The 144179-nt window shown below is 42.6% G+C and overlaps 2 protein-coding genes across 8 annotated transcripts in view; both read left to right on the top strand.

Annotated features, from left to right (window-relative positions):
- Positions 1 to 48586: 48586 nt before the first annotated feature.
- Spin1 (spindlin 1) lies at positions 48587 to 122663 on the top strand. 7 transcript variants are annotated; one of them, XM_090329780.1, is made up of 8 exons: positions 48587 to 48960; positions 52745 to 52858; positions 83611 to 83820; positions 90396 to 90513; positions 97277 to 97325; positions 108159 to 108412; positions 115193 to 115426; positions 119090 to 122663. In XM_090329780.1, the coding sequence occupies exons 5-8, from the start codon at positions 97300 to 97302 to the stop codon at positions 119287 to 119289; spliced, it is 714 nt and encodes a 237-aa protein (XP_090185906.1). In that variant the 5' UTR covers positions 48587 to 48960; positions 52745 to 52858; positions 83611 to 83820; positions 90396 to 90513; positions 97277 to 97299; the 3' UTR covers positions 119290 to 122663. The 7 variants fall into 7 exon arrangements, with proteins under 7 accessions (XP_090185906.1, XP_090185907.1, XP_090185901.1 ...); XM_090329775.1 differs by lacking the exon at positions 90396 to 90513 and adding an exon at positions 80345 to 80384 and having other exon boundaries at positions 48593 to 48960; XM_090329774.1 differs by lacking the exon at positions 90396 to 90513 and having other exon boundaries at positions 48596 to 48960.
- Positions 122664 to 140720: 18057 nt separating this feature from the next.
- The window catches only part of Nxnl2 (nucleoredoxin like 2), a 3944-nt gene continuing 485 nt past the window's right edge, over positions 140721 to 144179 (top strand). The window contains exon 1 of the mRNA XM_090329782.1: positions 140721 to 141087. Coding sequence (XP_090185908.1) covers positions 140777 to 141087 — 311 coding nt within the window. The 5' untranslated portion in view covers positions 140721 to 140776. The remainder of the gene's footprint in view (positions 141088 to 144179) is intronic.

Genomic DNA, 144179 nt, shown 5'->3' with positions numbered 1-144179 from the left:
AATAGGGTCAGAGGTATCGACATAAGGTGGTTTTGAAATGAGATGAACAGTTCACAGGTAATCTCAAAATATACCCATATCCTCTACTATTTCTTGAACAGTCTGGGGCTTATTGTATTCCATCTGCAAGAGAAACCAGTTTAAGACAAAACCTTACATCTTACAAATCATTTCTTATCCCAGAGCAGTTCCTCTTTTCCTTAAAAAGAGCCAAGCCACCAAGCCAAAGCAGGAACTTGTATCAACATTAATGGTTGATAGAAAAGATAACTTTTCTCACAAATTGAAGTTAGTAGAGGCAGAAAGGTTCAAGAGGTTCTGATACAAAAATAGCAAAAAAAAAAGGGGGGGCCTGGAGTCGTGGCTCAAGTGGTGTAGTACTTGCCTACAAAACAGGAGACTCTGAGTTCAAACCTTAGTACTGTCAAATAGAAAGAGAGAAGGGAAAAAAGGAGAAAAGAAAAGAGTAAATAAAGAAGGAAGAAAGGAAGGAACTCAATAAACACATTCTTGATTTTTTTTTTTTTTTTTGCCAGTCCTGGGCTTGAGCTCAGGGCCTGAGCACTGTCCTTGGACTTTCTCAAGGCTAGAGCTCTACCACTTGAGCCTCAGCACCACTTCTGGCTGTTTCCTATGTATGTGGTACCGAGGAATCAAACCAGGGTCTTTGTGCATGCTAGGCAAGCACTCTACCACTAGGCCAAACTCCTGGCCCCGATTTTTGGTATTTTTTACTTTTTTTTTTTTTGGTGGGTCATGGGGCTTGAACTTCGCCTGGGCCCTGTCCCTGAGCTCTTCAGCTCAAAGTGAACCAAGCCCCACTTCTCATTTTCTAGAGTTAATTGGAGATAAGAGTCTCAGGTCCTTTTGTGCTCATGCTGGCTTTGAACCTCGATCCTCAGATCTCATCTTTAATATCCAGAGTATTTACCTTGTGTTTGGCACAAGTGGCCATTACGTATCATTGTACTGGTCATTATCTTCCATATACTTTGCAAATACTTTTCCAAGCTAACATCAGTCTTTTGATTTCTTTGGTATCTTTTGTAGTTTCTATGCACATATCATTCGTACATATAACTGCATGTATGTGTGTAACTATCTGTACACATATACATAAAACTTAAATATACAGCCATACATGTACATGAACATATATCCATATGTAATATTTTCATGGGATTAATTTTGTTTATCCTGTTGTACCTGAATTCCTAGAACCCCAAAAAGACCACCAGAGACCACAGTCAAAGCTAAAGAGCAGGGGTCATTTTATTTACGAGTCTAGACTCGGGCCTCCGCCTACCAGCAGCCAGCAACGCTGGAAAGGCCCTGAGCAAGAACTTTACACTGCTTTTATAGGGAAAGTACAATGACCTGATTGGCTATTTGACTCAAACCACTGGTCGAATCAGAGCTCAGGTGTCTAACCACTGAGCACCAAGCTGTTATCACCTGGGGTTCAAGTACATGGGCCCTAAACAAGGGGAGGGGGTCAATCTTGGAACAATCTTGGCACAACATTCCCCACTTTCCCATGATGCTTTTAGAGCCAATCTTGGATCTATCTAGTTAAAATCACACAAGGGCCTAAGGGTCCAGCTAAAACAAAAAACAGGGTTATCAACCAAGGGGAAAAATTCCTTCACTTTACTCCCTTTCCTGTTTTAACACCATTAGGTGGAAATGCACAACTATGAGTATTTACCCACACAAAGTCCCTATCCAAATACTGCCCATAACTATTATTGATTTTGGCGGCATAACTTAATGTTTAAAGGGCTACTTTTGGTCCAATCAATCTTCCAAGCTGTTTTGGACAAGGGTTCTATGAAGTCTGGAAACAGATCCACTGGCTTGGCATGGGTGTAATGGATCCAAGAAGCTACTCCGTCTACTTTGAGGGCGGTGGGTGTTGTCAGGATGACCTGAAAGGGTCCTTTCCATCGTGGCTCCAGATTTTCTTGCCGGTGGCATTTCACGAGTACCCAGTCACCTGGTCTATAGCAATGAGGCACCAGAGGTGGTTCTGTCTTGTACAGGTCCCTCAGCTTGGGCCAGACTTCTTGGTGAGCCCTTTGCAGGGCTTGGAGTGAAAACAAAAATTCAAAATCACCATTCTCTTCTTTTCTAACAAGTTTTTCTTTAAGATTGGGTATTATAGGGGGAGGTCTACCGAACATTATTTCATAGGGGGTAAGTCCTAATTTAAAAGGGGAGTTTCGAACCCTGAACAGAGCAGTTTGTGCTAGTCTCCATGGTCAATTTGGTCAGGGTCTCTTTTAATGTTCTATTCATTCTCTCTACCTGTCCTGAACTTTGGGGTCTACAGGCACAATGTAATTTCCAATCTGCCCCAAGTATGGAAGCCAGTGCCTGACTTACCTTCGAGACAAATGCAGGTCCATTGTCCGAACCTATCATTACTGGAAAGCCATACCTGGGTAAGATGTCCTCAAGTATCTTCTTAGCCACTTTCTGTGCAGTTTCCCTTTTAGTGGGGAAAGCCTCGACCCATCCTGAGAAGGTATCTACAAAAACTAACCAATACTTATATCTATACTTCCCTGGTTTTACTTCAGTAAAGTCTACCTCCCAATAGGCTCCTGGCTTATCCCCTTGCTGTCTTGCCCCTAAATTTTGCTGATTTCTCCCTACATTATTTAGCTGACATACTCTGCAACCTGAAATAATCTGATCAATTATTACGGTTGCTTACTTAATTCGTAGTCCAGTTTGTCTTATTAAGTCTTGCATCTTTCTGGCTCCCATGAGTACTATGGTGAATTTTTTGTAACACCCTCATCCCTAATTTTTCTGGGAGTACTATGTGACTCCTGGAATGTCTCCACCATCCATCAAGGAGCTGTACCATAGGTAGTTTTTCAATCCATTGCAAGTCTTCCTCCGTATACCCTGGGATCGGTGATAAGACTCTGGATCCTGGGTCTGGGAGTTGGAGGGCTAGAGCTGGAGTTGAAGATAAAGCCACCTCCCGGGCAGTCTGGTCAGCCAGATGATTGCCCCTGGACACTAGATCTACAGGTTTCTGGTGTCCTGAGCAATGGACTATTGCCAGTTTCTTTGATTCCCAAAGAGCAGCCAGGAGTGCCAATATTTCCTCCTTATTTTTGATAGTCTTTCCTTCTGCTGTAAGGAGGCCCCTCTTTTTGTCTATTGCCTCGTGTATGTGGGTGGTGGCAAAAGCATACCGACTGTCTGTATAAACTGTCAGTCTTTTATCCTTACCCAGTCTTAAAGCTTGGGTTAAAGCCACCAATTCCGCTCTTTGTGCTGAAGTTCCTGCAGGCAGGGACTCAGCCCAGATTACTTCAGTCTCTGAGACTACTGCAGCCCCTGCATACCTCTGTCCTTGGTGTATAAAGCTGCTTCCATCGGTGAACCAGACAATCTCCGCATCTGACAGAGGCTTATCTTGCAAATCCTCTCTTACTCCATGCACTTGGGCCAAAACCTCAGCACAATCATGAAATGGGGCTTCCAGATCTGGATCGGGCAGTATCGAGGTTGGGTTAAGGGCAAGGAGAAGGGAGTCTGTACTATTGGCCAGGACCGGGTGAAAAGGAGCTGAGGGCTTGGGTCGAGAGGCATCAGCTTGGCGCAGGGCCAAGACGTCTTGTCGAGAGAAGAAAGGGGGATAACCAGGCAGGGGGATTTTCTACCAAATCCTGCCAAACAAGAATATAAGGAATCTGATCAAAATAGCCAGACTGTTCTGGTATCTTCTCCCTTACCTTCCAAATTATGGAGAGGCCATCCAACATCAAAGGTCGGCCATTTCGAATTACAAAGAGTAATTAGTTTGTTTTTACTCAAATCAAAACCTCTGCACCTAACATCCTTAAAATTCATTATTAGAAGAGCAAGCGGAGTAGTACCCATCCCAGGGGAAGATATCCAAATCAAAAAAACCAAACAGAAATACAAAAAAAAAACGAACAACAAAAACAACATATGCACGCTTAAACCAATAACCAGAAGGGAACTGTTAAACAGGGGCGATCGTAATACGATCGTCCTAACAGCAGTTCCCCAATACAGCCTAAGCGGGAGTATCAAACAGAGGGATGGTCACAGCACGACCATCCTAACAATAGCTCCTCAATACAGCCTGGATGGAACTATCAGACAGAGGGATGGTTGCAGCTCAGCCGTCCTAACAATAGTTCCCCGAAAGGGCACAAGGGACGTCTCCACTGGCCCCGTCAACAATCCTATAGCACATCTGCCAGGATTCTTCGTTGACCCAGATACAGAACCTATAGGCAACCCAGATTAACAGATTATCCGATAAAACATAATACACAGAGACAACCGAAGCCAGCCTATTTACCTCGGTTTTCCACGACCCCTTGACTAGGCCTCTGAGTGGACTTGGGGGTTCCCGGCCCATGCACCAAATGTTGTACCTGAATTCCTAGAACCCCAAAAAGATCACCAGAGACCACAGTCAAAGCTAAAGAGCAGGGGTCGTTTTATTTACGAGTCTAGACTCGGGCCTCTGCATACCAGCAGCCGCAACGCTGAAAAGGCCCTGAGCAAGAACTTCACACTGCTTTTATAGGGAAAGTACAATGACCTGATTGGCTATTTAACTCAAACCACTGGTCGAATCAGAGCTCAGGTGTCTAACCACTGAGCACCAAGCTGTTACCACCTGGGGTTCAAGTACATGGGCCCTAAACAAGGGGGGGGGCATTCCCAGAACATGGAACAATCTTGGCACAACAATCCTGGGTTTCATCATTTCAATTTGGGTTTCAAAAGGTCTTTCTGGACCGAAGATGTGGTCAGGGGCATGGCACAACAGGGTTTAATCTCTGAACTGCCCCCCCCCAAAAAAAGACTTTTGAAGGGGTTAGGAGAGGAAAAGGGGGACAAAAACATGAGAAGGGGTATCACGATTCAAGAAATAAAGCACCCATTGCCTGACGAATATAACTGTAACCCCACTATACATTATCCCGACAATAAAATACAATAAAAAATCTTTTGATTCTTGAGTTTACATGTATCTCTTAGATTTTTTTCCCTAAAAATTGTATTATTTTACTAGTTCTACTATTCTGCCTGTAATTGTGGCATATATAAGTGTAGGATCCAATATAATATTCTTTTTTCTAGATACTTTACTGTACCTGAAACATTTACCAATAAGCCATGTTTGCCTGTGAGTGAGGAGAGCCTGCTTAGTGGGATGCACTGATTGTCAGGAGCAGGAGCTCACTTTCTCTGCCCTCACTGTTCTGGCTACCCTAGATTCATGACCATGTTGTCCTAATTACAGACCAAGTTTCTCTTTTATATAAATTCTACACTAGGCCAACAGCCCTTGAATGGGTTTCTGCTAGAAAGAGTATATGGGTCCAGGTTGTCCTCGGTATGGGACAGAATTGTAGAGCAGCCCTGATCTCATCAGATCCCTCCAGAGTACAAGGAGAACTCAGGCCACATACAAAAGCCTAGTGGAAGCAGCAATACTTGAGCGGATTTGGCTCATCTTGGCCCCTTTTCCTCCAGAAAGGATTGTGGTATGTCTCCATCTACTGCCAGCCTCCCTTCCTGTCCTACTCACTCGTAGTGAACTTTCCTGCAAAATGGTTTTTCTATGGCCCATCACTCTCTTGGTAACCAGGCTGGACAGTGTTGAAAATAGTTCTGAAAATTAGCCCTAGGTGACACAGCCAACTCCTGTAGGAATTAAATGAAGACACAAGCCCTCGGGGTGCTTCTTCAGCTGGTCCAGAGTGAACTCTAGGACAACAGGGTTTAAAAATCACATCTCTGTGACTCAAGACACTTTTTAAACATTCCAATATGATTATTACTATTTATGAATATTTGTCTACTGTGTCCTGCACAAATTCTCAAGACCTCAGAATGTGAGAGGGATCTTAAAAGAGGTGAGTAAGTTAAAAAGAGATCATATAGATGGAGTCTAGTCCAATGTGACAAGATCCTCATAAAAAGAGATTGGGACAGACAAACTATAGGACACTAGGATTAAGGCTGAAGGCCTAGGGCCGGGAGTTTGGCCTAGTGGTAGAGTGCTTGCCTAGCATGCACGAAGACCAGGGTTCGTTTCCTCGGTAGCACATACATAGAAAAAAGCCAGTAATGGTGCTGAGGCTCAAGTGGTAGAGCTCTAGCCTTGAGAAAGTCCAAGGACAGTGCTCAGGCCCTGAGCTCAAGCCCAGGACTGGCAAAAAAAAACCCAAAAGGCTGAAGGCCTAAAGAGAAGCCAGCCTTTATTATTATTATTATTATTATTATTATTACTACTATCTTCAAATAGTTATAGAAAGAAATTACTATTCAACAAATAAGTTTGTAAGTACAAAAGAAAGTTTATGTGCCATTTGATCAATATCATCCCTTTCATCATTCCCTCCTATTGCTTCCAGGCTAACCTGCTTATATCTTGATCTCTAGCCTCCATGAGTAAGAAAAAAAAACCTTTTTTTTTGTTCCTTAAGCCACCCATTTCTGGGATATTTAATTACAGCATCTAAAGCAGATTGATAAAACATTTTAATCAAGTGTTTCTTATAACATGCTCACAACTGCAGGGTGAGGCCTTACCCTTGAAATACTTAAACCTCAGATAGGGTGACTATTATCAAACCCAGGACTCAAAGCTCATCCCATGGAAAAAGCCAATATCTGAGAGATGGGTGTTGGGAATAAAGGATAATATTTTCCTGTGGCTGGAAAATGGAGAGAAGGGAGCTTTGCTCATAAATCACCTTCTCCACTCCAAGGGTTTGAAGGGTTACAGATACAGAAGAGGAAGAGGAATGATAGAGAAGGGATGATAGACTAATGAAAGTGAGGCATATTCCTGTCTTTCCTGAACATAGGCGGAGATCTTTCAAAAACCTGGGCGCCACTTCTTTTCACTCCTTTATTAGGCTAGTCTCTCTTTTTCTCTCCTTCTCTACATTCCTCCTCTCCCTCCCTCCCTCCCTCCCTCCCTCTCTTCCTTCCTTCTTTCCTTCCTTCCCTCCCTCCCTCCCTCCCTCCCTCCCTTCCTTCTTTCCTTCCTTCCTTCCTTCCTTCCTTCCTTCCTTCCTTCCTTCCTTCCTTCCTTCCTTCCTTCCTTCCTTCCTTTCCTTCTTGTTTATGCATTCTTTCCTTCTGTGTGTGTGTGTATGTTCTTGTGCTAGTAAGTTCTGGCTTAATTTTTTAGCTCAAGGCTGCAACTCCATCATGGTTAAGTAGAATAAGAATCTCAAAGTTCTGTCTGTCTTGGATGACTTTGAACTATGTTCCTCCTGAGTAGCTTGGACTATAGGTATAAGCCATGGTGGTGGCTTGCTCTGATATTTCTGGTCAAGGTGATTGGTAGGTGTTTTTAGCCTGATGGAGGGAAAAGAGAAAGGCTAGGAAAATGTAAGTCAAGCCAACCTTACTTCATTAGTCTTGGATAAAATAATTCTCAAATATCTAACTTGGGTCAAGTGTGATGGATCACATCTATAATCCTAGCTATGAGACAGAAATGGGGAGGATTGAAGTTGGAGGCCAACTCCTCCAAAGATTTTGAAAGACCCCACCCCCACAATAAAAAAGCAAGATGTGATTACATGCACTTGACATCCTAGCTATGAAGAAACATAAATAAAGAAGATGGTGGTCCAAGCTTGATTGGAAAAATATGAGACTGTTTTAAAAAATAACTAAAATGGGCCGGGAGTTTGGCCTAGTGGTTAAAGTGCTTGCCTAGCATGCACGAAGACCCGGGTTCAATTCCTTGGTACCACATACATAGAAAAAAGCCAGAAGTGGTGCTGAGGCTCAAGTGGTAGAGCTCTAGCCTTGAGAAAGTCCAAGGACAGTGCTCAGGCCCTGAGCTCAAGCCCAGGACTGGCAAAACAAAAAACAAAAAACAAACAAATAACTAAAATGGGCTGGGAGTTTAGCCTAATTGTAGAGAGCTTGGCTAGCAGGCATGAAGCCCTGGGTTCAATTCCTCGGTACCACAAACATAGAAAAAAGCCAGAAATGGTGCTGTGGCTCAAGTGGTAGAGCTCTAGCTTTGAGATAAGCCCAAGGACAGTGCCAAGACCCTGAATTCAAGGCCCAGGACTGGCCAAATAAATAAAGAAAGAAAGAAAGTGATAGAACACCTGCCAGGCAAGTGCAAGGCCCTGAGGCCAAACCTTAGTACCAACAAAGAAAAGTGTTTAATCCTTTTTTTTTTTTTTTTTTTGCCAGTCCTGCGGATTGAACTAAGGGCCTAGGCACTGTCCCTCGGCTTCATTTTGCTCAAGGCTAGCACTCTACCACTTGAGCCACAGTGCTATTTCCGGCTTTTTCTGTTTAAGTGATAATGAGGAATTGATCCCAGGGCTTCATGCATGCTAGGCAAGCACTCTACGGCTAAGCTATCTGTCTAGTCCAACATGGTAATCATTTTTTAAAAAATGTATTGTAAAGGTGACATAGAGAGGAGTTGCATCTATGTAACTCAGGCAGTGAGAACTTTACTTTTCCCCCTCCTGACATTTCCCCCCCACCACATACACACTTTGTCTAGTTCCAAAATGTTTAATCTTGTCTACATACAGAGCTGGGAAGAATGTGACCGACAGTTGAGGAAACAAAGAGGACAGACACCACGTGAGGATGGCAACGTGAAGGATTTTCTTCCCAATTTGATTATGTACCACACATCTGCAGGCCTAGATGTTTTATTAAAAGCCAGCCAACAGGACCCTCTGAGACCTAGACAAGGGTTATCACCACAAGTGGCACAACAAAGCTAATGAGAAAGTAATTGCGTGTTGTTCAGCAAAGTGACCTCCAACCTGAGTGATGGTTTTTGTGTGGCTGCTGTTACCAGGGCTTGACCTCAGAAACTGGGCCCCATGTCTGAACTTTTTCTACTTAAGCCTAGAGCTCTACCACTTGAGCCACATGTCTAGTTCTAGCTTGCTTTCTGATTAATTGGAAATGAGAGTCTTAGGGATCTCCTGCTCAAGCTGGCTTTGAACTGCAGTACTCAGATCTCAGCCTCCTATACAGGTAGGATTTCAGCTGTGAGTCACTGACATCTGGCTCAAATTAGTGATGTTTAAGTTAACTAGGAACTGATGAGGCTGAAAGCATCAGGTTTTCCCTCAGGTAAGGAAACCATCCTTCCAGATAAAAGTGATTTATTAGACTAGAAAGTTCCCAGTAAGCAGTGCTTGTGTTTGCTTTGTATTCTGGTTATTAAGCTTTTCCTTCAATGACACTTGAAAACTCCTTGAAAACACTTGTCGCTCCTAGACAAAGTGGACAGTCTACAAATGAACAGTTCGTGATGTTGACCTTGGAATAGACTGTATTCTGCATTAACAGCTACATGGGATTTCTCGTGTTCAAGGGACTGTTGTCATGGAGTGTTTGCTGATTGCCTCACTCACCTTAGCAATTCATGTTTACAAGTGGACATTGGGCTCTATCATTTTTTTTAGTCCATCCAATTAGCATCAAAATAGGCTCAATGAGTTAATCTTCCCTGTCTTGGGGACCCTGGTAGGTACATCAGACAGATGGCAAGAATGGACAGGCATGTAAGCAGTAGAGAAGGATGACAGGACTGTGCCACCAGTCTCCAAGGGGAGAAGTCGTGAACCTGGGCTTGGCAGGCTGAGGCTGCAAATACGTGCTGACCTGTGGGATGTGTAATAAGGCTAGGAGTGGCCAGGAACAGAGTCCAAGGCAAAGGCATGAAATGGTGGGAGACACAGGGAGGGGCCTGCTCCTGCCTCTACACCTAGAGACTTCCTCGGGATCCTCTCTGAGAAGCACACATCACCTTGGGGCAGAACAGATGACCTCTATTATGCAGGTAGGACTCCTCTCATTAGCTGAAGAACTTAAAGAGTTCCTATTCGTTCTTTATAATTTTTCTTTTCTGACTTAGCTGTTATAAATTACAGAAAAAGTGTAGGGGATCAAATCAAGAAATTTGAACATACTAGGCAAGTGTTTGACTATTGAGCTATATGCCAACCTTCCTTCCTTCCTTCCTTCCTTCCTTCCTTCCTTCCTTCCTTCCTTCCTTCCTTCTTTTGACAGTCCTGGGCTTGACTCAGGGCCTGGACACTGGCCCTGAGCTTCTTGAGTTTACCCTAAGGCTAGTACTCTACTATCTGCAACACAGTGCCACTTCTGGCTTTTTCTATACATGTGATACGAAGGAATCAAAGCTAGGGCTTCATGCATGCTAGGCAAGCACTTTACTGCTAAGCCACCTTGAGCTTTTGTGCTCAAGACTAGCACTCTACCACTTTGAGCCACAGGTCCACTTCCAGTTTATAAGTGGTTATTGGAGAAAAGAGTCTCAAGGGACTTTCCTGCATAGGCTGGCTTCAGGCCATAATCCTCAGATCTCAGCCTCCTGAGTAGCTAGGATTACAGACAGGCATGAGCCACCAGCACCCATCTTTCTCCATTACTTTTTCTTAACTAATTAGTTAATAATTCTGGTGCAGGGAATCAATCTCATATATTAGGCAAGCACTCTAACACTGAGCTATGTATGACCCCATTCTAATTACATATTCTCTCTTTATTTTTTAAACGTGTGTGTGTGTGTGTGTGTGTGTGTGTGTGTGTGTGTGTGTGTGTGTTAGTATTGGGGCTTGAACTTGAATGGAATTTGGCTTTTTAGCTCAAGGCTGGCATTAAACCACTGGAGCCAGAACTCCAGTTCAGATTTGATCACTGATTTATTGACAGTAAGAGAGTTTATAAACTTTTCTACTAAGGCTGGCTTCGAACTGCGATCCTCCGATCTCAGACTTTTGAGTAGTTAGGACTACAGATGTGAGCCACCAATGCTCAAATTATACTGTCTTCTAATATGAAATAATATAGTTCCTTTTTAACTTTCCATTTGTGACCTTTTGAGATCATTCCAACTTTAATACCATGAGAAATGCTATCTAGAAATAAAGGAGAAGCAATCATGTTGTACAACGGGCCACATTTTCTGTATAGTACAAATCACCCCTTCTATTCTGTTGTAATTTGAGCCAACTATCCAGCCTCTCTGAGAATATATAGTCCTGTGGCAGTGGGTGGGAAACCCTCAGATATTTCATTTTATTTTAAATTTCATTCTAACTCGAAGAATGTGTTTTTATGGGATTCAGCTGCAGTGGGATTTTTTTTCCCAGCTCATTATGAATTCTTGAGTTTAACTGCTTTAACAGAAACACTCCAAAACCTCAGTGAAGAGTCATGACTGCAGGTCTTTTCACTACAGGAAAATTGCAGCATTAACCTGCATCCCTTGGCCTTCGTCAAGAGCAACCAACGGCAGTGTTCGGTAGGGGACTGAATTAATGCAAGATGCAGTGACAGGTGTCAGAACACTCCTATGGTGTGTCTCTGCAATCACAGAGTATTTTATAACCCCGGGTCTCCATATTACCATCTTTAGCAGGTATTTCCTGCCCATACTCACTTGAGGCTTTTAAGGAATTTTTGGAATATGGTTTAATGAGGAATTGCAGCCAGGCACACACAACTAGACTGCCAGGAGGTCTTAAAAAAAGCCTTTTTCTTCTCATTCATTTCAAACATAAATGAATAGGAATTCACATATATGTGCAAATGGGCACGCACACACAGGTTATTTCATAGATGCTGAAACTCTGAATCACGCGCTAATGGCAAGCTGCCTCACCAGCCACCGACCTAGGTAAACGTATTGCCTTTTTCTCTCTACAAAGCACCATTGTACTCACTCATACTGTAGTTTTGATACTTTGTAGATGATAATAGTCATGTGAGCCTCTGATTTTCCATACAGATGGTATTAATTATGATTGCATGACAAAGAGATTAGTAATCTAAGTGTGGCTTACTGTGGGTCTTCTGGCTCCGATCTCCCATGACGTTGCAATCAAGCTGTCAGCAGGGCTGTGGTCTTGTCTGAAGGTTTGACAGGGGCTGAAAATCTCCACTGAAGCTCATCCATGTGTTGTCACTGATGACTGGCTAGAGATTCTGGTTCTATCCTGAGCAGGCCAACTCAGGGAGCTTCTTTTGATGTGGCAAGAAGCTTTTTCCCCCAAAATATAATTGGGGAGAGAAGTGGGAGGGGAGGAAGAAGGAGAAAGCACTCACCAAGACGGTAGCCATAAATCTCATGTGAATTGCCATCAGTAACATGTTTTGTCACGTTCATTTGTGTTGGAAAGGACTCTACAAAGGTGTGAAACCAAGGAGGTGGTATCTATGAGAGTCCTAAGCTAAACAGGGAGATATAATGGACACTAGCAAGTGTTCAAGAGAAATCAAAATTACTCATTTCAGAAATGAGTCATGGTTCACCCTGACAACTCCTTTATCCTTGGCCAAATTCTCATCAGTGACCTGTTACTCTCAGAGTCACTCTTCCAACAGCATACTTACAGAGGGAACACCTCTGGATTCCCCTGCCTGGAGAGTCCACTAGGCTCCCTAGGTTCCTAGGATTTCCCCCCTAGGGACTGGGGCAGGATTTTATTAGGCTACTAGGACCTCATGGATTGGCTGCTTCCTCCTCCTTCTCCTCCTCCTCCTCCTTTATGCTAGAACCTTGATGAGTAGGTGGATGTAGCATCATGGAACTTAGATTTTCATTGAAGATTAGAGGGAAAATAAATAATTATCCTCCAAAATTCCAGATTGCCAGGGATCAAAGTAGACATGGCGATTTTTATTTTTCCTAATAGTGGAAGTCTGAGTTAGAGTGGAAATGTTTTGGTTCTCCATGAGATTTACTACTGAGCTGACTGGTTTTTTTTTTTTTTTTGGTTTTGCCAGTACTGGGGCTTGAAGTCTGTCTTTGAGCTTTCTTGGTGCTAATGTTCTACCACTGGAGCCACAGCATGAGTTCTAGTTTTTTCTGTCTATTTGGTACTGAGGAATAGAACCCAAGGCATCATGGATGCTAGGCAAGCACTCTACCACTAGGCCATGCTCCCAACCCCAACTTCTGACTTCTTAAGGTGACTTTCTACTTTCCTCCATAACCTGGAAATTCCTGTGGAGAATTTTCCTTTTAATTATAGAAAATAATGGTCTTCTATTAATTGGAAAGGTTTGATTATCATATGTGTGGGTGCAATGAGCCTAGATCTAAAAGAACCAACATTTTAAGGGCAGCCCTGTCCTTGTGGTGATGTATGCAATAATAGATCCAGGAGAAGCACGGTAAGGAGAACCCAGAGGAAGCTCGTTTTCTCCAGGGCAGTAATCAGAACTGGATAACTGGACACCATGCTTAAGGGGGGAATGGAAGATGAAGAGAAAGGTTTTTTTTTTTTTTTTTTTAAAGCTAGCAAGCAGCAAGGAGACTATGTAGAGTCATTCTAGAAGGTACAGCATGTACCATCTGAAGCCATAAAACATGGGAGCATATTGTAAGATTTACAAGTGCTTTGTAGTTGCTGGCTGGAATATTGTGAGATAGATATTTTGGTCTTTGTCTCTGGCTCCTGGCTCACTTACAAAACCCTTTGAATCTTTAAAACAATAAATGGTATTTGTGTGTGTTGTAGGGATGACTGGTTACTGGTAATCTCTAGAGAGACTCAGGAAGGGGGTCTAGGCACTAGAAGGGCCAAGGCAGCCCCACCCTCGACATCTGATGACTGCAGAGGGGCTGCAGGTTGAGTTGATCACTGATGGATAATGATAACATTGATCATTCTTACACAACAAAGACTCTGTTCAAACCGAAGGAGTATTTGAATGGTGATGAAGTGGAACACATAGGCAGGTTCTGAACTCGGAATTTTTAAACCTCAGGCATTCCACAAGTTGAGTCAGAGAACTAACCCCTACGGGAAGGGCAGAGGAATGAAGATTTATTGCAGCCATGGGTATGTTACTGGTACGTGGTCAAGGAGGCCAAGATCCCAGATTCTTGGCAACTCTAACAAAGAATTGAATGAAGATAAAGTAGGAAGTTTAGTAGAGAGAGATGTACATCTTTTTTTTTTTTTTTTTTGCCAGTCATGGGGCTTGAACTCAGGGCCTCAGCACTGTCCTTGGATTTTTCTCAAGTCTAGAGCTATACCACTTTGAGCCACAACACCACTTCCAACTCTTTTCTATGTACGTGGTACCAAGGAATCGAACCCGGGTCTTCGTGCCTGCTAGGCAAATACTCTACCACTAGGCCAAACTCCTGGCCTGAGAAAGTACATCTTTAAGGGAAAAGTTGGCACAAGAACAATCATGTGGTTAAAATTTTATATTCAATGTTCACAGTAATGACTGTGGTCCCATCTTACCATGACTTGTAGAGTTGTCTGGACAGGATCTGTGCACCTATGAAGTTGCCGTCCCACAATTTTAAGTATATATAATACACATATATACACATATGAGATGCAATGTACATATGTGAAGCCTTAAGTGGGTGCTTATTGAGCAAAGCTCAGGCTGATAAACAAGCTCAGGGGTTTCACTGTATTTCTAACAGTTTGGTTAGAACTGACATTGAGTTTTTCTATCCATAGAGCAAAGCCCTAACTGCCAAGGAAGGGGCCGTCTCCCAGGGTGTGATTAGGAGAGGGTTCTGTCTTCAGATTCTTTTTTTTTTTTTTCCTGTTGGTCATGGGGCCTGAACCCTGGGCCTAGGCACTGTCTCTCTGAGCTCTTCAGCTCAAGACTACCTCCCTACCCCTGGAACCACAGTGCTACTTTCCATTTTCTACTGGTTAATTGAAGATAAGACTCTCATGTACTTTCGTACACAGGCTGGCTTTGAACCTTGATCCTCAGATCTCAGTCTCCTGAGTAGCTAGGATTACAGGCATGAGTCACCCTGCCATGGCCAGATTCTTTTCTTATAACCAACCTGCCTCAAGAAAATGGCTCTTCAGAACATCTTCAGTCATTTTCAGGATACAGTCATGGATCTATACACTTAAATAAACAAACTAGGGGCAGGAAAAGAAAGGTATGTAGAATACACAGTCTCGGTCAAAGTGTGGCCCGGGTGATCATTCTTACAGTCCTTATTTTGGGAGGATTTCAGGAGAGATTGTTGTAGCTATTATCACCAATCAGGATAAACAAGCCATAAATGATCTTTCCTGAAGATGCACTGTTGTTCCTCAGGGATAGAGGGTTTGGTTCCTATAAAGACACTATGCATGTGAGACCTGATCACAAGATTCCAAGGTGAGTGCAAAGTGACTTTGGAGAGAATGGCTTAGAACAAGGACATGTACGGAATGGAGGAAGACATTCAAACTTCCTTTCTGCTTTTAGTTAATTCATGGGCCTAGCCAAAGCAGTGTTTAAACATTTCTTAGTTGTCTGGAGGGTTTGATCCTACTGCACACCTGGATATGGAAGCTCCCTGCTCCTTCCCATGCTTCCTTTTATTCTTAGTCATAAATAAACGTGTTTCCTAGAGTTCCCAGAGCCTCTCTAGGAAAATTAACCAAGTCCAGCCAGGGATGGGGAGAGGGGAATCCTGTTTTGTAGCAAGTCAGTCAAAATACAGGTAAAACAACTTGGGGTTTGTGATTGGGATGATGTTTCAGGGCAAAAAAGTAGAGAGGTGTGGCTGGGCACAGTGGCTAATCTTAGCTACTCAGGAGGCTGAGATCTGAAGATCAAGGTTCAAAGCCAGCATGGGCACAAAAGGACTTGAGCTCTTATCTCCAAATAAACTCTAGAAAATGGGAAGTGGACTTGGCTCAAGGGGTAGGGCGGTGGCCTTGAGCTAAAGAGCTCAGGGACAGTGCTTAGGCCGAGTTCAAGTCCCATGACTCACACACACATACACACACACACACACACACACACACACACACACACACACACACACAAAAGTAGAGAGGTGCCTGGGGAACTGAGCCCTGGAGCCTGTGGGATCTGACACTATCACCCAGGATTGAATGGAGTTAGGGGATGTACCACTGGTCTCCACTGCAGCATTGATGGCTTGCCTGGCATGGGAAAAAGCCACACACTTAGTCACAGGAGCTGTCTGTGTTGTTTGTTGATTAAGTGTACAGGAGACTGTGAGGTTGTATTATACAATGTAAGGGAGGAAGTGGGGTCAGCAGAAGTTCCCCCACTGGGGATGGGGCTGCACTCCTGTGAAGAATCATGGATCTTGTCCTCCAGGGACAGGGCAGCAATAGATTTCTGAGAAGTTGAGCAATGTAATGTTCACATGCCCTGCTAAGATACACACGGAAACAACTTTGTCTGCTTTTCAGAGGTCACTGGAGCCTTGAAGTTTTGTGGAGATTGGGAGGAAAAGAGCTCTCTGGTGTAGCCACAGGGACCAGCTACTGACTGAACTGGAGTCTGGAATGCCATGCTCAGAGGTGTTCAGCCCACAGAATGGAGGACAGTCTAGATCAGAGCAGAGGCAAGAGGGTACATCTCAGAATATGGCCCAAAGTGGGTCATATTCTAGTGGCTCACACCTGTAATCCTAGCTATGTAGGAAGCTGAGATCTGAGGATTGAGGTTCAAAGACAGCCCAGATGGACCGGAGTTTAGCCTAGTGGTAGAGTGCTTGCCTAGCATGCACAAAGACTCAGGTTCGATTCCTGGATACCACATGCATAGAAAAGCCAGAAGTGGTGCTGTGGCTCAAGTGGTAGAACTCTAGCCTTGAGGAAAGCCCAAGGACAGTGCTCAGGCCCGGAGTTCAAGCCCCAGAACTGGCAACCCCCCTCCCCCAAACAACAATAAAAACAGCCCAGCCCAGGTAGACGAATCCCAAAGTCTCTTATTTCCAGTTAGCCAGCAAAAATCCAGAAGTGGAGGTTTGACTGAAGTAGTAGAGGGCCAGCATGAGTTGGGGGCAGGGGAAATCCAAGAATAGACAATACTGGTAATCAGCAACTAGCCAGAAGAGATGGATGAAGGGTTTTTCCTTGGTCATTATTCAGTGGTCGTCTTGCTTAGCTTCTCCCATCTGGCCAATCAGGGTCAAAAGTCCCACCCTTCTCAGGTTTACAAAGCTGCATCGTCACAGAGGGAAAGTGAAAGGTCCAGCTAGGAAAATACTCTCAGATCCACTGCTTGGGATACTGACGTCCTGCAGGCAAAAGTGAGCTCACTGTATGTCGGTCTTGCTGTCTAGACATTCAGAATTCAGACACAGCAACCTCCCATCCCCCAGCGTCCAATGATCCCTCCAGCCCTAAACACAGACTTGAGTTCACCAGGCACAGGGGAGGTGGTGGAGTATGGGAACAGCCAAAGCCAGAGAAACAGATGGCACAGGACTGTGGAACAGATGACTTTGGGAAATTCAGAGCCCCACTCCCTACCAGATTGAAGGTGAATTTCAGGGTAATTGGAGGTGGCAGAAAGACTGGTATACAGGGACATTCCTCAATGTGCTCTCAGGATGGGCTCTGGAAGAGAGCCATAAATAGTTGTCCGATTACATAGCTCAGGCTTGTGAAAATCAGAGCTGTCTTCTCTTTCCAAAATCACTACTTGAACTCTGACCTCGTGTACTCTCTCTCATCTCCTATCCCATTTTCAATCTGTTCTCTATTAGTTCACTCCTCCTCCTGGCGAATACATGCTGAAAATTCAGTGATCCTGGATCAAACATCTACCCATCTATTATCCTGAACTTCTCTGAATAACTCCCTGTCTTTGTGAACATATACTCATTTTTGGGGTTTAGGTTGAGGACACTCCTTGTAGCTCTGCTTGGCTGTTTCATCCATACAACAGGGAGAAGCAGAGACTTCAGCCTGTGTCCTATCTGAGAACACAGAGTGTGTCCTAATCAAGGCACATGGTATGGTTCACCTCCCTCAGCCCACTGCTACCTCCCTCTCATTTGGTCTTTCTGTCTGTCTGCTGCTCAATGGACACACGTCTTTGCTGTTCCCTGGAAAGAGAGCATTTCCCACAGCTCTGGAATTCTTGATTATGCATGCATCTGTGTGTGGGAAGTGGCCTGGTACTTTTTATACTGTTCCAACCAGCTGTTTCCAATCGGTCAGAGTTTCAGTGGGGCAAGTTGTTCTCTTATGCATGTGCAATGCAGCCTGTCCTATCCATGCCCTGGTGTCTGTCTCCTTGTTTAGGAAAGGCTGGAGATACAGGAGGAAGGCAGGGATAAGTCAGTTTGGATGCGTGAGGGAGTGTGAGCCTCAGTGTGACCTCAGGAGGAGATCCGGTCTATAGTCCCCAGCTAGGGGCGTGTGATTCAAGCTGCAGCATGGGTTATGTTCTTCACTGATGTCTTGTATCAGATTGCTGGAATGTTACCTTTGTGTGGGCTGGGCCAAGGCTCCCATCCTAACTTTTGTGGGAAGGATATGGATGGAAAAACAATACTGCATCTTTCATCAACTTTGTGTGTGTGTGTGTGTGTGTGTGTGTATGTGTGGTGTAGTATGTGTGTTACTGGGATTTGAACTCAAGTCCTGATTAGAACTTACTAGGCAGATGCTCTATTACTTGAGCTGCTCTCCCAGACTGACTTCTAATTACAAATATTTCTTCCCCCGTGAATGTAGGCAACAAACCATGGAGTATCTGCACCATAGTTGTGATGTTGTTGGAAATCTCAGTTGTTTTTGCTTTTTCTTGAATTAGAGTTTATCCTCATTAGGAATTAGAAAAATCCAAATACAATGAAATTTTACCAGCTACTTATATGAGAATGACTAAAATGAAAAATCATGATACTAACCATTACTAACAAGGATTTGAGAAGATGGAATTGCTCCCACATTGCTAGTGATAGTGGAAAACAACACACAAGTATTCTGGAAAATAAATTTGCAGATTTCTCTAATATTAAACCTGTATTCATCCCATGATTTTTTGTTGTACTCTTCAGCATGAACTCTAGAGAAGCAAAGATGTACTTGCCTAAAGGAACTTATAAACAAACGTTGATATCAAACTTTCTGATAAAACTGGAATGTTATGCAGGGCACTGATGGCTCATTCCTCTAATCCTAGCTACTCAGGAGGCTGAGATCTGAGGATCCCAATTCACAGCCAGCCAGGACTGTGAAGTGGGACCGGGAGTTTGGCCTAGTGGTAGAATGCTTGCCCCTAGCATGCACGAAGACCGGGGTTCAATTCCTTGGTACCACATACATAGAAAAAAGCCAGAAGTGGTGCTGAGGTTCAAGTGGTGGAGCTCTAGCCTTGAGAAAGTCCAAGGACAATGCAAATATATATATATATATATATATTTGCAAGTCCCGAGTCTTGAATCCCTGAGATTCTTTTGCTTATCCTCTGAAAGTGGGCTGGAGATACAATTGTGGGAGGAAAGGGTTCAGAAACTGAGACCAGGCACTCCTCTATCTTCATGGAGATTACATAGGAAGTGGGGCTATGACTCAAATGGTGAAGTGCTAAACTTGAGGCAAAAAGCACAAGGACAAGCTGGGTGCGGTGGCTCACACCTGTAATCCTAACTACTCAGGAGGCTAAGATCTGAGTATCAAGGTTCAAAGCCAACCTGGGCACTGAAGACCATGAGACTCCAATTAACCACTAGAAAATGGGAAGTTGGGCTATGACTCAAGGGATAGAGCAGTAGCTTTGAGCTGAATAGCCCAGGGACAGCGCCCAGGCCCAGAGTTCCAGCCCCATCACACACACACACACACACAGGCACACACACACAGGCACACACACACAGGCACTATATAGGCCTTGTTATTTGTGGCTATGGTTCGAAGATTGAATGGCCTAGAAACATTTAGTTTGCCTATGGGAACTTGGTAAGGTCTATATCCCATTAAATAAGAGGAGTACATTCCAGGGTATGTTATGCTGTTCTCATGGCTGCAATCGGTTCCTGTGGAAATGATCTGTGAACTGAACTGTGTATGAGCAACAAAAAAAATCAGTTATACAGTTTTGAATATGAAGATTAGACTGCTTTAAGAAGGAAACATTTTTTACTTTGTGTGTATGTGTGTGTGTGTGTGTGTGCGCGCGTGTGTGAATATTGAGACTTGAACTCAAGGCCTGAATTCTGTCCTTTAGCTTTTTCTACTCAAGGCCATTGGAGCTACAACTATACTTCCAGCTTTTTTTGTGTTTATTGGAGAGAGTAGTCTCATGGACTTTCCTGCCTTGGCTGGCTTCAAAATGCAGTTCTTAGACCTCAGCCTCCTGAGTAGCTGAGATTATAGGTGTGCGTCACCAGGGCCCAGCTTAGTATATATGTATTAAATAATTTTCCAGGGGCTAGGAATGTGGCTTAATGATAGAATACTTGCCTAGTGCCCCTGCCAGCAGGGTAGTCAACTAGAGCTCGAGGAGGAGTAGACCTGAATGAGAGAGACAAACCAGACACGAGAAAGGAGACCAAGACAGTATTCTGATCAAGGTCTCAATCTTTATTTTTGCACAGCAGAATATATATGTTTAGCAGAAAGGTAACTGATGCAAGCAGGTTGCTTAGTAACTATCTCTATACAACACATACCTGAAACAAACCTGGGGAGGGGTCATGGGGTGGTCAAACTGTTCTGCCAAACAGGATACATAAATCAAGTTCTTTTTTGCTTAACAGAATATTGCAGTTGGGTCGTCATGGAAGGGGAAGTAGAAACAATAAGTGATTCTTTCAATTTACAGAGTCTTACAGTTACTAAGTTCTTTCAGTTTACAGAAACTTATAGTTTCTGGATGTCATAGTAACAGCTATTTGGTTCCCAGCAGCCTAGTATGCAGGAAGCCCTAAATTTGATTCCCCAATACCAGATAAACAGAAAAAGCCAGAAGTAGGACTGTGGCTCAAGTGGTAGAGTACAAGACAAGCAAAAGAAGCTCAGTGACAGTGCCCAGGCTCTGAGATCAAGCCATAGGACTAGAATAATAATAATAATTTGCCAGGCACCAGTGGCTCACACCTGTAATCCTAGCTACTCAGGAGACAGATCTGAGGATCACGGTTCAAAGCCAGCCCAGGCAGAAAAGTCCTCCAGAAACTCAATTAACAACTCAGAACTGGAATTGGAGCTGTGGCTCAAAGTGGTAGAGTGCTAGTCTTGAGCAAATTAACTCAGGGACAGTGCCTAGACCCTGAATTCAAGCCTCACAACTGACAAAATAAAATACTCTATGTGAAGAAGACTAGAAGAGAATTAAAATATGCTTTTGATGAGAAAAACTACGCAAAGGATCTGAACATTTATTTTATTGAGAAAAAGAGTAATTTTGTCGAATTTAGAAATTAAAAATATTATTTCAAAATGTAAATGTAAGGCAGGGGAAAAAACACAAGGCAGAAAGGCATTCGTAAGTACTGGAGAGAAATGCAAAGGTTGTATTTTTAGTAAGAAAAGTTGAAAAAAGAAAGTTTTTTTTTTCCAATGAGAAAGTTTGTTTGGTAACATAACATGTTTTTCCTAGAAAAGAATGACCAGATTGTTACAGAATGAAATGAAGGAGATATAGGGCAAAACTTAAGCTTGACACAGGCCACCAAGGGCCGACCCTTGGGTGACCTCCTTTGTTTATATTACCTGACTGGCTTCTAAAGAGATTTTATTGCTAATTCTGTTCTGTTGCAGTGAAATCTAGAAAAAAAGCAGGATCCCTCAAGGAAAGAGGGATTGTGAGACATTGGGTAACAACTTATCCTGCAGATAATACATTCTGAGCTGTGACTATCTTGTGCAATTGATTGTCCAGTATTATTGCAAAGTTAAAAAATAAATAAATAGGGGCCGGGAGTTTGGCCTAGTGGTAGAGTGCTTGCCTAGCATGCACGAAGACCTGGGTTCGATTCCTCAGCACCACATACATAGGAAAAAAAAAGCCAGAAGTGGTGCTGAAGCTCAAGTGGTAGAGCTCTAGCCTTGAGAAAGTCCAAGGACAGTGCTCAGACCCTGAGCTCAAGCCCAGGACTGGCAAAAAAAAAAAAAAGAAAAGAAAAGAAAAAATAAATAAATAAAAGGAACTTGCCTCATTCTTTGGAGCTCTAGAGCAAAGATGAGAAACAGTACCAAAAGCAGTTAGATTTGAGTGCATCCTATATAAGAACTTTCTAATAACAAGCCTCATGCCTGTAATCCTAGCTGTTCAGGAGATTCAAATGTGAGGTTCCAAATTCCAAGCTAGTTTTAGCAGGAAATTCAGTGAGACAATGCTGGTAGAATGTCATCCATGAGCAAAAAGCCAAATGACGCTGCCTGGAGCAGTGGCCTGTAACCCTAGCTACTCAGGAGGCTGAGATCTGAGGATCAGGGTTCAAAGCACAAAAGGACACAAGGTTCAGGGCACAGAGACTCAACTCCAATTAACCTCTAGAAAACAGGAAGTGGGGCTTGGCTCGAGGGTAGGGAAGTGATCTTGAGCTGAAGATCTCAGGGACAGTACCCAGGCCAAGTTCAAGCCCCAGGACACCTCCTCCCCCCCCCACACACACAAAATGACAGAAGACACACAGAGTTCAGGACAGAAAGTCAACTACAGCCGTAGTTCAAACTCTTAAACACAAAGTTCTTCGAGGAAATTATGATATTTCAGATGGTATATTCTCTTAGGCACCAAATATTAGCAATGCTATTATCTGGGGTCATTCTGTATGTTGTACAAGAGATGTAAACATGCAGAAAAAATCAGGAGCATTTTGTTGTTGTCTTTTGTTGGATTAATTGGTTTGGTCTGCTTCCATTGACTGCTTAATGAGCAACTTCTAGATTTCATGTAATTGGTAAAAGAATAAATATGATCAAATAAATCTTCAAAAACAAAAAAAGGTAAAGTGGGCAAAGGAATAATTTTTCCCATACATGTGTATTAACACCTTAATTAATGCTTCTCAAATTACAAATTTAAATATATGAATGGCAAGGTAGGAAGAAAAAAAGAGTGAAGAGGAAAATTGGGCAGAAAGGATTCCAAGCACCAGACTTCAAGATAGCATGTAGATCACAGAGATGAAAGCATCCTTGTTTGTGGGCTCCCCACCCCCACCCTGCTCTGGGTTACTTTAGTCATTAGTTAGGAATTATTCAGAACAAACATTCTTAGTTTTATTTTCCTTAAGCCTGCCAAAGCCAGTCAGATTCATATGCACAGAATGACCTATAATACTCAGAGCGATGATGCTGGCAGTTTTATTAGTCTGTCATTTCCATTCTTCTGGTAGCATGCTAGTCTTTATTGAAGATCCCCTACTGTGCTTGATTTATACATTAAGGGGTTTTTTTTGGGGGGGCAGCCCTGGGGCCTGTTTACTGTCCTTGGGCTTTCTCAAGGTTAGCAATCTACCACTCGAGCCACAGCACCACTTCTGGCTTTTTCTGTGTATGTGGCACCAAAGTATCAAACCCAGGGCTTCGTGCATGGTAGGAAAGCACTCTACCACTAGGTCACATTCCTGGCCTGCATTAAGTTTTATCTTGGAATGTATGTGTGTATATACATATATATATATATGTATATATATATATATATGTATATACTCTGCATATGTGTGTGTCTTTGTCTCAGATAAGGGTGATGGTTAAATGTAGTTCATAGACGTTTGTGTTGAAAGTTCATATCTAAGTTAACTTCAGTTTAAAAACTGAATGAAGCTATGACAGAGGCTGACACCTGTAATCTTAGCTACTCAAGACACTGAGATCTGAGGGTCATGATTTGAAGCTAGCCCCTGAAGAAGAGTCTGTGAGACTGTTAACTCCAGTGAATCACCAAAAATCTGGAAGTGAAGCTGTGGTTCAAGTGGTAGAGTATCAGCCTTGAGTGAAAAAGATAAGGGACACTGTGCAGGCCCTGAATGGAAGACAGTACATACATGCACACTGAATTATGACCTACATGTGTTCTTGTGTGTGCAGTCATCCCTCAATCTAGACAGGATTGCAAGACCTTGAGAAGTCAAGTTTTGTGTGTGTGTGTGTGTGTGTGTGTGTGTGTGTGTGTGTGTGTATTGGTGTGTCTGGGCTTGAGAGCTGTCCTAGAGCATTTTTGCTCAAGGCTATCACTCTATCACTTGCTTAACTTCTGGAATTTGTGGTTAAGTAACCCTTAGACGTTCCTGCCCAAGCTGGCTTCCCACCATTACCCTCACAGCTTAGCCTCCCCAGCAGCTAGGATTAATGGCATGATTGTTAGAATAACTTTGTACTGTCCCCACTGCCGCCGCCGACTTCTTCTTCTTCTTCTTCTTCTTCTTCTTCTTCTTCTTCTTCTTCTTCTTCTTCTTCTTCTTCTTCTTCTTCTTCTTCTTCCCTCCTTCTTGTCCTTCTTCTTCTTCCTCTTCCTCCTCTTCCTCCTCCTTCTTCCTTTTGTACCAGTACTTGGGCTTTTGATCAAAGTGTGTGCTTTACTTCTTGAGCCACACCTCCACTTTCAGTAGTTAATTGGAGACACAAGTCTCAAGTCTCATAGTCATGGACTTTCCTACCTGGGCTGGCTTCAAACCATGATCCTCAGATGGCAGCCTCTTGAGTCACTAGGATTACAGGTGTGAGCCACCAGTGCTCTGCTTCTCTTAGCCTTTGAGAACTCAAATTGAAAAATCAGCTTCTCTGTCACCTTATTTGTGCTTGCGTGCTTTTCTGGTTTCTTTCTTTTTTTTATGATGGGGTGGGGTTATAGGGCTTTAAGTTGGCCTGGATGCTGTCCCTGAGCTCTTCAGCTCAAGGCTATAACCTTATTCCTGGGCCTTGGCGTGGTCCCTGAGCTCTTCAGCTCAAGGCTATAACCTTATTCCTGGGCCTTGGCGTGGTCCCTGAGCTCTTCAGCTCAAGGCTACTGGCCTACCCTTCCCATGCCTCACTTCTCATTTTCTAGAAGTTAAATGGAGATAAGAGCCTCAGGTCCTTTTGTGCTAGGGGCAAGCTTTGAACCTTGATCTTCAGATCCCAGCCTCCTGAGTAGCTAGGATTTACAGGCGTGAGCCACCACACCCAGTTGCCTGCATGCTTTTCATTCCAAACGCCACTGCACTTAAAACCTGCCCTTTGATGGGGATTTGGGAAACATTTGCTTTCTTCATGCTGATTTTTCATTTCCTGCTGAAATTGAGCTCCCAGCTCTGAGCAGCTCCATAGAAACTAGGATCCGTTAACCAGGCTCCCTGTAAGTCAGAAAATGGGAGCCAGACTCTCCTTCGCATCTCAGGACACTGGAATCATTTCCCTTCCTGGGCAGATGAAAGGATGAGGTCATGGCACAGGACGGAATGGTAGAAAAACACAGTCTTCTAGAAGCTGAGACCAAATATTCATCTCAGAAGAAAACATCCTGGAGGCCAGGTTTTAATCAACCATCTTAAATCAATCACTGATGGCAGTCTGTCTGGATTTCCTCTGAAATATACAACATACATTTTATTTGCCAATGAGAATTCCCAGGAATGTCAAGGTGAAAGAGCAAATTGCATCTTAGTGATAAGACTCACCAAAGGAATTTAAAAACATAAATAAATAGGATGTTTCATGTTTATCTTTGGTATTTTTATAGGCTTGCACCTGTAATCCTAGTTACTGATCTGAGGATTAAGGTTTGAAGCCAGCTCAGGTAAGAAAGTCTGCAAGACTCATGTCTCCATCAAAAAAAGACAGATGTAGAGCTGTGGTTCAAGTGGCTTTGAACAAAATAATGAAGGGACAATGCTCAGGTAGTGAGTTCAAGCCCCCAGTAGTACAAACTCACACACACACACACACACACACACACACACACACACACACCCCAGGATCTACAGCAGCTCATCAGTCTCCCAGAGCAGGTACATCTTGGGCTCCTGGATGAGAGGCCAAGCTCAGATCATGGGAAATTAGGGTTGTATGGCCCGCAAGCTTCTAGGCTGGCCCGTCCAGCAATACAGCCCTATCAACCCCGAGGGCTGGAGAGCTAATGGGAAGATAACTCAGTGACTTCTGCCTTCTGCTCCTGTCTAGTTTGTAAGCTTACTTGTTGGACTAATAGCCCCCACATTGCTCTGCCAGTCCCCCACAAAAGTACATTGCTGGTGAATTTAAGACTGCAACTTTTCCTTATTCTGTATTCATTCAAAGTTCTTCTTAGACTGCATTTAAAGAGCATTTTTATGGTCCCAGCAAAATGGAGAAGAAAAGAATAGAAGTTTACCATCGGCCCCATCTTCTCCCTCAGTTATGGTATTACTAACATCTCCCGCTCAAGTGGAGTTTTTGTAACAATGGATGAGCTTGCATGGCTGCGTCAAGTGTCACAAGTCTAGAGCTGGCCTTGAAGCTTGCCCTTGATGTGATATGTTCTGTGGCTTTGAACAAGCTTATGAGGCCATCTACCAACAGTTTCCACTGCTCTAAGCAACTTCTGCACTTTACTCTTGCCTTCCTCTACCCCTTGCTTCTGATGTTTTGACTCTCTTTGTTTGGCATAAAGCCACACGGTGGAAGCCACATGATTTACAGTCCTTACAGACTGCTTCTTTCATGTAGTGGGTTATGATAGGTGCATTATTTGGGAAGGGGCTATATTTCTACCCCCCTCCTATGCAACTTGTATGACATAGTGTCAGCGAAGATCTTGTTGCAGGTACTATAAAGCCAGGACATGACAACAAGATTTGGTTAGATTTTGCATCCACTGTTGCCAACCGTCTTGGTTGTTTCTCAACGAACGCAGTTTGAGGAACGGCCTTCATGTCATTGAAGCATCTCGGAATGTAGTCCTCATGGAGTCACTATGCAAATTATGCCTTCTCGAGGCCCATGAACCAGCGGCTAATGTTAAAAGGAAACCGGTTGCTTTTGACAACAGCATCTTGAACTCTTAGTGATGACAAGGCAGCTTGAGTACTGCCGGACAGCACAAGATGAATTCTGTGGGTCATGATGTTGTACAGCCAGCAGCCCTGTGAAGCTCTCAGATACCGGGGAGATACAGGCAGTGGGGTACAGGCACAACACCTCCTCTGGTTCTCACATTGTTACTATAACCTAATCCATGGGATCTGCTGTTGTTATTCTCCACCTCCCCTCCCCCGCCCCGACACACACACATTTTCTCCAAAGTGCGGGAACATGGAGATGACCAGGGCCTTCAGAACACCAAAGGGAACCTTTGCAACTGACCAAAGATGGGTGCAGAGGACTGGGGTGAGGAAAGGGAGATTGAAGGGGAAACTGTCCTCAGGGACTCTGGGCCTCACCAGGATACAAGTGTTTGAGGGTATTTGATTCCTAGTGGGGCAGGCTAGTAAGAGAAAATGCGACATGAAAACCAGGAGCCAAGAATCAGATGCTAATTCTGTGTTAATGAGTAGCTTTAATCAAGCTGCCAATCAAAGCACACGGACACTATTTTATTGTTTTATTTTACTTTAAGCTTCAACTCCTTCATAAGCTGCAGCATTTAATAAAAAAAAATAATAAAAGGAGGGCAGGCAAGAGTAGCTCTCTTCCTCTGACCTTGTCTCCTTGTTCAAATAATTTAGTGTGCTCTGGGAACTGAGCAAAGATATCTTTAAAAAAAAAAAAAGACATTTATCCTAGGAAAAAGACGCTTGGGAGAATGACCCCTCTGGGTACAAAAAGTGTTTGTGAAGAAAAATGTTTCTCAAGGATAGATACCAGTCTTGAAGGAAGCTCCTAGTACAATACATCCTTTGTTTAAAGGCATGCTCAAACATCTATGTCATAATGACCCAAAGTTAATGTGCAGATCAACTTTGAAATCACTGGGTGCAACTGATAAAAAGGGTAACAGCAAGAATGACAGAATGTAACCAAATGTCAGAACAAGGAAGGCATTCATGCAAAGGTGATTTGAGCCAAACTCCAACTCACTTTTTCCTCACAAATAATGGGGATGTTAGAAGATTCACCGAACCTATTATCAGATGTGCTCGCATCCAGGTCTGGGTAAGGTACTGTCACTCTATCTTTCCTTTACTTTACTTTACTAATGAAGTTACTTAGTCTCTACCTCTAGGCGTCTTCAGATTTTTTTTTTTTTGCCAGTCCTGGGGATTCAACTCAGGGGCTTAGCACTGTCCTTGGGCTTTCTCAAGGCTAGAGCTCTACCACTTGAGCCATAGCACCATTTCTGGCTTTTTTCTATGTATGTGGTACAGAGGAATCGAACCCCGATCTTTGTGCATGCTAGGCAAGAACTCTACCATTAGGCCAAACTCCTGGCCCAACATTCTAGTTTTCACTAAGAGAGTCCAGTAAGCTCCTAGGCAAACCAAGAAATTTGGTCACTTGACCTGATCTTTGTGGGTTCAAGATGAATCTACCAACAGAGCCCCCCCCAAAAAAAAAGAGGGACAACTACAGAGGGGGCATAAAAGGAGAGGTGGCACCTCAGAATGGTACCTCAGGTGGCACCTCTCCTATATATATATATATGTTCTCCTGTATGTTATGATTTTTTTCCTTTTTGTTGTAATTAATAGAAGGGTTACATTATATTTGCCAGATAGAAGGTGCATTACTTCACAAACATTGATACCCTTTCTCATGGTTTGGTCCCCATTTCCCTCCCCCCACCCCTCACCCCTCATCTTGTTTTCCCCCTCACGTTATGATGTTTAAGGTGGTCTGCCAGGAGTGAGAGGAACAGGAGTGTAAAGCTGAGAGGTTTTGGACAAGCTGATTCTCCTTACCCTGGCAGGTATTTGTATACAGTGTGGCTTTAGGAACCAGGCGCTTATTCCAGCCTCCAGGATCACACAGGATGTCTGCCTCTCCAGCTTTAATAAGAATAGTCATGGTTTTCATCCAGTTTGGCTATTTGTCGCATGCTTCCATGACCAAAGAGATTCTCTGGGTTCTGAGCATTCTCAGACTTAGAGAAGGCTGGAGTCTGTGGGTGTACCACTTAGAACACACACGTCTTGTCTGAGCGGAGCAGCTAAGCAGTGTGGGGCCTGATTAGTATTTGAATGGGAGAAAGCTGGAAGGTTCTACAATTCACAGATTAGTAAACTCAGATTCTGTCAGGGGAAGTCCCAAACCTTGGGTTATCCCAAAGGGAAAGTAGCTTGTCTGTTTCTCCTCAACCTTCTCATCCATTCGGGGTTCCGATTCCTTTCATGTCCACAGGATCCATTTTATTCCAGACATCAGAAGAGAAACAAGCTTTCTTTAACACTTGTGCTTTCTTCCTGTGTTCTATATTCGGCCCTTCAGGTTGGCAACTAAACCTTGCTAGGCAGTCTCCAAGTACTACATTTGCATTCCATTTCCATGGTTTTGATATTTTCCCCTTTTCAGAACCAATTTCATTAAATATATTTGAACAATTTCAGTCATGAACTAAAAAATAAATAAAAGACCAGGATGTTCACACTTTAAATGTTCAACATTCAGAATCCAATTTCTTTATTCACATTGCTTATTATCATCCCCAAACAAGAGAGGGTCTAATGGCAGCAGATTCATTAGATGAGTAGTTCTCATTGTGTAAAAGACACTGACAGGACTTTATTGAGATAGCACATTTAAAGTACATTGTAATAAAGCTGACAAACCTATCAACAATCAGCATGCGGGCATTTAAAAAAGCCAAGGGAGGCTGGGAGCGTAGCCTAGTGGTAGAGTGCTTGCATCGCATGCACAAAGCCCTGAGTTCGATTCTTTGGTACCACATGCACAGAACAAGCTGGAAGTAGCTGTGTGGCTCAAGTTGCAGAGCACTAGCATTGAGCAAAAAGTGTTCAAGGACAATGCCCAGGCCCTAAGTTCAGGTTCAACTGGCAAATTTTTTTTTTAAATGATTCAAAGTAGAACGCTTGCCTTGAGGCTCAGGGATAGCACTCAAGCCCTGAGTTCAAGCCTCAAGATGGGAAAAAAAATCAGCAAACTACTGGTTGGTTTATGTTTAGAATCCTAGCTACTCAGGAGGCAGAGGTGCAAGGATCACAACTTGAAGCCAGCTAGGGCAGACAAGTCCATGAGACTCAAACAAAAAAAACGCCAGAAGCAGAACTTTGGCTCAAGTGGTAGTGTGCCAGCCTTAAGTAAAAACGTTAAGACTCCAGGATTGGCATAAAAATAGACGACAGATGATAGATGTATAGACAGACAGACAGGCAGAAATTGAAGCTAGTCAACGCCCCAGATCCATGAAATATACTTTATTCATTTGTTTTCAGTTGATGTAATAAAATACTGTGGCTAAATATTTTACAAAAAAAAAATGAGGGTTTGGGCTAGGAATATGGCTTAGTGGTAGAGTGCTTGCCTAGCATGCATGAAGCCCTGGGTTCAATTCCTCAGTTTTACATAAACTTAAAACAGAAGTGGTGCTGTGGCTCAAGTGGTACGGTGCTAGCTTTGAGCAACAGAAGTTCAGGGACAGTGTCTAGGCCCTGAGTTCAAGCCCTGGAACGCACGTACACACACACACACACACACACACACACACACACACACACTCACAGCAGGGCTGCGATATCTAGAATATAGTCCTGTTTGGTGGTCAGTAGCCACAGGGGAGGAGAAGCCAGGACTTGTCACTTGTCACTTGTATCACTGGTGGAGAACCAGGCCATTGACAGGTACCAGTAGCGTCTCTCTGCTTGGCTTTCATATTTTATCATCCTTAATTAAAAAGAAATCTGAAATCCAAAATAAGTCAAACTCTGAAAAATTTTGATGTCATACATCCAGTGATTCAAGACTGGCACATGGTACACAACTGTAATCCCAGCTACTTGAAAAGCAGAAATAGGAGGATCTCAACTTCAAAGCCAACCTGGGCAAAAGTTAATGAGATTGTATCTCAAACACAAAATAAAAGCCAAAAAAGTTGCCTAGGACAAGGAGGGTAGGGTAGTAGAATAATTACCTACTAACATGAGACCCTGTGATCAATTTCCAGTACTGAAAAAATACCAATAAAAAATTGGTACTAAAATGTTCATACACTTTGTGCACAAAATTGTAAAAAAAAAAAAAGTAATGTAACACATAATGTTACGTAGTGTTGCATGCCTGTATTTTTGGAACTTGGGAGACTGAGGCAGAAAGATTGTAAGTTCAAAACCAGCCTGGCCTAAATAGTCTTGCTTCAAAAACATAACAACTTGCACCAAAAATACTTACAATTACTTTCAGGCTTTGTATATGAGGAGCATATAAAATATAAATAAATTTTATGTTTAAACTTGAGTCCCATTTTCAAGATACTTCATTACTCATATGTAATCATATGCAAATATTTTAAAATCTTAAAAAAAAAAGAAGGAATCCAAGATCCAAGACATTTCTAGTCCAAGCATTTTGGCTAAGAAATACTCAGCTGGTGTGCAGAATCCATCAGCAAAGCTAACTTGTAGCCCCACAAAGTTCTTAGGACTATTCTCTTTATTTTGAGTTTACCCATTTTATGTCTCTGTAGAGAAGACCTTTGAGTGATAACCTAAAAATTATTTCTAGCTTTAATTTGAACTTGTTTTCTTTTTACTTTTGTTCTTGTTTCTGTTTGCCAGTCCTGGGGCCTGAACTTAGGGCCTGGGCACTGTCCTTGAGCTTTCTCAAGTCTAGTATTCTACCACTTGAGCCACAGTACCACTTCAGGCCTTTTTTTTCTGTGTATGTGGTTTTGAGGAATTGAACCCAGGGCTTCATGCATGCTAGGCAAGCATTCTACCACTGGGCCACACACTTGACCCTTGAACTTGTTTTCTATTGAGTCTTTATCTAGGAGAAAGTTGGCTTTTGGTCTAAACTGAAATGGCTTGTGACTCTACTTAATTTATTTTTATTTTATTTATTTATTCATTTATTATTTCTTTGTTGTTATTATAAAGGTGATATAAGAGAGATGACAGTTACATAAGTCAGGTAATGAGTACATTTCTTTTTTTTTTCTTGTCCTGGGCTTGAGCTCAGAGCCTGAGCACTCAAGGCTAGAGCTCTACCACTTGAGCCATAGCATCACTTCCAGCTCTTTTTTATGTATTTGGTACTGAGGAATCAAATCCAGGTCTTTGTGCAGGCAAGGCAAGCACTCTACCACTAGGCCAAACTCCTGCCCATGAGTGAGTACATTTCTTTTTGGACAATGTCACTCTTTCCCTTACTTTCTCTCAATTTTTCTCTCCTATCCCCACCCCCATCCACAAGTGGCATAGTTCATTTTCTTTTCCTTTTCTTTTTTTTTTTTTGCCAGTCCTGGGACTTGAACTCAGGGCCTGAGCACTGTTCTTAGATTTTCTCAAGGTTAGAGCTCTACCACTTGAGCCACAACACCACTTCTGGCTTTTTTTTTTAATGTATTTGGTACCAAGGAATTTAACCCAGGTCTTTGTGCACGCTAGGCAAGCACTCTACCACTAGGCTAAACTCCCAGCCCCTCTTTTTCTTTTTCTATTCTTTTTTCTTTTTCTTTTTTTTTTGTTGGCCATGGGGCTCGAACTCTGGGCCTGGGCATTGTCCCTGAGCTCTTCAGCTCAAGGCTACTGCCCTACCCCTTGATCCACAGTGCCACTTTTGGTTTTCTGGTGAGTAGTTGGACATGAGTTTCACAGACTTGGGGGTGGGGGGAGGGAAATGGGGACAAAAACATGAGAAAGTGTAGCAATGTTTGTAAAGCAATGCACCTTCTATCTGGCGAATATAATGTAACCCTTCTATTAATTACAATAAAATATATTTAAAGAAAAAGTCTCATAGACTTTAGTGCCTAGGCTGGCTTTGAACTATGATCCTCAGATCTCAGTCTCCTGAGTAGCTAGGATTACAGGCCTGAGCCACCGTGCCCAGCTTGTATAGTTTATTTTCAACATAGTGTCTAATAAGTACCACTGCTGTATTTGTACACTTAATTTATTTAAATTCATACTCCCCCCTTCCTTTTCTTCTTTCTTTCCTTCCTTCTTTCTCTCTCTCTGTCTGTCTCTTTCTCTGTCTCTCTGTCTCTGTCTCTCTGTCTCTCTGTCTGTCTGTCTCTCTCTCTCTCTCTCTCTCTCTGTCTCTCTCTGTCTCTCTCTCTCTTTCTTCTGTGGGTCATGGGGCTTGAACACTGGGCCTAGGTGCTGTCCCTGAGCTCTTCAGCTCAAGACTACCGCCCTATCCCTTGAGTCACAGTCCCACTTCCCATTTTCTCATGGTTAATTGGAGATAAAAATCTCACGTTCTTTTTAGTGCCCGGGCTGGCTTTGAACCGTGACCCTCAGATCTTAGTCTCCTGAGTAGCTAGGATTACAGGCGTGAGCCGAGCCCAGTTTCCCCCCCTCTTTCTTATCCCTACCCTTTTTTTTTTCTCATGGTATCCCCCAGGATTGTCATTCCAAAGATTCAAGTAACATGTGCCAGCAGTCACCAACTCAGAAAAAATTCATCAGACAGACAATTTCTTCTATGACCTACAGAGGGTCTCTCCAGGTTCTAACTGTTTTCTCTCTCTCTCTCTCTCTCTCTCTCTCTCTCTCTCTCTCTCTCTCTCTCTCTCTCTCTCTCTCTTTCTCTCTCTCTCTCTCTCTCCCTCCCTCCCTCCCTCCCTCCCTCCCTCCCTCCCTCCCTCTCTCTCTCTCTCTCTCTCTCTCTCTCTCTCTCTCTCCTCCCCTCCTCCCTCCCTCCCTCCCTCCCTGAGCCTCAGCTGCCCAATCGCTTCTCTGAATGTCCTTGATATTTATTTAGCCTGAATTCTATACGCCTGTACCAGACTTGCCAGCTCAGCAGTATTCCTACTTCCATTAAGGCAAGGGTCACTTTGTTCTCTGCTGGCATCGTCAATAAACATTAGCTAATTGATTGATCTTATGAGGTCTTGGCGTTTAGAAAAAAGCTTGATGAATGTGCCCTGTAATTACCATCATTTATTGCTCCTGTCATTTCTAAGTTTTTCTTATGACAGAGTTCAATTTTACCATGATCCATTTTATTTGGAATTTTGTCATTTTTGTTTTTATGAGATAGGATCTCATAAAGCCTGTGGTTTCAGGCTGGCTTCAAATTCATGAGCCTCCTGCCTCAGTCTCCCAGGTGCTAGAATTAGCACACTGTATCACCATCACCACCCAGCCAATCTGAAGTATAATGTGGCCTCTCTACACAGAGTTTTATACTGCAACCAGAACTGACATGAGGGGCAAGCTTTGCACATGCACACACACATGCTTGTTCTGGGGCTTGGACTCAGGGCCATACAGTCTTGCCTGGCATTTTCTCTTAAAGCTGGTGCTCTACCACTGAGCCATGCTTCTACTTCTGGTCTTTTGCTGGTTAACTGGAGATAGGAGAACTATGGGTTTTTCTGCTAGCATTGGCTTTGCACCTGGATCTTTAGATCTCAGGTTCCTGGGTAGCAAGGAGTACGTGCATGAATCTCCAGTGTCCAGTACCTATGGTAGTTTTGAGTCTTCTGCTGGCTCCTCTCCTTGATGAAATGATACCTTTTTCAGGCAGCGCCACAAACTTAATGCCCAGCACTAAGTTGTCAGTAAAGACTGGTGAATCAGAATGGGGCTCAAGTGCTCAGTTTGCAAAGCCTGATATGAATCAATTCTTCACTTTTTTCCTCCTCCAGACAGTGGCATCTAGACTCAGCCAGTTTATTTCTGTTGAAAGCCTCCAGATCTTAAAAGGCAAACTTACACCAAATTTTCTCTTTAGCACACCAGGTGTCAGTTTCCATGAAGTTTATTTCTATCTGCAGAGCTTCTGCTCATCCTGGTAACCCACACATCCTCAGCTACACTGGGGCCACAGAGATGTAGGTCACTGTTCACAGTACAAGTAGAAATATTAAGTGGGCCTCGATGGCTCTCACCTGTAATTCTAGCTACTCAGGAGGCTGAGATCTGGAGACTCAAGTTTCAAAGTCTGTCTGAATAGAAGGTCTTTGAGAATCTATCCCCAAATAACTAGCAAAAAAACCAAACCAGGCGGGAGGCATGGCTCAAATGGTATAGCACTAGCCATGAGCAAGAAAACTAAGCAAGAGCGCAAAGCTCTAAGTTCAAGCCCCAGTACTGGCGCACACATAGGCATGCATACACACATAGACATGTACGCATATGCACGCATGCATGTGCACACACACACACACACATACACACACACACACACACGCAAAGCCACATTTAGCTATGTGGCTAATGCCTGAAACCCTACCTAACTGGGAAGCTAAGATCAGAAGGATTGTAGTTCAAGGCCAGTCCAGGTAGAAAATTTTTCAAGGCCCGTTTACAAAGACATATATGCCTGTTTCTCTTGCTACACAGGGAGCCTAACCTAGGCAGATGACACGCAGATGCATGCCAAGGCATGAGAGACCCTACCTCAAAACAACCAGCAGAGAGCAGGGCTAGAGGCATGGTAAAAATGCTTGCCTAGCAAATGTGAGACCCTGAGTTTTATCTCCATGGCTGTTAATGAATTTATTAAGAAAAGAATGTCACTATAAAAAATTTTCTGAACACCATCATCTGAGGTTGTATTGAACACAATCAGAAAAGAGGCTGTGCCAGCATGAGATCTTAGTTTGGCTGCTGAAACCTGTGATAAACTAACCATTCTCCTCAACGCACCTTGTCAATGGCCCCTCTGGAAGGACAGTAGGAGAGACCCCCAACACACTTGAAAATCTATATTTGGACCCTTCTAGGGGTCACCCAGGGAATTGGTGAGAAAGGAATTCATCTGTATAACGGTGGTCCATGCAGGACTTTGCAAACCTTTCTGGTGGAGAAGTTCAGAATATGCCACTTGGAGGATGGAATGTTTATTTTGATCTGAAGACAAATGAGAAAAAGCGGAGTCAGGAAGTGGTATTTGCCTGAAAGCAGGACATAAATTTGTATAGGTATCCATTTGCTATGGGGAAGGACAAACAGATTAAAGAGGTAACTGGGCACAAGAAGAACCTACAGGTTTCCAGGAGCTCATTGCTCATACCTGTAACTCTAATTACTTGGGAGGCTATGATCTGAGGATTACAATTCAAAGCCAGACAAGGCAGACAAATCCATAAGGATCTTATTTCCAATTAACCATCAAAAGGCTGGAAATAGAACTGTGGCTAAAGTGGTAGAGCACCAGCTTTGAGTAAAAAAGCCAAGTCAGGACAAGAGTTCAAGAAATACACACACACCGGGGCCGGGAGTTTGGCCTAGTGGTTAAAGTGCTTGCCTAGCATGCATGAAGACCCGGGTTCGATTCCTCGGTACCACATACATAGAAAAAAGAAATACACACACACACACACACACACACACACACACACACACACACACACACCCTCTCTGGGGCAAGTCTTTCTAAGTAGGCTTCTCTATTGGTTTCCCATGTGTACTTGCTTTTCAACTTACAAAAAGGTTAACAGCCCAATAAACCCTTCCTAAACTGAAAACAGTTACTTAAAAATGACTCACCACAGAAGAATTCTAAGTCAAGCCATTATTAACATAAGTAAGGTACTGTCTTCTCCTGTGTAATCCTAGCCACTCACGTGACTGAGATCTAAGGATCCAAGTTTGAAGCCAGTCTCTCTCTCTCTCTCTCTCTCTCTCTCTCTCTCTCTCTCTTTCTTTCTTTCTGCTTGTTTCGTCCTCTCCCCCGCTTCTGCTGAGTTTTTATTACTGAAGCAGTTAACTGTATGTCATTTTATATCTAGCAAGGGAAAATGAAACTTATGAGTCTAGTTGCTTTGGACTTTGGGAGATAGACATCTACTTCAGAGGAGTATTATTACCTGGTGGCAGGGGTGGAGAAGTTACAGACAGTAGCGAGGAACATACCAGGTTCTGAGACAGGTTTACCCAAAGGGCAGTGCGAGACTACAGAGTGGTGGGGAAATGTCTGCCAAACTGAGAGCTGAAAGCTTTTTGCTTTTTTTTTTTTTTCTGATGCTGATTCTGAGGTTTGAACTCTGGGACCAGGCACTGTCTCTGAGCTTTTTTGCTCAAGTCTAGCTCTTTACCATTTGAGCCACAGCTCTACTTCCATCATTTTGGGTGGTTAAATTAGAGATTTACTTGCCTGGATGGCTTTGGACTGGATCTTCACATCTCAGTTTCCTAAGTAGCTAGGATTGTAGGTATAGGCTTGAAGGCATTTTTATAATAAACACTTGAGAACTGAAAACAAGCTGTCTACACTGCATCTATATTGGCTGTAGATAAGAGGAGTAAGGCTTCACACATGAAGGAAATGTGGAAGAGAAGAGGGTTGTTGATGAGAAGTACCCATTGCTTCTGAATGAGCTGGGGTTGGCAATGCAGAATGTCAACAAAGAGGTACAAGTGTCTTGGTGGTCAGCCATCAGTGAGTATAAGTTAAGGTTCCAACAGAGAGGCAGGAATGTGAAGTAATTTTCCATTGGTTTCTCCCAACAGTTGTTAACTGATAATTATCTCCCTACCACTACCACCCCCATCCCTGGCTCTGGGGATCTGATTTAAGACATCTCTGAATGTTTCTGTTATTCTTTTATTTTTTTTTCAACTTCTTAGCCTCTCAGAAGGCTAGCAATGATGGGTCTGGATGGAACTTTTCTAACTCATATGACTAAGAGAACGTGCTCTGAAGCTCTGAAATGGGAGGAAAGAAAGATGACTAGTGCAAAATCACTCTTGTGTGACCATTTGATAAATCCAAGGCAGAAAAAGACATACATAATCCCTAACTTCCTGGCCAATACACCAAATGTTACCAGAAAGTTTAGGGCAATTAAACAACCTCGATTCTTGCATGGAACAAGAGAAGAATTCGCGCATGGGACAAATATAAGTAAAGGTGATGGGGAAGTGTATAAGAAAGAAATATGACAGAGAAAGGGGGCACATGGCAGAGGTATACCATGAAGAGAGAGAGCTTCAGCCCACTGTCACCGTCTTGGCCACCTTTCTCATATCAGAGATTGGCCTTGAGTTAAATAGGGACATTTGAAGTCCTTGAAGATGGTTTTCTGATCCTTGGATCCTCCTTTCTGATGGTTGTAAGGTTATGAAACCAGAGATTTACTGTTCCATCCTTATTTCCCCATTCTTTTGTAGCCTCCTGTCCCTATTTGTCAGGCAGCTTTGGGGATATCAGTTTATCCTGCCACTGCAAGCATCTACTAATGCATATTACCTGTATCTAAAATTTAGCTCTACAGCCTACTGTATAATATTAGATAAGGTAGTTAGCATACGTGAGCCTCATTTTCCTTGCCTGTTACATGGGCCCATGCACTGACTATATGTCTGTTTCCCTGGTGATCTATGCCAGAGGGTCATACCAGCTCTGCCATTCCTGGGCCTGGCCTCCAGTGGGCACGGCCCAGGCTCTGAGCAATGACTCTGAGCTAAAATGCTCCAGCCTCCCTCTGAAGTTTGGTTTGCCTGGAAAGTGTTCTGAAGACTTCTACCTCTGATGTCTTTCTCTCCTCCCTCTACACGCTGTGTGGTCCATTTTCACAGAACTTGGACAACAGAGGGAGGTGAAGGATCAGAAAAGAGAAAGCCAGAATGACCGAGTTAAAATTCCAACTGCACATTTTTTTTAATGCGGAAGAAAATTAATTATAAGGCAAGAAATCCTCCAGCTAGAGAAATCCAAATTAATTTTTTTTCTACTTTGGGTCTAATTTTATCTTTACCAATTTTCTGGCTTTTGTTTGCTGAGACCTTGGTAAACATGAATTATACAGTCACATGGATCACTAGAGGGGAAGCCACAGCTCTTCAGGAAGGCCACATAAATATTTCTTAAAGTGTAATCAACATTACAAGGTAAAGTAGTAGAGCACTTGCCTGGCATGCATGAGGCCCTAAGTTAAATCCACAGTACCTTAACAGCCACAGCAACCATACCAATGTGGTTAACATGTTCTAATTTAGGAAAAACAGTCAGCATGCCTCAATAATCTAAGAGAGCTCACTTGTTATGGCTAGATTCTGACGCTCTGATTTAGGGGGCTTTGGGTGTGGTCCTGGGTCTTTGAGATGAGTACTTGGCCTTACCCCAGTATACAATTAATGTCTACCCAGCTGTATTATAAAAATCTAAGGCTGAACCACTTTCTGCAGCCCAGGGATTTGCCCTGAAGAATTCCGTGTTTACAGCATCTTCAGTTTGCCATCATTTAACTTACTTGTTTTTTTTTTTTACTTTCAATATTCTTTTTTAAAATATTTTTATTGTAATTAATAAAAGGGTTACATGATATTTGCCAGATAGAAGGTGCATTAATTAACGTACATTGATACCCTTTCATATGTCTTGGTCCCCATTACCCACCCCCCCACCTTCCCATCTTGGTTTTCCCCCCTTCCCTATCCAATTTCAAATAACCAAATACAAATATATCCAATATATCAGATAACAAAGTGAGATACTGTAACAATATGAGATAACCAAGGGACAGCAAAAGAGATGAGAGATAACATAGTACATTAAGGACAACAATCATTCATTATATGGCTTTTGTTTCAGTATCCTAGAGGTCCTTTCACTTAGCTTCATACTATATGGCCTTATGTATCTAGGTTTTGCTCTATTGCAAATCTCTGCTAGGAGAGCCCAAGGTTTCTACTGATTATGACAAATGAGGGAAACCATTGAGCCTAACTTCTTTGAGTCTGGCTTACTTCACTTAATATGGTTTTTTCTAAGTCTTTCCATTTCCTAACAAATGGGGCGATGTCAAAAAGAGATCTCTCAGGCTGTAAGTCACCAATAGAGCTGGTAACTTTTCCATAAGTTTGAAATATTCCCAGAGCTGGCAGTGTAGCTTAGCATGGAACCCAGGTGTGTTTGATTATATATAAACACACACACATACACACACACACACACACACACACACACATATCGGAAGTGGAGCTGTGTGCAAAACGGATGACGGCTAGCCTTGAGAAAAACAGTTCAGGGATAGCAACCAGCTCTCAGGTCCTTTTATGTTCAGGCTGGCTTTGAACCGAGATCCTCCGATCTCAGCCTCCTGAGTAGCTAGGATTTCAGGCGTGAGTCACCTCACCCAGCTTCATTTCATTTTTTTATGAGACAGAGTTTCATTGTATAACCCACGCTGACCTTGAACTCAAAATCCTGTCAAGTGCCAGAGTGACTGTCCTGGACTGCCCATACCCAGTGAGTTTGCTGCCATCTGCAGCTAAATGCAAGCCTTCCCTGATATATTTCTTATGTTATGGTCTCGTTTCTTGGTGGCACTCCATAGTCTCCATGGCAGAAAACCCTCGTGAGATATACTTCTTGAGTGCTAGAACTCCACTCCAGATTGCCCTAAGTTTTGTTCAATGAAGAACAGTACCTTGGAAGGACTTCCTTCAACAGCACTGCCTCAAGTCTGCCCCGAAGACCTGGCAAAGAAAACAGAAGCCTTCCCTTGGAGGAACACAATGGACTGACAAGTGATCCCTAGACTGCCTTCCTCAGTCCTGCCTAAGGAGCCAAGGGTGCAGATGAAGCAACAAGACAAAGTCCCGCAGCCATTTACCCTTTTCAGTCCCCTGGGGAGCCAGTTGTCTGCAGCCAATGAACTTATGGGCATTAGTGTCCCTGGAGCAGGTGACAAATTGCCTCCTGCTCATTATAGATATAACCAAAATGCCTGAGCTCTCACAGAGACTCCAGTTAACCCCTCACTGTCCACTTCTGGAGGGTTTTCCCATGAAGCAAGTGTCTTGACCGACCTCTGAGTTAGAGAGTAAGGGGAAATTGGAGAGAAAAGAGCAAATATGTTTTAGGTTGCATTATGGATGTCAATCTGAGTGGCCTCAATTTAGAGGGAGGGAGAGAGACAAACAGACAGACACAGACAGAGAGACAGAGAGAGGGAAGATATCCCTAGACTGATTGCTACTATTGTTCCTCATCATCTAGTGCCCAAAGAGCTAGCAGAATCCACAAACTTTTTAGTCTCTCTAAAGCTTTAAATATGATGTCCATGAATGTGTTGTCATAAAGCCCTTGAGTATACATAGCGTCTTGTTACGCCACACGTCTTATAACACAAACACTATATAGCTCTCTAAAGAAACACCATACTAAGAAAAATGAGGAGGGCCAAGCCTTCGCGGCTCATGCCTATAATCCTAGCTACCCAGGAAGATGGGCTCCAAGGGCCGTGGCTTGAAGACAGCCAAGGCAAACATACCCCAAGTTTATCTCTAACCAGCAAACAGATAGAAGTGGTGGGGTGGCTCAAGTAGTACAGTGCCAGCCTTGAGCAAATAAAGAGCTAAGGGACAGTGCCCAGGCTGGGATTAAAGTCCCAGTACCAGGACACATACACACACACACACACACACACACACACACACACACACACACACAGAAATGATACACAAAAAAATATGGAGTTTACAGCCATACCACAGTGAACATGCCTGATCTCATCTGATCTCAGAAGCTAAGCAGTGTCAGTCCTGGTTAATACTTGGGAGGAAAATATAGAGGAGAATGAGGCACTGGTGTCTCCCACCTGTCATCCTAGCTATTCAGGAGGCTGAGATCTGAGGATCACAGTTTGAAGCCAGGCCAGGCAGACAAGTCTGTGAGACTCCTATCTCTAATAAACTACTCCGAAAAAAAGCCAAAAGTGGTACTTTGACTCAAGTGGTAGAACTTAAAATGGTAGAGCACAAAGAGGCTCAGGGACAGTGCCCAACCCCAGGACCAGGAAACAAAACAAAACAAAAATATGTGAAGCCAGGCACTGATGACTCATACCTGTAATCCAACATACTTCCAACATACTCAAGAGACTGTGAGATAAGGATCATAGTCCAAAGAGAGCCCAGACAGGAAACTCCCTGAGACCCTTATCTCCAATTAACCACCAAAAATCTAGAAGTGGAGCTGTCACTCATGGAGGAGAGAGCTAAGCTGGAACGAAAGAGCTCAGGGATAATACCCAATTCCTGAGTTTAAGCCCCAGGACAGGTACAAAAGTTTTTAAAAAGAAAAGGAAAAAAAAAATCCCATGTGAGAGTATGAGGCCTTGAATTCAAGCCTCACTATCTACAAAGAAAAAAAATTAAGAAGAGGATTAAAGTACACTACAGTTTTGGCCAAGAAGACGAATGAAGCCAAACAAAAATGCCAGAAAACAGATTGCCAAAAGATAAAGGCCACCTTCCCTAATAGCTTCTACTTATAAGTCAAAAACAAAAATCTTTACAAGTAACAAATGAATGAGTAGACCTCAAAGAATAGACTGTTACACCACAAACCACACTGGTCATAGAAGCATAGAAAAACACTCTGGTGACTAGCTGGCCCCCTTGCCTGTTGACATCAGAGGCAGGGCTAAAGGGGCTGGGGCGACAGTTCAGTGATGGGCTCCTTGCCAAACATGTGCAAAGCCCATGCGTTCAATTCCTAGCACTATAAAAAGAACCAAAACAATAACAAAGAAAAAAAGAAACAAAACAGTGAGCAGAGCTGCGTGCTGGTGGCTTACATCTGTAATCCTAGCTACTCAGTTCACCTGGATTTGGGGAATCACAGTTCAAAGTCAGCTGGGGCGAAAAGTCCATGAAACTCTATCTCCCAATCAACAAGCAAAAAGCTGGAAGCATGTCTCAGGTAGTACTTGAGACAGCCAGAAAAAGGTCAAGGTGCTGAGTCAAATCTTGATACTCGCTTTAAAATAAGAACTTTGGGGCTGGAAAAGCTGTCTTATCACCAGTTTAGGAACTCAAGTCCTTGCCTCAAAGTCTTCAGAGAAAAAAAATGAGTAATTTTGATATTTTTCCTAACCACACACGGACTGTTCTAAATAGTGGCACATGCACTATCATCTAGAGGAAAAAATAATATCCAGATGCCTGCTCTGTTCTGTGCTTTATACTGATATTTATACTTGTTTTTCCCTAAAGACGACTGTGGTTATAAAATGAAGAATGAGCCTCTTCTATGGTGGCTATTACTTTCCCTTCATTTCTTTCTTTCTTTGTGCTGGTATTGTGGCTAGAACTCGGGGCTTTGCTGTGTCCTTTGGCTTTTTCACTCAAGACTGATGTTTTAAACTTGAGCCATACCTCCAACTTCTGGTGTTTTGCTGGCCATTTACAGATAAGAATCTCACTGACGTTCCCAGACTGGCTTTGAACCATAATCCCTAGATCTTAACCTCCTGGGTAGCTGGGATTACAAGTGTGAGCCACCAGCACTCAGCTTCCTCTTCTTTGTTTCCTGGACAGCTGGGCACTTTGCTTGGTATCCAGATCAAGAAGTGAGTCATACTCTGGCTAGAGGGTCTAACATGTCAGTGTCAGGCTAGGACTGCTATTCAGAGACAGAGGACTTGGCTAGCACGTGTGAGGCTTTGGGTCTAATCCTTAGTGTCCCACCAGAAAGAAAAAAGCAGACATACAAAAAAAGTGAATGTAATTTTTTTTTCGCCAGTCCTGGGCTTGAGCTCAGGGCCTGAGCACTGTCCTTGGACTTTCTCAAGGCTAGAGCTCTACCACTTGAGCCTCAGCACCACTTCTGGCTTTTTCTACATATGTGGTACCGAGGACTCGAACCCGGGTCTTCATGCATGCTAGGCAAGCACTTTAACCACTAGACCAAACTCCCGGCCCAATGAATGCAAAATTTTATACACTCTTTTGGATTTCTTTTGGATTTTATGTATCTTACTATTTGTTTTTAGATACTGAGCATTGAACTCAGAACCTTGCAAATGCTAGGCAAAGACTCTACCACTGAGCTGTACCCACATCCATATTCTGTTGTTGGTGGTGGTGGTAGTGGTGGTCTGGTCGTGTGTGTGTGTGTGTGTGTGTGTGTGTGTGTGTGTGTGTGTCTGTGGTGGTACTGGGACTTGAACTCAGGGCCTCTTGCTTTCTTAGGTTAGCTTTCTTAGCTTAGCCTAGCTTTCTATTTAAGGCTGGCACTCTACCATATTTCCATGTCTAGTTAATTGGATTTGAATTTGTCTACCTGGGCTGGCTTCAATCCTTGATCCCCAAATCTTAGACTTCTGAGTAGTTAAAAGTTTTTTCATTTTAAAAAAGTGGACTACAATGGTAAAGATTCTTCAAGCCAAGCACCAGGGCTGAAAAACCTTCCTGGAAGAACACCCTAAGCACTTCGTGTTTTCATTTGCTTGTACAGAGGATCAATGTTCTTTCAAGGCAACTATAGTTGCTCTGTGGAGGGTGAAAATAGAGAGTCAATATTTGCATCTGTAGCACTAATATACCTAGCCTTGCTTAACTGATTGATTTCCATTACTGGGCAACATTTTGGATGGATATTATGCAAGTAATAGTGACACATTTGTATCTGATGCATGTTTGTTCATGAATCAATCTAGCCTTTTTATTTCCTCCTTCCCTGTCTCTTTACAAAAGAGTTGTTAAAAAACAAAACAAAAACAAAAACAAAGGGAAGCAGGCGCTGGTGCCTCACACCCCTGATCTCCTAGTTACCCAGGAGGCTGGGATGTCAGGATAGCAGTTCAAAGCCAGCCAGGGCAAGAAAGTTCATGAATCTCTTATTTCTCATTAGCCACCAGAAAACCACTAATGGCACTATGGCTCAATGGTTGAGTGCTGTTCTTGAGTACAAAAGCTGAGGCCCTGAGTTCAAAACCAACAGCTGATAAAAATACAAAGGGAATGGATGGAAAATTTTTCTATGTGTATTAAATCTTAAATGTGAAAATTAGCTGTGGTTGCTATGTGCCAGAGATTGCCAATGTGCTGGTGACTCAACCTGTAATTCTAGCTGTTCAAGAGGAATAGCTAAGATCTGAGGATCTCAGTTTGAAGTCAGCCTGGACCAACAAATATAAGAATTTTATATATGTATATATATATATATATGTATATATATATCCAGTAATCTAGCAAAAAATCCAAATTAGAGGGGCTGGGAGTTTGGCCTAGTGGTAGAGTGCTTGCCTAGCATGCACAAAGACCCGGGTTCAATTCCTCAGTACCACATACATACAAAAAATCCAGAATGGTGCTGAGGCTCAAGTGGTAGAGCTCTAGCCTTGAGAAAGTCCAAGGACAGTGCTCAGGCCCTGAACTTAAGCCCAGGACTGGCAAAAAAAAAAAATCCAAATTAGAGGCATAGTGCAAGTGGTAGAGCATCAGCAAAAACCAAAAAACAACAACAATCAAAGAAATTCGGCATCACTCAGGCCTCTTACTCTTCCCTCTAGCACCAGAGACTGATTGGTGAGCACGAAGATTCTCTCCTCTAGGTCTGATAATGAAGAAGTGAACACCTGATTTTAAGTTCTCTACTTTCTTACCCACTCCCCTGGGAGTAACCCCACCTGCTCTCTTAGCATTGTTTCCCCACTTTGGTGTTCAAGGAGAGTGTTCAAGGCAGGAATTGCAGACCACTGTTCACTCTTAAGAATTGGCAGCTCTCCCTTTCAAGTCTCATTGTGGGTGGTCTAGCCACAGAGTAACAGACATCATCATCAGGTAAGTCTTATTTCCTTCTCAATCACATTAAAGAAAAATTATACTGATAGTAGATGAAACTACAAAGAATACTTTATTCAAGACTATCATAGGTCTGAGGGTATAGCTTAGTGGTAGAACTGTTGTTCAATGGATGTGTAGTCCTCAGGGTGAGTGGAAAACTACTGCAACAGGGAAAAGAGAAGGGCTCAAGTTCCAATCAGCAGAGACCTCTGGGGATTGACAAAGATCAGTAGCCCAGGAAGGTATATAGATGAGAAATTACTAAGAGGAGACATCCAGCTTAGAAGAATGCGTGCCAAAGTAGCTGCTATAATTGAGATAGGACCCTCCAATGGCCACGTGAGAAAAAGTTAAGTCTCCAGCCTGTGGAGCCACTAGAAGGCAGAGGAGCCTTTAGAAGGTGGGGACTAGGGGGAGGAAGTTAGGTTATTGGAAAGTATGTCCTTGAAGGAGATATTGGGACCTTGGCTTCTTCGGTCTCTGGTAAGCAGTCTCTTTTGAAGTGTCCTTTTCCATGAGCACCATGCCATGTTATATGGCCTTACCACAGACACAAACCAGGAGATCATGGCCTGAAATCTGTGAAAATATGAGCCAACATAAACCTTTCTTCTTCATAAGATGACTACTTTAGATATTTTGTCACAGTATCACAAAGCTGACTAACATACTGGGTTAAACAGGTTTCTTGCCAAAGGCAGGCCAAGAACATACACTTAGAGTATACCACTTCATCAAAAGTGAGATAAGAGCTGAGCACTTGTGACTCACAGCTGTAATCCTACCTACTCAGGAGGCTTAGCTCTCAGGATCATGATTCAAAGCCATTCTGGGCAGGGAAGTCTGTGAGATTCTTATCTCGAACGAATTACCCAGAAAAAGCTGGAAGTGGCTCAAGGAGTAGAGTACTAGCTTTGAGCAAAAGAAGCTCAGATTCTGCCGGGAGTTTGGCCTAGTGGTTAAAGTGCTTGCCTAGCATGCATGAAGACCCGGGTTCGATTCCTCGGTACCACATACATAGAAAAAAAGCTGGAAGTGGTGCTGAGGCTCAAGTGGTAGAGCTCTAGCCTTGAGAAAGTCCAAGGACAGTGCTCAGGCCCTGAGCTCAAGCCCAGGACTGGCAAAAAAAAAAAAAAAGAAGCTCAGATTCAGCACCTGAGGTCTGAGTTTAAGCCCCACGACCAGCACCAAAAAGAAAAAGTGGGAGAAGAGGAAATTTGTTAGGTATCAAGAGAGGAATGATAAATTGATTGTCCAGAGTTTCCATTTCATCATGAGATCCTATCTCACTATGATGCCCACACTGTTCTTGAACACTTGAAATCCTTTTACCTCCATCTCCCAGGAAGCTGGGACATAGCAACATGTTCTCTCCCTCTGTCTCTCTCTATCTCCAGTACTGGGGCTTGAACTCAGAAACTCTCCAGGAATCTTAACTTTGTTTCTAGCTTCTCTTGGATTTGTCTGCCTAGGATGCCTTCAAGCCACAGTCCTCAGACTTCAGCCTCCTGAGTAGCTACTATTATAAGTATAAGCCACTGGTGCCTGGCTAAGGGAACTCTTTCACAGACAATGTTGTGATTTGGGTGTAGCTACTATAACATAGGCTCATATGCTGGGAGCTGTATGCTGTATGGCAGTATATGAAATAAGGTCACTGGATGTAGCTGGTGTCATCTGGCCACATAGTGGATGACAGAGTATTGGGTTTAACTGGCACCATATTGTCTTCACGGTGGAAGAAGGGAAGTCCCACCTCTCATGTGATGGGTGTACCTAGGGGCATGGGCAGGGTCTTGGATGATAGGTTACTGGACCTATCAGTCTTGTGCCTTGAACTTGGTAGAATCTTGAGTTTCCTGTGACCCTACCACAGCCCCTGATGCTATTTAGGTGCAGACTGTCATGGCATCCCACTTCAGCTTTCCATCAGAATTGATCTGGTTGTTCGGTATTGTTTTTCTGCTCTTTCCTTGCTTTGCTACTCTCATGGCTCAGTTTTCTAACAGTGTTATGTGTATTCGAGGGACTGCAGGTCTTTCTGACAGGCAATCACCTGCAGTCACTGGCTTTCCAATAAAGACTCCCAGTTCAACTTCTCAACATGTGGCGTCTCTGTTTATCATAATTGAGGTGCCTTACAACATATAGAGGTAGTAGAGGACTGTTGAGAGGTGGACCCAGTAAGGAGTCATTACAAGTCAAGGTACTTCTCATGTAACCTTGCTCTACTGTTTGTTTGCTTCTTTTTGGTTAGTCATGGGGCTTGAACTCAGGGCCTGGGTACTGTCCCTGAGTGCTTTTCTATGCTACTTTGAGCCACAGCTCTACTTCCAGTTTTGGGGTGATTAATTGGAGACAAATCTCATGGACTTTCTTGCCCTGGCTGGATTCAAACCATGATCCTCAGATCTTAGCTTTCTGGGTAGCTAGGAATGCAGCCATGAGCCAGCAGTGCTCATAGCTGGGCACTTCTTGCTTTATTCTTGAGAAAGAGTTGTTAGAAGAACAGCATCACCCTCCTTCCTAGTCATTCTAGCCTCTTGTCTCCCACTTGCTCCCATTCTTCATGCTGTCGGCCATAACTCAGCATTTCCAAAGTTGAACTCACACAGCTTCCATATCTTAACCCTTTAGTATCCCCTTTAGAAGCTTCTTATCTTTATAACGTCTCCAGTCTCTGGAATTTCTCTTAAAGTCCTGGACAATGGACTGATATAATCACTCATCACCTAATCACCTCCCAGAGGTCCATCCTAATGTCTTTATACCACTGCCTTCAAGGTTAAGATGTCAACACGTAAATTTGGAGGAGCAGAGGACATACATATTCTGCAGCAATATCATTAGTTCTGAATAATTCCAACTTCTGTTTGTGGCTAAATACATCACCTAAATTTAAGGACAATCACAGTGCAACAGAATTTAAAATTCTGAGCTGAGCACCAGAGGCTCTTGCCTATAATCCTAACTACTCAGGAGGCTGAGATCTGATGACTGTCATTCAAGCCAGCCTGACAGTAAAGTCCATGAAACTGATATCCCATTAACCACTAGAAAACCAGAAGTGGCACTAAGTGGTAGAGCACTAGCCATGAGCAAAAAAGCTCAGGGACAGTGCTCAGGCTCTGAGTTCAAGCCCGTAACAAAGTGTGTGTGTGTGTGTGTGTTTGTGTATTCATTCTTGTCCAGTCACTGCCAGCTGTGGAGGCTCAGGCAAATTCCTTAATTCTCTGAGCCTCAATTGACTCATTATTAATTGATCATCACAATGATGTATATCTTAAAAGAATGTTATAAAAATGTTAGCACATGCTGTAGTTTGGATATGAAGTCTCCCTAAGTCTTATATGCTAGAATTTTGATTGTCAGGCTGTGGTGCTATGGCAAGTCGTAGAACCTTTTGGAGGGAAGTTAGGGCATTGAAATTATGCCCATAAAGGTGCCATTAGGACCTTCTTCCCTGTCTGTTTGCCTCCTAGACACTGTAAGATGAACAGCGAACAGCTTCTCTCTACCATGTGTTATCTGCATGATGCACTGCTTCACCACAAAACCAAAGCAGTGATGCCACTCCACTGTGGACAAGAATCTCTGGACCTGTTAACCAGGTAAACCTTTCCTCTTTTTTTTAAAACATTTCTTTCTTTCTTTATTTTTGTGGGTCATAGGGGTTGAACTCAGCCTGGGCACTGTTCCTAGGCTCTTCAGCTTAAGGCTACCGTTCTATCCCTGGGCCTGGGCACTGTCCCTGAGCTCTTTAGCTCAAGGCTACCACTCTACTCTTGAGCCAAGCCCCATTTCCAGTTTTCTAGGGGTTAATTGGAGATAAGTCTCAGGTCCTTTTGTGCCCAGGGCTGGCTTTGAACCTTGATCCTCAGATCTCAGCCTCCTGAGTAGCTAGGATTACAGGTGTGAGTCACCGCACCCAGCTTTTCCTTTTTTTTTTTTAACCAATACTGGGCTTGAACTCAGGTCCTCACACACTTGGGTTCAAGGCTGACACTCAACCACTTGAGTCACATCTTCACTTCTGGCGTTTTTTGGTTAATGACAGAAAAGAGTCTCATGGATTTTTTTCCCCTCCCTCCCTTCCTTTCTTTCTTCCTTCCTTCCTTCCTTTCTTTTTTTTTTTTATATTTTTTGTTTCTGGATGCTTTTTTTTTTTTTTTTTTTTTTTTGCCAGTCCTGGGCTTGAGCTCAGGGCCTGAGCACTGTTCTTGGACTTTCTCAAGGCTAGAGCTCTACCACTTGAGTCTCAGCACCACTTCCGGCTTTTTTCTATGTATGTGGTACCGAGGAATTGAACCCGGGTCTTCGTGCATGCTAGGCAAGCACTTTAACCACTAGGCCAAACTCCCGGCCTCTTTCTTTCTTTCTTTCTTTCTTTCTTTCTTTCTTTCTTTCTTTCTTTCTTTCTTTCTTTCTTTCTTTCTATGCCTTGGTTGGTTTGGAACTATGATGTTCATATTTCAACCTCCTGAATAGCTAAGATTAGAGGCATGAATCACTAGGGTCTAATTTAATTAAGTCTTTCCTCTTCAGTTTCATCATCCCAGGCATTTTGTCACACTCATGGAAAGATGGCTTACACAATACTTTTGAAAGACTTAGAATGATACTCAAAACATAATAATTCTATGGCATTTTATTAGTTAGCCATGAAGATATTAACAATATGAACTTTGAGGCAAGCAAACTTTTTATAAATCAGACAGAAATAAAGAAGTTCCAATATTGTTGTGAGAAATAACATGCTTTATTTGACCCCAGGCACAGAACCATAAGTAAAAAAAAAAAACATCAAGCTAATTTATAGAGGAGGAGATATAAAGAGAAAAGCTTTGAAGAAAATGATACATTTTATGGTGCTGAACACTATAAGGTATTACAAGGGGATGAGATCAGTCATTGCCTTGGTTAAAAATATTAAGCATAGCTGGACACCTATGGCTCACACCTGTAAACTTAGCTAGTCAGAAGGTAGAGATCTGAGGACCACAGTTCTAAGCCAATCTGAGCAAGAAAGTCTGTGAGACTTTTACTTCCAATAAACTATTCAGAAGAAGCCAGAAGTAGCACTGTGGTTCAAATGGTAGAGCACTAACCTTGAGTCAGAATAGAGCTTGGGCCCAGAGTTCAAGCCGTAGGATGGGTAAAAAAAAAGAAAAGAGAAGAAACAACAAATAAATATTAGGTATAATAGTGACATCTGCTAAGGACAGTGATAAATTGCATCCCTCCCTCCTCTGTTTTCTGGAACCTTCTGCAATAGAAATGACAAAGTAGCAAAGCACAGTGTCCCTCTCCCCAATGATAATAACAATCTTTGGACATTTAATTGGAAGGCCAAGTGAAGGGAGAAAAGTATAAAGTAATTTTAGATTTAAAAAATTGCTTATGTCCCAACAATTGAATGCTATTCAAGTTGTTCCTAAAAAGAAACAAACTACCAAGTTTTAAAGCAAGGAGGAAAAGTCCTAATCCACTGTTGTTGTGAATCTAGAAGTGCTATTAAAAAAAATATACCCATAATTGAGCTTGTACTTCGGGCCTGGGTACTGTCCCTTACTTTTTACTCTCAAGAGCTCTGTCTAGGGGCCAGGAGTGTATTCCAGTGGTAGAGTACCTGCCTAGTACGCATGAAATATTGAGTTCAATTCCTCAGTATCACATACACAGAAAAGGCCAGAAGTGGTGCTGTGGTGCTAGCCTTGAAAAAGCCCAAGGACAGTGCCCAGGCCCTGAGTTCAAGCCTTGGGACTGGCAAAAAAAAAAAAAAAAAAAAAAAAAGAGCTATGGCTATCATTTGAGCCACAGCTTCGCTTCTGACTTTCCAGTGGTAACTAGAGATAAGAATCTCATTGACTTTCCTGTCTAGGCTGGCTTTGAACTTCAATTCTCAGATCTCAGCCTTCTGAGTAGCTAAGATTATAGGTATGAGCCACCAGCACTCAGAAAACTAGTGTTTATTTATTTACTTGTTTATTTTGTTGTTGATCATGGGGCTTGAACTCAGGGTCTGGGTGCTATCCCTGGGCTTTTCTTGCTCAAGTCTCCTCTACCATTTTGAACCATAGTACTACTTCCGTTTTTCTGGCAGTTAATTGGAAATAAGTGGGTGGCAGCCTTTTGTGCTTGGGCTGGCTTCAAACCACCATCCACAGATCTCAGGCTCCTGAGTAGCTAGGATTAAAGGTTGGAGCCACTGACACTTAGCCTGTGGCTGTGGTTAAGTTTCGATGGAAAGTAAACCCACCACATGGTTCAGACAGAAAAGAGTTTATTGGAGAGAGAACAAACTGAGGGTCCACCTGAGATGGAGGTGCACAGAGACCGAGAAGGAAAAAGTTCAAAAAGAAAGGAAAGGACTTGTGTTGAGCCAGATTACATAGGGAAAGGCGGAAGGCAGGACCTTAGTGCATGAGGAGTGACCTCAGAGCCTGGGATCCCTTGTGAACACACAGTCAGGTGACTGGCAATCAGATAATTACTGGTTTCAGGCATGTTTCCCACAGGGGATTGTGCTAGGACTCTCAGTGAATACTTAGCCCTATTACTGGCTCCAAATCTTATCTGAACCATGTTTTTTCCTAGCCATACGCGCCTACGTTAAAGTTTAATTTATGTTAGAAACAGTAAGAGATTAGCAAATACCTCAAAATGAAGTAGAACAACTACAGCAATATACCACAATAAAGGTTATATGAGTGTGAATTACCTCTATCTCAAATGTCAAAATGACCACATATACAAATTGTCAGGAAAACAATTGTATCATGTGTGATCACATGAGGCTAGAGGTATGGCTTCATGGTAGAGCAGTTGAGGCCTCAACCACCATCCCCACCCTACACCCCATCTTCCAAGTGTGATATAATGATTGTGTCTTAATCCAAGAAGGGGTGTGTGTGTGTGTGACTACTGGGCCTTGAACTCAGGGCCTGAGCCCTGTTCTTGGACTTTCTCAAGGCTAGAGCCTTATCACTTGAGCCACACCACCATTTCCAGCTTTTTTCTATATATGTGGTACCAAGGAATCGAACCTGGATTTTTGTGTATGCTAAGCTGGCACTCTTACCACTAGGTCAAACTCCCAGCCCCAGGATGATTTTTAAAAAGTAAGAACTGATTCCCTTCTTGAATACTTTGTTAACCATGACATTTGAAATATGATGTAAAAATCAATGTTAATAAATTCTTTAATACAAAAGTAAGAACTGAACAAAGTAAATATAACACATAGCATTAATATTTTGGATGTTAAAGGATAGTTGTGTGGTGTGTTTGGTAGTTTAAGTTGTTTAAACTTTGAGTGACTGTGGGCTTGGCAGTTTAGATTTCAGTATAAATGTGCAAAGAAACAACTAATTTGACCTTTTTTTTATTTTAAAGGCAAGCTTTACTCTTTGCAAACAAGTTCAGACCCTTCAGAAAATCTGCCATACATTCATTTGTGAAGATAACTGACTCCATGGAAAAATGATATTTGCTAATCAAACAACCCAGGTTCGTACAATGGAAATGAAATAACTTGGAAAGAGTTTGAAGTAAGGAAGTTTATAGTATAAAAACAGTTCCTTAAAATTTATTTAATGGTTTGCCAGCAATATAAATAGACGAATATAAGTTTAGCTTCAGTAAGTTCTAGGATTTTTTTTTAAATTTACCCAATTTTAAATGTGCAGTTTGGATAAGGTAAGTATTTAGTTGAAATAAAAAATTTTAGCTGGGCATAGTGGCAAATACCCATTATCCCAGTACTTGGGTGCCTGAGGCAAAAGATCTAAAATTCCTGGCCAGGCTAGCATTGTCTATGTAGCAAAACCTTGTCTACACAAAGCAAAACAAACAAAACTTGCTCCAGCAAGTTGACTGTGTATACAAAGAGGGACTCCCAAGCATGTTAAAAAAAAATGTACTTTGTGCCAGTAAGGTGGCTCACAATTGTAATCTTAGCTACTAAGGAGGCTGAGACCTGGAGGATGGAGGTTTGAGGGCAGTCTGCACAGAAAAGTTCAGGAGAGATTAGCTGGGTAGGGTGGCTCACACCTATCATCCTAACTGCTCAGGAGGCTGAGATCTGAGGATCAAGGTTCAAAGCCAGCCTGGGCACAAAAGGACCTGAGACTCTTATCTCCAATTAACCTCTAGAAAATGAGAAGTGGGGCTTGGCTCAAGGGTAGGGCGGTAGCCTTGAGCTGAAGAGCTCAGGGACAACTCCTAGGCAGAGTTCAAGCCCCATGACCCACAAAAAAAAAAAAAAAAAAAAAGAAAAGAAAGAAAGAAAGAAAAAGAAAAGAAAAGTTCAGGAGATTCTACTTCAAATTAGCCAACAAAATGCCAGACTGGAAGCATGGTTCAAATTGTAAAATTGCCAGACATGAGGGAAAAAGCCAAGTGAATAGAGTCCTGAATTCGACCCTTGAATTCAAGCCTTTTACCAACAGACATTTTTCTGTTTTGGTCATGGAGCTTGAACTCAGGGCCTGGGCTCTGATCCCTGAGTTCTTTTGCACAAGGCCACTACTGTACTTTGAGCCATAGCTTTATTTCTGGTTTTCTGATGGTTAATTGGAGTTAAGATACTCGTGGGGACTTTTCAGCCTGGGCTGGCTTTGAGTAGCTAGGATTCCAGATGTGACATTTTTATTTATTTATTTTTTTAATGTACTTTGTAAAGAACTTCCCTGGGCTGCTGAGCAGTGAAGGGCACACATTGTTAGACTTAAAGACAGCCATGTCAATTTCATGCACTACATTGCTTACAGATGGCTGGCCCCTTGTTAGGAGCATAGCATACAGTAAACAAACCCAGGACTGCTTACACCAAGGAGCCAGCAAGACCTAGGGGGTACTTGAAATATGCAAACAGATAAGGAGTAGAGAGACACATCTTATAGACCAGCAGAAGGCTGTGACACCAGAACTCCCTGAACAGCCAGCCACCATCAGAGCCTATTGGACTGAGCAACATTCTGACTTGTGTGCCATTCAACCTCAGAACAAGTAAAGGGACAGATAAGCAGTCCTGGGACAGACAGTTGGCCTAGTGCTGTGATAAAGACTCATTATTATTAAATATGTGACACTGCTAGTGTTGGAAATATAAGAGCTGTATGAGTGTGAATAAATACCTTTAAGCATCCTAGTATAGCCACATAATCATTGAGCTGGCTACACTACCTACTCACAGAATTGTCAAGATTTCACTGCAGTTTTAGAAAGCAGCCCTACTTGCTACCTTAGGCCTTCGAGAATTTGTAACTTAGCATTTAAGTGGAAGAAAAGCTTACCTGTTCTGTGTAGTTGCTTCTTAGGTTTCAACTTCTGTTGTCTAGAGCTTTCTATATTTATTAAAAATCATGTAGTTGCTGAGCATGGGTGACTCATGCCTGTAATCCTAGCTACTCAACAGGCTGAGATCTGACGATCATGGTTCAAAGCCAGTCCAGGCAGGAAAGTCCATGAAACTCCTATCTCCAATTAATCACAAAAAAGTCAGAAAGTGGAGGTGTGGCTCAAATGCTACTAGCCTTGAGCAAAAAATCACAGGGGCAGTACCCAGGCCCTGAGTTCAAGTCACAGGACATGTTACTGGCCAAAACAATTCATAATTCTCCTGTCTCACCTATGTCTCCTGTTACATTAACTCCTTATGGTCCCTTTTAATCTTAAAAGGGGATGCAGGAAGAGAAAGAACTCCTGGGGACTGACTCTTAGTGATAGGAGAGGGTGGTGGGTTTCAGCATTTACTTCATATAGCTACCTTGCCTCAAATTATAGATGTATGCATTTATAGTGCTCATTCCAAATTTCATGCTCTGTATTTTTAATCCTGCAGATGCTTTATTGATTTTTCCCATAATGCCACTCAACTTCCATTGAAGTCATGCTGCCTTTCAACAAATTTCAAGTTTTCATTTGTCATTTAACCACATTCACATTTACCCTATTTTATGCTTTTGGGGGAGGCATATTTTCACAAAACAAGGGCAGCAAAATACACAATCACTTTAAGACAACTGATCACATGAGACTGACTGAGAGCTTCTCCACATCATCTGCACTGTGTACTAGACACACAGGAATTTTTTGTTGTTGTTATTTTTGAAGGCATAAAAAAGGAGATTTATTATATGGCACAGCGGGCCAAGAGAAGAGGCAAACAATCCCATCTTCAGCATAGGGACATGAGCTTTAGGTTTAGATAGACAAAATATTTGCAGGCAGGAAAAAAAGGTATGCATAATTATGAAATAGTCCTGGGCACAGGTTTGTTCTAGTGGATTATTATCTCAATCCTTGTTTGGGGAGAGGGTTCTTGATATGGTTAGGTGTCAGGTTCTTCCCCTGTCCCTCTTGAAAGAACAAAAAGGCAAGCCCCGCATGGTGGCTCCCTCCTGTAATCCTAGCTACTCAGGAAGCGGAGATTTGAGGATCAAGGTTCAAAGCCAACCCTGGGCACAAAAGGACCTGAGACTCTTATCTCCAATAAATCTTTAGAAAACGGGAAGTGGGGCTTGGCTCAAGGGTAGGGCAGTAGCCTTGAGCTGAAAAGCTCAGGGACAGCACCTAGGCAGAGTTCAAACCCTACTAACAAAGGAACAAAAACAAAGGCGAGCCTGGCGGTGGTGCTCACATCTGTAATCCTAGTTACTTAGGACGCTGAGATGTGAAGATTGAGTTTCAAAGCCAGCCTGGGCACGGAAATCTGTGAGACTCTTATCTCCAATTAACCACCAGAAAACTGGAAGTGATGCTGTGATAGGGCCCTAGTCTTGAACTGAAGAGCTCAGGGACAGTGCCCAGGCCCAGAGTTCAACTCCCCGGGATGGACCAAAAAAAAAAAAAAAAAAACAAGAAAGGCAGGACAATGTTTAAAGTGAATTAAGTTTATTTGAAAGTGAAAGGACAGCAATGATAAGGTTGTTTTGTTGTTGTTTTTTTAAAAGCAGAATAGTAGAAGGGAGTTCCCTGTCACCTCAGGAGGGAAAATCCAAGGCTTCTTTGTCAGGTCTTGTACCCTATCTGATCTGTATTCCCCTCCCTTCGAGGTAGCTTTGGTTTGATTTGCTACCCTGTGATCTTTCACTAGGGAAGCCTTTCCACACAGAGGTAAGTTTTGTTCAGTTAGGCTTTGCCCATCATGAGTGAAAGTGGGAGGGCCTGCCTTCTGCTATTGCATGTGTTCTAAGCACAGGGGCCTGTTTCCTGTTTGATGGGCCTTCGCCTCAATTGCTTTTTTGCTAGTTCTAACTAATTGGGGCCAGATACTTGTCCCTTACTCTAAAGTATTTGGTTTTTAGAGTCCTGGGCTCCTCCCCTTGGGCTTTGTGCTGGTGCAAAATGCTGCCCTGGCTCTTTTCGTTGGGTGAGCAGGCACCAAGGGCATTATGGGAAGAGTGTTTGAGCCGGTGCCACAATTTAATCTGCCACCTATTAGGTCCACCATTTTTTATCCCTATTGAACCATTCCCCTTTCTCTGTCATTCCTCACCCACCCTTTTGGGGATCTACTATGAAGTGAAATTGCTTTCACAGTTTCATTTTCAGTTTGCTTATTGCTAGTATATAAAAATGCAACTTATTTTTGTGTATTCAGCTTGGCTGAACTCTTTTATTAGTGCTAATAGGTTTTACTTTTTTTAGTGGATTCTTTAGGATAAAATTAAACATATGAAAGGAGATAAATCCTCTCTCTATGTCCTAGGGATTGAACCCAGAGCCTCAAGCTTGCTTGCAAGCAAACAGGCATCTGCGACTTGAGCTACATGCACATCTAAGCTATTATGGATATAATCTATTATTTTCTTTCTTTCTTTCTTTCTTTCTTTCTTTTCTTTCTTTCTATCTTTCTTGCGTGTGTGTTAGCACAGGTGGTTTTTGCTGTTGTTGTTGTTTTTTGTTTTTTGCCAGTCTTAGGGCTTGTACTCGGGGCCTGAGCACTGTCCTTGGACTTTGTCAAGGCTAGAGCTCTACCACTTGAGACTCAGCCCGTTCCAGCCTTTTCCATGTATGTGGTACTGAGGAATCAAAGCCAGGCCCTTGTGCATGCTAGGCAAGCACTCTACCACTAGGCCAAACTCCTAACGCAGCACAGGGTTTTAACTCAAGGGCCTGGGTGCTTGCTATCCCTGGGCTTTTTCTGCTCAAGGCTAGTGCCCTACTACTAGAACATATCTCCACTTCTATCTTTTTCTGTGATTAATTGGAGATAAGAGTCTCATAGACTTTCCTTCTCTTCTGGCTTCAAGCTGCATCCTCACATCTCAGACCTCTGTGTAGCTAGGATTATAGGTGTGATCCATCAGTGGATATGGGTATTTTTAAAAAACAAATATTCAGTCTTTATTGAGTGATTCTGCTTCTAGGAATATATTGTATTGCAGTTGTCTTCCTGTTTGGGTATATAACAGGTGCTTAAAACTGCATTTACCGAAAAGCACTGACTTCTTACTTGAGCAAGAGAAAAGCCTGACATTCCTGACTTCATTTACCACTCTAAGCCATCCACCTTACCCTCACTGTGGAATCTAGAAATAACTGGACTTTCCAAGGGCAGCTGGAGGAAAGTGTTCCAAAGGAAATACAGGCCAGAGTGTCCTCATGACAGAGCTAACAACGTCTTTGGATCCTCCCCAAAACAAGGACTAAGATAATGGTCAACCAGGACACCCTAAATCTATGGTGTTAAATCATCATACCTACCTTTCCAAGGTCTCCAGTGCTTTGTTGATTTAAACTTATAGCTCATGAATCTGCTCCAAAGAGGGCTGAAGATGAACCTAAGTTCTACCTTCCCATGGCTGTTTGTGACCCATAAAAAGCATCCTTTCTCTTCACCATTACTATCTTAGTGGATAGTGGCAAGTGGCTGGATCTGACAGCCCAGAATGCTGTGAATTTAGGTCTGGGGTTCAAATCTCTGGTTTCAGTATAGTAAGCACTCTTAGGGATATATAAACAATTGTGAAGGGATATGTGATACACAGGCAACGTTTGATTTCCTTTTTATATAGTTCTAGGATAGGCAACATCAATATGTTGAGAAAACAACTGTCACCACCCTATTGCTTGGTCAAAAATCCTTTGTATTGTTTCTCTAAATGATAAAGATTTCCTCCTCAGTTGAAATAAAAATTCTTATTCTCCAGTAGGACCTAACATGATCATCATGTATCCTGTTGCTTTGCAGTTGGAAAATTATGATCATGTTATCCTTTAAATAAGTACTCCGTCAGTACAAATTCTGTCTTCATTCTACATTTAAAGCTTTTCCCAGCTGGGAGTTTGGCCTAGTGGTACAGTGCTTGCCTAGCATGCACGAAGATCCTAGTTCGATTCCTCAGTATCACATACATAGAAAAAAGCCAGAAGTGGTGCTGTGGCTCAAGTGGTAGAGCTCCAGCCTTGAGAGAGTCCAAGGACAGTGCTCAGGCCCTGAGCTCAAGCCAGGACTAGAAAAAATAAACAAACAAACATACACACAAAAATAAATCATTTTCCCATTAAATTCTCTATACAGTGCCTGGCTGGTTCTACAATGTTTACCCTGAAAGTTGTACTGTAGTTCAGTTGTTCTCTACTATGAGACTCCTTCATATGTGTGAAGGTCTACAGAGAACTTTAACCTTTGATAGAATGCTGTTAAATAGCTTAAATTCTACCATGTCCTGATATCTGAGACCCTTCACAAGATGTATGTAATAAATCCACATTCCTAGATAAATGATGCATTCAGTTATGGCAAACAGTGTTGAAACCTACTGGATTCTAGGGAGCTGGTAAACAGACAATACTAGTGTAATAACGACATTGTTATATCAGAATTCAGTCACAAGAAACAGACTCTTGTCACAAAGACATGCAGCTTCCTTGAATACACTTAACACTCTTTGAAACTGGGCCATGAGAGAAGGAAAGAAAGAGCAGAAAAACACCAACAAACCAGATCCATCCCAATACAGAGCTGAAGTGAGAAACTACAGTGACCGGAGTAGGGACAGGAGATATGAGGTATGGTGTACTGGCACCTAAGCTGGTCTGGGCCCAAATAGGGTCAGGGTCACAGGTAGGCATAGGTCTGATGGGTCCTGTAACCTATGGTTCAAGTCCCTGCCCCAGCTTTCAGGCACCCCCACACCTGGGAGTTGGGACTTGGCCTTCCTCTATCATGAAGATAAGATGATGCCACTTAAACCAATTCCCTACCATCCACCACACAGCCAAGATGGCAATGGTTAGACTCAGTCTTCTTGTTTCAACAGGACATAGTGAAAGGAAATGAAGTGAGGTCAGGGAAGGCTTCTTTGAGGTTGTCACTTAAGAATGGGTGGAAGCTTCCCTCAGTTTCCATGAAAACCACAGGTTTTTGAGATCCACTCAGGAAAAACACTTCAGAGTGTCCCACATAAAAGGAGTCTCACAAAATGAATATTTCAGAAGGGATTTATTTTAATATTGAAATCAGATTTCTAGTTAATATTCCCAGGCCCGAGGTCCAGAAACTCCAGATTAGATGCACTCGCTCACCCTCTTTAAGTCAAACAGAAACATGGTGAAGGACACAGATTTATTACATGACAGCCGTGGGAAGACAGCACTTTAGTACTTCTTCAGCTGTCTTCAAGGGTACAGACATTGGCATTAGGGGAAAAGAGGAAAATTAGGGATAGAGCGGTGGGAAAGGGTTGTATAGTTAAAAATAGTCCCAGGACACAGGTATAGCCTGCTTGACTAGTTGCTCAGTCTTGGAGGAGTTTCAGAGAACTGTTATCACTCCACTACTGGAATGGGAACAGGAAGAAGTTGCCTGGTGAGAGACCTCCTGAGTTTTTGGCTGTTATTTCTAGAAGATTTTTTTTTTTTTTTAAAGATATCACCTGTTTGAGGGATAGGTTGCCTTCCACACAAGATGCTTATCTACGTTCTTTTTCCTGGAGCTTGAGGTGATTGTAAAGGCACTGCAGTAGAGAATAGCTCAAAGACCACAGATACAGAGCCACAAGTGGGAGAGTGCTTGCCTAACATGCACAAAGTTTGATTCTTTGGTACTGCATACACTGAAAAAATTGGAAGTGGTGCTGTGGCTCAGGTGGTACAAGTGCTACCCTTGAGAAAGCCCAATGCTAGTGCCCAGGCCCTGAGTTCAAGCCCTAGAACTGGCAAAAACAAACAAACAAAAAACCCTACTGTTAGGGTCCAGTCCCCCAATATTAGGGTCTGTGATCAAAGGAACAAGTAAGACACAAAAGTGGAAGTCAAACAGAGTTTTATTCTGCGCCTAGCATCGAGAATCATACTTACCGGTCAGGGCCGTCTCTAAGATGTGAGTGAGCAAGTGACCCCGCCTAATCCTACGGGCTACTTTTATAGGCCACCAGCCATGTGGTTGGGCTTGGCCACACACAGGTGGCCAATGGAATCTTAACATACTTGAGTGATGGCTGGGGCAACCACTGACACTTTTGCTGTCTGAACTCACCTATCATCTAGGTGGGCTTGTGGCGCACTGCTTTGATGATAAAGGAAAGGGAGGGAGCTTCCTGGCAGGCCAAGGGGGGTAGAGTGGGGGAGGAATTCTGGTAACTCCACCTGGTTAAGCTGCTCTTGTAAAGTGAGCTGTTATCAGGGAATTTACAGCTCCCCTTGAGTCAAGTACTCCTTTGTCATGAAGACAGGAAATGCCTATAGGGGATGGATTTTGGGGGAAGTCAAGAAAGGGGTCCCTTCACCTACAGATACAAAGCTGAGGGACTTTTAGTTAATTCACACAGCCCAGGAAAAGCCTTTTAGGTTGTCTCTTACAGTATGACAAGCTAAAGTACAAAGAAATGGAGAAATGTTTCCAGCTCCTCATGAAGGAAATGCAGATTAAAGACTCAAAATGGCAGGTCCAACCTGTAGCTTTCATACTGGTCAGTCTAGCAACCTAATCCTTAGACAGTGGGTAAGAAAGGTGAGGCCAACTCCAGGTAACCTTCAGAACTTGTTTGCCAGACATTCCTTTCATTTTTTCTGCCTTTATCCATTCAAGAATTCCCAGATTCTTACTATTTCAAAGGAGGAGGTAGATTTAGACAGCTCCTTTCATCTATGGCAATATTAATTGAAAGACCAGAAAAAGATGTGGTAGGAGGGGAACTTAAATGCCATTTCAGATTATTTCCTGTTTTTAACTTTTGAGTCTCTTTTCATATTTTTTTTTTTCCACTTTCTCTTCCACTGTCTATCCTGGTACACCATTAGTTGAGACTCAAGTGCTTAGACTTCAGGCAGAAGGTGCTGGTGCCTGGCGAAGCTGAGGAATTTAATAATACTCTCCAATATTTACAAAGTCCACATAGAAAGTTCCCTAATCCTCAAATCTCAGCTTTTTCCTTCGGATCAGCTGATGGACTTTGCTGTGGTCTTCTTTGGTCCAATGCCCATATTTCCTGATACTGACTTTTTAATAGATCAGTTTAGTTGTGTTATTATTGCTTCTCAATCTAGACTTATCTGGGTTTTCTCTCACTTCACCTCAATTTATTTTAAATATATATATTTTTTGGCAGGAATATAGGGATGTTATAAAATCCTTTGGACAATCATAGCTTTTGAATATATCCTTTTCTGACGGTAATTGGTGAAATGATATTGACTCCGTCCAGCATTATGACTTCGTGTTACTGGATATTGCATTCAGACTCTTGAGTGGTCCTGCGGCTTTAAGTAAGAGTCTGGGTGCTGTCTTTGTTCAAGGTTAGTGCTCTACCACTTGAACCACAGCTCTATTTTGGCTGTGTGTGTGTGCGCGCACGCGCGAGTGTGTGTGTGATGGAGGTTAAGTGAAGATAAGAGTCTCATTGACTTTCTTGTCTGCGTTTGAACCATGATCCTCAGATCTCAGCCTTCTGAGTAGGCAGGTTTATTACAGACATGAGCCACAGTGCTGGGGAATATCCCAAGTTCCTGATAGTCCTTTGGGCTTCCGAATGGGAAAGTAGTTAATTTATATCAGGGGTTGGGAGAGGGGATTTACTATTGGCTTCTAGTGGGATGCTGCCAGATATCCCACACAGGACAATCTTCTGAAAAAGCCATTCATCAGGGAATCCTAGCATTCTGGAGCCTGTGGCTGTAGAATCTTGAGTTAGAGGCCAGCCTTCTATATCTATCTAGCTCAAAATGTCAATAATGTTGAATGGAGAAACCTAAGGCGTTCTCACCATTGACATGCAGGTATTCTCACTAGCCTTCTTCCCAGTATGCCCTTCCCGGTTGCTGAGATACTCCACCACCGCATTAAACACACCAAGTGACACCTATTTCTCAAGATGGACTGGTTGTATCTGTGTATTGAAACTAGCCCATCCTGAGCCTGCCAAACATGTGATGGTAGAGACAAGCACTTTAATTAGTGTCAGTACCTATCAATCTTATTTTGGGGGGAAGGGAGGTACCAGTAAAATCCCCCCAAAGCACTGCTAACTGCACAATGGTGCTGTCGGTTGGCGTGTTTCAAGTGCTTTCCAATAACGGCTTGTAACATGACCTGACACCACTGTGGGAGGCGGCTTTATTAAGATGTGGCAGCGCAGACATGTACTCGAGGAAAACAGGTCGGTGACCCGCTGGCTCCAGACGTGGGGCTAAGAGGGCAAGGAGACACAGAGCCAGGCTGGATTCAGAGGCAGACTCGGCCTCCACGTCCTTCTCCTTCCACTCCGCAGGAATACAAACCCATCCGTGACGCTCTCCCCCCTGGCTTGCACACGAGCAAGAACAACATATTCCCCCCAAAGGCGTCCTCGTGGCCGCCCAAGTCCGACGCATTTGCGGGCGATCGCAGGCATTCCGAGCTCCTAACCTGGCAAGGTGAGCTGGGTGGGTTCTGCGATGGATGGAGGCTGGAGAAAGCCCGTGTCTGGCTTGGCAGAAGCCGCAGCCCGGGCTGGGACTTGGGCGCTTCTCCTGCCCGGAGGCAGCAGCGAGGTGCGCGGTGGCGGTGACGCCGCGGCCGCCCGGCCCCTCCCCACTGCGGTGGAGAGGACGGTTCTCTCCGAGGCAGTCGCGGGGAGCAAATCTATTCTTTTAAAGGGCTCGCATCCCGCCAAGCCCCCGCATCCGGACGAGGGGAGCCGAGCTGCGCGGGGGGCTCCGCGTGGTTCCGAGCGCACCACTCCTGAGCGCGGCCGCGCCATGTGACCCACCTTCATCCATCTTCCCGGAGAGCGAGGACCGGGTTGCCGACGTCCCTGGACAAAAGAGGACGCAGATCTTTGGAAAGCCCTCCTCCTGCGCGAAAACAAAACCCCGCCAGGCTTCCCGGAGAAGCCGTGCCCACGAGGGCTCCCCCCCAGGGTTCGAGCGCTCAGCTGCGCAGAGCTCCGCGGCTTTGCAGCGCGCACCTAGCTTTCTCCGGGCCCGCGCCCCGCCCTCCAGGTGAGCGGCGCCAGGCCCCGCCTCTCCACTAGCCACGCCCCTCCAGGCGCATGCGTAATACGACCGACGGCGCCAGGCGCCGGGGCGGCGCGGCCGTCGCAGTTCGGCGGGCGCAGTGCGCGTGCGCCGTGGTGGCTGGGGGGCGGGCGGCGGCCGCGGCAAGGAGCGGGGGTGGGGAGGAGCTGTCTGGCTCGGGCTGGGCCGGCGGGAGCGCGAGCGAGCCACGGCGGACCTTCGGGGCACGCGGACTGCGGCCTCGGTGGCCGGCAGGTGAGATGCACGGGTCGGGCGTGCACCACGAAGGGCGCGGGCGCTGGGTGCAGCGGTGGTCTGGGGACTCAGGTGAGCGCGGGCCCCGGGCGCATTGTCCGCGGGCGGCGCCCCTTAGCGCCCCCTGCCGGTCGGGCGTGGCGGGCCGGGCGCAACGGGCTGGGCCTGGGGCGGGCGCGCGCTCCTTTGTTCGTCGCCCCCACCCGGTCCCTACCGCCCCCGCCAACATGGCGGCCGCCCCCCCGGGCCCCTTTCCCGGCTCCCCGGCCCCTTCGCCCGCGCTTTGTTCCGCGCTGGGCGGGGGGCTGAGGGCGGAGGCGGCTGCCCGCAGCTTCGCGGGCGCGCCGGGGGAGGGGGGGCGTTGCGTAACCCCTGCCGGTGGGGGGAGGGGCGTGGCGGGACCCCCCCCTTCCCGTCCGGGGTCGGGTCACCCGGGGGACGCGGCTCGGCCCCGCGCGACCGCCCGCGGTGCATGGCTGCAGCTGCGTGTTCCGGGGCGGGGGGGTGGGTTCCGGGGACGCCCCCTCCCGGTGCGCCCTGTCGGGGGGCGCGGTACCCCCATCCTGCGTGACCTTGGGTGGTGCGCGCGGGAATGCGCCCGGATGGTCGCGCGGTGCGGGGCTGAGCTGCGCGCTTGGTGAGGGGGGGGTCGCAGCCCTCCTGCGGGGCCAGCGCGGGCTGGGTTTCCACCGGGGGGCTTCACCGGTGCCGGTCCACTGCGCATCGCAAAGTTTGTTTACGCAATTGTTTTTATATACATAAATAGTGTGTGTGTGTGTGAATTGGATTTCGGGTTTTGCAGAGGATTTCCCCACGCGTGGAAGTGGGTTTTGGTTACGTCGCATGCACATCAGAAAGCCAGACGAGGTACCTTGAAGTCTTCCAGGGGGGATTTCACAGTGCCCAAGACTCTATCATCCATCCTGAAATGTGCAGAGACCTCAGTAACTTTGTTCTGCTCGAATTTCCTGGATGGGAAACTACAGTCTGAAAGGAGGGTGGACGGGCAGGAGAGTAATTGCCTTCCTTGTACATAGCTTTTTGTCAGGCGGTGGGAAATGAGACCTAAACTAGAGGGAAAGCACTCCTGTGATCACCCCCCCCCCCCACCCCCGGGGTGATGAAATTTTGGAGCTGTCAAGTGAAGTTAGGCTATTCATCCCATCTCTTTTCCCCTCTTCCCTCTCCCCAGCTTTAGTTAATGGGTAAACTCACACAATTGGCAGTGGTGAGTATCATCAGACTTGATAATTATATAGTAAGGTTGCACAATATGCTTATGTCGAAATTTCGAGTAGCATTAGTTTCTTACGGGAAGTAGAATTTATTTGAATTCTTTTTTTTTTTTTTTTGAGTAAGTAGTGCTACAATGAGTATGATATAGATGACAGGCAAAGGGTCTGGTTATATTTTCAGTCATTTTTTATTTATTGGGGATAAGGTTATACTGTATCGCCTAGGTTAGCATTGATTAATGGTCTTGCCCCAGTTTTGGTAGTGCTGGGATTACAGGTGTGCTTTGCCCATTCTGAGCTATGAGCTACCATGCCCAGCCACTTCCTGCTGCTGTGCCTTGCTGCTCTGAATGCTGTGTAAGTCCTTCCACTGAATTGGGTATGGAAAGATGAGAAAATTGTGTACAGTTGAATACAGACACAACTTTTTGACCATTTTCAATTAGATTGGTTGACTTCTTGAGTATGAAACTGGTGGATAAGGGAGTGCTGACTGATCTGCTTTTGATTGATTGTGCCTGTAACAGCAATAATAATATTGGCAGCAGTTAGGTGAGTGAGTGTGTGTGAGATACTAGAGCTTGAACTTGTGGCCTGAGTGCAGTAGGTTTTTTGCTCAAAGCTTAGCCACAGGCTCCCAGAATGGTTTTGGCTGGTTGATTGGTGATAAATCTCACAGACCTTCCTAGTGGAGGTAAGTGTCACAGACTTTCCTGTCCAGCATGGCTTCCAGCTGTGATCCTGAGATCTCAGCCTCCCGAGTAGCTGGGATGATTCCAGTTGTGAGCCATCTGCCACCAGCTGCTCCAGTGACATTGTTTGTGAAAAGCTTTGCTAGTTCTGAGATTGGAGATAGAAAGTGGAAGATTGAGATTCCTCAAGTAGGTTTGGCGAATTCTTGTTATATTCCTTTTAGGGTTGTAATCTACACTGTCTTACTGGAGGCTCTGAGAAGTGTTGCAGTATTTTGCCTCTGAACTGTTTTTCTTTCATTCTTGGTGTAGTGTCAGTGAAAATCATGAAATCCAGTGGACAGCGAATAGTCCTTGGAACAGTTGTTGCAAAATGTGGGTCATTGGAATTTTCTTTTTTCTTCTTCTTCTTTTTTTTTTTGTGGGTCTTGGGGCTTGAACTCCACCTGGGTCTTGGGGCTTGAACTCCACCTGGGCGCTGTCCCTGAGCTCTTCAGTTCAAGGCTACCATCCTACCCTGGAGCCAAGCCCCCACTTCCCATTTTCTACAGGTTAATTGGAGCTAAGAGTCTCAGGTCCTATTATGCCTGTGCTGGCTTTGAATCTTGATCCTCAGATCTCAGCCTTCTGAGTAGCTAGGATTACAGGCATGAGCCTCTGGGCCCTGCTTCATTGAAGTTTTTAAAGAATAAATGGCAGTTTAAAGGTCTTAGCTGTGTGATTCTAGAATTAGACATTCGATTTTATATCTCTTCCAATGAGCTGAGTAGAGGCGTTGGTGTTTATTTAATTTAACGTTTTTCTTCTTTCATACCTAAATTTCATTGTGTTGACCAGCTGGTCTCAAATTCCTGAGCTCAAGTAATTCTTGGTTTCAACTTCTCCAGTAGCCTGAGCTTAGAAATAGTCTCAGATCAAAAAGGACCAAAGAAAGAATTAAAGAACAAAGAGGACTGGTGATTTTAAAGTTACTTTCTTTATAAGTGGAGGAGGAGGGGGAAGGAACATAGCAATAAAAGAATAACAGATTACTCTAGTTACTTTGTGTAAGTATTAAAGCAAAGGGAACTTTATTATGTGGATTAAAACTGGCCTGATGGGAAATGTGGTTGTCATCTCCTGAATTCTTTGAAGGTCACTTAACAACTTGGTTTGTTTGGCCAACTTGAGTAGGAGTGACTCCATTTTGGTAAAATAGTCCAGTCTTGGGCTTAGTGCAGGAGTCTACTAGGAAACTACTAGTGACCTCTTGTGACTCTTGACATTGTCCTTCTTCTCTGTCTTAGAAAATGGTGCTCCTGGGCCAGAAGTTTGGCCTAGGTTCAATTCCTCAGTACCACATACTGAAGTGGTGCTGTGGCTCGAGTGGTAGAGTGCTAGCCTTGAGGAAAGCCCAAGGACAGTGCTCAGGCCCTGAGTTCAAGTCTCAGGACTGGCAAAAAAAAAATGGTGTTTGTCCCTTACTTTTGAACTTAGAGTTCATGAAGTTTAGGTGGCTTGTGTGTGTCTTAATGTTTTGGGGTCACTGTATCAAGTTTGGCTCTTAGATCGATAAGAGTGCAACTAGCCTTACTGGAAGAAGTTTAATTATAGTGTTTTCAGTTTCTAGTGGCCTACCTGACTACAGTTAAATCTTCACTGGCTGTACTCCTTAATTGATAGCATTCTTTTTTTTTCTCATGTTAGCTTAGAAACACATGAAATGTATGCAAAAGGCAATATGGTCTTAAAAAGGATTATTTAAAGGTTGCAAATAATGCCTTCCAGAATTCTTAAAGTCATTAGCAGAATCTCCATTTGTGGAGGTTCTAAGTATAATACATATTTTTTCAGCTGATTAATGTGTATTCCTTTTCTTGAATGAGAAGTTGGAAGAATAGCATCAACTATTTTGCCCAATTGTTTTGCTCAGTCTGGAAACAGTAGTGTTGTGTGAAGAATGTGGGCTCTGAAGTGGCATGGCCATTCAAGTCAGGACCCTCTTAGCTGAAATCAAGCACAAAGCTAGGTAACTGATTCATGTAGGCTTTTAAGCCTTCTGTGCCTTAAACTGCAGACTGGAGTGAAACCTACCATATATGCCTGTTAGGAGAACTGAATGAGTCTTCCAGAGTTCCCAGTATAGTTCCTGAAATATAACAGCTGGTGCCAGTGAATGTGGATTTTTTTCTCCCTTCTCCGTTTGAAGTTTGTATTACTAGGCTGTTTTTTCCAAATCGAAGTGAACGGTTTTTTGGTTATGCGTCAGTATTGGTTTAATTAAGTTACAATTCAGATTTGTCAGTATGGGCATTTGAACTCAGGGTCTTGGCATTCAGCTTGCTTGCTCAGCTGGCACTTTATCATATAAGTCATGCCTTTAGTCTGGCTCTTTGCTGATTAGAAGTTGTAGAAGAAGTAGAAATTGTAGAAGTTTTCTTCCCTGTGCTGGCTTTACACCTCTATCCTTTGGATCTTGAGACTCCTGAGTGTCTAGGATTACAGGCGTAAGCCACTGGAGCCTGGCTTATAAATTAAATCTTTACATGGTACCTACGTTTCAACCTTAAAATTGTTCTATGTCCTTCCTAGAACCATTCTTGTATGACTTAAGTTCATAACCAGAGACATATCTTTACAGTCTGCTAGTGAAGATATGCATGCATACAGTGAAGGAATTTTATACCAAAGGAAACCTGGGTATTAGAGTTGGGAAGGAATATTAGATATTAGAAGAGAGAGGACAGAAATCCACAAGAGTTGGAGACCAAATCGGATTTGAATCCTAGAGAGTCCAGGTTACATTTTGCTCCTGTGTGAGTGTGTGTATCACTTTTAAGGAATGAGTAGACCTACCTCATCATGTGAAAACTTAAAGTGCTGTGAAATGAATAGGGCTCCAGGCATAAGCTAAGTGACATTATGATGATTATAGTGATGCTGGTAGTTTTGTATGGCTGCCTTGTTTGGAGTGTGTGTGTTTATGTATGTTTTATGTGTGGATGTGTATGCATGCATGCATGCCAATTCTGAGGCTTAAACCAAGGGCCTCTTGCTCTTCCTTGGCTTTTTCACTCAAAGCTGGTCTTCTACCATTTGAGCTAGAGCTCCACTTCTAGCTTCTTGCTAATTAACTGGAGATGAGTATCCCATAGACTTTTCTGTCTGGGCTATATTTTGACTGTAATTTGCAAATCTTAGCCTTCTGAATAGCTAGAACAGGGTTGAACTACCACCAGTACTCCGCTGGGGCCAGATTTTGAATATTACATTTCACATGAATACAGTTGGAGTTAGTTTGTTTTAGGTTGGATGTAACTGTTGAATGTAGGGCCAAGTTGGACCTTCGTTTTAGAGCAGAATAGAAGTTACGTTGAAGAACTGCTAGGTGCAAGTGGCATACAGCTGTAATCCTAGCTATGCAAGAAGCTGAGATCTGAGGGTGGTATTTCAAAGCCTGGGCAGAAGTCCGTAAGACTTTTTGTTTCCAATTAACTACCAAAGAGCCAGAAGTGGAGCTGTGGCTTATTTGGTAGAGTGCTAGCCTTGAGCAAAGGAAGCTCAGGGACAGTTCCTACCCTGAGTTCAAGCCTCAGGACTGACACACAGAATAAGGAATTGCTGGTGAGCATCTGTGGTCTTCACCATAACCTGTTAGAGAACTGAGCAGTCATTGGAGGATGAGGTTTGTTTGGACTCAGCATGTAGTATTATGTGAAAGGTGTGATCTACCCATCATGGATATTATCCAAATAAGGCTCCTTCTCTCCTCCAATTTTTGTACATGTTGAGACAATAAGACATTTAAAATACATATTTGAGATATGTATTTGGGTTATCTTTTTTCAAGACAAAAATTTAAAAATCTGATTTTATATAAGTCATTTAGTTTGCCTGTAGTCATATCCTTTCTTTTGCTAGCCTGAGTTGAGTGAGAAAGAAAGGGAGGGAATCTGATTTTTTGTTGTTGTTGGTGGTGGTGGTGGTAGTTGTGGGACTTGAACTCTAGGCCTGGGCCCTGAGCTCTTTTGTTCAAGGCTAGCACTGCACCACTTTGAGCCACAGTGCCCCTTCTTGTTTTCTGGTGGTTAATTGAAGGTAAGAATCTCACGGACTGTCCTGCCCGAGCTGGTTTTGAACTGCAATCCTCGGATCTTAGCCTTCTGAGTAGCTACGATTATAGGTATGAACCACCAACACCTGGCCAGATACTTCTTTTTCTGCTTACAGTCCCCCACACCCCGCCCCCCAGAGGGTGTTGAGTTGCTTTCTCTCTTTTCAGGACCCTTGTAGACTCATGGTTCAAAAATTAACTTGAACTCTGAATCTGGGTGCTATCCCTGGGCTCTTTTTGCTCCTTTTGCTAGTGTATTACTCCACTTCTGGCTTACTTGAGGTTAACTGGAGATAAGAATCTCCTTTTGCCTGAGCTGGCTTTGAATCATGATCAGCAGATCTCAGACTCCTGAGTAACTGGTTTTAAAATTTTAGCCTTTTGGTTTTGAGAACAAGGTCTTGTTACATTTCCCAGGCTGACCTTGAATTCCCTTGAAATCCTCCAGTTTCAGTCTCACAAGTGCTGAGAGAATAGATATGCATGGCCATGTTCATCCTGCTTTTAGTTTTCATTGTACTTTTTCACCATGTAAAATACTTATGTGGGTATTTCTGCAATTCAGAAAGCAGGACTGTTTTAGGGAGTCACAGTCCTTGCCCTCTGTTTCCCTTAAGTCTCTTCTTGCTCTTACACTATTCTGGGGTTTCTAGTTATGCAAATAAAATCACACACTTCTTTCTCTTTTTTATGCCACACATCTTTTCTTTCTATTAACTAACAGTTGCCTAGTTAACTAACAGTTGTTTCCATGGGTTTTCTATCCCAGGATTCAACCAACCATAGGTTGGAAATATTTTTGGAAGAAAATGTATCTGTAGTGAGGAACCAAAGATTAATTTTTCTTATCATGATTTCCTAACCAATGCGATACATAGCATTTGTACTGCATTGGTGATTTTAAGATAGCTGGAGGTGGTGTAAAATATGTGAAAGGATTTGTGTAATCTGTATGCAAATGCTACCTACCCCTTTGTAGCACCTTAGGACTTTGGCTATGTGGTGCTGGCACAGGTGATAGAATCATGGATGCTGAGGAAGGGCTAATTCTGGTATTTCTTTAAAAAAGAACATTTAATTTATTTTTATTTTTATCTTTACATGATTGGACACAAAAATTAGAATTTATTTTCTTCATTTATTTGATTGAGTTTCCCCCATCATTCCCCTTCTATCATCCCCCCAAATCCTGGTATTTCAGAAAGCTCTGCTTGCAACCTTCTTTTGTGTGTGTGTGTGTGTGTCAGTCTTAGGGCTTGAACTCAGGGCTTGGGCACTGTCTCTAAGCTTCTGTGCTCAAGGATTGTCCTCTACCACTGAGAGCCACAGCTTCACTTCTGGTTTTGTGGTGGTTATTTGGAGATAAGAGTCTTATGGACTTTTCTGTCTGGGCTGGCTTCAAACTGCGCTCCTCAGATCTCAACATCCCGAGTAGCTAAGATTACAAATGTGAGCCACTGGCTGGCTTACTTTATTACTTATTTACTCGGCTTATTATAACTTTTTTCTTAGAGATGAATAGTTGGGTAGTTTATGTTCTGTTGCTCTTATAAACAGTTTTGCTGCAGTGAACCTTGTGCATGTATTGCTTTGTATTTGTGTATGTATAAAAGCTTTTAGTTGGTGAGGTTCTCTGGCAAAAGGTACCTCCTTTATTTTGTTAATGTCAGAAGTTAATGAACGCAGAGCCTCGTGATCTCACTTGGCTTTTTCTGCTCAAAGTTGGAATTTTACCACTTGAGCCACACCTTCACATCCAGCTTTTTGCTGGTTTATTGCCTGGGTTGGCTTCAAACTGAGAGCCTTCAGATCTCAGCCTCTTGAGTAGTTCGGATTGTAGGTTTGAGCTACTGGCACCAAACCAGGCTCAGTGGTTTTGTTCTTGTTGGCCATGGGGTTTGGACTTAGGCCCTGGGCACTGCCCTTGAACTTTTTTACTCCAGGCTAGTGCTCTACTACCTTGTGCTATAGTACTACTACCTTCTGTTTGTTTTTCACCAAATTCAATGTCTTTTTCATGTTTCCTAGGCATTTAACTTGCTCTAGGGTTGTCACTTTTCAAGTGAGCTGTGACCACAAACTTAGCATGAATTTCTTTTTGTTCACAATTTACTGAGTGTCAATTCTTACTGTAGTTCTTTGGCACATGATTTTTTTTTCTTCATTTCTTAATTCTAGAACTTTTGCCTCTTCACTAAAGGAGATGTTATTTTTACAGTTCTCTTTGTTTGGCATGTCCAGATTGCTACCCACCATCACCGTTCCTTTTACTTTAGGGTCGTTATTAAGTAAAATAAGAATTGGTTGGATGCATGTACTTAGATTCTGCCAGCAGTGGATTTGACAGCCCAGATAGACTTACTATGTACACATACTAGTGCCAAGTAGCACAGTAGTGTACATAGTATGGTCACCCTGGACAGAATATAATTGAGCAGGGCAGAGAAGGTAGCACAGGATACATCTATCATGCTACTCAAAACCGTATACAACTGAAAGGTTTGAATTATTCCACTTGCTATTTTCAGTCTGCGTTTACCCCATTGCTAACTGAAAATGGAAAGTGAAACCATGGGTGAGGGAGGACTGTAATTCCTTAGGTCCTACCCACAGCAGTGTTCTCTGCTTTCTTACCGCCAGCTTTACTGGGCCTTTCTGAGCTCACTGTCCTCCTCCTCCCAGGATCTTGATATTTTTCCTTTCCCTTGCCCTATTTTTGTTTGTTTTAAATATGTTTGTGCTGGCACTCAGTACTTAGGCATTGTCCCTAACTTTTTTGCTCAAGTCTAGTGTTGTACACTTGAGTCACAGCTTTGTGTCTAGCTTTTTTTTTTTTTTTTTTTAATACTTAATTGGAGGTAAGAGTTTCACAGACATTCGTTCTTGCCTGGGCTGTGAGCCTCAGACCTCAGCCTCCCCAGTAACTAACATTATAGCATGAGCCACCAGCGCCAGGTAGGCCCCATCATTTCTTTTTGTGTGGAGAGATTGATCTTCACTGGTGCCCACTGCCTGTTACAAATACCAGTTTCCTGAAGTTCTTGAGATTTTATTTCTTGACCTTCCTAAACTGCTTTTTAAAGTTGCCCTGCAAAAAAGGGTAGGGTGAAATGCTCAGGAAACTGAGCATTTGAATGGTTTGTTGGTCTGTTCTTCAGGTAGCTGTCCTGGGATTATTTAGGAAACATTAGCTACTGTTTTGGCTCCTCTCTCTCCCAATATTGGGGATTGAACCTAGGGTCTTGCACATGCTTAGGCAAATAACCACTGAACTACACCCTAAGCCCTGTATTTTTTTTTCTTTCTTTTCAGTATTACATTGAATTCAGTCAGAAATAGAACTACTAGGGTATGTAAACACATGGATGTATATTATGAGGAAAACTGTCTTTTTCTATCAGCGCATATTGCTCAAAAGTTCCTGCTTTGGCCTGGTGGCTTGGCTCTTGTTAAGGAAAAGGGGTTTGAAATGTAAAATTGGTTTCTTTTCAAGGTGATATTAAAACACACCTGGTTGTTCAAGAAATAGTAGAGGTGCCAGGCACTGGTGGCTCATGCCTGTAATCCTAGCTACTCAGGAGGCTGAGATCTGAGGATTATGGTTTGAAGCCAGCCTGGGCAGAAAACTCTTGACTCTTATCTCTAATTAACCACCAGAAAACAGTGGTGCTGTAGCTCAGGAGGTAGAGCTCTAGCCTTGAGCAAAAGAGCTCAGAGACAGCACCCAGGTCCCACATTAAGCCCAGGACAAACAACAAGAAAAAATAAATAGAAATAGTAGAGAGTATGGGTATGTTTTCAGATACTTGTACACTGTTTGTTATTTCAGAAGTCACCTTATGTAAACATATTTTATCCTATTCAGATTAGCTAGTCACCAGCAGATTGTGAACCTGAGCTCAGCCAGCCTGAGCAGAGGGGCAGGGCCTGCTGCCTTAGGGATAAATAGGGGAGCAGCTTGCCTGCACTGTGTGCTTGCTTGCCAAGTTTTTAGCTGATGGCATACTCTTCTGCAGAAGTAAATTTTGCCTTGCTGAGACAGTTCTTCATTTTTGTGTCTATCGTTGTGACTCCAGTGGTTCTTGGAGAGCCTATTTATAACAGTGTGTTATTTAAAGGACTTGGTACAGTCAGTTGAGTTTACACAGGCTATGAGTGGGCTAAACTGTGGTCTTTGTGTCTGATACTGGACTTTGAAGTGAAGAGAGTGGACACTTGGGAAAGGAAGGTGAGTACAGTATAGGGAAGAATGAGCTGGAAGCCTTGGGCAGGTGAGGGGAAAACTGTGCTAGTTCTGATTATCTCTGGTTTTGGTTGAACTGAATACATCTAGCTCAGGAGCTATTTGGGGGGAGAGGTGAGTCAGAAATTGGCCCCAGAAATGATTGCACAAAGTTACTGCTCCTCCTTCCTCCTCCACCTGCTACAGAAGACTCTTAGGGCCTGCCCAAGCCAGAAGCATGTGAGGAAGGGGATTCTGGGAAATGTAGTTCAGCAAAGTCCCAGCTTAAGTCCCTCTCTCTCCCCCAAGAGACCCAGGTGTTCTTTCAGGGACTACCCTTAAAGATAGGCAGACAAAATTTCCAATTTGTGAGTAGTGAGAAGGTTGATTGGAAAGGAACAGACTCTTAAAAATGGACCTGGAGGCAGGCACTTGGTTAGGAGGTTGAGTTAGGTGGGGGCTGGAGGGCTGCTGTGCTGCCTGTTGTCACAGGGAGTAACCTATCTGGCCACCTCCCCTGCTGCTGGCCTCCTTTTGGGCAGAACCTTCCCACCCTTACTCTTGGAGGTTTGTGATGGGTAAGTCAGGAGGAGGTACATTCCAATCCAAAAGACTAGTTTCACCATAGACACAGGAACCTCGGACAGTTCTTGTGGGAATGGACCTTAAGGCTGTAGATAGTTTAGGAAAGACTAGAAAGATTAGATTAGACAGAATTTATTGATAAGGACCCTTCGGGTAGAGCTTCTAGACTCAGAAGTGTAGGCTCCAGCAGTTTAGAGGTTGGTTGAAGCTAAGCTAAATGAAATTGAGAGTTACAAAGCCAGAACTGCATTGGTATACTGTTGAAGGAAGGGATTCAAAGGCTTAGAGAGAGACAGGTTGATGTGGATTTATCATGTAATAGAATACCTGCTCAGTACTCTTGAGAAGATTCAGAAATCATTCTGGAGATTGCAGCTGTAAGAAATAAATTTGTGTGGGGAGCCCCAGTATTCTTGAGAGTGCTGGATATTTTTCCCTGAATGTCAGAAATGACTGTGGGACTGGGTGCCATTGACTGAACTGGGATTTTTAAGTACAATGAAATTGAGGGGGTGGGGGTGGCAAAGAAGAGTTGGGTATGGTTACTGTAGTGGACAGTGCCAGAGCAGGAATCAGAACAGGTCTGGCCTGTGGTATTGGCCAGTTGATTATGCCATCCCTAGAACTAAAATGAAGCTGTGGCTATGAAAGTCTATACATTGATCTATTTAAGTAGAAAAGCTCTAGGTCTAGATCAATGCTCAGTTGATCAGAGCAGAATTGTATTTATGTTTTTAGGTATTGGGGATAGGACCCAGGGCCTTGTGCCAAGCTAGGAACTGCACTACTACTGCTCTACATCCTGGCCCCAAGCAGTTTTTGGTCTCAATTTGCAGACTTCAGTTTGCAAACCCACACAGTTTGAATGAAGGAGAGGAGCCAGATTTTACTCAAAAGATCTTTTGTTTTCTTTAATAGAGTATGTTTGGGGAGGAGGATTCAACCCACTTACTTTATTATTTGTATGTTCTACATCACTATCCTTGCCTAGGTTTTTTTTCTCTTATCCTGTGGACTTAAAGGCTTTAAAGAATACTTTAAAAAAAATAACTCATGTTTTTGGTATAACATTTACAGACAGGAACTGGTGTGGTAGCTCAAAATAGTAGAGCACTAGCCTTGAGAAGAACAGCTTAGAGATGGCACCCTGAGTTCAAGTCCCACGACCGACAAAAACAAAATAAAACATTGAGAGATATTAAAGTATACATAGTGAAAAATATATCTTCTGTTTTTATCTTCGGTTAAGTACTTGTGATCTTGTGGGCATTTCTGCGGTTAGTTTCTTGTACATGCTCTTAAAATGATCTGTACATAAAGCCTTTACATGCTCAGGAAGTACATTTTGGCATACATTATTTTATTTTATTTTATTTTATTATTATTATTTTTTTTTTTGCCAGTCCTGGGCTTGAGCTCAGGGCCTGAGCACTGTCCTTGGACTTTCTCAAGGCTAGAGCTCTACCACTTGAGCCTCAGCACCACTTCTGGCTTTTTTCTATGTATGTGGTACCGAGGAATCGAACCCGGGTTTTCATGCGTGCTAGGCAAGCACTTTAACCACGAGGCCAAACTCCCGGCCCTTAAGGCTTTTTTTTTTTTTTTTTTTTTTTGCCAGTCCTGGGCTTGAGCTCAGGGCCTGAGCACTGTCCTTGGGTTTTTTCTCAAGGCTAGAGCTCTACCACTTGAGCCTCAGCACCACTTCCGGCTTTTTTCTATGTATGTGGTACCGAGGAATCGAACCTGGGTCTTCATGCATGCTAGGCAAGCACTTTAACCACTAGGCCAAACTCCCGGCGGCATACATTATTTTAAAAACCCTCAAATAATTCCACATACCAGAAGAAAAAAATGATGCCACTTCACCTTTTCCCTCCCTATGTAGATTTTTACTTGAGATCTTACCCCACCTGCGAGCTTTATTGTAGAGGGTCTGGACTACCTGCTGGTCCTGTTGCTGAAAGCTCCTCAAAACTGAGGTGCTTGACAGAGTGGCTTGAAGAGTACACAACTTTTCTGAACTGGACACAAGATTTAAAAGCTAAGCAGTGTTTTGTGTCATTAGCTCGTTTGAGATGTCTTGGTTTAGTGACTGGTCTTGAAGTCGTGGGCTCAGGTAGTCCTCCTGCTCCGTCCTCCCCAGTAGCAAGGACTATTACTGTGTACCATCATGCCTGGCTCTATGAATACAATAGGAAGTCTTTTAAACCATTTTTCTCTCTTCTTGAATTGGAGAATGTGTATGTTACTGCTGGACCTGCTGCCCAGCTTCCTGGCCTGTCATCTTGTTCAGGCCCACTCCCACTCTTTGGGTTTTTCTTACTAATCTGTGGGACTCAAAAAATTTCTTCAGTAGTAATGCTGGTGATATAACATGTACTATAAATGTCTCTGGATTTTACTCAAACATATTTCTAGTTGATTTGGAAGTATTATTCCTTGTAATTTATAACTTTTTTTTTTTAACCATTCCTGGGGCTTGAACTCAGGGCCTGGGCGCTGTTCCTGAGCTGTGGCTCAAAGCTATCTAGTGCTCTTACCACTTGAGCTACAGCGCCACTTCTAGCTTTTTCTCTGAGGAATCAAACCCAGGGTTTCAGGAATGCTAGGCAAGCACCACTAAGCCATATTCCCAATTCCAATTTCTAACTTTTTACTGACTCTTTATGGAAACCAAGAGAAGATACATACAGGTTTCTGTATGGCATCTGATAGTTCACAGAAACCCGTGGGCAAGTTTTTTTTGTCATTTCCCAGATGCAGTGATAATATATTGCTGGTAGGTGGCCCTTAAGAGTTTGCATTCTCAGTTCCATATGCTGATAATCAGGAGTGTGATTTTGGATTGCACTGAGGATGAATTGGAAAGATTTTGGGGATGGGATGGGAGAGCTAGACCCTGTGGAGGAAAGGGTAGAAGAACTGAAAAATACAATCACAAAGTACCACAAATGGTGCAAATGTAAAATCCAGTGATGTTGGTGAAGTGACAGGATTTGGCAACATGAAAGTCATTGTTGAATGAAAGTCATTGTTGAATGACAGCCATTGTTGAATGACATTGTAAGTCAGATTAAGTGGGATAGCACGGGAAAGGATTGTTTTTGTTTAAGGGTGATGAAAATTTGAACAGTTTGTCAAGGGAAGGAATGGAAAAGTAGAGACCAAATAAAAGAACTATCTTGAGCTTTAAACAATGACTGTTTCTATGTCTCTACATGTCATTGTTATTTATCAGGGAAATGCACTTGCTCTGCTGAGGAAGATTGATGTTCCTGTGGGTGGAAAGAAAGTACTGTAAGCGATCTGGACAGAGAGGACGTAGACATGAAGTTAGCAGGCCTGCATTCCAGTGTGAACTTGCTTTCATTGAGAGGTGCTTTGTCTGGCGGTGTTCTTTGCTTATGTTTTCCCATGCTCCAAAAATGAGCTCGTTTTCCTTCATCGTAGACCTGCCTGGGTTTGCACCTGAAAATATTTTGTTGAAACTAACCAGTAATTACTTTGCAAAATGTTTTTGTCAGGTCTCTGCAAAAACCTTGTTGAGTATGATCTAACTCCGAGCTAACCAGTGTGTTATGTCCTTATTCTTCCCTTCCAGTTTGAGTAGATGGGCACTAATACTGTTGACGTCATTTCTTTATTGGCCAACTCACAGGATCTGTTTTGTAGACTAATTTTTACATTTTTAAGTTTTTGTTATATTTTGTTAAATTGCTGTTTTTGAGTGTTAATTTTATTGTTATTATAAAGGTGATATTCACAGGGATTACTATTTTCGTAAATCAAGTAATGAGTACATTTCTTGTTGGACAGTGTCATTCCTTCACTGCTACATCCTAGTTTTCCCTACCACCTCTACCCATAAGCTATATATATAGTTCATTGTTTTTGAAGGTTAATTTTTTTTGGGGGGGGGGCCAGTCCTGGGGCTTGACCTCAGGGCCTGAGCACTGTCCTTGGGCTTTCTCAAGGCTAGGGCTCTACCACTTGAGCCACACTACCACTTCAAGCTTTTTTCTATGTACGTGGTACCGAGGAATCGAACTTGGGTCTTCGTGCATGCAGGCACTTGCTTGACCACTAAGCCAAACTTCTCACCCTAGAAGGTTAATTTTTACAAGGTAGTTTTGGCCTGATGCTGTTTCAGAGCTTTTTTGTGCAAAGCTAGCGCTCTAAAACTGAGCCACAGTGACACTTCTGGTTTCCTGGCGATTAATTGGAGGTAAGAGCCCAGGCTGGCTTTGAACTTCGATTCTCACACCTTAGCCTCCCGAGTAGCTAGCATTGTGTGAACCACCAGTGTCTGGCATGCAAAATAGCTTTGTCATAGAAATCTGAGATATTTGTTTGTTTTAATAGCTTTTGCCTAGAGACTAACTTTTTGTTGATCAAGGGGCTTGAACTCGGTGTGGAGCTGTCCCGAGCATTTGTGCTTAAAGCTAAAGTTCTATCAGTTTACCGCACAACTTCATTTTCTGACTAATATTTAATAATTAATATCACTCTGTACAGAGATTTTATTTAGTATTTACACTAGTCTCTTTTCCTTAATATCCTGAAAATAACACTAATGATGAAAAAGATACATTGTTTTACCCTGGTGCCAGCAGCTTATGTCTGCAATCCTAGCAACTCAGGAAGCTGAAATCTGAGAATCTTGATTTGAAGATAGCCAGGGCATTACCTCTAATTAAACATCAAAACTCTGGTAGTGGATCTGTGGTTTAGGTGATAGAGTGGTGATCTTGAGCAAAAATGTTTGGGCGCAGTTCCCTGAGTTCAAGCTGTAGGACCGTAACACATACAAATGCACAGACACACAAAGCATTGTGTCATCTCTGTCTTAAAGCTAATTGCTCTGTTTTAAAACTCAGATATTATTGTTTGGCCATGAGATTTTTCTATTAAATTTGTAAAGTTAAGAGTAATTTTATCTAATTTTCATTCATAATTGCTCTTCGTCACAACATTTAAAATACTAACTCATTGGGCTGGGAGTTTGGCATAGTGGTAGAGTGCTTGCCTAGCGTGCATGAAGACCTGGGTTCTAGTCCTCGGTACTGCATGCACAGAAAAAGCTAGAAGTGGTGCTGTGGCTTAAGTGGTAGAGTATTGTCTTTGAGGAAGCCCAAGGACAGTGCTCAGGCCCTGAGTTTAAGCCCCAGGACTGGCAAAAACAAAAACAACAACAAACACTAATAAAGTTAGGAACATTTAAGTTATCTAGCCCTTAAACAATCTAAGTCATTGGTGAGTCTTTTATTTGTTAGTATTTTTTGTTGTTGTTGTTGTTGTTTTTTGAACTCCAGGACTGCACACTCTCCCTGAGCTTTCTGTTCAAGGCTAGTGTTCTACCACTTGAGCCACGGCACCACTCTTGGCTTTTTGAGTAGTTTATTGGTGACAAGAGTCTTGCATGGACTTTCTTTCCCTGGCTGGCTTTGAACCATGATCCTCAAATTTCAGCTTCCTGAGTAGGATTACAGACACAAGCCTCCGGTACCTAGTAAGTAGTGTTTTTGTTGTTGTTTTAATGTGTGCTGTTACTGTAGGTTGAATTAAGAGCCTCTCACTCTTGACTTTCTTGCTTACGACCACTTGAGTCATGCCTCCAGTCCAGCTTTTGGCTGATTAACTGGGGATGAGTCTCTGATTACTTGGGGCAGGTTGACTTTAAACAGAGATCCTCCAGATCTCAGCCTCTTGAGTAGGCAGCATTATAAGTATGAGCCATGAGGGCCTGTCTTAGAACCTTTTGAAGGATTGCTTCATTACACTTAAATGAGATTGATTTATATGTGCGTATATGTGTATATGTGCTGGATCTGAGGCTTGTACTCATGGCCTGAGTCCTTTTCCTGAGTTTTCCTGATCAAGGTTAGCAGTCTCTGTCATTTGAGCTACAGTTCAACTTGTGGCTTTTTGGGAAGTTAATTGGAAATAAGAATCTCAGGTGCCAGGAGTTTGGCCTAGTGATAAAGAGCTTGCCTCACGTTCTTGACCTCCTGAGTAGCTAGGATTATAGGCAAGAGCCACCGGCATCTGCCTCATCTTTTCCTCTTTTAATTACGCACTGTCAGAGCCTGTACTCATAAACAGTATTTCCATATTTGATTTCTTTGTCCTGTATAAAGAAAACCTGTAGAGCAAATACAATTATTTACATTGAGCCTATATTTGCCAGGGCCAAATGGGATGAGAAAACATGAAATAGGCAGAGTCCTGAGGCAGGATTGTCCATAAGAGGAGCGTTTATGTTGCTTCCTGGTTGAATGGTTATCCAAACAGAATGTGATTTTCTCTAATAGCTAATCTTCAACATATTAGAGAGAGACGTGTAGCATGTTTTTTTCCCTTTTGTTGGTTTAGCCCAAAGTTGTGTTACAAGAACTCTTATCTCTTCTATCAGATGTATTTAAGAATTGTTCAAGTGGTTGTACTAATGTTAAAAACCTGGACTAGTCAGAGGTGATTTTGAGTGTGAGATCTCTACGTAGAGATTTTGGAGATGTCGCAGTTATTGCTGATAGAAAGATCTAACCTGAGACAGTTGAAATAAGTGGCTCAAGTGTGGCAGTAGTTTGAAATGAGGATTTCTTAAGAGCTCAGGGATAGTGTCAAAAAATGTATATGGGTACTGGGATTGCAGGAATGTTGATAGGAATACATACGGAAAGGTAAGTAAACCAGAAAGCAAAGTCTTCAAAGTAATGCAGATGACTAGAAGGTGAGGTAAAGACTAGCAGAAAGGTGTAGCAGTATGGAGTAGTATACACATGTTTTCAAGTGGAGGTTTGGGATCAGACAGTGCCATTTGATATACTATTTGTTTTGCTTGTTTATTAACTTTTTAATTATATGAACAAGTGTTTTGATGCTGAGCTAGCTACATCACCTTTTCTTTGCTTCACATCTCTTCAACCTGTTCCCAGCACTAGGAATTCAGAATATGTGTTAAATCAATTAATTATAAAATCATTGATTTTTTAGTCTTTCCTCATTAAATGATTTTTGAAAAGGTATTTTTAGTTTAGTGTTTTGCATTTTTGTTTCATTGGAAGTTTGCACTCAGGACCTTGTGCTTCTCTGGACAAGTATTCTACCACTTGAACTATACCCCGAGCTCTTTTCCTTTTAGTACTTTTCTAACAGGGTCTTGCTTTTTATTCAAGTAGCTAGGATAGCCAACATGAGCTACTGTGCCTACATTGTTTGCTTTTTTTTTTTTCTCTCAGATAAATTCATGCTATATTGTTTAAGCTGACCTCAAACTTTGGTATTCAACTATTCATCTTGCTTCAGCCTCTTAAGTATGTGAGATTTCAGGTGCATTACACACCTGGCTAGTTTAGAATTTATTTTCTGGTGACACTGCAGTTTGAATCTAGGGGCTTTTACTTGCTAGGCTAGGCTCTACCACCCGAGCCACACCCCGTATTCCTTTTTGTGCTCTTTTCCCATGCTAGTCTGGACCACCATTCTTCTGTTTACTCTTCTCATGTAAGCAGGATGACAAGGATGTGCTACATACCCATCGTTTTATTGGTTTGGATGTGGTGGTCTGGTGAACTTTTTGCCCAGTCTAGCCTTGAACCAAGGCTAGGATCATAGACATGAGCCACTTTCTGAACATGGCTTAGTTTAGGACTTTTATCTTCAAGTTCGATTTATTTCTCTCTTTACTAGACATCTTAATTATTTCTCAGTGGCTTTTAATACTTCAGTTTCAAGGCAATTACACATCTGTTTAATTCTTTAAATTCATTCGAGTAATTGACATGGAATATAAGCGTAAAGATTAATATACGAGAACTAATTATCAGTGAAATTTGTAGTGGATTTTTTCATGCCTTATGAGAATATATATGAAAATATGTTTCACTACATGGACTTTGTTTCTGAAACCAAATTTGTTCTAAAGGATGAGGCCACTTTCATAAAATTACTTAAATGTTTGTATGAGTGAGGACGTTTCTTGGAAGTTTTATCTAGTTTCTGGAACATTGGGAACAGAAAGAGAAAGGAAAACTGTGTTAGTTGTAACTCTCGCTCCTGTCTAAGCCTGCTGATTTTCCTATTCTCCATCCATGTAGCTGAGCTTCTATCAGTGATGGCATACCCCACTTTCACCTACCTTCACAGTCGTCTGGCTCATTTCCTCCTGCTGGGGTATGGACTGTGCTAGAATAGCCTTTTCTGAAATCCCGTTGTACCCCTTTTCTGACTTCTAAGAGCAGATACATTAGAATATAGTGGGGGTCGGGCATTGGTAGCTCACGCCTGTAATCCTAGCTACTTTGGAGGCTGAGATCTGAGGATCCCAGTTCAAAGCCAGCCTGTGCATGAAGGTCCGTGAGACTTTTAGCATCTCCAGTTAACCACCAGAAAACTGGAAGGGGCATTGTGGCTCAAAGTGGTAGAGCGCTATCCTTGAGCTGAGCGCCCAGGCCCTGAGCTCAAGCCCTACCACTGACAAAAAAGAATATAGTGGGGAAGTGTCCTCAGCTGCTCTCGGAGTAAGTTTATTTTGGGCTCTTACTGTTTTCCTCTTCTAAAGGGACTGGCTGTTGCCTCCTTTTAGTCTGTGCTAGGAGCTCAGGTCTTCAGGACATACAGGTGATTGCTGGAGGTTTTATTAAAGCTTAGAGGTCTACATTGTGTGTTCTATTTAGTGGTTCTTGAGGCATTTTGCTCTTGCTGCCCTAGTAATTAATGACTTGACTATTTTGCAGTGTGCTTGTGATTCCGTTCAATTCTGCGGAGCTCCTAGAAGAGACACTCGGATGGTGGATTAATGAAAACACTGACTTTCCGTGGGAAGTATCAAGTTGGAGAATATTGAATTTTCACCCTAGTCAAGCAGCTCTGCTGCTCACATAAATACAGATGAATGAAGACCCCATTCGGAAAGACACCTGGCCAGAGGTCCAGAGCTGATGCAGGTAAGCAGAGCAACTCTGCACTTTTAAAACAAGAACTTTGACATATACCTAGGGGTTTGCTATTCGTGTACTTATTAGTGTTTTCCACTATGCAAAAAACAGGTCTAGTTTTTGGAAAACTAGACTTTCTGTGTATAGGTTGAGAATACTCTATTATTTTTTTATTGTCATTGTAAAGGTGATGTACAGAAGGGCTGCCATTTCATAAGGGAAGTAATGAGTATATTTTTGTTTAGACAGTGTCTGTTACCCCACCCCTTCTTTGCCTGTCATTCCTAATTTTTCCCTCCTGTCCCCCACTCTTGCCGTCAAGTTATATAGTTCATTGTCAGTATAGTATGTGTTCATCCTTTGTCCCTTCAGGTCTGTGCCTCTTCTTACCCGCCCTCCAAGACACATAAACTTAACAAAGAGAAAAGAAAAAGTCTCGTTTCCATTTCTTGGAGTTCATTTTGATAACCACAGGCATAGAGGCATTGTACTTTTGTGTTCCTCCCCTAAGAATATCCTCCTTTTGTTACCGTATGAATGTCTAGAGTTCTGTACAATTTATCATGTCCTGGTGTATTTTAGGTTTAGCTTCCCATATGAGGGGAAAAAAACATGCTCCATTTGTATCTGAGCTTGGATTACATAACTATCACGATTTGTTATAGATTTCCCATTTCCCTACATGATAGGGGTCTTTTTTTTTTTTTTTTTTTGGTGGGTCATAAAGCTTGAACTCCACCTGGGCGCTGTCCCTGAGCTCTTCAGCTCAAGGCTACTACCCTACCCCTGAGCCAAGCCCCACTTCACGTTTTCTAGAGGTTAATTGGAGGTAAGAGTCTCAGGTCCTATTGTGCCTGTGCTGGCTTTGAACCTTGATCCTCAGATCTCAGCCTTCTGAGTAGCTAGGCTTACAGGCACGAGCCACCACACTGGCTGATAGTTTATTTTTATCTGAGAAATTTAGCAAGTGAATTGTAAGTACCTGTTTAATGGGATTATAGTAAATCAAGGTTATTATGTGTCTATGTTTGTGTGTCTGTGTAGGTAACAAAACTTGAAATCAGTATACTTTGTTTGAACTCATACTTTTTTTTTGGTTAGTAGTGGGGTTTTAATTCAGTAGTGGGCACTGTCCCCGAACTCTTGCTCAAGGCTAGTTCTCTACCATTTTTAGCCACCACTCCATTTCTGGTGGTTAATTGGGGTTAAAAGTCTAATGGACTTTCCTGCTGGCTTTGAACCATGATCCTCAAATCTCAGCCTTCTGAGTAGCTAGAATTAAAGGAATAAATCTCTATTGCTCACATGCCTCACAGTTTTGATTGGCCTTTTTGCTCCTGGCTGATATTCTTCCATTTGACTCATGCCTCCAGTCTGGCATGCTTGATGGTTAATTAGAAGATAAAGGACTTTACTGTTCTAGCTAGCTTCAAACCTGGTTCTCCAAATCTTAGCCTCCTGAGTTGCTAGGATTACAGGTGTGGACCACTGGTATCTGGGGGACATTTCTTTTTGAAGGAAGGTGAAATGCAAGATGAACATCTTTAAACAATGAAAAATAGTTTAGTAGGTTTATTTGAAGGAACTTTACTAGTGTGGATATGGAATTAATATACAAGAGGAATTAAAAAACTGATATTTGTTAATATAATGAGAATGAACATTTAGATTTTGCCTGATCACTATTCCACCCCCATGATAAAGTCTTAGAGGGTACTTTCTAGAGTAGATAAATGATATTTTCTGTGGTACTTCACCTTATTTCAGATATGCATTAAAACATTGTAGAAAGTCTGACAAAATGTAAGATTCTTTTGTTATGCTTGCAGAATTACTAAATATTTCAAAAGTTGTTACCATGTGATTGGGAAATATTTCTCAAGTGTGTGTGTGTGTGTGTGTGTGTGTGTCTGTGTGTCTGTGTGTGTCTGTTCGTGTCTGTTTGTCCATTCGTCCGTCCATCCGCGTGTTGGCGTGTCCGCGTGCGCATGCTCACGCTGGTCCTAGGGCTTGAACCAAGCCTGGTGTGAGAAAAATTGTCTTTTCTACTAATGTGTGTTGTTTAGAAGTTCCTGCTTTGGCCTGGTGGCTTGGTTCTTGTTTAGGAAGAGAGGAAGGATTTTTGAAAGGTAAAGTTTAGTCTTAAAATGGAATTGAGAGACCTCAGATTGTTGAAGAAATAGCAAAAGATACAGGTGTAGTTTGAGACTACTTGTGTACTGTTAATGTTATTTCAAAGTCACCTTATATAAATATGTTTTCCTATGCAAAGTCACCATTCACATGCAGGTTGTGAACCTGAGCAGGACCTCCTCTTAGCAGAGGAGCAGGACCTGCTCTGTGTACTTGGCTTGCCAGATTTTTGGCTGATGTTGCACTCTTCTGCAGAAGTAACTTTTGCCTTGCTGAGACAATCCTTTATTGTTTATCATTGTTGTCTATTGTTGTGACTCCAGTGATTTTCGTAGAGTACATGTTTATAACAGGTAAGAACAAAATGAGATGATTCAAATGTTTCACTAGATGCTGCTTGGCACATTTAATAATATAATCATTATTGATCATACTGTATATAATAGGATGCTTTTATTTTACAAGGGAAAAAGTGCCCTCCAGTTTATTGACCAGTGACTAAAACCACCCATGTTTCTGTTATTTGGAGTAATTGTTACTTCCCAAAGTTCTTTTATGCATGCCATACTAAGTTCTAGCCTTCTGGTTTTTAGCATCCTTTAGTTGGAAGTAGCATAGTAGGTGTAACTGATGGAGCTCAATTAAGAGATTTTTGTTTCTAGGGGGAGGTTGTTTATGTCAACAAGTGCTTTGATCTCCCATTTTCTTTTTTATTATTATAACACATGGCATAGAAAGAACAAAGATAAATAAGTCCTCTGTAAATGGCAGTTAGCCTGTTAGTTATTTTTTGCATGGGAGATTATGAAGGTATTGCTTTCTTTTTCACTGTTGAGTGGAGAGGATAAATGTTTTTCCTTCCTATTTTCTAAGCCCAGTCAATACAACACAGTACCTCTAGTTACCGTGATGTTGGGTGGAGTGAATTTCTGCTGTCCAGCACCCAAGCCATTCCAATGGGGCATACCACCCAGGATACACCTTAGTCTCCGTTTCAATTCAGTTTTACCTTAACTGGAGATTGTGTCAGAGCTAGTTATAGATTTGATTTTCCACAGCCTTATTCAAAAAACTCCAGAAACACTTGTGTGTACCTGCTTATTATGAAGGATGTTACTCAGGATATGGATGAATGAGTTGTTTAGGGTGAGGTGTGTGGGAAGAGGCACAGAACTTCCTACCTTCACATTGTCCCCTGCAGTCCCCTCTGGATGTGAGACAATCTGGAAGCTGTCTAAACCCTGCCTGCTTGGACATTTATGGAGTTCTTATTATAAAGGTATGACTGACTATAGGTGATCATATAACCTTGACTGAAAGTCCTAACCTTTAAAGTAAGTCTTTTTTAGTCTTTTCAATTACCAACCTTCCATCCTGGATCCTTCATCCAACCACTAATTATTTTTTTTGAAAACACCAAGTACTCTTACCATGATAGAGAATAGAGATTCCCTAGTTTCTAGAAATAGTAGGACTAAATATATATTTTACATAGGTATTACAGTAATAAATATCCTATTTTTGGAAGATTGGTAACTCCTGATCAGTATTGCTTACAAAATGTTCACTTCTTTTTGACAGTGTATATATGCTCTGTCCCCTTTAAGTTCCTGTGTCATTAATTTGTCTTTGCAAGTAAAAGGAAATTTACCCCTCAAAAAGGCTCAACTATGCTCTTATATAGAGTCCATCCCAAAGGCTTCCTGCTTTACATATTCATGTCCTGGTCTGGTTGGGCTCTCCTAGGGTGTCTGTCTTCTGACGTGGAGGTTACCAGAGCAAATGGAATTGAACATAGATTGATTTCTCCATTCTGTTCGCTAAAACATCTCCAAGACCTGCCAAAGTTCTAGAGAAGGAACCCATACCTTGTGCTGGTTGGGAGGTTTATCAAAGGACTTGTAGCTTTGTTTTAAAAATGGCCATGATAGGGCCGGGAGTTTGACCCAGTGGTAGAGTGCTTGCCTAGCATGCACGAAGACCCGGGTTCTATTCCTTGGTACCACATACTTAGAAAAAGCCAGAAGTGGTGCTGAGGCTCAAGTGGTAGAGTTCTAGCCTTGAGAAAAATCCAAAGACAGCGCTCAGGCCCTGAGCTTAAGCCCAGGACTGGCAAAAAAAAAAAAAAGAAAAAAAAATGGCCATGATAAATGGATTGTTGCCACCTTCCGATGTCTGCTGCATTGGTTGTATCTAACTAACACAGCCTTTGATATGGAGGTGACTTAAGGGAATAGACAAAATTCAATTTTATATTCTCTTTATCTCTTTCAATATAGGAATTTCTGTTTTGAAAATAAGGTTTATCTGTGTAATTATGAAATAGTCGGACCTAAAAACAGTGAGTAGCAAGTAGTTTTTTTTTTTTAATTTTTATTTATTTATTTATTTTGGTGATGCTAGGCTTTTCTCAGGGCCTAGACATCTAAGACAAGGACTTTCCCATGGGATTCTATGCTCAGCCCAGTAAGTACTGTTACATATTTTTTTTCCCCTTCAAATTGTGTAGTTTTCCTTGACTAGCCTTTATTTTTACTTGTCTTCCAAATCTGGTATTTCCTTTTTTCTGACTTATTTTATTCTATTTATTTATTTATTTTTTTGTCGGTCATGGGACTTGAACTCTGGGCCTGGTCATTGTCCCTGAGCTCTTCAGCTCAAGGCTACCATCCTACTTCTTGAGCCACAGTGCCACCTCCGATTTTCTGGTAGTTAATTGGAGATAAGAGTCTCAGGGACTTTAGTGCCCAGGGTGGCTTCAAATCTTAGCCTCCTAAGTAGGTAGGATTACAGGAGTGAGCCACAGCACTGAGCTTTCTTTTTTTTTTCCTTTTGGAGACAGGGTTTTGCTCTATAGACTTTAACTCATAAGCCATGTGCCTCAATTTCCCAGGTGCTAGGAAGAGAGAGGTATTTTTTTTTAGCTATCCCATTGATACTTTACCCTGCCCTCATGCTTGATCATTTGATTGGTTAAGACTAAGTTTGAAAATCCTTTTCAGTCACAATTTCCAGAGCATTATTTTATTCATCTGAGGTCTGTTGCTGTTTAGGGAAGCTGGTGTCATTGTTCTCTCTCTATCTCTCTACCTACCTACCTACCTACCTACCTATTTATTTGTTGGTTGTGGGGCTTGAACTCTTGAACTCTGGGCCTGTGCGCTGTTACTGAGCTCTTCAGCTCAAGGCTACTGCCCTATGCCTTGAGTCATAGCCCCACTTCCTATTTTCCAGTGGTTAATTGTAGATAAGAGTCTCATGGTCTTTAGTGCCCAGGCTGGCTTTGAACTGAGATCCTCAGATCTCAGCTTTCTGAGTAGTTAGGATTACAGGTGTGAGACACCACGCCTGTTATTTCTTATGCTTAGTGGTGTCCAGCTGTTCATTTTTTTTTTTTTCCTTTCTGGAGACTCTTGGAATTGTCTTTTTGTTTTGAACATGCTGGCGCATGAGCTCAGGGCCTCCTGCTTGCTTGGTTGCCACTTCACCATTTGAGCCAAGTCTACAGCCTGTCTTTTTGCTGATTATTTTGGAGATGAGCTTCCTTGGACTTTTCTGGCCAGTTGGTTTTGAACTGAGGTCCTCCATGTCAGACTCCCTGAGTGGTGTGAGCCACCAGTGCTTAGCTGACATTATCTTTTTATGTATTTTAGAACTTTATGATAATCTCTGTTGGTGTCTTTTTTTTTTCCCATTTATGTTTTCAGGTGGTCCTTTACTTTTCTCATCTTTAGATACACGTACCTCTTGGTTGATTTCACAGCACCACTTCTGGCTTTTCCTGTGTATATGGAACTGAGGAATTGAACCCAGGGCTTTGTGCATGGTAGGCAAACACTCTACCACTAAGCCACACTCCTGGCCCTAATTGTGTTACTCCTTTTTAGGGGAAATTCCTTGACTATTCTGACCTTTTTGAGTGTGTGCACATGTGTATATCAAATTTTAATCAATATTTTAAATGTCCAGGAGACTTTTCAAAATTCACATACCTATTTCATGGATAAAAGTAGCTTATATTTCTGAGAGTGTAAATTATGTTTTTAAAATGTGTGTGGAATTAACCCTGCTGCTTGAGTTTCTCTGTTTGATTTGCTTTCCTTAACTCTGTTGTGACAGGTGGCCTTTGTGGCCTGGTAGTATTTATTTACTTTGTTAGGGAGTTCATGCATCCATATTTGTGGGTGTTTTCTCTGGAAGTAGATTTATTCTTTTGGATGTTGGATAGCAGGAGCTGAATTTTAAATATTCTATTTTCTCTCTTAAAATGATGTATTCGTGAGCAGGGCTGATACTGGTGGAGATGTAGGAGTGGAAGGCGGCCTTGGGGAGCTGGGTGAAGCCATGATCACTGGTTCACATCTGGGTGTGACAGTTGTCTGGAAAGATCCTGCCCAGTTTTCACTCCTTTCTTCATGACACTGACAAAAAGTTTCCTTCACTTACTCCAGTGGGGAAGAATATTGTGAAGAGTGGAAGGAAGGCTGCAAACATAGTTTTGGTCAACTGAGATTTGAAGATGGTGGCACCTACCTGGGTCATTTGAAAATGGACTCTAATGGCTTTGAGGTACTGACCTTTGATGGCTGAAGGTATGGAGGGAGAGTTTGTTGGGGGAAATTTGAACAGTCTTATTGAGTCTTCATTCAGCATGACATGAACGTTGAGAGAGAATTTAAAAATGGCAGGGTAGATAGTTTTGGCCTGCTGACTTCCCTGATGGGTCTCATGGAATAGCCCTGCAATGAAGTTCTGTTTGAAAACAAGTTGCTGCGGCATGAGAAGTGTTCTGCTGTGGTCAGAGTGTCTCTAAATCTGCCTGATAGGGCAGTTGCCAAGGAAGTGTCGTGTAAAGCCAGAACACCCCTGCTCACTCCAGGTGAATGAGCGAACCAGATATGAGATGAGAATGACTGGAGCTCAAGCCTGTGAGGTGCCCATCACCTGCCAATCAGGAACTCAGTCACAAGGAAATACTGAGGATTTTGACCAAGACCCTGAAGCAGTTACTAGCAGTTCTGTCTTTCCCTCACTGCAAGAGGACAACAGAGCCATCTTTATTGTTTGTTCGTGTTTCTTGTTCCTAAGGCTTTGTTTGGGTTACCCAGTGTAAAACTGCTGTGGTCCTCAGTCCATTTGTTGCATGTGATATAGAATTTTCATCTGCCTACATTTGAGACAGTTAATGCTATAGTGCCAACTTGCGGCCAGTAATTTGTGTTGGCCTAGAGAAATAAGGGGAAGAGAATAGGGGTGGTTCAGACAGTATAGTAGTTCTGTGAGAGTCAAGACCAGAACTTTTCATTTTTCTTTCTTTGTTTTTTTTTTTTTTTTTGGTCAGTTGTGGGGCTTGAACTCAGGGCCTGGGACCTGTCCTTGAGCATTTGTGCTCAAGGCTAGTGTTCTGCTACTTTGAGCCATGGCACCATTTGCAATTTTCTGGGTAAGTTGGGGATAAAGAATCTCAGACTTGCCTTCCTGGGCTGCCTTTGAATCATGATCCTTAGATTTAGCCTCCTGAGTAGCTAGGATTACAGGTGTGAGCCACCAGTACCCGGCTTAGAGCTTTTCCATCCATTACTCCCATATTCGCTGTAGTTAAAGTCATAGCTCCAAGTTCCCGCTTTATATGATCAAACTGATCTTTGTCTGTTTATTCCCTCTGTGAAGGGGTCAGTAAAAGTACTGTTTTCTCTTCCCTTGGCTTGCTGTCTTCCTTACTTGAATTATAGTAGATAATCCAATTCCCACGTGTGCCTCTCTCTCCTTTTCCTTTAATGTCAGGTAGGATCCCTTTATAGAATAAAAAAGAAACTACTGAGAAAGTTTTACGTGTAGTCATATGCTCCTACCTTGGGCTGAAACTACATGAGTAGAGACAGCTGCTTGTCCTATGAAGTTGGGCCTAGTGAACTTACTGGGGAACAGGAGGTGTCTCACCTTGAAATTTCACAAGAGGAAACAGTACTTCTGGGAGAATGGGTCACTGGATTGTGGTCACAGCGTGTGGTTTGGATGAGGGTTGTTTAGGATTTCTAATCCAAGTGGATTGCTAAATAAGGCATTACTCCTGATCTTTGGAACATGAGCCCACGCCAAGTTCTGTAACAGTTGGTCTTACTTCAGAATGTGTCTGACTAAACTTGAGTTAGAACACTTCAGGTATATTTTATGTTTCTTGTGCATCATGGGTTTGGTATAGTTTGAATGTATTTCGGTCATATAACAGTTTATTTTTGACTAATTGATGTGATACAGCGATCTATTACAGGGATTTTTTTTTTTTTGGTTTGATTTTTGGTGTGTGTGTGTGTGTGTGTGTGTGTGTGTGTTTGTTTTTGCTGGACAGATGGTGATCCTTAGATGGATGATGTAACTCACATTCTCAGTGACGTTACCAGTGCCCAGGTAGTATGTATAATATGTCTTCCTTTCTGTTGCATGCTTGTTTCACTTGGCAGTATGTGTTAATGATTTCTCAAACAGCTTATAGAGATCTTCCTTGTTGCTTTTTGCAGTTGGATAGCACAGAGATTCTTTCTGCTTATTCTGTGATTTATTGTACAGTTATTGATCATTTGGGTTGTTTCTAATTGGCTGTTTCAAATAGTGTCTGCGAGATATTGTTTGTATAGATATCTGAAATAAAATTTTTATTTAGATTAAAATGGAGGTGTAATTTTGTAAGAGTCATAGGATTCCTCTCCATTGATGCTATTATTTTATAGTTCTACCGGTAATGTGGAAGATTTTTTTTTCCCCACGGGCTTGCTAGTGACAAGTATTGTAAGAAAAAAAAAAAGGTAGATTTTGTTCACCTTAAGGTTTAGAAACTGTGTCTAACTGTTCTTTCTGTGATGCTGTATATCATGTCCTAGAAAGGCCCTGTTTGGCCTCTCTCTGTGTGTTGTTATTGTGTCCATTTTTCTCCACTTTTACAAGCCCTTTTTATGTTAGTGTTATCATTCTCTTGTTTGTGATATAGGTTATTTATCTTTTGTGTGGTCAATTTACTCTGTTGTTCACATCTCATCCTCTATCACAGAAGTCATACTGGAATTGTTCTTCTGGATTGGATCTCTGGTTTCTGAAATTTTATGTGTTTATGTTCTTTTCTCTCTGAATTTTCTGAAGAATGTATGTGAGATAAAAATATTCGTGCTGTATGTGGGAGAGTATGTGTCTTGAGTTGGTAGTTTAGCTGGGTGTGAGTTTGGGTCCAGTCAGTTTGCCAACACTTTGAAAGCATCATCCACCGTCCTCATTTTCACCCAATGCTGACAGGCAGAAAAGTAAGTCTAATTTTTTTTTTTTTTTTTTTTGCCAGTCCTGGGCTTGAGCTCAGGGCCTGAGCACTGTCCTTGGACTTTCTCAAGGCTAGAGCTCTACCACTTGAGCCTCAGCACCACTTTCAGCTTTTTTTCTATATGTGGTACTGAGGAATCGAACCCGGGTCTTCATGCATGCTAGGCAAGCACTTTAACCACTAAGGCCAAACTCCCGGCCCCTAATTTTTTTTGTTGTTTTTGGTTGTGGGGCTTGAACTCTTGAGCTCTTCAGCTCAAGGCTATCACCCTACCCCTGGAGCCACAGCACCATTTCCTGTTTTCTAGTGGTTAATTGGCAATAAGAGTTTTAGGGACTTTAGTGCCCAGGCTGGCTTTGAACTACCATCCTCAGATCTCAGCCTCTTGAGTAGCTAGGATTACAGGCATGAGCCACCATTCCCAGCAGTAAGTCTAATTTAAAAACAAAACAAAACAACAACAAACACAAGCTTTTCTTTTTCTGGGCAATTAATCACTAGAAAATTGGAAGTGGTGCTGTGGCTCAAGGGGTAGGGCAATAGCCTTGAACTGAAGAGCTCAGGACAACGTCCAGGCCCAGTGTTCAAGCCCCATGACCTACTGGGAAAAAAAAATACATTTCTTTTTGGACAGTGTTACCAGTTTTCCCCTCATGTCTCCACCCAGTTGGTGCAGATAGCTCTTTAATATTTATTTTTAGTTTGATTCTGATGTGGTAAGATGCTATTTTTGAGTATTCTAATGAATATTTTGAGGCTTGTATTACAATTCACTCTTTTTGTGTGTTGGGGGGAGGGGGTCATGGGGCTTAAACTCTGGGCCTGGGCATTGTCTCTGAGCTCTTCAGCTCAAGACTGCTGCCCTACCCCTTGTGTCACAGCCCCACTTCCTGTTTTCTAGTGATTAATGGAGATAAGAGTCTCACAGTCTTCAGTACCTGGGCTGGCTTTGAACCATGATTCTCAAATCTCAGCCTCCTGACTAGCTAGGATTACAGGCGTGAGCCACCACACTGGTCAAGCTGGTTTTATCTGTTGAATATTACCTTGTAAACTAGGGGAAATTGCATATTTTGGCATTATTCATTTTAAGTTAGATGTTCATGATTTACAGGTTCTTTAAATTCTTTGATTGCCTACTTCTATCAGTTGCTAAGAGGGGAGAGTTATATAATTAAATGTAATTATATGGATATGACATTGTCTTTAGTTCTGCCAGTTTTGCTTCATGAATTTCAGTACTCTAATTACGTTTATATGTATTTGAGATTATTATGACTTCTTGATTAATCAACCTTTCTATCATTTTGAAATGTCCTTTGTGATCTACAGTATTATTGTCTGTCCTGAAGTTAATTGTCGATTAATTATTGGTTCTTCCCTTTCTAGTCTCTTAATTGGTTCATTGTAGACTATTTTCATCTTCTATACATGTATTTGGTGTTGGGCATGGGGTAGCAGACTTGACTAATAGTAGTAGTCTGTGCTGATGGGTGGACTGGTTTACTTCTTTCCCTGCCCTGAGAGATTTATGCTGGTGTCTTCTAGTTTACATTGATTGTTCATTTCTTTAATTATTTACTTCATTATTATAAAGGTGATGTACAAAGAGATTACTGTTTACACAAATCAGGTAATGAGTACATTTCCTTTTTATGTTGTGTCTTCTGTTCTCTTATTCTCTCCCAGTCCTTCTCTCCCATCTCTACCCACAAGCTATAGCTCACTTTTCTTCTGTGTCCCATGAGCTCCACTGCTGCATTTTAAACCCTTTTCCCCCTCAAGTTCTTACATTGATTGTTCTTAACAACAACGTGAAGCCTCTGCTATCTTTGCTTATCTATATTTCGTGTATTTTCCACTGGAATATTGGGGCTCTTCTTATTTATCAATGGCTCTTAAAAATTGATTAGAAAGCCACTGGGTGCCCATGGCTCACACCTGCCCGGTGGCTCACACCTGTAGACTTAGCTTCTCAGGAGGCTGGGATCTGGGGATTATGGTTCATGGTTTGTGGTTCAAAGCCAGTCTGGGTAAGAAAGTCTGTGTGACTAAACCACAAAAAGCTGGAAGTCCCAGGTATGGCTCAAGTGGTTGGATGCCAGCCTTGAACCCAAGGGCAGCACTCAGGCTCTGAGTTCAAGCCTCAGTACTGGCAAATTAGAAAAAAAAAAAAGAATAAAAATAGAATAGTTTGTATTAGGCAGTAGTATGGAATTGTTTTCATCTGTTCTGCCTTTGATGCGCTTGTTACATTCCCCCCCCCCCCCCGCCGCCGCCACCTCCCCCCCTCCCCCACTGATTGCTCCAAGTGTTTAAGACATGACTGAATAGAATTTAATGCCATTGCCTGGCACTGGTGGTTCACGCCATGTCTGCTCAGGAGGCTGAGATCTAAAGATGGCAGTTCAAAGCCAGCCTGGGTATGAAAGTCCTTGAGACTCTTATCTCCAATTAACCACCAGAAAATCAGAAGTGGTCCTGTGATTCAGGGGTAGAGCGCTAGCCTTGAGCTGATGAGCCCAGACCCAGAGTTCAAGTCCTACAGTCGACAATCATTTTTTTATTTCCCGGGATTCTTTATGTGAGGATCAGTCAAAGACTGAGCCTCCTTCCAGATTACTGAATCAGTAATGCACTTCCCCTCCCCACTCATCTTTCCCCCCTCCCTCAATTACTGAAGCTTGCCTTCTGTGAAGGCCCCTCCTGGGCTATACTCTCTTCCATATTTCCAGTCACTATTTCTCTCTAATTGCAGTCTGGTTCTCTACTTGACAAAGTCAGTGTCCCTTTTTATCCCATCACCCAATATTAGTCTCAGGAGTGATTTCAATGTCAGCCCCTCTTGCTTGCTTTTCTACTCCCAACTCGTGTAGACATTTATTGTGTGCTATCCCAGTGTGGAAACCAGATGCTTATACATTTTGTCCTGCTTTCTACTTCTTTATGAAAAGGCAGTCTGAAGTTCCAGCTTCATAGCAAGAATTCTTCATTCTTACATTTTTTTTTTCACATGACTGTAGTTATGGAGGTGGGAGGATGGAGGGAGAGAGGGTGTGCACATATGATCTTACATGTGCCAGTACTCCGATCAGAATGCTGTCCCTGAGCTTTTTTGCTCAAGGTTAGTACTCTCCCACTGAGCTACAGTACCACTCCAATTTGAAGTCAAGGGTCTCATCATGGTCTTTCCTGCCCAGGTTGGCGTCGAACCATGTTCCTCAGAGCTTAGCCTCCTAAGTAGGATTACAGGCATGAGCCATCTGAACCTGGTTTGGTTTTGTGTTTTAATGGCTGATTTAGAAGTGGTGTATTGTCTGCCATTTTGTCTGTCTACACTATCTCCTTTTGTAAAATTTCAGTAAATATAATTGCTTATGTTGTATGGCACAAAAATGGAGAAGCCACCTTTTGAGAGGTCAAATTTTGGAGTCTTTTAATAAAAAGGCTGGCAACTTCATGGTGGACTCTTAAAGACCAGCAGTCAGCAAGTACACTTAACACTATTAGGAAACTGAGCCAGGAAGGCCGGAGAGGAAAGAAAGAACAAGAACAATACCAATAAACCAATTCAGTTCCAATGGAGAGTTGAATTGGGATGCCATGGTGACCGGAGAAGAGCCAGGAGATGGGACACAGGGCGCAAACATGGAGACATGTGGCAGGGTGTAATGGTGCCTCTCCTCGTCTGGGCCTGAATCAGGTCACAGGGAAAGGGCACAGGAAACTCACGTCCCAGATATTGGACTGACTGGTCTAGTAGCCTGTCATCCAAGACCCCGCCTCTGCCTTTGGGATTCAGGCAAGCCCATCACCTGGGAGGCAGGTGATGGGAGGCTTTACCTTTCCCCTCATGAAGACAAGATGCCACGTGGCCAAGATGTCGCCAGCCAGACCCTGCCTCCCTACTTCACTTCAGCCTATTGGTTTCTTTACAGACTGGTGTAGCATTTTTGCACACATTAAATTTTCCCCACAATCTGAGGTCTTTCCACTTCGCACTGACTGTAGCTCACTTTCTTGCAGGCCATGCCGGAGTGTCTGCAAACATGATGAAGAAGAGGACATCCCACAAGTAAGCAATTTGGAAACTTGATTTAGTTTTAGTTTTTATTGATAACAGTTACTGTGGGTGGTGTGTTTCATTGTTAACTTCTGTCACACTTCCTGCCCCTGGGATACCCAGTTTTAGATAGCTGTGACGCTTAGTTAACTAGCACTTAAGTACCTCTTTAAAAAGTGGATTCCCAGCTCACTTTAGCCCAATGCCTGGTGACAGTGCAGTCATGTTTCCACCTTGTTCCTTCTGTTTGGTCTGGCTGAACTGAGCCTGGTGTGCCCCTCACTGTCGAACCTTTAAGAATCATGGTCTGGGGGCCGGGAGTTTGGCCTAGTGGTTAAAGTGCTTGCCTAGCATGCACGAAGACCCGGGTTCGATTCCTTGGTACCACATACATAGACAAAAGCCGGAAATGGTGCTGAGGCTCAAGTGGTAGAGTGCTAGCCTTGAGAAAGTCCAAGGACAGCGCTCAGGCCCTGAGCTCAAGCCCAGGACTGGCAAAAAAAAAAAAAAAAAGAGTCATGGTCTGTTCCCATTTCTGAGGAGCCAGCCTAGTTGTAAGAAATAGCAGTGGTGTGAGAGTTGGCACATGGCAAACCTCTCCTGTGTCTCTGGCAAAGGTGATCTGTCTAGATGCAGGGTTATTCTCCTGGTCTATATCTGTAATTTACAGTAGGGAGTTTCTTTTGTATAGAAGCTGGGTTTTGTGCAACACGACTGTCTAGCATGCTGCACTGTCTGCTTTCTCTAAACTAGCCATTTAGAGAAAGCATACTCATGCTAAAATGTGATTAAGTAGCCATTCTTAGTTTTTGCTTTGTGAGGGTCTCAGTATATAGTCCATGCTAGTATTAAGCTCATAGTCCTTTCACTTCTCACACGCTGGGATATAGGTTTCCATCCCCACATCCAGAAGTAAAGTGACAAGTATGTTCTCAGTGCTGTAATCTGTAGGTGTCTGGGTACAGAAGCCCTGCCATTCATTGCTGGCTGTGTTCCTCCACCTTGGAAACACCGTGCTACAAACACCTTTACAAGGTCACTGTATAGCAGCTATTTCCAAATTACTCACTTTGAAAGTTTATGCCCTTATTGTATTCTCATGACCTCAGGCGTCCAATATTAAGCAAGCATTCATAATATTCAGCTTAAGAAATGACCTAGGAAAATTGAAGGTTAGATGAATATGTTCTTGTTTCTCTGATGATTGCTTGCTCATTAAACTTCCTTTTCCTTGTTGCCTTTATGGTTTTGCCATACTGACGGGTATGCTAATTAATGTGATAGTTGTACTTAATATCATCCTACTACCATAAATGGTAGGCCACATCTTGCCAAAAATAGAAGACAAAAAATATACAAAAAGCTGGGCATGGTGACTCATGCCTGTAATCCTAGCTATTCAGGAGGCTGAGATCTGAGGATCGCAGTTCAAAGCCAGCCCAGGTACAAAAGTACATGAGACTCTTCAATTAACTACTAGAAAACTGGAAGTGGTGTTGTGGCTCAAGGGGTAGGACGTTAGCTTTGAGCTGAAATGCTCAAGGACAGCACCCAGGCCCAGAGTTCAAATCCTACAACCGACAAAAAATTTTTATATATATATATACACACAGAGAGAGAGAGAGAGAGAGAGAGAGAGAGAGAGAGAGAGAGAGAGAGAGAGAGAGAGAGAGAGAGAGAGAGAGAGACAGAGACAGAGACAGAGACAGAGACAGCCACCCTCCCATATATTTTAGGCATTGGCAGTAAAGTAAGCAAGACCAAATAGTACATTGAAAATAGATTTTTGCCACTGAAAAGGTTTTGAGAATGTTAATATACATTCTGCTTTCAGCCATTTTTACTTATTTTTAAATCTATGATTTAAAGATTACTTACTTATGTTATAATCACTAGAGTGGCAAGAATATTGGTAATCTGTATGACCAAGAACAGTATGTGATGGATTTGAACTAGCTCATGGTAGAACTGTGACCATTGACCAGTATTTTGCAGATGGTGCCTGCCTTTAAGCATTGGCTACCAAAATGTAAAATATTTAAATGCTGGCTAAGAAGAGCAGTGAGTTTAAGGTACCTAGAAAGGAAGTCTGGGTAAAAGGAAGACTTTTCAACACAGAACTTTTTTTTTGTTTCTGTTTCTTTTTTCTTTTTTTTTTGGCCAGTCCTGGGACTTGAACTAGGGCCTTAGTGGTAGCACTCTGCCACTTAAGCCACAGCACCATTTCTGGCTTTTCTGTGTATGTGACACTGAAGAATCAAACCTGGGTCTTTGTGCATGCTAGGCAAGTACTCTACCACTAGACAAAACTAGCCTCCACAGAATTTTCTTTTCTTTTAATTAATTAATTAATTAATTTTTGTAGGTCATGGAGCTTGAACTTGGCCTGGGATGCTGTCCCTAAGCTCTTCAGCTCTAGGATACCACCCCACCCTTGAGCCCAGCCCTACTTCCACTTTCTAGAGGTTTATTGAAAGTAAGTCTTAGGTCCTTTTGTGCCTTCACTGGCTTTGAACCTTAATCCTCAGATCTTAGCCTCCTGAGTAGCTAGGGTTACAGGCGTGAGACGCCACCATGCTAGAACTTATTTCTTTCACAAAATAATTATAATGGATATTTACTTGAGTAGAGTACTGAAGTGTCTCCTACAGTCTGTTTACCTTGTTTGGTACATGAACACTGCAATTAGGAGCTTGATCATCTCAGTCACTGCTACCTGCCTAGAATGTGGCCCATGGATCAGAGCAGCAGCTTGAGATGAATGCAAACGGAAACAAGTGGTAAAGTCCATCCTGAGCCAAGCAATGTCACCTACGCTCACCAAGAGATTTGTATGTGACCAGATAAACTCTGCTTATATTCAAGTTACTAAAAGCCACAGTGGAAAGTTAGTCCATCCTGAATGATGCTCAATTCCCTTTCAGCACTTCAGTTTTTGTTTTGTTGGTGACATAGTCCTACTGTGTGTGTAGACCAGGCTAGCCTAGAACTTAGCAATATACCTGCACCAGCCTACCAAGTACTGGGACTGTAATTGCATACACACAGCTCCTTTTCATGACTTGATTTTTTTTTTTTTTTTTTGCCAGTCCTGGTGACTGAACTCAGGGCCTGAGCACTGTCCTTGGGTTTTCCTCAAGGCTAGTGCTCTGCAACTTGAGCCACAGCACCACTTCCATGTTTTTTCTATGTATGTGGTACCTAGGAAACGAAACTGGGTCTTCGTGAATGCTAGGCAAGCACTCTACCACTGGGCCAAACCCCTAGCCTATGATTTTTTTTTCTTTTTTTCTTGAGCCATTTGTTTAAAGACAAAAAAAGCCTCTGAAAGTAAGGAACAAAGAGCAAGATTTGAGGTATTTAATTCTGTCTTCTCATGACATAGTATCACCTTTCTTTTATTTTTTGCTGGTCCTGAGACTTGAACACTGGGCCCAGGCACTATCCCTGAGCATCTTTTGCTCAAAGCTAGCACTCTACCACTTGAGCTACAGCACCACTTCTGACTTTTTCCTGTGATTAATTGGAGATAATTCGACTTCTCTGTCCAGGCTAGCTTTGAATTGCCATCTTTAGGTCTCCTCTTCAGTAGCTCTGATTATAGGCATAAGCTTATACTATAACATTTCATTCATAACTAAGATTGGAAGTGCCTTAGTTTTAGTATTATGGTATTCATTTTATAATATTGTTTCCCATGAACAATAGAGGACTGATTAACATTAATTAACTGTATTTTATAATTGGTTGGTTATTATTAACTGATAAATGATGGTTAAGCATATTTTAGGTTCTTTGCAAGGGAAAAAAATTACAGGAGAATGAAAAACTATTTGAAAGTGGCATATCTAGAAAACATTTAATCAAAATCACTATATCCAAAGAACTGTCATTTATATATTTTTGGTTTCTGCATAGGGAGTTAATTATTTGCTTGTTATTTTTGAAATTTTTTTATTACTGAGTAATTGTACAAAGGGATTGCAATTCTATAAGTCAAGTTATGAGTACAGTGTTTTTCAGTCAGTGTCACTTCTATAATTCCCTGTTTCACCCTCCTGTCCCTATATTCAAGTTCTGTAGTTCATCTTTCACATAGTGTACATAGAATGTAATGACTGCATTTGCTCATTCTTCCAACTGCCATTCTTTTGCCTTTACCCCCTTGCCCACCTCCCAAAAACATGTCGTTTTTTTTTTCTCCTTTGTTACTCATTTTGATAAACAAGAACTGTCATTTTAAAATACCAGTTAATTAGCCAGGCACTGGTGGCTCACACATGTAATCCTAGCTACTCAGGAGATCTGAGGCTCACGGTTCAAAAGCAGCCTGTATAGGAAAATCCATGAGACTCTTATCTCTGATTAACCACCAGTTAAAACTGGAAGTGGTGCTGTGGCTCAGAGGGGTAGCGCGCTATCCTTGAGCAAAAGAGCTCAGGAACAGCATCTAGGCCCTGAGCTCAAGTTCTATGACTGATGCTCTCCCTCCATATACATGTGTGTATATGTATGTGTGTATGTGTCTGTATATATGCACGTATATGTGTATATGTATATATACACACACACATGTATATGCACATGCACTTCTACTTGGGATGCTCTTGGAGTAAATAGTTCAGAAAAGATTGAGTCTTTCCTTGGTAATTTGACATATTTCTAACACTAGTAATTTTACATATTTGTCTTTGTCTTGTGCTATTATTCATATGTTCAATTCATATGGAAAAGCCTTAATTTTTATTTTTCCTGATTTCAAAATTCTAATTAGCAATTTGAAATTAAAATATTTTTACATGCTTGTTCAATATTTGATCTTTTGTTTTTTAGCCTTTATCATTCCACTTATATAAAATAAAATGTTCAGATTCAGCAAATCTATCTGTATAGAGTAAATTAGTGGATGCCTAAGACTGAGAAGTGGGTAATAATGGCTTTTAGGAAAAGAGTTTGTTAGCAGTGATAAAAATGTTTTAAACTTAGGATATAGTTCTATGAATGTACTGAAAATCATGGCTTCACACAACTGAGTGTGTGTGTGTGTCCATGCGCGTGCATTTAGGGCCTCACTTTCTCATTTGGCTTTTTTCTTTTAAAATGTATTGTTGTAAAGGTGATGTATAGAGGGGTTACAGTAACCCAAGTCATTTCTTTTTGAACAGTGTCACCCCCCCCTTGCACCACAGGTTCCATAATTCATTTTCAACATAGTATCTTGTTAGTATTACTGCTGTATTTGTTTACCCTTTGTCCACCATTTCTGGTGGCTGGTTGGAGACAAGAGTCTCATGAGCCGATATACAAAGAGCCGGTCTGGTGGGTGGCTCATGCCTGTCATCCTAGCTACTCAGAAGGCTGAGATCTGAGGATCAAGGTTCAAAGCCAGCCTAGGCACAAAAGGACCTGAGACTCTTATCTCTAATTAACCTCTAGAAAATGGGAAGTAGGGTTTGGCTCAAGGATAGGGTGGTAGCCTGGAGCTTAAGAGCTCAGGGACAGCGCCCAGGTCTACATCAAGCCCCATGACCCACACACACAAAAAAGTCTTATGCTGGAAAGCAGTGTGGAGGTTTCTTAAAGAATTGAAAATTGACCTTCCCTACGATCCCGCCACACCACTTCTGGGCATCTACCCTGAACTTCATAGCCCAAGATATGATAAGGACACCTGCTCAGCTATGTTCATCTCTGCACTATTCACAATAGCCAGGCGATGGAAACAATCCAGATGCTCTACTGCAGATGAATGGATACAGAAAATGTGGAATGTACAATGGAATTCTGCATAGCCAACAGACAAGATAAAATAATGGCATTCACGGGGAAGTAGATGAATCTAGAGCGAATCATGTTGAGTGAGACAAGTCAAGACCTAAGGATCAAAAGGCTCATGGTATCCTTAATATGTGGCTATTAGATCCAAACAGTACAAGAGTGAGGACTCAATAACTGCATACCCAATGCTATGGACATGGTAATGGAAATATAAACATAACTATATAGACATAAAAGTCTATGACTCTATAGACATAATGTTTTATTTCATAAATTTACGTTTCTATGACATACAAACCCTTAGCCTAATTGTGATTAAGTTCTAAAAACTAAGTGCTAGTGATTGTATATAGAGAGTCCCTTCTTGAACACTTGTTTGTTAAACTTGTCATTTTAGAATATAATGTAAAAATCAATGTTAATAAATTCTTTAATAAAAAAAAATAAGGGGGGGGGCGGGAGTTTGGCCTAGTGGTTAAAGTGCTTGCCTAGCATGCACAAAGACCCGAGTTCGATTCCTTGGTACCACATACATACAAAAAAGCCGGAGGTGGTGTTGAGGCTCAAGTGGTAGAGCTCTAGCCTTGAGAAAGTCCAAGGACAGTGCTCAAGCCCTGAGCTCATGCCCAGGACTGGCAAAAAAAAAAAAAAAAAGTAACATAAAAAAAAAATAATAAGGGGCTGGGAGTTTGACCTAGTGGTAGAGTGCTTGCCTAGCATGCATGAAGACCTGGGTTCGATTCCTCGGTACCCATACATAGAAAAAGGCCAGTAGTGGTGCTATGGCTTAAGTGGTAGAGTGCTGGCCTTGAGAAAACCCAAGGACAGTGCTCAGGCCCTAAGCCCAAGCCCAGGACTGGCAAAAAAACCCCCCAAAACGAGAATCCAAACACACACACACACACACACACACACACACACACACACACACACACACACACACACACGTCTCATGGAATTTCCCAAGCCCAGGACTGGCAAAAAAAAAAAAACAAAAACAAATAGAAAAAGGCCAGTAGTGGTGCTGTGGCTTAAGTGGTAGAGTGCTGGCCTTGAGAAAACCCAAGGACAGTGCTCAGGCCCTAAGCCCAAGCCCAGGACTGGCAAAAAAAAAAAATGCCCAGGACTGGCAAAAAAAAACACAAAAACCAGAATCCAAACACACACACACACACGCACACTCACACACACGTCTCATGGAATTTCGTGCCCCTGCTGTCATTGAACTGCTATCCTGGAATCTCAGCCTTATTAGCTAGTTTTACAGGTGTGAGCCACAAAATGCCTGGCTGATATGAGATGTTTTTCTGTATACTCCTTGTTATTTAAGGAAGTTCTAAAAACCTGTCTTTTGTTTGTTTTTTGCAGGCCATGCTTCTGGCCTTACTGTTTATCTTTACCATCAGCATTTGTTGGTAGAAAAGCTGTAAGTTGTTCACTAAGTAAATTAGACAGCTATAATAATGTCTGTATTACATACTCTTGAGCTCTTTTGGGAATAAGGAGTTGACATTCTAAAAGTCATCTAAAAGTTATTTTTACAAATGGGAGAGAGAAAGGAAAGGAAAAAAGAGAGAAATAGGGGCCGGGAGTTTGGCCTAGTGGTAAAGTGCTTGCCTAGCATGCTGGAAGACCTGGGTTTGATTCTTCGGTACCACCTACATAGAAAAAAAAAGCCAGAGTGGTGCTGAGGCTCAAGTGGTAGAGCTCTACCCTTGAGAAAGTCCAAGGACAGTGCCCATGCCCTGAGCTCAAGCCTAGGGCTGGCAAAAGAGAGAGAGACAGAGACCTATAAGAATTGGGCCAGGCCTGAGGTTCACACCTATAATTCCAGAATCATGATTTTAGGCCAACCAGAATAAAAAAGTAGTGTAGGAGACTATGATTAGAAGCATTTCCCAAACATTATTAAGAGCTGCAGATGAGGCCAGGAGTGTGGCCTAGTGGTAGAGTGCTTACCTAGCACCCACAAGGCCCTGGGTTCAATTCCGTGGTACCATATACATAGAAAAGGCCAGAAATGCTGCTGTGGCTCAAGTGGTAGAGCACTAGTCTTGAGAAAGCCCCAGGACAGTGCTCAGGTCCTGAGTTCAAGCTCTGGTACTGAGGAAAAAACAAGCAAACCTGTAGATGATCCTTATCTACAGAATGATACTGCCAGTATGGTAAAAGGGGTGTGCTATTGAACTAGAATTTCTGATAACTTTATAGTAGTTGTGTTGAAGTTCAGTGATGAGAATTTCATGCATCTGGATCTCTTTCATTTCTCCAGAGAAACAAAGTAGAAGGAAGGAAAGGGATAGAGACGAAGGGAGGACTCATAGGAAGGAACTAGCTCACATTGTAGGGTTAGTAAGTCTGGAATCTAGAGGGCAGAACAGCAGAAAGAGCTGGTATGGCAGCATTCTTCATGCCTAAGACTGCAACAGTAGTAGTGTGCAAGTTTAAATAATAAATCTATCTTAAAAATACTGTCACAGTCTCCTCTACACTGCACATGACCATATACTTGGGTACTGTGATAAAGCCAAGTTGACACATCAAGTATAAGTGTACTGATGAACCTGTTGCATTTGTAGAAATACAGTAGAATGACAGGATGTAAACTACAGGCAGTACATATGATGGACTCCTTTCCTCCATATACTGGGAATCCTTACTTGGTCCTTGCTCTTGGTGTTTTTTTGGGGGATTGTATATAGCTTTTGTATTGTGAACAGTATCGAATTTGCACTTCTTTCTTTCTTACGTGAAGTCATGTACTTAAGTTTCAAGCTTTGTAAGGGAGTCACACTCCTTATTTTATTTTGAGAATTTTTTTCTTGCATTTTGAGAGGAAAATGGAAATCTGTAGTTAGAATAGATGTCAGTTACTCACTGTGATTGACCTTAGATGATAGGGTCTGCTCAGATAAGTAAGTAGAGCTTATCTATTTTGAAAAAACTTGCAGATGAACCTTGCTGAGAAAAAGGTAGGTCATGTAAACAAAAGCTGTACATATATCTGATACCATTTTACTACCATATGCCCAAATGCCTGTTATAAAAAGGTAAAATGAAGCAAAACCCTATCCTAAATATAGTTCTTAGAGAACTATACACACATACTTTGTGGTGGCCTAAAAGGCTGTATGTACCACTGCAATGATTTCATAGTCTCCTGTTGCTGTGTGAGAGTCTTCATGGGAAACTGCGGTATGTTCTGTGGGCAATTCCTCCAGGAAGTGAGGCAGCATCTTAGCACGAGGTCTCTTGGTGGCTGTTGCCGTATTTGCTTTTCCACATGTGATACATGTAGGAACTATGTGTTAATTGTCTGCATTATAATTGGTAAGGTTCCTTTCCTGATCAACAGTAGGTTGCTAGTATAGTTAAATGTCCAAAATTTTCAGGTGCCAGGGGCTCATATCTATAATTCTAGCTACTCAAAAGGCTGAGTATGATATGAAGATTGCGGTCTGAAGCCAGCCCAGGCAGGAAAGTCCCCGAGACTCTTCAATAAACTACTCAGCAAAAGCCAGAAGTGGTACTGTGGCTCAACTGGTAGAGGGACAGCAGCCAGGCCCAGAGTTCAAGTCCCAGCACTGCCCACCCTCCTCCCCCCGAAAAAAAAAAGTGTCTTAAGATTTTATATGTAGCCCAATCTGGCCTCATACTTACAGTTCTCCTTCTTCTGCCTTCTAAATTCTGAGTTACAGGAGTGAACCATCATGCTGTGCCAAGAGGGGATTTTTGACTGAGCCTTAGGGTTAGGCCTTCTTCAAGAGTCAGCTGTTTCTTTTTTAGTGTCTTGTCCCCAACAGTCTGTCTTGTCTACAGTTTAAGTACATCTACTCCTCCTGCCTGTCTTATGCTGAACCATCTCCCAAGTCCATAGAGGACAGCTTCATCAGGCAATGTTTAAAAGAGGAGCGGCCTTTTGCATTCTCATATTTATGAGACTATTTATGCTCCATCCTTGAAGGGCAGCACACAATTCTTACTGAATAAATCCTGGAGAGCCTTAAGCGTCCATCCCCCTTGTATTCTAGCATAAAGTGCTGCTGTCAAAACCCAGTGTTCTTTACCTTATGCATGATCTCATCCTCTTGCCTGGGTGCTCAAAATGTATTATTTTCAGTAAAATCTATTGATTAGGAGATATTTTCGTATCAGCTATTCTCTGTGTGATTTCCCAGAGGGGTATATTTGTTCAAGTGCTTAATTTTAGGAACGTTCTCTAGAAATACATTTTTAGTATGCTTCTAGATATTGGTTTAGGTTGTAGTACTTCTGCAGATGTTTTATAGATGTTTCTGTCACCATAATCGTGTTTGCCTCATCTGTCTTGTTTCAACTCTATCCATTTCCCTTGTAAATTCCTGTGGTTTCATTTCCATTGTACATCCCTTTAATTTAGTCTTTATGTCTCAAACACTTTTTTCCAAATCACTGGATTCTTTACTCCTTGTCTAACTTTCCTTATGTTGGAGCTAGGTGTTGCATTGTCCCCTTCCAGAGAGAGAGGGGGGAGGGAGTTGTTTATATTTGTATGTAATGTCTGTTTAAACGGAACCATTGAATTGAGAGAGGGATGACTGTGAAGGAAATTTATTATGTTGAATTGACTCCTGTAGTATACAGTAAGAGAAAGCCTATGGTCTGTGATCTGTGTGCTAGAGGCTCAGGTAAGCTGATGGTGTAATTCAGTCTGACTGCCAAGGCTGACAACCAGGGGAGCTGGTGGAAGCAAAACATTTTATTCACTTGGTTCTAGACAAAGCCTCACCCATGAGTGTTACTCAGATCTCTAGATGCAGGAATGTGGTCTATAGGAGGATTTTCGTGTTTTATTTTTCCTTGAGACTGGGTCTCAACAGGCTGATCTAAAACTCCCAGTTTTCTTGGCTTAGCTTCCTGAGTGTTGGCGTTCCAGGTATTACGCACCTAGCTTGCTAACAGGAGCTTGTACCTGCCTTAGGGTTGTCTGTCATGAGAGCATACCAGCCTGTGCTAGCATTGGATCTAAGTCTGCATACTTGTGTGATAACACCTTGTGTGTGTGTGTGTGTGTGTGTGTGAATACAGAAAACATCGGAGCAGTGTGGGGCCCAGCAAGCCTGTGTCCCAGCCCCGGCGGAACATCGTAGGCTGCAGGATCCAACATGGGTGGAGAGAGGGCAACGGCCCCGTCACCCAGTGGAAGGGAACTGTCCTGGACCAGGTGCCCGTGAATCCTTCTTTGTATCTTATCAAGTATGATGGATTTGACTGTGTTTATGGACTAGAGCTTAATAAAGACGAAAGAGTTTCTGCACTTGAAGTCCTCCCTGACAGAGTCGGTAAGTTGTTTTGGTGGGGTTTTTGGTTTTTGGTTTATAACTGTGCATTATTGTTTTGAAAGTGATCACTGAAATGAATGCTTTTGGATTATTCTCTGACATTGTTGCTATTTTTACTTCTGTTTGACTTAAGCACCCCTGATGAGTATTTAAATCAGTCATCTGAAACCACAAATGAATTATAATGTCCAAAGAATTTGAAGATTATAAGTTTGTATAACATTCACTAAGAGGCTCACAATCTAATGATTTTGCTCATGATTATCTGGATTCTGGTAGATGACATTCTCTTATCAATCCTATGATGTCATCATGAACAGTAGCTAAAGGTAATCTTACAGGTTGACATTTTTTTTTTCTTTTGCTGGTTGTGAGGCTTGAACTCTTAAGCCTGGGCTCTATCCTTGAACTCTACAGTTCTAGGCTAACACTTTACCACTTCAAGTCATAGCGCTACTTCATGTTTTCTTTTGGCCAGTCCTGGGGACTAAAGTCAGGGCCTGAGCACTGTCCTTGGGTTTTCCTCAAGGCTAGTTCTCTACCACTTGAGCCTCAGCACCACTTCCAGCTTTTTTCTATGTATGTGGTACCAAGGAATCGAACCTGGGTCTTCATGCTTGCTAGGCAAACACTCGACCACTAGGCCAAACTCCCAGCCTACTTCCTGTCTTCTGATGGTTAATTGGAGATAAGAGTCTCGAGGACTTTTGTGCTAGGCTGGCTTTGAACTATAGTTCTCAGATAGTTACAGGCCTGAGCCACTGGCGCCCAGCAGGTTGACTTTTAAATCTTTGTGTGCATCTTTCACTTTATGCGACATGTATGACTATTGTACTTAGAATAATATGTAAGCACCTAAGAACATCATTATCCATTTCTGGATTTGTTTGAATAGTGTTGCAATGAACTGCTCTTTTATGACATATGATATCAATTTTCCTTGCAAAAATTCTTAAATAGAATTGCTCATTTGATTTATTTATTTATTTTGCCAGTCCTGGGCACTGTCCTTGGACTTTCTCAAGGCTAGAGAGAGCTCTACCACTTGAGCCTCAGCACCACTTCCAGCTTTTTTTCCCCCTATGTATGTGGTACCAAGGAATCGAACCTGGGTTTTTGTGCATGCTAGGCAAGCACTCTACCACTAGGCCAAACTCCTGGCCCCTGCTCATTTTATTTTATTTTTTTTTCATATATTTTTATTGTAATTAATAGAAGGGTTACATGATATTTGCCAGATAGATGGTGCATTAATTCCCATACATTGCTCATTTTATTTTTAAGGAGTGTGTATATACCCAAATTAATGTTATTTTTCTTAAGGGTATTTATTTTATTTTTTTGTTGATCATGGGGCTCAAACTATGGGCCTGGACTCTTTCTTTGAGCTCTTCAGCTCCAGGCTACCACCCTACCCCTGGGCCTAGGCATTGTCCCTGAGCTCTTCAGCTCAGTGCTACTCCTTGAGCCTACTCCTTGACCCTACTCCTTGAGCCGCACAACCATACTTCCCATTTTCTAGAGATTAATTGGAGATAAGAGTCTCGTTCTTTAGTTCCCAGGCTGACTTTGAACCACATCCTCAGCTCTCAGCATCCTGAGTAGCTAGGATTACAGGCGTGAGGCACTGCACTTTAGCAAGGGTGTTTATTTTAAATGTGGTGCTCTTGTTCTTAAGATGCCGAGTTATACTTTTTAAAATTGTCTCATTCAGGTTTGTTTTATTAAATAAATAAAACTTCAGTAGATCTAGAGTGTTAGGATCAAATTGCAAAGGAAGAACCTAATCCCTCTTTTTAAAATTTATTTTGTTCATAATCTGCTGTTGTGTTCTTAGTGCAAGTTTCCCCCAATAAGCTAATAAATCTTCACTACAGCAGCACATCCTTACTCTATCGCTCAGGTATGCATCCTGTATTTCTTCTTGGTCTTGACATCAGTCCATTTCCCATATTTGAAACTTGTTAACATATTCAAAAATCTTGTCTGCAGAACTTAAAGAATATTATTCAAAAATTTATATTAAGTAATTTATGCTGAATAATTATCATGCAATGTTTTACACCGAATTTTAGTGTATACCAATTCTTGGTTAAGACTACTAAGTCACTTGATCATGGCCAGATTTTGCTCTTTGACTAGTGGTGAGCTGTCTTTTCGTAATTATGAGACAAAAAAAAGACAGGTATCTCTGGTAGTTGCATCAAGGGTTATTTTGTAGCACTGCTTGTAGCTCCAGGCTATTACAGATCAGCTGTGTACCATGTGCCTTATTCAGAGAATAGTCATTTGCTCTTAATTTTAAAATTACTATTCACTGTGAGACCTGAATCTAAAATTTTTTGCCCTTCGTATTCTAGATAGAAAGAAAACGAGATTGTACATTGGACTATATTTACAATTGTGTCTTCCTCTATTTAAAACTGGTAAAAAAAAAAAAAAATCAGCTGAAAGGCATATAGTAAGTGACAGGACGGTGGCTCCCACTGCAGTGACTGCTCTGTCACTGCGGGCCTTAGTCCCAGGGAATCCCAGGAGCCAGTTCAAATGTTTATAAGTTTACATTGTTTTCATAATGTTGAGATGGATCTACCCTCTTTACTTCTTGCTTTTGTAGATGCAGTGAAGCTTCCCACTACCCATTTGCAAACATTTAGCAAAACCTGATGCCAACGAAGCATATGTTGGGAAAAGACATCCTAAGGGCAAGGGCAATGCTGACAGTTATTTTACATTAAACATTAAACCTTTCCCTTCTTCCCTTTCCCATCTGAGGGTTCTAAAAAGAGGCTCTACTACTTGAACTGTGTTTCTACCTCTTTCCACTTTTGTTTTTAAATAGGATCTTGCTTTTTTTTTTTTTGGTCAGTCTTGGGCCTTGAACTTGGGGCCTTGGGCTTTCTCAGTGCTAGAGCTCTACCACTTTAGCCACAGCATCACTTCTGGCTTTTTCTATGTATGTGGTACTGAGGAATAGAACCCTTGTCTGTGTGCATGCTAGGCAAGCACTCTTACCACTAGGCCAAACTCCCGGTCCTGGGATCTTGCTTTTAATATGTATGGCCTTAGACTCATTTTCCTGTTTACGCTTCCCACACAGTTGGGATAACAAGTGTGTGTCACTGTGCCTCACTTTTTTTATTGGTTGAAAAGAGGGCTCACAAGCATTTTGCTTAGGCTGGCCATGAACTGCGATCTTTCTTAATCACCTTCCTCAGCCGCTCCCCTGGAGATATAGGCATGTGCCATCATGCCTAGCATACTTTAGCGATTTGAAAATAAGTATACAGTTTGAGGACATTATTATGCTGAGTTGTAAAATACATCTTCAGAACTTCAGCATCCTGCAATTCTGAGACACTGTTGCCATTGAACAACTCCCCCTTCTCTCTCCTTCCTCAGCCTCTGGCACTCACTGTTCTCCTTTCTGTCTCTGAATTTGGCTACTATGAGTACCTTATAAATGGTATCATACAGGAGTTCTGCAACTAGCTTATTCCATTGAAAATAATATAGTTAGGGTTCATCCATGTAGGCACATGTGAGAGGATTTTTTTTTTTTTTTGTCAGTCCTGGGGCTTGAACTCAGGGCCTGGGCACTGTCCTTGGACACTTTTTCTCAAAGCTAATGCCCTGCTACTTGAGCCACAGCACCACTTCCAGCTTTTTCTGAGTATGTGGTACTGATGATTCAAACACAGGGCTTCGTGCATGCTAGGCGAGTACTCTACCACTAGGCTATACCCCTACTTCCTTCCTTTTAAAGGCTGAAAATAATATTTGAATATATGAATATATATATATATATACACACACACCACATTTTGTTTATTCATTCACCCACTGGTGGGCTGCTTCTTTCTAGTTAGTAAAATATTGCAATGTAAATTTAGGAATAGTGTTACTATGAGCATAAATGTACAAATAGGTTTGAAATCCTTTTAATTGAGTATCTGCTCAGAGATAGGATTGCCTGGTCATCCAGTCAGTATATAACTTGGCTTTTATAAATGGAACTGCCACACTGTTTGCCATTTTATAATTCCATCAGTGTACACGAGGGTTCCATTTGTTATTCTTAAGTATTAGTTTTTTTTCTGGCCATGCTAATAGGTGTGAGGTGGTATACAGTTCATTGTGGTTTTGCTTTGCAGTTAATATTGAGCTTCTTCTTAATTTGATTGTTAGGCATTTGCTGTGTTTAGAGAAATGTCTTTTGAAGGTCTTCAAGGACTTAAAATCAGGTTTCTTGTTATTGCTGAGTTACTGGAATTCTTTGTATATTCTGAAGACAGGTATGTTTTCTTTACTGTAACAGCACAAGTTCATTGGAAATTGTTCAGATTCTATGTTGCAACTTTTTTTTTTTTTTTTTTGTGCCAGTCCTGAGGCTTGAACTTAGGGCCTGGGTGCTGTCCTTGGGCTTTCTCAAGGCCAGTGATCTTCCCCTTGAGCCATGGCTTTTTCTGTGCATGTAGTATTGAGGAATTGAACCTAGGACTTTGTGCATGCTAGGCAAGCGCTCTACCTCTAGGCCACACTCCCAGCCCCTATGTTGCAACTTTTAGGGGAGTAAACTATTATTATTGACTTTTGAAGAAGAATACCTAGAATTATCTTAACCATTTAGAATATTTTCAACATCATTATCTTTGTGAGGCTGGATTTTATACACCAGCTTAAAGAATAGATCATAACAGGCTGATAGAATCAGGCTTCTTTTTTTTTTTTTTTTTTTTTTTTTTTTTGCCAGTCCTGGGCTTGAGCTCAGGGCCTGAGCGCTGTCCTTGGACTTTCTCAAGGCTAGAGCTCTACCACTTGAGCCTCAGCACCATTTCCGGCTTTTGTCTATGTATGTGGTACCAAGGAATCGAACCCGGGTCTTCGTGCATGCTAGGCAAGCACTTTAACCACTAGGCCAAACTCCCGGCCCCTTCTTTTTTTTTTTTTGGATGTTAAAATAGTTATTTTCAGTTAAAACTTATTGTGTGTTTTATTTTGTTTTGTTTTTGTGGATCATGGGGCTTTGAACTCAGCCTGGGCGCTGTCTTCATCTGAAGGTTACCGCCCTGGGCCTGGGCCTGGGTGCTGTCCCTGAACTCTTAAGCTGAAGGCTACTGTCCTACCCTTGAGCCAAGCCCCACTTCTCATTTTCTAGAGGTTAATTGGAGATGAGTCTCAGGTCCTTTTGTGCCGGGCTGGCTTTGAACCTTGATCTTCAGAACTCAGCCTCCTGAGTAGCTAGGATTACAGATGTGAGCCACCTCATCGGGCTTGTTATAGGTATTTTATGTAATTTTTTGTTTAATAGTGTACAGTCCATGCTTTTCAGACTCTCGGTAATGTTTAAGAATGTAAAGGAGTCCTGAAATCTGCTAATATAAAGTCATGTTTTAGTGTCATACAGGGGAATTCCATGTTGTCTCTGAGTGTTACTACAAAGTAAGCATAGACCATTTTACTCAGTTGATGGACTCTCAACTGAAGAGAGTACATTTGTCAAGAAAAGTCTTACTTTTGTTATTTTGATTTTATTTAACAAGAGTTTGATGCACCACTGAGAGAGGAAAATGGTTATTTAAAATGTGAGGCCTTGGCCATTCACTGGTAGCTCTTGCCTGTAATCGTAGCTACCCACGAGGCTGAGATCTGAGGATCATAGTTCAAAGCTAGCACAGGCAGGAAAGTCCATGAGACTCTTATCTCCAACAAACCACTCAAAAACTGGAGGTGGTGCTGTGCCTCAAAGTGGTAGAATGTTAGTCTTGAGCAAAAGAGCTTAGGGACAAGTGCCCTGGCCCTGAATTAAAACCCCAAGACTGGTCATTCCTCCCAGTAAAAATACAATAAAATGTGAGTACTGGAGAAACTAAATCAATAGTATTAGAAATAAAAATTGGAGTTGGTGAACTTTCACTAAAAAGATTTATAGAGTAGAGAGGATCTGTGGGCTAGAGGAAGGCCTCTGCTATGATGAGGTAGTTCACATACACAAAGCCTGCCATGGGGAATGTAACTGACAGCTGTGACCGTGTTGTGAGACTGGGCTGTTTCTACCTGAGTGGCCATGAAGAGTTCTCCAAAGGCAATAAATATGCTGAAGGAGCCAGCCCTGAAGCACTGCAGAAATGTAGCAGGCAGGGGCTGAGAGTTTGGTCTAGCGGCAGAGTGCTTACCAAACAAGCCCAAAGACTTAGGTTCAATACCTTGGTACCGCATACCTAAAAAGCTGAAAGTGGTGCTGTGGCTCAAGTGGTAGAACACTCGCTGAGGAAAGCCTAAGGACAGTGCTCAAGCCCCAAGACTGGAAGAAAAAGAAAGAAAGGAAGGAAGAAAGAAAGAAAGGTAGCTGGCAGAAATGGGTACCCTGCATAAGAGAGAGGAGGAACAGAGAGGGGCTAGTGGATGGTCAGCCAGGAGGAACATGGCAGAAACCTATAGGCAAAGGCAGGCTAGCCTGGGTCTGGTAGCCGAGGAGCATTTTAAATGACACAGTCTGCTACAACTATCATAGTAGTGACTCTTGTAGGCTAGCAGTCATCATGGACTCTCACAAGATGGTGGGAATAGATTGATAAGAAACAGTATTGATGAGAAGCCACCAGCTTCTATTTAAGCAGCAGTAATAACACTCCAGCAGGTTACTATTGATATGAAAGGAAGGGAAGCAAAATGGACTGTGTGCAGGCACTTTACAGTACTTTTTTAAGCTCTCCCTGTGATTCTTCATCTTATTCAGTAAAAGTTTGTCAACTTTCTTTTCTTTTCCTTAATACCCAGCAACGTCTCGAATCAGTGACGCACACTTGGCAGACACGATGATTGGCAAAGCAGTGGAGCATATGTTTGAGACAGAGGACGGCTCTAAAGATGAGTGGAGGGGGATGGTCTTAGCTCGGGCACCTGTCATGAACACATGGTTTTATATCACCTATGAGAAAGACCCTGTCTTGTACATGTACCAGCTCCTAGATGATTACAAAGAGGGCGACCTTCGCATCATGCCCGATACTAGTAAGTATAAATTGGCAGCTCTTCTCACTCAAGGGGTTAGTGTGTGTGGTAGGGAATGGGTCATCCTGGGCTTCAATTTGGGCCTGGGCACTGTCTCCTTGCCTTTTTTCTAAAGGCTAGCTCTCTACCACTTACACCACAGCTCCACATGCTGCTTTTTTGGTGTTTAATTGGAGGTGAGTCTCAAAGACTCTAGGATGGCTTCAGATTGTGATTTTCAGTTCTCAACCTCCTGAGTAGCTAGGATTATAGACATGAGCCAACAGTGCTGGCTTTGTTTTGTAGAGAGACTTAGTTTTGGACATGTATTTTGATCCGGTACAAACTTGAGCCATATGACTTTTTTGCCCTCTTGTCATGAAATTTAAATGAGAAAAGTTAATTACATTTGCTTGATTTCCTAGAGGGTTATTGAAAATTATTGACCATATATATATATATATATCCCTTTTTTTTTTTGTCAGTCATGAGGCTTGAACTCTGGGCCTGGGTGCTGTCACTGAACTCTTCAGCTCAAAGCTAGTGCTGTTCCACTTCTGGTTTCTGGTGGTTAATTAGAGATGAGTCTCACGGACTTTTCATGCCCGGGCTGGCTTTGAACCTTGATCCTCAGATCTCAGCCCCCTGAATAGCTAGGATTGCAGGCATGGGGCACTGGTGCCCGGCAATAATATTTATTTTTATTATTTGGCAATATATGAAGGTATGAGGAGTAAGTTTTAAAACATGGAAATATTAGCTCTCTGTGTTTATTTTTAGGATTGCTTCTTTTGTTTTGGCTCTTTTGCAACTCCAAAGGTATTTTGAAATTGTTAATTCCTATAAAGAAGTCTTCTGGGATTTTGATAATGTGTTTAATCTGTTTGTGGAATATTGCCATCTTGGGGCTATTAATAAATCTTAACAAGTCTTATGATCCATGAGCCTAGATGTTTTCCCTGTTGAGATCTTTGATTTTTTTATCAATATTTTGTAGTTTTTAGAGTGTATTACAGTTAAAAATTACTGGCTTATTTATTGGGGGGGAGTTCACTATTAACCTTTCCACCCATTTATAATATATTCCAAGTAATCTTGCCTCCTCAGGTCACTCTCACTTCCATCATCCCTATCTCCTCATAACAATCACAACAGGTTTCATTGTTCTTTATTTCATAGCTGCAAATAATCTATTTTGACCAAGTTTAACTCGCTTCCTTTACCCTCTTTCTTAGCTTAGTTCCCTCTTGCTAGCTCCCTGCCCAAAGCAGACCCTGTTTTTCTTTCACCATGCCTTTCTTTTGCTAAGCTTGTTCCTGACTATTTTCTTTTATGCTTATTGTGAATAGAATGTTTTGTTATGAAACAGGACTGAAACTAGGTACCTGATGTTTTCCTCATTAACCGATGCTCTGTCAACTAACCATACCTCCAACCCCCTGGAACTGTTCCCCCTGGAACAACTGTCTGTTGTTGTTGTATCTGCTGTACTTTACTTTGTGTTTTGAGACAGGATTTCATTATGTAGCCCAGGTTGACAGCAAATTCAGTCTTTTAGCCTTACCCTCCCAGGCATTGAGATTACTGGCATGTGCTACCAAGCCTGGCTAAACTTGTTCTTTTTAGAATTAATCCAGACCCTTTCCTCACACACCTAAATCCTTGGTCTTGAACAAATGGTGACTGACATGCATGCCGTATGTTAGAAGTATGGCAGTAATCTGTTCTTTTTTTTTTTTTTTAAGGTTCTTCCTAAAGCAGTGAACTGACTAATAAGCTCATCTGGTCTTGAGTTTCTAATACGATTTGTTTTTCCAGTTTGTTTATGTTTACATTTGTTAAAGAGATAATAATGGAAATTAGTTATACACTAAGCAGTTTAATTACCTAAGATAATTTCTTTAACCTGTATGAAGTTCATTTTTAACTTTTCTTTTGGGGTGGGGAAGTGGATGTTAGTCCTGGGGCTTGAACTCAAGAACTGGGTGTTAGCCCTGAGCTTTTTTGCTTAAGGCTGGTGCTCTACCACTTGAGCCTTGGGACCTACATGCTATCTCTTAGCTGTTTTGCTGAGGCATTGCTTTTCTTTTTCCAAACATCTGTTTTTAGGAGTACAATTTTATTAGAAACCATGGTGCCTGATAGGTGAATTGTTCAGTCCCAGCTCTATTGCTGATAGAGTAAGTCTGAGTAGGAGTTCTGTCAGGTTTATGAATTACACCCAAACTCCAAAGCTCTAGAAATGGGTGATGACGCTTGAGGGAAGAGAATTTTGGAAGAAAATAATTCAGCTTAGATTTTCATTTCCTTAGCCAGTTGTGGTAGCTTACTCACGCCTGTAATCCTAGCTACTCAGGATGTCGAGATCTTAGGATCTCGGTTCAAAGCCACCGGGGGCACTAAAGTCCAAAGTCCATGAGACTCTATCTCCAGCTAACCACCAGGAAACAGGAAATAGTGCTGTGGTTCAAGGGGTAGGGTGGTAGCCTTGAGCTGAAGAGCTCAGGAACAGCGCCCAGGCCCAGAGTTCAAGCCCCACAACCAACCAAAAAAAGAAAAAGAAAACAAAAAGATTTTTATTTCCTTGTTTAAAAGAACTGATTGTGTACAGGTATTTAATTTATACTGCATGTGAGTATTTCTACCATAGATCAGAAAGGTAGTATTTGGATAGTCATTCAGAGAAGGAACTTATCAACTGTTGTTTATATAAATACATTATGTGGTCCAAACTGAGATACTTGGAGGACTATCCTGCCTCACTGCTAATTACGCCGGGATAGCAGTCTATCTAATACTGCTTGAGACATCTGGTCTCCCTACCTGAATACCATTAACTCCTGTAAGGAAAATTGTCTTGAATTAGTGAGGATGCATGGAGGGTTTCTCAAAATAGACTTACCCTCCTCCCACCATTTCCCTACCCACCCTTCTACTTTGTTTTTTGCTTTTGTTAGTAATGGTTTGCTGTCAATCCGTACGTTCTCTTAGAGAGCCATGGGGCCCTGTCCAGTGTCTGGGTCATAGAGAGGCTGCTCTATGGGGGCCTGGGCTGTAGTACAGTTGGCCCTGACTTGTAAGGCATGGGAAGCTCCTTTCTTTCTCTCTCTTTTTTTGCAACTTGGTTAGGAAAATGATGTGGTAAGCAATGAATTTGAGGGAAAAGGAACTTGTAAGAGTTTTCAGAGTAAAACCAATGAATCCCAAGTATTTAAGTGTTATATTCCCAGTAAATCCTGTAGGAAATTGTCTGCTCTAACATTCTTTTTCAGACTCATTCATACTTATTTTTAGGTTTTATCTATAATTTATCATGAGTCAAAGTAATTTTGGCTACAGTTTTTTTTTTTTAAACTGTTCATTTATCTGGGTTTGGCAAACAGTTTTGTTTTATTGGAACACAGTGCACTCGTGTCTGTTCTTGATGGCATTAACAGAGTTCATTGGCTGGGGCACATGCCCTCAGGCCTACATGAAGGCCTAGGTTGAATTCCTCAGTACCATATACACAGAAAAAACTGGAAGTGATGCTGTGGCTGCAGTGGTAGAGGGCTAGCTTGAAAAAGTTCAAGGACAGTGTCCAGGCCCTGAGTTCAGGCCCCAGGAATGTCCAAAAAATAAAACATGTTTTGGTGTATATTTAAAAAATTGATACTTTCTTTTTCCTTTTCCTCTGAAAAACAGATGATTCTCCTCCAGCAGAAAGAGAACCAGGAGAAGTTGTGGACAGCCTGGTGGGCAAACAAGTGGAATATGCCAAAGAAGATGGCTCCAAAAGGACTGGCATGGTCATTCACCAAGTAGAAGCCAAACCATCCGTCTATTTCATCAAGTTTGATGATGATTTCCATATTTATGTCTACGATTTGGTGAAAACATCCTAGATGTCATCACGAACTTTGCCACATTTGTGGAACTATTAAGTGTATAATTTGTAGACATAAAGACTTGATTGCTTTCCAGTTTAATGAAAGCTTAAAATGTCCCTGCGAACCCACAATCTCTGCCAGCAGAACTGGCTTTGTTCTGAGTAGTACAGATTGACGTGAACACAAAGCATCTTGTGTGAGGAGAACTCCTTCCTCTTGCAAGAAAGAAGTCTGTCTGTTGGGAGGGGAGTTTCCGGCAAGCTTGGTAAAAGTTAAGCTAATTATAATGGTCATTTAAATCTGCATAGATCTTAACCATTTTCTTTTCACTCTAACACTGTCTTACTCTGCTGCCACAATGCAAGCATAATTTGTTATTTTGTTATTGCCTTTTTTGAGAGCTGTGTATCTGTATCTACCTGTCTACCTGTGTCTGTGTGCCTATGTATATAATTATATATACACACACAGCGTACCCGGGCACACACACCACTGGCAGTCCTTTCCTCTTGGATTGGGATGTGGGTGATACAGTTTTCTCCAGTTTAACAGGAGCGCTTGACCCAAGTCAGTCATGATATGCCTGCTTTTTATTTAAAATTAAATCAGGGCCCAGGAAGCACATAGGGACATTTATGTTTTGAAAGTGAGAGGTTCAGAGCACCTTTTTGTCTAGATGCTTTCAGCCACAAGCCCAAATATGACTCAGTTGTGAATAGTTAATGACCCACATTAGAACTTGATAAGCTGGTGAGAAATCTGGATAAAAGACTGCCTTCAGTTCTAAGCTTTGTAAATGTTTTTGTTTACATTTTGATCATGTTATAAATGCTTTTTTAAGTAAAGCCCAGGTCCTTGGTCCATATGGTATAATGTAGATGTGTTTTGGATGGCACATTTGGTCCGTTATTTGTACAAATCAATAATCTAGATTTTAGCACATTGATTTAAAAGGCAACAGTACATCAGCGGTTTGTGTGTATATGGTTAAGTTCCTGGAAGACCAGTTTTTATATGAGAAATGCAAGTGTGAAGAATGGCATTGTTGCCTTTTAACAAGTTCTCTGGGACTTTTATTTTCTATTTCTGTTATTGCTGATACATGATTATGTTCAGAAGGTTTCTCTCCTTTCTCCCCTCCCTGGCTTCTCCCCACAAAGAATGGCTTCATCAATCTCTGACACCTTTTGTAACAATGTATGTTCTGTTCCAGGTGGGCTGTTAGTGTGGGTTTGTTTCCTTCCATGGCCCTTAGGGCTTTGCATGTCAATTATGAATCACTGTAGAAAAGTCCAGTCATCCAGGTTGGCTTGTGGGTGTACCAGCAGTTCTTCTCTGCCACAGATTCATTTCATAGTTTCTTCTTGCTAAGTGGTGTGAACCAGAAATCAAAATGCAAATATGGTAGGTCAGTCAGTTAACCAGGCAGCTAGTTTCACTCTTTGGAAGAACCCTATTGGTTTGACAACCTGGAGGAAGACAGTATGTGAAACCAATCTCTTGTGGAGATTGGATTGGAAGTCTTACCTGTGCTTTGAACAGGTTGTCTACCCAAGCGTGCATGCTGTCAGCCAAACATCAGAACTTTGGTTCTGAGGTCTGCATTGACTTCTGCTGGGGCTGTTCTCTGGACTTGAGATCATTCCACTGTTTGCTTGATTTCCATTCCAGACTTCACAAGAGTAAATGCCTTGTGCTGTTTAGATGATAGCACTCACAACGTGTACATACAGTTACCCTGTTCCCAGCACTTCATTGTGGACAGCCAAGGGCAAGCTTCTCAAAGCTGTGTGGGATCCTGGTCTCAGGTGCTTGCCATGTGTGTGTACAGGTGTCGTCCTGCAGATCTGCCATGTGTCCCCATGCATGTAAATCTCAAAGCTGAGCCTGGCCTCCAGAGCCCACACTGACATTGGTGGTACAACTTGAGGAATGTGTTCAGCATGCAGACAGTGCAGAACATGGTACAGTGACACTTCAGGTTGGAAAATAAAGTTCCTTTTGAAGTATCTTGAGGGTTGGGTCAGTTGAAATATTTGTAACATTATCTAAAGGCTTGCACTGTGATTTTTCTGCAAGCAGCTTTAATATACCCAGGATCTCCCAGTCTCTAGAGGAATGTAACAAGATTATAATGATGGTTTTAATCATTGTTTCACTTATTGCCTTTAGAGCCGAGGGAAGGGGGAGGAGTTTTGTTTTTTGTTTGTGTTTTTCCTTTTTTTTTTTTTCTCTCCCCATTTTTTCTTTCTTTTTGGTGGCTTTACACTACAGTGAATGGTTATCACTGTGACTTAAGTCACTCTGCTCTCGGCCCACTTATCCTGGGCTTCACTTTAGGCTCATGTTTCAGATCTGCATGCATTGCTTGCATTTTCCTGGTATCTGGATGTTGATTCCTTGGCCTAGGAATTTAACATTATTTCCAAAATTATCATTGGACTTGTGGCAACACAAGACATGAATCTATGTATAAAACTTATTGGGCTTTCTCATTTACCTGCTCTAGTATTGTATCGTGTGTGCGTGCGTGTGTGATGTCAGGCTGCCACGTTAAAAAAAATAACTTCAGAGAAGAACCTTGAAAGCAGACCATCCTTTTTGCATGCTCTATTCTAAGTAGAATGTTCAATGTAACTAACTAAAATTGCATGTTAAAGATATTTAGGTTTTGTTTTGTTTTCTTTGTTTTCTTTTTCTTTGCTTTCAGTTTCCTGTATATTTGCTTACTGTGCTGTTCTAGTGGTTGTAGGATAAAAATGCACTGGTGAAGCAGATGTAGTGCCAACCGAAGGTGATTTTCCAGTTGTAAATGTCATGCAGCATTTGAAGGGACTGTGTATTCTCTACAAAATCACAGTGACTTCTAAGCCAGATTTCATTTCTGTTGTTTTATGTGCCAAACCTCGAAGTGCATTGGGCTTGAATCTCTGAACACTGTTAGACCCATTAGAAGACTGTTTTTGATTGTCACACAAATTGTAGTGCCTGAAAACACTCAAAACTGATTGTCTTAAAATAACAAAACAAAAACAAAACAAAGTCCTCCAAAGACAAAACAGGAATAATTAGGATGAAACATTAAGGTCAAACTGTGGTTCCTTGGAAATGCTGCGCTTTGTACTCTCCATCATTAGTGCAGTTCGGATGAATGTGCATAGTTCAGAGGTCTTCGTGTTCACACTTTAAAACTAGCTAAATGACCTCATCTTTCAAGCTTGAATTTATTTTTAGTTTTAATTTTATTTTATACAGTGTGTAGACAATTCCCTGTTCTCTGCATTTAGAAGTATACACAGTATAAATCTGTCAATTCTGTAAGTAATTTTTATAATTATGATGTATCTCCATCCTTCCTTAAAAATTCAAAATAAACCCTTTATGTGCAACTTCTGACTGTAGATTTTGTACTCATGGGCAAAACTATGGTGTGTTCATTAACTCTGCCTTAGAAGGAAGTTTTTAAACCAAGTGACCACTTCAGCACCAGTGAATCTATCAGGCACAGGTGGAAGTTTTGTATGAATGATAACAGCTGAGAATAGCAATATTCTAGGTATCTTTGAATATTAAAGCTTTCAGTTTCACAGGAATTAGAAGTGTTTATTTATCCTAAGGCTTAAAACTTAAAGGAATTATCTTAGGGAGAATTTAGTAATGTGTCCTTTTTTTTTGACATGTATTTATCCTTTGAATTGTATTCATAGTACCTTTATTCATAATGCCAGTCAGTGAAACTGGTGAATGCAAAAAACTTAAGCTCTCAGCACCTTGGTAGAGAAATGAAGGTAATATTAAAACCTGTGTGTGGCCTAATTTCAATCAGCAAGGTAAAATGTAGCATTTATGATAATTGTGTATATGTGTGTATGTGCATGTGCTCGTACTAGAGCTAGAGCTCAGGACCTGGGTATTACTCCTGAGCTTTTTAAAAAGCCCAAGGCCTAGCACTCTATCACTTAGTTCCACTTTGACTTTTGGGTGAATAGTTGGAGATAAGGCTATCTTTGAACTGTGTTCCTCATAGCTCAGCCTCCTGCATAGCTAGAAAGATGTGAGCTGTTCTGTGAACTCTTCATGAGTCAGCAGCAAATACATTTTCCTGGTTCTTCCTAAGTCTTGCCAAGCTACGAAGGATAGCAGTTGTGTTTGTTTTTTAGACTTCTTGAAGAAGAAAGCAGTATATCAAACACAAAACATGTCTGAGGTGACAAAGCCTTCATGTTGGGACTGTAGGTATCATCTCCCAAGAGGCCTGAGACAGTCTCCCTGTGTATCTTGGGCTAGCCTTGAACTTGAAATTCTTCACTTCAGGCTTCTGAGTGTTGGTATTAAAAGCTTGTGCCACCATGAAGTGGGAGTGCTCCTCTCCCAGCTCTCACTGGTAATTGTAGTCCTGCTCTGATGAGAAAGGTACACAAACTTTCTGTGTATCCTACATGCTAATGTGTACCAGCTTAGGCTGCTGTAAATGCCCAAGATTCGGTAGTGGAGGCATCAGACATTTGTGGCTGGGAAGCAGAGAGCTGGTTGTTGGGAGGGTTAGTTTCTTTCAGCTTTCTTCTCTGGTTGTCTTCCTGTGTCTTCTCCTGGTTGTTCCTCTGTGTCTATGCCCTAATCTCATATGAGGATGTCAGCTAGATTGAGTCTCTTAAAGGCCTCTCTCACATTACCTGGTTTTCTTTTTGTTTCCAGAGAGGATATTGCTATGTATCTCCAGGTATCTAAACTCATAATCCTCTTCCACCCTCGGCTTCCAGAGTTCTGGGATTACAGATGTGAGGCACCATGCTTGGCTGTACAATCACCTGTTTGAAAACCTTTCTCCAGAGGGAGTTTAGAGCTTCAATGTAATAAATTTAGGGATGACCGAATTCAACCGATAATGCCATATTAGTACAATATTAAAAGTTGGTTGGATTTTTTTTTTATGTTGGTTAAAAAAAATCGTACTGTCAAAACATTGTTCTTGGCAGAGACTGATACTTTCTAATATTTTTTAATAAAGCTAATGTTCCATTTTGGTAGAACAGGGCCAGATGCAGTGTAGAGACAAACATGGAAAGAATCAATGATCAGTTTCCAGTAGAACTCACTGGTTTATGTCTGTAGGTGCAGGCAACTCTTTTAGCTTCTCAAGCTTTTTCTCTCCTTCAAAACAGGGAGAGAGGGAGTGCCCTGCCCTCTCAGGCTTCTATTGAAACCAGAATTTATGGGAATTCTTACCTGACAGATGGGGTGCTTTTGTTCTAAAGCCTTTTCCTTGTTCATTCTCAACTTGATGTTTGAAATCACACGAGTTCCCACATAGATTTGCTTGTCATAGTGGATCAGTTAGGGACATTTCAGTTGAGTTTGTGTGTGTAGATACTGGACTTGAACTCTGCCTGAGTGCTGTCCCTTAGCTTTTTCACTCTACCACTTAAGCCATAGCTCTGCTTCTGGTTTCTTGCAGACTAATAGGAGACAAAAGTTTCCTGGACTTTTCCTGCCAGAAACTGGGATCCTAAGAAGCTAGGGTTACAGCTATGAGCCACCAGCACTAAGCTAGTTCTTTTTTTTTTTTTTTTTGGCCAGGCCTGGGACTTGAACTCAGGACCTGAGCCCTGTCCTTGGGCTTTCTCAAGGCTAGAGCTCTACCACTTGAGCCACAGCATCACTTCTGGCTTTCTTATGTGTGTGGTACTGAGAAATCGAACTCAGGTCTTCCTGTATGCTAGGCAAGCACTCTACCACTAGGCCAAACTCTTGGCCTCTTTGTTTTTGTTGTTGTTGTGGGTTATGAGGCTTGAGCTCTGCTTGGGCACTGTCCCTGGGCCCTTCAGCCCAAGGCCACTGTCTTATCTTTGAGCCAAGTCCCACTTCCCATTTTCTAGAGGTTAATTGGAGATAAGAGTCACAGGCTGGCTTTGAACCTTGACCCTCAGATATCAGTCTCCCTCTTCCAGTATACACGAGTTGTTTCCATTTTGAAAGATTAGTAAACTATTTAACATTTTATGCTTTCTCCTGGCTGAGACAGACTACCCCCCTGACTTGTGAAAAAAGATTGCATCTCTCCATTAAGTCTGCCTTGTACTCAAGTTCATGTGCACCAAGTGGCTTCCTCAGTTAAGGGGGCTGCTGGAATTTACAGTGGAAGCTCATCCAAACAGGTCTCTTCGGAGCGGACTCTTGAAGCGGGCATGACCTCTTTAGAAAAGCAAGCTCTTGGCAGACATGTACAGTGATAGAGTAACCTTATCACTCTCGTCATCTTGGCTCACTTCTTTGGGTCCTGCTAGCCCCTCCTCCTCTTCCATTCAATCTCAGATGGTTCATCCTTGGAGCATTTCTAAAGTTTAGAAATTTTGAGTTGCTAGGCGCAATGACTCATACCTGTAATCCTAGCTACTCAGTAGGCTGAGATCTGAGGGTCAAGGTTCAAAACCAGCCTGAGCACAAAAGAACCAGAGACTCTTATCTTCAATTAACCTCTAGAAAATGGGAAGTAGGGCTTGGCCCAAGGGTAGGACAGTAACTTGAGCAAGGACAGTGCCCAGGCCCAGTTCAAGCCCCACGACCCAAGAAATTTTCTGAGTAAACATTTACCATGTGGGCTGGGAATGTGGCTTAGTGGTAGAGTGTTTGCCTAGTATGCATTAAGCCCTGAGTTTGATTCCTCAGTACCACATAAACAGAAAAAGCCACAGGTGGCTCTGTGACTCAAATGGGTGAGTGCTAGCCTTGAGCAAAAGAAACTCAGGGACAGTGCCCAGGCTGAGTTTAAGCCCTAGGACTGGCCAAAAAAATTCACCATGGGTGGAGATCAGGAGGCTTATTCTTGTTGGTTTTGTGGGGCTTAAACTCAGGGCCTGGGTGCTGTCCCTGAGCTCTTTTGCTCAAAGATAGAGCCTCTACCACTCTGAGCCACAGCACCACTTCGGTAACTTATTCTTATAACCCTAACTACTCAGGAGGCTGAGATCTGACAATTGAGGTTGAAAGTCTCTGAGATATACTTCCAGTTAAAAAGCAAAAAGTTGGAAGTGGAGCTGTGGCTCAAGTGATAAAAGCATTAGCCTTGAGCAAAAAAGCCAAAGGATAGTACCCAGGATTTTGAATTCAAGCCCCAGTACTAACACAAAATAATTCACCATTGTTTTGGACAACCCATAACTTTTGTTGGTTTATTTTGGAGTGGATTTGTTGCACTGGTTTCTTAAGGTATAAGCAGTTGACATCAGACATCAGGGGAGAGGCACAGCTTATGTTCTGGCTTTGACAAGGTGAAGCTAGCTATGAGGTTACTTTTCTAGAAGGCTAACAACTTAGGGCACTATTTTAACCCCAGGCTCGAAAGTGTGACTGGAGATGCAGGTTGGCACTAACCTTAGGGTGGAGTCTGACACGGTATAACTTAGAAATGACTTCCAAATAACCTTGTTTTGCCTCATTGTTGTTCAGATCATAGCATTCTGTACATTCAGATGTATTTTCCCTTGAGTATATTTTCTAAAGGTGAGTATATGAAAATAAATAGGTAAGTTACCCAAATCCTTTTATGAAACAAAATAGATATACATAGTTGTCTTTGAATATTCTTCTAGGTGCTTCAGTGATTTAATTGTAATTTTTCTTCTGTTGAAGATTTTCTTTCAAGTTCAGTGTGGAAGGATACTGTAATATATGGCCTGCAGTAGACAGTGTGGTTACTATTAACCTTTTCAAAATTGACAGCGGAGTTCTTGCAACATAAGGTATGGGGAACTGAAGAGGTACTCTGCTAGACAACACTTGGTCTTTTCAGGTGAATTAACAGTATTAAGAGTTAAGGAGGCCAGGAGTGTAGCCTAGTGGTAGAGTGCTTGCCTAGCATGCACGAAGACCCGGGTTCGATTCCTCGGTACCACATACATAGAAAAAAGCCAGAAGTGGTGCTGAGGCTCAAGTGGTAGAGCTCTAGCCTTGAGAAAGTCCAAGAACAGTGCTCAGGCCCTGAGCTCAAGCCCAGGACTGGCAAAAAAAAAAAAAATTAAGAGTTAAGGAGTGGACCAGGAGTGTGGCCTACTGGTAGAGTGCTTACCTAGCATACTCGAAGCCCTGGGTTCAATTCCTTGGTACCACATACGCAGAAAAGGCTGGAAGTGGTGCTGTGGCTTTAGGGATAGAGCTCTAGCCTTGAGAAAGCCCAAGGTCAGTGGCTAGCCCCAGAACTGGGGGGAAAAAAGTTAATGAATGTTGGAGTCAGGGTTCTGGTCTTCATTTTCAATGCCCTTGGGCCTTGGGCCTTGGGTTTCTTTCCTTGCAAGATTTTCTTTTCCATTTTCTGGTGGTTATTTGGAGATAAGAGTCTCACGGGCTTTAGTGCCTGGGCTGGCTTTGAACCGAAATCCTCAGATTTCAGCCTCCTGAGGAGCTAGGATTACAGGTATAAATCCTTGCAAAGATTTTCTTTCTGGGATCTTGATTGCCCTTTTTTTTTGGTGGTGGGGATAGGGGATAAAGGTGATGGTTCTGGTACTGGAACTCAGGTCTTTGTGCTTTTCACTGAATGCTGGCACTTTACCACCTGAGCCATACCTTTATTTCCAGCTGTTTTGCTGGAGATACAAATCTCTCTAATTTGTCTTTTTGCCTGAGCTGGCTTCAAACCATGATCCTTAAATTTCAGCCAGCTGAATAACTAGGATCATAGGCCTGAGCCACTTGTACCCAGCTTTCTTTATCCAGGGCAATGATTTCCTGTGTTTTCAGAAGCAATTTTTTGTTTGCAAATTTTGTCAGAATCAATGACAGTCGGTATTGTCTATGAAACAAAATAATTTGAATCTTGAAAATCTTCTTACTGTTACATCATTAGAGAGAGAAAGTGTGTATTTATTTGGTGTTGGTCTTGGGGTTTGAATTCAGGTCCGGGGTTTGAATTCAGGTCCTGGGCACTATTCTTGAGTTTTTGTGCTCAAGGGTAACATGCTTTATCACTTGAACTACAGGTTTCACCTCTGGCTTTTTTGTGGTAATAGTATCATGGATTTTCCTGTTCAGGCTGGCTTCAAACCATGCTCCATACATCTCAGCCTCCTGAGTAGCTAGGATTACAGGTGTTAGCCACTGACACGCAACTTTATTGTATTTTCTGAATATTATTGTGTCCCAGCCTTGTCATTGCTCACTAGTCAAATCTTCATCATTATTACCTTTGAACCAACAATGAGTAGAATGAAAACTAGGGCACACATCCTTGTCAGGGGGTTCTCTAAAGCTTGCCTGATAGGCATTTTTATTTCCCCCCAACTTCCCCTTATACATACTCAAGGCTGGCACTCTACCACTTGAAGCCATGCCTCCACTTTTGGCTTTGAGGCAAGATCTTAAACTTTTCTGCCTGGGCTGGTGGTGAACCATGATCCTCAGAGCTCATCTTCTTGAGTAGCTAATGTTAAGGCAGTGAGCCAAATACTTGGCTTAAAATTATACTTTCTCAATTAGAGCAAGATCTTTCTATTGTGTTTAGGACCTTGGCTGGTCTATTGGCTGCTATTCTAGATTCCACATGTATGCTATCCAGCCTGTAAAAATCCAAAACCTCTTTTAGTTTTTGTATTCCATTGATTTGTACATGTTTCTTCTACTTTATATTAGTTAGCATGTTGAGCTGGAACAGAGGAGTGATGTGCTGGGCTGTGATTTGGCTGGTGCCTGTCACTGGATGCACTAATCATTTAGACAAAATCTTGGGGCTTTTTGGTTTTGTTTTGGGACAGCATCTCTGAACTTCCACCTGGCTCTGTATACTTGTGATCCTTCTCACTCAGTCTCTTGAGTGCACCACACACTGGATGGCCCTATGTTAGGGAGTGGTTTTTTGGGTTTTTGTTGTTGTTGCTGTTTGTGGATCATGGGACTTGAACTCTGGGCCTGGGTGTTGTCCCTGAGCTCTTCAGCTCAAGGCTACTGCCCTACCCCTGAACCATAGCCCCACTTCATATTTTCTAGTGATAAATGCTGAGTTTGAAGTGTTTTATATCTTCCAAGTTACTGAGCTTTTGTGCAGGTGAGATACTACTGTTTGATCTAGCTATGTTCTGCCTTTTAACTGATCCACCTTTCAGGCTGTTACTGATGGTATAACCCTAAAGTTCATTATCTAAATTTGGGTTCCTTTATATGAAAGGAAACTCAAGTCACCTTTAGCTGATCTACATCTTGTTCTTAAAAGAATATAAAACACACACACACAAATGCTGTTTGGCAGGAAATTTGTGAGGATCAAAAGGAATAACTATGACAAACAGTTACAGTATATCCATCCATGGATCTAATATCTCAAGGTCCTGTTGAGACATTGAGGCCGAGCTTTGTATGCTTATAGAATGCAGTATGCTGCAGATACTTGGTGCATTTTCCCATAATGCCACCCAACTTGCTAATGATATACCACCTCAGCAAATCTCAGGTTTCACTTGATCACTTTCATCACTTTCAATCAAACACGTTCACTTTTCCTTTGGGGCACCATTTGCTCTTGGGGAAGTGTATTTTGACAAGGGGAGAACAGCAACTGGGAGATCACATGATTAAAACAAAGTTAAAACACAAAGTCAAACTTTTCCTAAATTCATTGGGCTACATGTTTGTTTGGGGAATATCTTGATTGTTTTTTTCAACATAGGGATCTTTGTACTATGCTTGATAAAAGTGTGTGTCATAAATTCAGAAATAACTGGACTTTATATGTAGAGAAACCAAAATAGTATCTCTTCACAATTTATTTTCAATGTCTATTTAATTTTTTCTGAACAATTACACAGGAACAAAATACCTAATTCTTCACATGCACTGGAGTTTCTGCGCAGCCGCCTTTGCTGTGTGTGTCATGGCGTTTGTGTTTGTCATATGGGTCTTTGTCTATAAGCCATCACAATAATAGTACAGGTTATATGTAAAAATAGCTTAACATAGAGCATGCTGTGTTAAACTAGTCCGTTTACAGTCTTGACTATCAGGCTCTGTTTCTATCAGTCTGGTAGGCTCAGTGTCACTTTTCAGAGTCTGAGATACAAATTTGGATTTAGGTAATTAATAATAATGGATTACATCCTTTGTTACCACAATAATCATTAAAAAGCTGTAAAGTGAATCTGAACTAGTATCTAGGAACAGTTTTACCAGTGAATGCTGATGACAGACATTTAAGGAAGAAAATAGAAAAGTAGAGAGTACTTAATGCTGTGGTTTGCTTGTGAGTGCCACATAGTCCATGACAGAGTTGGGCCCTATGGTGTTGCTATCAGTAAGTAGGTGAGTGGGGGGGGGGGGACCTTAGGAGGTGATAGAACCTTTGGGAGGTACTGAAATCTTGGGGGATGGTGAGACCTTTGAGGATGGGACCTTTAGGTGGTGGCCTGCTGGGAGGTCCTTGGAGACAGGCTCTCTAAGAGGTTCTGGTCTTCCTTTTGCTTCCTGGCTCAGGATATGAGCAGTTTTCTCTACTCACATGTTCTGTCTCATCAAATTCACAAAGAAATGAAGACATTTGATCTTGGACTAGAGCCTCCAAAAGTGAAAGCCAAAGCAATCCTTTTCTCTGTATGTTAATTACCTCAAATATTTTGTTGTAGTAATGGAAGGCTGACTTACCAGTTCATTCTGTAAAGCTCTAGTATTACCTTGATACCAAAGCTAGACAAAAAATCTGCAGATCAGTATTTCCATGAATATTGATTTTAAAAAAAAGAAAACAAATAGATTGAAAACTATATAGGAAGGTTCAGATACATGATTAAGTTAGGTTTGTTTACTGTCAGAAAATCAATTAGTATATTTCACCTTTTAGAAGAGGTGAGGATAAAAGACATGGATCATCTCAAAAGGATAGAAAAGTACATTTAACAAAACCCAACCTATAATTGTGGCTAAAAACTGGAAGAAAGGCTAGGAGTGTGACCTAGTGGTAGAGTGCTTGCCTAGCTTGCATGAAGTCCTGGGTTTCAATTCCTTGGTACCACATACACAGAAAAACTCGGAAATGGTTCTATGGCTCAAGTGGTAGAGCTCTAGCCCTGAGAAAGTCCAAGGACAGTGTCCAGGCCCTGAGTTCAAACCACAGGACTGACAAAGGAAAGAAAGGGAAAGTAGAAAAGGAAGGAAGGAAAAGAAAAAGAAGACAGGAAGGAAACTGAAAGAACTTAGCTGGGTTCTGGTGCTCAGGCCTATAATCCTAGCTACTTAGGAGGTTAAGAGCTGAAGATTGAGGTTCAAGACCAGCCACAAGCAGGGAGAGAGGGGGAGGGAAATGGGGACCATGTCATGAGAAAGGGTGTCAATGTTTGTGAAGTAATGCACCTTGTATCTGGTGGATATAATGTAACCCTTCTATTACAATTAAAAAAAAAAAACAGCCAGGACAGACTACCAAGAGACTCATGTCCAGTTAACCAGAAAAAGCTGGAAACAGATGTAGCTAAAGTATTATAACACCAGCCTTGAGCAAAAAAGTCAAGTAAAAACACAAAGCTTGAGTTCAAGTCCTAGTACTGGCACCAAAAATAAGTAAATAAATAGATTAAAAATAGAAGTTATTAACTCTGGAAGTCTTGCTGCTAGTCTGCCCCTGGCTTTGCTGTAGAAGACACATCAACTGAAGCCACTAATGGGTTAAACTACTTTGCAGCAAGTGTTACCTTTGAGCTCCTTCTCTACCTCCTCTGTCCTTGGCAAAGTAGCCATTTACTTCTTTCCCTTGTCTATTCTCTGTGGAAGTTATGTCTTTTATTTTCCTAGTAATTAACTGCAATATTCAGTTCCTTACAGAAGGGACTGAGAAACACATGTGCCATACGAATTTCTAGCTGGTAAGGCTTCTTTATCAAACCCAGAACATCTCGTAACCAAGATAACATCTCGTAACCAAGATAACCTATGTCACACAGGCAGAACCTCCATACCTGGAGGCATTTCAGTGCTACATGTCTGATAGGCCCTTGCCCACTAATACCCTTGTGCCATGAGCCTCTGAGGGGAGGTGATCATGGGTGGTGACTGACTGCATCTTGATTTGTAGCTTCCTAGGCAAGTCTTTTTCCTGCTTCAACAACATGTCCTTTAGTCGTTCCTGTGGGGAACATTTAAATGGCTACTAATATGCTTCCCAAGTTTATTTTATTTTATTTTTTAAGTTGGTTGTGGGGAACTCTGGGCCTGGGAGCTGTCCCTGAGCTCTTCAGCTCAAGGCTACCACCCTACCCCTTGAGCCACAGTGCCACTTCCAGTTTTCTAGTGATTAATTGGAGATAAGAGTCATGTTCTCCAGTGCCCAGGCTGGCTTTGAACTGCAATCCTCAGATCTTAGCCTCCTGAGTAGCTAGGATTATAGGCTGGAGCCATTGTACCCGACTCCATTGACTATTTTTTTTTAATATAGTCTCTTGCCTTAAGTCCAGACCAACCTGGGCTATGTTCCTACTTGAGTTCCCCTGTGTGCTGGGAAATCACAGGTGTGATTGACCTTGATACAAGGTCAATTTCTGTCTGCTCTCTACCTCCCAAGTAGCTAAGATTACAGGTTTGACCACCCAGCACACTCTATAGATTCAAAAAATTTTTAAAAAATTTTTTCCCATATATTTTTTTATTGTAATAGAAGGGTTCCATTATATTCACCAGATAGAAGGTACATTACTTCACAAACATTGATACCCTTTCTCATGTCTTGGTTCCCATTTCCCTCCCCTCACCCCGCTCCTTATCAAAACAGTTTTAAATGATTTTATTTTCTGCAGTTCCAAATATCAGACCAAACTCAAGATGTTTCTTTCTGCTTTTACATGTTTTTGTAATCGACCATGGAAATTATTTACCTGTACGCTATGGTAACCCAGTAGTGGTGAACACAGCACTCCTGATTTCCTTGAGAGAGGAAGTAGAGAAGAAGAGAGGAGGAGGAGTTGGAAGAAGTAACGTTTGGAACATCCCTTGTAGGAGTTCTTAGTTCTATACCAATCACTGGACTCGGGGGCATCTCAGGAAATAGTGCAGAGTAGGGATTGTTACCCCAAAATGTGTACCACTATCCCTGCCACAAGTCTTCAGAGACCTAGAAGTGGTCAGTGTCCAGGATCAGGCCTCAAAACAACATCAGGGCTGCAGAGGGAGCGCAGTGGTAGAGTGCTTGATTAGTGTGCACATCCCTGGATTCCAGCTCCAGCGTAGCAAAACACTACACAGATGCACCAGTGGAATGGAGAGAACTGCTTATCAGCATGATGCATCCCCAGAAATGCCAGTATGGCGATGCTCTTTGTGCATGTGTGCTTGAACGCAGGACCTATGTACTGTTCACTCCACGTTAGTGCTCTACCATTTAGGCATAGCTCTGCTTCGAGCTTTTTGGAGTTTACTTGAAGATCTGTTTTCCTGACTTTCTTGCCTGGGTTGCCTTTGAATTGCAATCCTCAGATCTCAGCCTCCTGAGTAGCTAGGATTACAGAAGTGAGCCACTGTGCCTGGTGTTTCCTTGCTTTTAATCCCACATGGAAAAACAACTTTCCCCGGAGAGACTCACTTACAAACAACCTGCTTATTTTCCAAAACCTAGCCAATTCATACATTTGTACTAGAGAGGTTGGGAAAGGTCTGGTGAAAAAAATAGAAACAGGGACTTGGGGAAAGGAGCAGAAATGCTGCAGTGATTTTTTATATGTAGAGAAAGGTAAGATAGCTTAGGACATTTTCCGTCATCACAGTGCGTTTCTGTTTTTCATAATCACCTCTCAGGCTAATTAGGGATGATTTCAGCTCGCAGCTGCTCTCAAGAGGCCTCAGGGCCTGTGCTTGGAGTCTACTTTGAAATCTGCAAGTGTGTAAATATGGTGCAGGTGTCACTGGAGTGATGCGATGGCAATGGGTGCATCCCACAACTGGCCTTGAGTCAGAATCTGCAGCCACTGTGGCTGTGAGGTTGCCCTTGCGAAGAATGGCATATGAATAAACTCAGTGTCCCTTTTATTGCAGCCAAATATCTCACCACAGCTGCAGTTAGGGGACAAAGCCATGGTGTCTGACACCCACAAGGTAAGGGCAGTGTCTCCTGGATTTAGAACTGCCAGTGAACCTTCCAGGAGGTTGCCTGCAGGAGAAACGTAGGGTCTCCTAACTGGAACATAGAAGGAGCTAGGAGGAGTCACAGAGCTCAGACTAGGTAGGAGCTTGAAAATAACAGGTAACCTCATTTCTTCCCTGCCTGCCTGCCTGCCTTCTATTTTTTCCATCCTTCTTTCCTTTTCATCGTTCCTTTTCTTTCACATCCCTCCTTTCTTTCCTTTCTTCCTGTATCTTTTTTCTCCCTTTCTCGCTTCCTTTCCTTTTCTCTCTCCACATTTCCTTTCCTTCTTTCTCTTCTTTTCTTCCCTCCCCTCCCCTCCCCTTCCCTCCCGTTCCCTTCCTTTCCCTTCCCCTTCCCTTCCCCTCCTTTTCCTTCCCTTCCCACCATTACTTTTAAAATATCCCCTCCCCAAGGGTCTCAGGCCTCCCCTCTCCAGGGGTTACTGTTACTCTTCCACTTTTAACAGACCCTCTGGTGTTCCCTACACCAGATACACAGTTACTCCACTCAGCCCTGATGTCACCAAATTCTGCCTGCTCAAACAGGTGCACCTTCCTTTCTCAGCATGGCGAGTGTGGAGAAGGACAAGCCGTGCTGTCTGTCCATCTTCAAAGGCCAGGCCCAAGAAGGTAACACTAGAGGGACAGGCTGCAGGGGCAGTACTTGTTCTGGGGCTTAGGACAGGAGTCATTGTCCTGGACTGAGCTCATTCCAAATGACTGTCTTTCCAGGAAGACCTAGGATAAGCATCAGCTGGTTCAAAGCTACCCTGGGGCAAGAAAGGCCAAGATATTCATCTTCCATTAACTACCAGAAAACTGGAAGTGGCACTGTGGCCCGAGTGGTGAAGTACTCGCGTTGAGCCAAAAAGCTCAGAGACAGCCAGTGCCTAGACCCCAAGTTCACTGCCTCCACTCAACTACCAAAAAAGGAAGTGACAACTGGGAGAGACCAAAAAGAAATGTAATCATTACCCGACTCATGTCACTGTAACCCTTCATAATAACAATAGAAGTATAAAATTTTTCTTAAAAGCCTGAAGTGGAGCTCTGGCTCAAGTGATTGCTAGATTTGAGCAAAAGAAGCTCAGGGACAGCGCTGAGGCCCTGAGTTCAAGCCCTGGGCCAGGACATATAAACACATACATACACACACACACCCCAAACACACACAAAGGGGCTGGAGGAGGGTTAGGAATATTTGACATAGCAAGTTATGGACACATCTCAGATGCCCTACAAGTGACAAATGGATAAAAAAAGAAATGTGCTAATAAATATACCAAAAGTAGAAGTTGAATCCAAAAGATAAACATGAAAACACATACAAGGCTACATGCAAATATCTACATACTGACTAAAGTATGTTATATACAAATATGGAGTCCCATAGTATAACTTAATTGAATAATTTATAGACAGTTGAACAAAATTAATACCTTGAATCTGAAACATGTCCTAAGAGAAATGAGCAGTTGAGGGGGATTCAAATTAAATAAGAGAGGAATGATAAGAATACTGTCACAATAAATAAATGTACACAGGTAAAAGGAAAACCAGGTAACTTGAGTTGTCTGGTTAGGATAGACTGCGGTGGGGGGATTCTTCCCAGTGATGGAAGAGGTAACGTTGATTAAGTTATATTACACAGGTTAAGTTGGCATATTGAATAAGAACTCTAGGGCCAGGAGTTTGGCTGAATGGTAGAGTGCTTGCCTAGCATGCACGAAGACCCCCATTTGATTCCTTGGTACCACATACATAGAAAAAAAAAATAGCTGGAGGTGGTGCTGTGGCTCAAGTGGTAGAGCCCTAGCCTTGAGAAAAATCCAAGGACAGTGCTCAGGCCCTGAGCTCAAGCCCCACCACTGGCAAAAATGAATCAAAACTCTTTGTACAACTAGCTAATGATAAATTTTCTGGTCAGTCATGGGACTTGAACTCAACCTGGGCTATGTCTCTGAGCTCTTCAGCTTAAGACTAGCACTCTACCACTTAAGCCAGAGGGCCATGTCTGGTTTCCTGGTGGTTAACTGGAGATAAGAGTCTCATGGACTTTCACGTCTGGGCTGCCTTTGAACCACGATCCTCAGATCTCAGGCTCCTGAGTAGCTAGGATTACTGGTAGGAGCCACCAGCTCCCAGCTAAAGGTAATTTTCAAAGTCAATTTAATAATTTTTTTTTAAGTGCAGGCTGAGAGTTTGGCTTAGTGGTGGAGTGCTTGCCTAGCATGCATGAAGCCCTGAGTTTAATTTGCTGGAACCAGATACACAGAAAAAGCCAGAAGTAGCACTGTGGCTCAAGTGGCAGAGTGCTAGCCTTGAGCAAAAAGTGTCCAAGGACAGTGCCCAGGCCCTGAGTTCAAGCTCCAGAATTGGCAAAAAAAAAAAAAAAAAAAAAAAAAAGAGTGCAAGCTAGGTACTGGTGGCACATCCTGTAATCCTAGCTACTAAGGAGGTGGAGACCAGGAAAAAGTTCATGAGAGTCTGTCTCAGCCAATAGCTGGACATGGTGGTATGTGTTTGCCATTCAAGCAACATGAAGAGCTGAGAGGGTTGAAGTTCCAGGCCAGTTTGAATATAAAAATGTGTAAGAACTCATCTCAACAGAAAAATCTGGGTGTGTTGGTTCATGTCTGTCATTCTAGCTATAGCAGGAAGCATAAGTAGGAGCGAGGATTATGGTCCAGGCTAGCTCAGGCAAAAAGGCCCTATCTCAAAAATAACTGCAGCAAAAAGGCCTGGAGACATAGCTCTGTCATCAAGCAATTGCTTAGTAAGAGTGATGCCCTGATTTCAAACTCCATACTGTAAAAACAATAAAAGACAGTGGGGAATGTATAGAAGAGTAGGGCATAAATCAAACTGTGGTGTGTGTGTGTGTGTGTGTGTGTGCTGGTACTGACGCTTGAACTCTTGCTCTTTTGCTCAAGATTCGTATTCTACCACTTGAACCACACACCTCACTCCATTTCTGTCTTTTTGCTAGTTAATTGGAGATAATAAGCTCATGAGCTTTTTATCTGCTCAGGCTGGCTTTGAACCATGATATTAGAATCTCACCCTCCTGAGTTCAGCATGAGTTGGATACACATGCTATTTTTAAGTCATGAAGAAGCCTCTTCATAGGTTAAATCATTCCCAGTTTGAATATGTCTATTTTTTTTTCACCACCGGTGGTTTGTCTTACTGCACAAATCATGAAAAGAAGAATAACGGAAATTATCAAAGAACACTAGTCCTAGGAACTCCTAACTGACCATCTTCTGTTAGGTTTATGGGAACACCTGGTAATCTGTGAACAACATTGAAACCACACCAAGAGAACTGAGTACTACAAGAATTCATGACTTGTAGGTTAGAGTTACAGCTTGTAATCCTAGATACTCAGGAAGCTGAAATCTGAGGATCACTGCTTAAAGCCAGCCCAAGTAGGAGAGTTCATGAAACTCTTAACTCCAGTTAGCCACACAAAAGGTGGTAGTGGAGCTGTAGTTCAAGTGGTAGAGCACCAATTTTAAGCACAGAAGCTTAATGACTGGCAATAATAATAATAATGACTATTCTGCTGCCCAATCAAGATAGTTTAGCTTTCTTAACCTTTTGGATAACAAATATTTAATGCATTGTCTGGGAAATTTAAGGATTAAATACAGTCTATCTTTTTCTGACTTGGACTCATAGATTGGTAACAGTACCAGAGTTTGTACTTCAGTTTACTCGGCTTGTTTGCCAAACTTGCTTGCTCAGCTGGAGGTTTCCCACTTGAACTATACCTCCACCCTAGCTTTTGCTAGTTATTTTGGAGATGAAGTTTTAGGGACTTTTCTGCCTGTGTTAAGCTTTAAACTGTGTATCTCCAGGTCTCAGCCTACAGAATACCTAGGATTACAGATACGAGCTACTAGCACCTTTTTTTCTTACTCAGTTTGTGTACTTCTATCTAGGCTATACAGTAATACAGTGTTTCTGAATTTCTGGTAGAAACCCTGTAGGTTCCATAGTCCTAGTCTAAGGTGCAAAATGGAGTGACTGATGCTCTCCTTACACTGTGATGGGGGCTTTTCTCATGTCCACAGAGTGTCACACCAGCCTATGCAAGGAAGAGGGGCTGGGGAAAGGGACAGCTGTCTCCTGGGATTATACTTTCTGGGAAGGCTTTCTCACTTATCCCAGGAATGGGCACTCATTTTCTTCTCCCATGGCACAGCAAAAAAAAAAATGCAATATTTATCAAAGTGATATGGAACTTTCTTCATTGGTTCATTATGGTTCATTATCTTGTTCAAAGATGAAAAGCCAGGCCTCACATATATCACAGTGATGAAATGTTTGTCTAGCATGTATAAGATGCTGTTCAATCTCTAACACTAAGATAAAAAGAGGGAAAGTAAAGAAAACCCAACAAAACAGCAGAGTATACCAAAACACAATCAGAATGATACTTTGAGTCTACCTGTGATGTTTCATTATTCATATTTCTGAATTTAAAAATACTTTTTATAGCTGGGTCCTGGTAGCCTTACCTATCATCCTAGCTACTCAGGAGGCTGAGATCTGAGGACTGTAGTTCAAAGCCAGCCCAGGCAGTTATCTTCAACTAGCCATCAAAAGGCTGTGGAGCTGTGGCTCAAGTGGTAGAGCACCAATTTTGAGTGAAAAAAACGGAGACAGTGCAGTCTCTGAGTTCAAGCCTTACTACCAAACACACACACACACACACACACACACATACACACACACACACACACTGCTTGGGACAGTAGTTTTGCATATTTAAAAGGTGCCTTGTAATAGTACAGTATATGTGCACATGCCTAATGATCAGATCAGAGGAATGTTTCCATCCGTGGGAACATTGGATTCTCAACCCTTTTCCCTCTATCCAACTACTGGTTGTCAGCCATAATTGCTGCTATGCCCTTGGCATGTTAGTGAACTTTGGAAATTCTTCCTCCTGTTCAAACGTGCTCTGCAACTATTGTTCATCCCTTTTCCTGCCCCCTTCATATTCCCAAATTTAAACTAAACTCAAAACTCCACACGTCTCAATTTTTTCCACCCTTCCCATTCCTTATGTATTTCCTGGTTTTCAAAAAGGACAATGGACCTAGGTTCTGGCTCCCTGTTCTCATAACTGCACCCATCAATCATCCTCCAGTCTCTGCTTAGCTTCCCCAGTCTTAAGTGGATTTGCACAACCCACCTGACTGGTTGAGTCAGCAGTGAACAATCTATGCCTATTTCTGTTTCAATTAGCGGTCAGACAAGAGGGAGCCAGAGCCACAGAAACTCAAATCTTACCTTTCGGGGTTTCTGTGACCACTGGGTTTGAAGTTCTACTTCTACCTGTGGCTTGTCTCTCTTCTCATCTGAGCATGGAGGAATATCTGCTTCGCTTTGCTGTATCTTCTTGCCACTAGAAAGTTAGTTCAGACAAGGTGCTGAGCTGAGCATTTCCAAAGTCAGGGTAGATGAAGTCTGATGTAGAGGAGACCCCGCCCCTGAATTCTCCACCGTGGATCCATTCCATTAGCCAACACTTGACAAATTTGCAGGAGAAAGGGCATACACGTTAATTGACTTAATATCACTCCTCGGAATGCATCACAGAGAGCAAAAGAATAATGAGGTTTGAGAGCTTCAAGTGTGTGTGGGGGGGGATAATGCTGTCCACTTACTGAAGATGAAGAGGGTAATTAGAGGAACAGATGGAAGTAGTGAGAGGTTGTGGCAGGGAGTGCCTGAGAATGGCGTCCACTGCCTCTTGCCTGGCTGGTGATTAGCTCCTATTCTCTGGCTAAAGAAACTTCACAGAAGAGACTCATGACCATTCACTTTCGTTTGGAGGCACTGTTTAGGCAGCTATGAGAACAAGAGGAGAAACCAAACCACTCCAGTTTGCTGTTTTCCCACTCAAAATAACCAGCATACCAATGCCTCCTATTTTGGGTGACATATTCTCATTTCCTCTTCCCGTTCTTGTAAGTGTGCTGTTGCATTCAAGGGAGCTTGGGCACTGCCCCTTTGCCTTTTTGTTCAAGGGTGGCGCTCTACCACTTGAGCCACAGCTCCACTTGTGGCTTTTTCTGTATCTGGGGTACTGAGGAACCGAACCCAGGGCTTGGTGCATATAGTAGGATGGGGCACCTGGTGAGCTGTGGATGTGGGCGCGAGGTGAAGTGAGTGGCAGGGGGAAGGCTGGGGTGCAATCAGAGGGTGGCACAGAGGGTGGGGCGGGGCTGGAGGAGGCTGGGTTGCCGCCCCGCCTTCTTGTCCCCTCTGTGAGTGACAGTCCCTCCTGGGGGGTGGGGTCAGGGGCGTGGCGAGGGCGGGGCTCCCGCTGGGGACGCCCGGGCGATCTCAGTGTGTCTTGGGGCTCTGGTCCCTGGCTGGAGCTCCTCCGTCTGCCTGCGCCATGGTGGACTTGCTGGGCGGGCGGCACCTGGTGACCCGGGAGGGCAGGGCGGTGGAGGCAGAGGCGGCGCTGCAGAACAAGGTGGTGGCGCTGTACTTTGCGGCGGGTCGCTGCGCGCCCAGCCGCGACTTCACACCGCTGCTCTGCGAGTTCTACGCGGCGCTGGTGGGCGAGGCGCGGCGGCGGCGGCGGCCCGCGCCCTTCGAGGTGGTCTTTGTGTCCTCCGATGGCAGCGTGCATGAAATGCTGGCCTTCATGCGCGAGCTGCACGGGGACTGGCTGGCGCTGCCCTTCCACGACCCCTACCGGCAGTGAGTGGGGGTCTGGGGGTGGCAGGCAGGAGGAGAATGGCTGGTGAGGGGGATGGGGGGGCGTGGGTGAAAGGGTCCTGGCCAGGTAAGGCCAGCCTGAGGCTGAAGTCACGTCATAAAGTGGATTGTCCTTGCTCCTCCTCTCCTCCTGCCTCTGCACAGATGGGAATTTCTGGGTTCCCCCCCCCCCACCTCCCCTCAGTCCTGGGGCTTGAGCTCAGGGCCTGAGCATTGTCCTTGGGCTTTCTCAAGGCCAGAGCTCTACCACTTGAGCCACAGCACCACTTCCAGCTTTTTCTGTGTACCCAGGAATCGAACCCAGGTCGTGGTGCACTCTACCACTAGGCCCATCCCCTCATAGATGCATAGTTAACTGGAAGGAACCACATTCTTCTCTTACGCACGCATGCTCTTGGGTGAGCTAGGTACACCGCCCAAGACAAAGTTGCTCAGCCTTGGGCAGCCGTGGGACCTCTGTTATAGGGGGATACAAGCCTTACTGAGTCTAAATGACAGCCCTAACCCTTTCAGTCATGGCGCCATTTCGGTTTTTGAGTGGTTAATTGGAGATCATTGTCTCAGACTTTCCTGCCTGGACTGGTTCTGAGCCAAGATTCTCAGATCTCAGACTCCTCAATAGGTAGGATCACCAGTGTGAGGGAGGGAGGGAGGGAGGGAGGGAGGGAGGGAGAGAGAGAGAGAGAGAGAGAGAGAGAGAGAGAGAGAGAGAGAGAGAGAGAGAGAGAGAGAGAGAGAGAGAGAGAGAGAGAGAGAGAGAGAGAGAGAGAGAAACTGAGAATGTGTGTGTGTGTGTGTATGTTTTTTTTTTAAATGCTATTTTTTTGTTAAGAAAAAGTTCTACATAAGTACAGGTGTGGTTTTTCTCAGAGTATTTTCAACCTGAGTTTGATTGCACCTGTGGATATTTTACACTTGGATATGGCAAGCTCACTGCATGTTTATATTTGGGTTCAAATATAACCATTTCACATACACCATATGGCGACTTGACTCTTAATTTCATTCTCAATATTAATTTCCTACTGGTTTCCAATTCCATTCTGCAACAGCTGGATGAAGCAATCTTGTGGATTATTGATCACTGAGCTTTATTAATGAGACTATGATTAGTCTGGTCATGGCTTCCTGTATCTTTGAACACAAGGTGTATTCTCATAGTGGAGTAGGGAAATAGGAACGTTCCCTGGAGAGGGTGACAGTTTATCTTTGACCTGGGTGCTGAAAGCAGCGCAGAACTGGATGGGGCTATGGGGGAGGTTAGCCAACAGAAGAGGATCTACTTGTGAGTCTTTTTTCCTCTGAGGGCTCCGGTTCCCAGGGAGGAAATCAGATTACAGTCACCTTGAGGCCCTAGTGACTTAACCTCAGTAAAGAAGGAAGGGATTTGCCCCACTGGGCTGGCTGAGAGCCTTCAGAACTGCACAGGCTGGAGCTGCGTCCCTAAAAGAATCCCAGGAACAGTGAAAAGACCACTTAAGGGTACAGCTTAGGAACAGTCAATCACATCCTCCACATGTCACTGAATTTGCTAAGGAGAGTCCCATATGGCTTAGGACATATTTAAAATGCATGAAACTTTAACCATCACCAGTATATGTACACTAGAGGTTTCTTCTCTTTTATATGTGTGCTTATTTATTTATTTATTTATTTATGCCAGTACTGGGGCTTGAACTCAGGACCTAGCATTCTCATTTGATTTTTTTTTCACTTAAGGCTGATACTCTACTACCTGAGCCACACCTCTACCTCTGATTTCTCCTTCTTTCCTCTTTTGCTTTCTTTCTTTCTTTTTTCATTCATTCATTCTTTCTCTCTTTCTTTCTTGCCTTTCCTTTTTCTCTCCTCCTTTCTTCCTCCTTGCTTCTTTCCTTCTCTATCTTCTCCTTCCTTCCTTCTTCCTCTTTTTCTTTTCCTGCATTCCTTTCTTTCTTCTTTCCTTCATTTCTCTCTCCTTCCTTCCTTCCTTTTTTCTCTTTCTCCCTCTTTCTTTCTCTCTTCCTTCCTTTCTTTCTTTCTTTCTTTCTTTCTTTCTTTCTTTCTTTCTTCCTCTCTCTCCTCCTTTCTTCCTTCTTCCTTCCTCTTCCTCCTTTTCGCCTCCTCCTTCTCTTCCCTCCCTCCCTCCCTTTCTCTCTCCCTCCCTCCCTCTTCCTTCCTTCCTTCCTTCCTTCCTTCCTTCCTTCCTTCCTTCCTTCCTTCCTTCCTTCCTTCCTTCCTTCTGTCTCTTCCCTCCTTTGTCCGACCTTCCTTCCTTCCTGCCTTCCTTCCTTCCTTTACATGTGCTGGTACTGGGACTTGAACTCCAGGCCTCCAGTCTCACTTGACTTTTTCACTCAAGGCTGGAATTCTACTACTTGAGCCACTCTTCTCCTTTTGGCCTTTTGCTTATTAATTGCAGGTAAGACACTCAAGGACTCTTCTGAATGGGCTGGCTTTGAACTGTGATCTTCAGATCTCAGCCTCCCAGGTAGCTAGGATTACAGGAGTGAGCCACAGGCATTGGATGAGTTTTCTCTTGAGTGAAGGATACACAAGATTCCTGGCACTGGGTGCTGGTGGCTCACGACCATAACCCTAGCTAATCAGGAGGCTGAGATCTGAGGCAGCCAGGGCATGAAAGTCTCTGAGACACTTATCTCCAATTAACAACCAGGAAACCGGGACTGGCGCTGTGGCTCAAGTGGTATGGCTCAAGTGGTAGAGAATTAGGCTTGAGCTGAAGAACTCAGGGACAGGACCCATGTCCAGAGTTCAAGTCCCACAACTGGCAAAAAAAAAAAAGATTCCTGGCTTCATTTATATGTATGTGTAGAGCTGCTCTGTAAGTTTTTAAATGGTAGGGCTGGGTGTCAGAGTTCAGTGGTAACTGCTTAGCATGTTTTAAGACACTGGTTTTGAGACTCAGGACTTGAAATCTGAAGTTTAAAGTAGTTCATCTAAGGTGAGAAAGGAAGTTTCTCAGGCATGCTTGTCACATATTGAAGGTACCACCTCCTTTTGTGGCCAGTGGCTGTGATGTTAAGTACTGCAAAATGGACAACTGAAACATCACTGTCGGTGGCTCCGTGGTC

Source organism: Megascapheus bottae, chromosome 3, assembly GCF_031878675.1.
Source record: "Megascapheus bottae isolate mThoBot1 chromosome 3, mThoBot2.hap1, whole genome shotgun sequence".
NCBI classification, from domain to species: Eukaryota; Metazoa; Chordata; class Mammalia; order Rodentia; family Geomyidae; genus Megascapheus; species Megascapheus bottae.
Note: the sequence above shows the minus strand (reverse complement) of the source record. Positions and strands in the feature narration are given on the sequence as shown.

Bases quoted from the DNA above. Each gene is read 5' to 3' on its own strand.
- Spin1 (XM_090329775.1), top strand. From the start codon at position 83,769: ATGAAGACCCCATTCGGAAAGACACCTGGCCAGAGGTCCAGAGCTGAT. The intron at 83,821-97,276 runs GTAAGCAGAGCA...ACTTTCTTGCAG, and splicing joins GAGGTCCAGAGCTGATGCAG to GCCATGCCGGAGTGTCTGCA. The intron at 115,427-119,089 runs GTAAGTATAAAT...TCTGAAAAACAG, and splicing joins TCGCATCATGCCCGATACTA to ATGATTCTCCTCCAGCAGAA.